Consider the following 144,179-nt stretch of genomic DNA (forward strand, 5'->3'; position numbering starts at 1 on the left):
CCCCAAGTATTCCACGAACCTGTATCTTTTACCCTGTACCTCTAGTCTCTGCCTTCATTGAGGTCTTTAGCCCAGCTCTCTTGGGTGGCTAAAATAGTCTTCTATCTATTATCTCCTGTTTCATAGCTCCCCACCAATCATATTTGCTTCCATTACCAGGCTGATGCCACAGTGGTTTTCCTAGAATTGAAATCTTTTTATGTCAACTGTCAATTTTAAATCCTCCCACTTTAAGCCTTGAGAACACTGACACTGTTTTCATATGAAGCCCACACATAATCTTGTTCTTACGGGACCTCTGTGCTCTAGCCACAGATGGCCTTTCTGAACTCGTAGGGACCTCTCCCAGATCCTTTGTTTCAGGCCAAGCATCACAATCACAATTCTGAGTCTGACTCTTTCATCCTCTATGACTTGGCACATCCTGTTTTCTCCACCTTGTAGTCATCTTCCTTCCTTGTTCCCCCTTCATCCCAGGGGCCTCACTCTGTGGTGTGTGCTCAGCTTTGTCATACCTTCTGCTCTTGCCTCCAGTCCTTTACAGTGAGTGGAGGGAGTAATTAACTACACTAAGTCCCCTATATATGAACCTTCCTGTTGGGGACTTTCAAAGATGTGAACGTGTGTTCACATGTTGCAGCTTGCCCTCCATCTCCTGTGGCTGATGATCCTTCAGTTCTACGTCTTCCACCTCCTCTCCCTCCTCCAGTCAGTAGCTCTTCTTGCCTGCTCACTTGGTGCCAGCCCCTTTATGCCAACTGCTGTCCTGCACAACTGTACTTTTCAAGGTACTGAATATAAGATGAAAAAAATTTTTTTTTATTTTTTGTGTTTGTTTCTGGTGTATTATTTGTGTGAAAAGCATTGTAAACTCATTATAGTACAGTACCATATAGCTGATGGTATAAGTTGGCTAATTTTGTTGGATTTATGAACAAATTAGACTTAAGAATATGCTCTTGGAAGAGAACTTGTAGGGAACTTACTGTATTCTTACTTGTCTTTTCCAAAGGCATGGGCCAGATCTCGTGGTGCCCCTTCCCTATTTCCAGACTGAGTTATGAACTTCTATTTAACCAACCCCCCTGTTATATTACATAGACTTCTATCACAATACCTTTCCTCTAGCATGACAAGCCTTGGTGCCAGACAGCGAGAGCAGAGAAGAAATTTAATGATATTTATTTCTTTATCTTTAGGGTTTATCATATTACATGCTTTAATTATTCTCAGAACCTTATTTTTTTTATTTAGTGTGAAAAGAGAGTATTATTATTTGAATGACATTTAAATTGGCATTCAGAATCTAGAATGTTTGATCTGAAGGAGATAGGGAAAATTAACAAAAATGTACATAAGTTTCTCCTAGATAGACTAGTTTGTTTCTATCTCTAGCTCAAGTAATGAACTTAAAGTAAATCCCTACAGTATTTATTTTCTTTATCATCTAATGACCTGAACCAGAGTGCTTAAATTTAAAAATAGGAATTTTGTTTAAAATTCAAAAATAGGAATCCTCACTGAGCAGTTTGCAAATGTGTCAAGAATGTCTGCTATTTCCAAATGCACTAATTTGCCAACTAATTTTTGAGTGTTTTTGTGCAAGTGATGATGCCAGGTGCCAGAGATAACCACAAGAAGAGATCAAAGTGGAAGTAATTTGGCAATTTTACAACCCAGTTCCTCTCCTATGGGCCTTCATATATATTCAGAGATCCAGAGAACCTAGAAGTGAAACAGTAAGATACTAATAAACTTATGAGACAAGAAAAAAATTGAATGCTATAGATAGTGCTGTGGGAGGACCAAAACAAACAAACAAAGTAGCAGGTCAATGTAGGAAAAAGCATTTTGAATGAAACTTGAAAGATTTTGTCTTTCAGTTGAATTGAAATGAAAATTGAATGAGACTTGAAAGATAATGTCAAATATACTCTAGAAGTAAAACAAAGTAATAGATCCTTCAGGAGTAAAACCTCTCACAGACTTTTTGGCATTTTTAACTTACAGTCTCCTTTAATCAAATATAAATACATTTTCTTTTAAATAACAGTTTCAGAGTGCACTTGTCCTTGCAGTCTCTACTAGGAAGACCCAAACCAAAAGTGTATCAAGTTTATGTTTCAAAACCTCAACATTCAAGATTTGTGCAATTAGTAGGAATGATGTTTAAAAACTCAATTTCACCTATTGCCCTGCATGTCTTGAACTCTGGTAAATGTGATCATTTGAGAATAGATTGAAACTTTTTTGTAGTAGTGATGTTTTCCCTTAAACAGTAAAAGCATTATGTGAAGATATTGAAACATGTGCATGAACATTTGTGGCACTTGCTAAATGCTTCCTGTAGGTGCTGCGCAATAACATCTTTTCGGGTTAACAGATTTCATTAAAAAAAAAAAAGATTCTCAGATTCTGCATATGGGTTGGAGTACAAGAAGCAACTATAGGGTTAAGAGATGCAATGGACCTTTGTAGACAGGCTCCTTATTCCCACAGTGGACCAAGTAGATGAGCAGAATTACCTGCAAGAGAATTTCTGAATATGACCTGAATATATCAAGCATATATATCAAGAGTATGTATTGTCCCTGCACTTCACTGTCTGGTGTTTTAGAAGGAGTATTATATATTTTCAATCACTGATGCTTCACCAAGGTTAGACTGTCAGTAAATTGACTTGGATCCATCTTAATAGTTGTCAACAGAGGAAGAGGTTCCTAAAGAGGAAGGTTCTGGTACCTATATTGTTATCAACATGAGTCCAAAGGAAAACTTAGGTTCCCCAAAGGTTTACCAGATGGCTTTCTGGGGTAACCTATGAGAAGAACTGGGATAAAAACACTAAAGCTTGTGAAATGGACTCCAAATATTAGGTTGATTGCTAGCCTAAAATCAAGAAATAGTTACATATATTATAAAAACAAACTAGAGGACGTCCCTAGTGGCCCAGTGGTTAAGACTCTGTGCTTCCGTGAAGCAGGGATGGGTTTGATTCCTGGTCTGAGAAGTTCTGCATGCTGCCATGGTGCAGCCGACCCCGCCCCCTACACAAAACAAAAACCAAAACCAAAACCCCAAACCCAAACAAATTGTGAATGGAGCAATTCACGGTGGGAGGTGTGTTCCCAGGTTGGATCATCAGAATCAGGATGAACCCGAGTAGGGAGTGTTGGCAGTTAGAGTTGTGTTTTGTCTTTCTCCAGAAAATCAGACAACTAAAAAACTAGTGAGAAAGATGCTACCTCAGAGAAATGGAGTGACCCATGTGAAACTTGCTAAAAACACAGAGTAAACTGGAAGTTACACACATGACTTGTACTCTAAGTATAGATATTGCCAGAGAATTCACCCCCCATAAAAGTGGGCACAGAATACTTCCCAAGCCAAGCCAGTCACTCACCCTATCAGAATAGAACAAGTCTCCCACTGAGGAGGGGTGATGAGAAAGAACACATCATGGGGCAATGGGAAAAGGAAGTTAGACCCCTGGATAGGAGCTAAGGGAGCCTCCGAAGCACCATCTCTAAGAATTACCTACTGTAGGACACTAAAGAAAACTTGAGGAATGTTGGATTTTTAAGCCAAGTGAAGAATCACAAAGTGCTAAGGGAAGCAATAATCACAGGGGAAGTCGTGATGAAAAATCAGCAGGCTAAGATCCAGTCAATGTGGTTGACAGAGCTGCTGCACAAAGATGCCCAGTTTAAGTCTAAATATGTGGAAATACTGAATAAAATAACTCAAAAATTTTTAGTACAACAATTTTAAATTTAGCTGAAAACTAAGAGAAAGAAATATCTACGATAGAGAAGCACCACAGGAAATTGAAATCATGGGGTGAGCATTACTGGACCAGAAAGGATTCGTTGGAGTATTTGAACGGAGAACCAACTTTCACAGACAGGGTTGGGATTCTGACCTCTACATCCGTGCTAGTCCGCACACTCTGAGGCTGAGAGGCTATGATTCACAGGTGGCTGAAACTACTTGTATACTGCTAGAAATAAAGACGGGCTGTCCCATTTCTGAAGTGGGACTATAAACATTTCTCCTCCGGTTGGTTTAGTGGCAGGAGGTGCTTGCCATCCATTGGAATTCTGTGTGGATTAAAAACTCATTGATGAGAAATTCAGGTCCCAGAACTGTGCTAATCATAGATATAGATTCGGGTTTTCTGCTGAGGGAAGTAAGAAATCTAATTTGAGAAATTAACATACAAGCTGTCTGGTGCTGTAAATAATGGTGAACCATGCAAAGGCACATGGGACATCACTGTGTAACCATGCTTCTGCAGTCCTGTCACAGAAAGGGAAAAAAAGTGAAAGGGTCAGTCGCTCAGCGGTGTATGACTCTGTAACCCCACGGACTGTGTAGCCCTCCACGTCATTGGAATTCTCCAGGCAAGAATACCGGACTGGGTAGTCACTCCCTTCTCCAAAGGATCTTCACAACCCAGGAATCGATCCCAGGTCTCCTGCATTGCAAGAGATTCTTTACCATCTGAGCCACCAGGGAAACCATGTCACAGATGCTCATACTAAAAGCAATCCCTGCAAGATGCACAGTATTTTATACAGAATAGATAAACAGAAAGATACTACTGTATAGTACAGTGAACTATATTCTATATCCTGGGATAAACCATCATGAAAAAGAATATATGTATAACCAAGTCACTTAGCTGTGCAGCAGAAATTAACACAACATTGTAAATCAACTATACTTGAATAAAATAAAATGTTTTAAAAGGCAATCCTTGTTAAAAACTAACTCACAGAAAAAGTCATTGACACCAAAAAAAAAAAAAAAAAACCAGCAAAAAATCATCATGAAGAATGGTGAGCTGACCTAATGTATTTGGTGTATTTGAATCCTAAGGATAAGAGAAAAAAGAGCAAGCTGAAAAGGCAGTTAAAGTAACTTTAATGATCAAATTCATATGGCATGAAAGGAGAGTATGTTTTTTTGTTGTTACTTTAAAAATTTCCTGATATAAATTCTGCAAATGACATAATGAAATCACACACACACACACACACACACACACACATACTCACACTCACACCAAGGCTTTACAAGATAAAGATAGTCCAGAAGAATGGTCCTAGATGCGAGAAGAGCAAGGAGAAGTGAATGAAATGTGGGACTCAGGACTGAATCCCAGACCAGGAAAAGGACATTCTTGGGAAAATGGAAAGGACCTGATGAAGTCTGTAGTGTAGCTAATATTGTATCAATATTAGTCTCCTGGCTTCAATAATTATACTATGATTGTGAAAGATAAGGTAAGGGGAGAAGTATAGAAGCTCTGGGTATTAATTTTGCAATTTTCTTGTAAGTCTAAAGTGCTTTCTAAATGACTTTTTTAAGATGAAGAAGGTTGGTAGGTATAAGGGAATCTGGAGGATTGGCTGGGCTGGACTTTTGGGAGCCCTTCTTTCCAACCAGAGGTGCATGGGGTTCACACTGCCCTTGGTGAGCAGCGTGGCCGGCGTCAAGCGCAGGAGATGATGGAATCTGCACTGAGCAACACACTTTGGAGGAGGAGGGGAGACGCTGAAGGTACCCAGGCGCCCGGAGGCAGCAGGAGGTGGACGAACTTGGGAGCCAACTGCTCTGTAACTGCCGCCCAGGCCTGCGTGCTGGGATTCCCGTCCGTGGGGTGGCGGGGACGGGGCTCGTGGGCAGGCGGACGGGTGGAGGGAAACGTCTGCGTTCTTCCGCTGCCCGAACCATCCTGGCATCCATTCTCATCCTCGGGACCAGCACCAGCATCGCCGTCACGGGAGTCCGGCCGCCACCGCCCAGGCCCGCTGAGCACCCCAGGGAGTTGGGCTTGGCTGAACTTACCCGGCGAAAACACAGGCATCGGTAAGGGATTGATGCCCTCGGGGATTTTGAGTTCCCGTTCTTGAAACGTCCGAATCTAGCAGCTAGACAAGGGTCTGTTTTGTGCAACACTGGTGAGAGAATTCCTTTTGCCGGATGTAGTCACGCCTTTGTTCACACTAGTGTCCAGGGACACACGCAGTTGGACCCATGTGTAAACAACCTTGACACCAGGGAGCAGGATGTTTGGGCCTCATTGATTTAACATCTGCCCAGAGTTTATGCTGTGCCCAGAACACACTGGTGGCCTTGCTCTAAAAATTAAATCTTGGAAAGGAACCCAAGGAAGATCCATGTTCATGTTCATGGACAATTAACATGAGGCACACAGACAGACACTCTATAATCCTGCAGGGAAAACAAAACTCTGTTTAAGAACCTGTGTCTCCTAACAGTTCTGACTTCTTTCTCTTAGAAGCTACTGCTTTATGGGAATTCAGTTCCGGGAAATATAGAATGAAGGACAGAGGGTTCATTATTGAGCCAGCCATAGTTCTGCAAAACATACAACTGGTTGCCCACCTTATAGAGCACCTTTAAAAAAATGTTCAAATTTTTATACAATTTTTAAAGATTACTTTCTATTTACAGTGATTACAAAATATTGGCTGTATTCCCTGTATTGTACAATGTGTCCTTGAACCTACCTTACATCCAATAGTTTGTACCTGTTACTCCCTATGCATATGTTGTCCCTCCATCTCTCTCTCTCCCCACTGGTAACCAGTAGTTTGATCTCTATATCTATGAGTCGGCTTCTTTTATGACTTACTTTGCTTCAGAATTATTGGGAGGGTAAGATAGTATGGCTGCTACAAGCATTTAGCACAGAGCCCAGCCTGAGGAGCTCTTCAGAGACCACAACTCCTCTCTCTCCAGAAGAGGGGAAAGTACATGATCCAATATTGCTGAAGGAAAATTTCTGCAGTACTTAAGATGCTGCTTGAATGAATAAACATTATTTCAATTTCCTTTTACTTGTTTTCTATTTTTCTTCCCTCTTTCGTGTGACAGTGGATAAATGGCAAGTAAAAAGCGAGAAATCCAGTTACAGGTAGGCATGACACATCAACAATTCTTTACTTGGAGCATTGGCCCTTGAAGACTTTGACAGCCCCTTCCTTTTGCAGGCGGTCATCAATAATCAAAGCCTGTGGGATGAGATGATGCAGAACAAAGGCCTGACAGGTACTAGGCTTCCTAGGTGTTACCATCTGGAGTAGGCCGCAGGGCATCTTGTGGCACCCCAACGCTGAGCACCACTCCCCACTTCCCAGAGTAAATACCTGCTCTGTCTTTTCTCTGCCCCAAGAATTAGAAGAAGCTGCTAATCGAGACTCTTTGCCTCTGTTCCTTCACGAATATTATCATCTTCTAGTGATTGATGTTTACCAAACCTGGTGTGGACCTTGCAAAGCAATGCAAACCTTATTCAGAAAATTGAAAAATGAGCTGAACGAAGATGAACTTCTGCATTTTGCTGTAGTAAGGATTTCCACTAAACTATTATTTTATTACTTTAAATGTTGAGGATTGTCTTAATTTAAGCAATGTGTCAACTCTTCAAAATGGACAGTGTTTACTTGGTAATTTACTGTATATTTAATTCCACTAGGTCTGAGAACAAATGTGATTTTTGTCCCATTCCTATAAAGCTGAGATCATTTACCATGGTTTTGAGTGTTAGAAAAACATAAAAATGGGTATCTGTTTATTGCCATATTTATTTTCACCAGAGCATATGGTGTGTGTTCAGAATAAGGATTGCAAATAGCATTTACTAGAAATCCTGGGGTAGGACTCTGGTCATTTACCCAGTTAATGTTAGATATGTGACTCTACCTCTTTGAATTTATGAAATCTAATTAGAAGTCAATTATTTATGATTAAAATTTAGCCCACAAATTAGAGATGTGTCCTAAGTATAAAATACAACTCGATTTTGAAGACAGTATGAAAAAAAAAAGAATGTGAAATACTTCATTAATAATTTTTTACATCCATTACATGTTAGAATGATCATTTGGGGATATATTGGACTAAGTGAAATGTATCATTAGATTATTTTCACCTGTTTCTTTTTAGTTTTTAAATGTGGCCACTGGAGGATTTAAAAGTATGTATGTGACTCATGTTCTATTTCTTTTGGACAGAAACATGTCCAGACCAGCTAGACCTAAGATGCAAAAGCAGATAACTCATGTATTTTTACTTCTTATCCCTAAAACTCATAATCCCTGATACAATATGAAGCCTCAATCTATTGCATGTTCTCATGTACACAGGCCTTCCTGACTCCTCCCAACCTCAGCCTTGCGATGAACTTGCTTACTGACCTTAACTTATGTTTGTCCATCCTCTTCTGCCTACACACTGCTTATAGGGCTTCTTTTTCTTAGTTCAAGGTTACAAATAAACAGTCTAAAGCTTAGAAACTCATCTTTTATTATTTTTTCCTCTTAAAGAAGGTGGGCTGCAAAGAAGAAGAAAAAAAAAAAAACCTGAAGACCCAACAAAGAGAAGACAGAAGAAAAGTTTTTTAAAAAAGAGAGAATAGGTGGTTATATACAATCATTAACTCATTTTGTCAAGAGACTGACTTTGTCTTTTGAAATAAGGGCCATATAAGTTTTTAAAGGGCAGCATTATATTATAACCTTAACTCTGAAGAGTCAGAACCACCTGAGAAGAACTGGATTGTGATTCTAGATTTGACTTTACTTTGGCCATCTGACGTGAAGAGCCGACTCATTGGAAAAGACCCTGATGCTGGGAAAGATGGGAGGCAAAAAGAGAAGGGGGCGGCAGAGGATGAGATGGTTGGATGGTATCACTGACTCAATGCACATGAGTTTGAGCAAACTCCGGGATATAGTGAAGGACAGGGAAACCGTGATGTTGCAAAAAGTCAGACACGACTTAGCAACTAAACAATGACAACAGGGAGGAAAACTAATGTCAGAGGACAGAGAATGAGGCCTAAAGGGAATTGCCATATGCAGTAGACAGTGGGTTGGTGTAAGAAGTTATAAGACAATAACAGAAGGATCTAATAGCTGGGAAATGGATCATGGAGAATCAAGGGTCAGAAAATTCACATGACTCATGGCAATCTGTCTGGAAGTGATAGGAGTGCAAGTTCATGGTCTAGGGATCATGAAGAAACTCCAGGTCAAAAAGGAAATTGGATGGGGAGAGACAGTAAGGCAGAAGCCCTGCTCACTTGTCTGGCTACCTGGAAGGGAACTGGTGCATAGAAAGCAAGGCAAGAGAAAAGTGTAATTTGATGCTGTGTTCCCAGGTGGACTGGAGTCATTAAATCCCTTCTTGTTTACAGAGCCTGAGTAGGAACAAACCTGGGGTATGCATGTGGGTTGGGCACTGTGGTGGAGGCTGAGGGGTGGGTCCAGGAGGATTGGCCCATGTGGTTTTTTGGGCTACCTTTTCAGCACAGCACGGGGCTATGTGAGAATACAGGGCTCCTCCCACCCAGAGCCTTCTGACTGTGTCCTCCCAGCAGTACCCCAGCCGGCCAGACTTCCTCAACCTGCCTCACACGAATCAGTTTCATCACTATATCTATTCCACCAGGGAGTGCTAGTAAACTTTTCAAAATATATCCCAAATATGTTCATATTGTTCATTTGTTGAATTTAATAACAACAACAACAAAAATGTGTGCATTGTCTCCAAATGGCTTCTCTTCTGTTTGAGCACAACCAACAATAGAACATTCATTTAAATTGATGCTATTTTTCTTCTATGATCTGCTTATTTAAAAAAAAAAAAAGATTACGTATAATAGCTTCCAAATCTCCATTGGGAACAACGGAGGGGTGCCCTCTGCTGGATATTTTATTTCCTGCCTTTAACTAAAGAAAGACCCTTTCTGAACTTGTAAACTCAAATCCAAAACAAAACCTATGAGATTAATTACCTATTGAAATCACCCTTAGTTGCATGGTCAGTATAAAATTTTTTCTATTATGTGATCTTTATTTTTTTTTAATTTTTAATTTTTCAGTGGGTGTTGTCATACATTGATATGAATCAGCCATAGAGTTACACGTATTCCCTGAAGACTTGTGCTAACATTGTGCCTATTTATATAAAAATTCAGTAAATGTCATGTATTATAGTTTTTAGTTTTTATGTATTATAGTTTTTAATTTTTATGTATTATAGCTTTTAATTATATGCTTTATTTGCTAGTACTTTACTGTAAATTAAATTGCAACAATGATGGCTAGACTGCTTTTAAATGTAATCTTTGACTACTGTCCTTTAATGTTATAGAGTAGTTCCTTTTAAGCTTTTTTCTTTTTTTTTTGAAAGCAGTGAAACCTACTTTTTTGAAAAGAGAAAAATAGAGAAAGAAGGAAGGAAAGAAAGGGAAAGAAAGAAAGTGATGTAGAATCCAATGTGTTAAAAAAAATGATTACAACACAGCCCCTTTGGCTGACATAGGGCCGAGGGACCCTGCCTTGGCTCACACCTCACTATCTTTGGCCATGGTTGAGGAACCTCTAGAAACCCAGTTTGGAAACAATTGCTCGAGGTTCCAAAAAGCAACTTTTATAGTAAAAGGCGAAAGATTTATACGATCTGAAGAGAAACCAGAGTATTGCAACTTTTATATAGAAGATCCTATAACACACATCCTGATAGCTGGCCCAAGAGATGTTAAATTAATTTGCAGGAACACTATTATTTAATACATAGTTGTTGATAATCAATTTAAGACAACTTGAAATTTGTGGGAAAACTTTAACATCAAAGGCTTTTAAACCTGACAACCAGTTTATTCAAAAAGCATTTAGGAAGCTCTGACTGATAAGGTGGGGAGTGACATGCAAGGGTGAGTATGATTCTCTGTGGATGTGGTTCACTTTCTAACAGAGGACGTTAACTAGGTTCTCACAACAGCAGTACAGTGTTGAAAGGGACTGTTGGTGCCCTGAGAGAAGGGTGATGAAGTGTTATGTGGAGGGAAGATGATTTGCAGCAGAAGGGGGAGCAAGGCAGAGTTCTTGGAGGAAGGACACTTGAGCTGGGTTGGAAAAGGAAGGGCAGGAGCAGGTAACAAGGGGAAAAGTCCAGTATATATAAAGCAGTCTATGAGGAGATGAGTTTAGCTGCAGGTTGGGAACTATAAGGATGAAGAGTGGGAAGTAAGGTTGGAGCCAAATGAGATAGAGTCTCAATTGCCAGAATGTGTAACTTGATTCTAAACACAACTATAACATACTCATGAAATGTAGTAAACATAAAAATTTTCATGTATCTCTGCATTTTTTGAATGTAGTACATCAAATGACTTGAATATAGTGTCCTTTATCATTATATGAAATAATTTTTTTAGGCAGAAGCTGACAGCATTGTGACTCTCCAGCCGTTTAGAGATAAATGTGAACCTGTTTTTCTCTTCAGTGTTGTAAGTATATTTATCATCTCAAATGTATCATCAGACTCCAATTCACAGCTAAAGAGCAAATAACATTACACAATGACTGGAACTGTTCTCTGATGATAATAATTGTAGACTTTTTTGCCTTACATTCGCTTGTCTATTAACATATTTTATAACTTGACCTGTAGGAGCTCATAATGCATTGTGAAGATTAGACTACCATACACTGAGTTGATCAGGGGAAAGAAAAACAAAATGGTATCTACCTTTTCTAAGGAAATAATCAGAGATTGTTATTATAGGATGAATTATTATAGGAGTGAAAAATTAGAAATTACTTAGGTACTCAGTAGAAGAGAATTGGTTATAAATATTCACATATATCAATACAAAGAAATATTTATATGGTCACTATTTAGTAATATAGATTGCTTTTCTCTCTCTATTTACAAATGTATAGAAAGAAGGTAGGTAGTGTATTCACCAGAATGCTAATAGAAGTTTTCTGTATATGGGGGATATGTATATAATTTAAATTTTTGTCTTGTACTTTTCTATATTTTCCAAATATTCCAGGATAAACAACTTTAATAATCAAAAAATATTATAAGTGTTGGTTTCTAAAAGAAGATTCAGGTACTGCTCACTTGTGCGATATAGAGCAAAAAGGAAATTCTTCCCTGAGAGAGTTTGGACTGTTTCTTTGCTGTTGAAGAGACCATTTTTGACATTATAAATAATTATTTTAAAAACATGTCTCAAATATAACTTTTTGCTTCTGTTAAACTATAATCTTGCAGCTATTTTAGGGAAGTGAACGACAGGGTTAACTGAATTTTAAAAAATTGCACTATAGATCTTACTGTCAACTGGAAAGATGTGATGATTTATCTGAGGGGTAGCAAGCTGTTATTTATATGGGACCAGACAGTAAGTATTTTCAGTTTTGCAGAAGCATCATCCCTGTATAGGTCATAGTTTGCAGACACCTGGCCAAAATATAATTCAGGGAACCAGAATGAGTAACCACCAGAGGCAGGAATGGGCTTGACAGGTTAATGTGCCCATGAGGTGGCTTTAGCAGCAGCAGTAGTTGGGAGTCTGGCACTCAGGAGGAGAGGCTGGGCAGGTGGCCCACATAGAGTCTGCAGCTTTGGGGTAGCCATCACCTGCTGAGTGAGTCAGGTCTGAGCAGCAGACCCACGCCCACCGGAAGACGGGGCTCAAAATCTTCCTTTCATGCTGACATGCTGCCATCATCCCGGGACTGCGGGATCCTGGCCTCTCCTAACTACCAATGAACTTTTCTTCCAACTCACTTCCTGCAGTCACGCCTCAGTTTGTTATCACCCATTGCTCCCATATTCAAAATCCTAATTCAAGAATCTCCATGGGGAATATAGTCAATATTTTGTAATAACTGCAAATGGAAAGCAACCTTTAAAAATTGATAAAAATTAAAACTTAAAAAAGAAATCTCAGTCCATGACTACAAAACCACCTTTGTTTTGGGCAGTGTTCTTAGCTGACAACAAATTCATTCCAGCCTGTTAACAGGAAGGGCTTTTTCAAGGGATATTAGAAAGTTCATGGAGGTCCATTTTAGTGGTAAATGATAATTAGAGTGTCAGGTTTCATTCAGATCTTTCTCAACTGGATTCTTCTCTTTGGCCTTTGTATATGATTAAATCTTTCCAATTAAAAAAAAATCCTTTTGATACTATGTCCCTCTCCAGCCTCCACTCACCTCTCTCCTCTACCTCAGAGCTAAATTTCTTAGAAGAGTTTCTATATTTTCACTCCATCTCTTCTCATCCCATTAATTCTTCAACCCATTCAATTGAACTTCTTTCAGATTATTCTACCAAACTGGCCGTTGCTAATGTATCCAGTTACCAGTCTGTTGTTAAACAGAATGAATGCTTTCAGGTCTTCATCGTTCTGTACCTCTCAAATGTATTAAATGTGGTGGTCATGCCCTCCTTTTTGGAACAGTTGCTTCTTTTGACTTTTGTGACTTGATTTTCCTTCTGCTTCCTAGGTGCTACTCACCATCCCCCCCACCCATTCTCCTTTACAGGTTCACCTTTCTTTATTCAGTCATTACATATTGACTTCATTATGCTATAAATCTCCTTAGAAAACTTCTCCCAAACACAGTTTAAAATGTCACTTCTTATATATCAATAATTCAAATTAATGTCTTCAGCTAAATCCTACACTTTGAGCACAAGACTTGTGTATCCAACCGGTCCTTTGATCTTTCCTCTTGATAGCTCAAGGACATCTCGCAATGAACTGGTCCAATACTAGACCCCTCCTGCCCTCCCCATTCCCATTGGAAATGTTATCTTCTAGTGTTGCCTCATCTGGTGAGTAATATCTTAACATACCCAGTTTCTCAAGCCAGAAACAGAAAAGTCATCTCAGTGACTTCTCTTTACATTACACCCCATCCACACCAGACCTTGGTCCTGTCAATTTCACCACCCAAGCTTGCCTCACACTCATCTCCTTCTTTCTATTCTTTCCATTTCGAACAGCACTGCCATAGACTGAGCTCCCATCTCTCCCATCCTCACCTCTAGAATAACTTCTGATTTGTGTACAGATATCTTCTCTTGCTCCATCTGTAACCTTTTCTCCATATGGTAGGTAAAATGATTTCTACAAACAGCAGTTCTAATTGTGATCCCTGCCTCTGTTTAAACATTTCAGTCTTTCCACTGCACTTAGGATAAAGGTTGCATCCTCCCAAGTTGACCCACAAGCCTCCGCACATTCTGGCTCCCCTTAGCTATTGGGCTTTGTCTCATATCAGGCCTTTCCTTAGTTTCTCTGCCGGCCTTCCTATATACCATGTTTCTTTCCAGCCGTAGGACCCTTACATCTCTATTTCCTTTTGCCTAGAATGATCTTTCTTCACATTTTAAACCAAGAATTGTGACCTGTCCTTCACATTTTAAACCAAGAATTACTTCCTGACACTGATAGTTACCTTTACTAATCTACCTAACCAGAACAAATTATAGATGCTCCCAGCTCTTTGTACCTCCCGTAGTGGTTCCTGTCATGGCTTTTATTTCACATGTGTTTGTGGGTTTTTTTCTTTTTTTAAAATAATTATAAGGTACCAGGACTACTGGCTTCCCCAGTGGCTCAGCAGTAAAGAATCTGCCTGCAATGCAGGAGACATGGGTTTGATCCCTAGGTCAGGAAGATCCCCTGGAGAAGGAAATGGCAACCCATCCCAGTATTCTTAACTGGTAAATCTCATGGACAGAGGAGCCTGGCGGGCTACAGTCCATGGCATTGCAAAGAGTTGGACACGACTGAGCAACTGAACAACAACAAAAACCAAGACTATTATCTCATACCAGCTTGCCTGGTACAATGGTAGTACACAAGTGTTCAGTAAATATGTGCTGAAAGATGGACAAAAGGGAAATAATATCAAAAATAGTGAGGGAGAGTAATGTTGGGAGGCCTGAACAGAGCCAGTAAAATTTAATGCATGCATGGCCTGTCTTTGGTTGTAGGAGAATTAGTGGTAGAAATAATCATCTAACAGATGAATTAGAAGTAGAACTCAAAGAGGTGGATTTACCAAATGGACATACTTTCATACCACTAATATTTATTTTAAAATGGCTAATTACAGTAGCTAAAAAAGGATTGGTGAGGGTGTGGGTCAGAGTGGGGTGACAGTCTAGTTGAAGTATTAATTCTTGACTTATCCTGAAAATGAATTTCCTTCCTGCTTTTATTTCCCCTTATAGAATGGCACAATTGTTGCAAAAATCCATGGTGCAAATGCACCACTTGTGAATCAAAAAATTATTACCTTGGTCGATGAGGAGAGGAAAATTGCAGCAGGTGAAATGGTTCGCCCTCAGGTAATACTTTGAATTACTAACAATTTTATTTTAAAAAATTTGTTTTAAAAATGATGTATTTCATCTTTTTTGCTGTTTTCCTGAAGTGTTTCCCCTAGTTTTATAACCATCTAGGTATCTAAATGGTGCAACCTTGTTGGGAAGTATTTTGATAATATGAATCAAAGGCTTAAAATAAAACATGTATCTTTTGACTGACAATTACACTCCATTAAGTTTCCTTAAGAAGATCATGAGACAAATAAAGAAAAGGATATTTATTTCAGTGTTGTCTATGTTACTAAAATTTTGGAACCAATCTAAATACCTAGCAATAGTGAATAGATGACATAAGTGTAATGTGTCATAAATTATATGAATTCATACAGTAGAATATTATTTAGTATATATTAGCTCTGTTTATTGATATGAAAAGAGGGCCAAGAGAAACTGAAAAATGAACAATAGAGTATTATACTTTAATATGATGCTTCGAATAACATCCTATGTGTGAAAAGTGTACTACCTGGTAATAAGAAATAAAATATTTTGAGATTTTGAAATGAATCATAAAGCATGTAGAACTATGAGCATAATATACCATAAGAAAGAAAGTCACATAGGAAAGTGATTATAAATATGGACAGATAAATAGAAGTGACATATTGAAACATGCACACACATATACATACACAACAACAAAAACAAGAAGTGTGAATTTAAGAAACAAAAAGTAAAGACTAGCTGAGAAATAATGAAAAATAAAAATTATGAGAAGGTATAGGCTTAAGGCTGTATAAGTATCTGCTATAAAAACTATCAGCTTAAATCTGGAAAGGATTAAAAATTCCAAAAACAGTAATACTGGGTTAACTATTTGTTAAGAAAGTTATATCATTTCTTCATGGACATAAATTTCAGATGAATGGAAGAGCTATGAAGAAACAAAGCATAAAAGTATTAGAAGAAAATATTGGAAAGCATTTATTTTGTCATAGGTTGAGAAAGGCCTTGAAAGTATAATATGAAACAGATATCAAAAAAGAAAAAATGGATAGATTTAATTATTTAAAAGTTTCAATAAAATATAAAAGTAAAGCAGCAAACTTGAAGAAATGTTTGCACTGTGTCTCAATGTGTTAATGTCCTTAGTATGTACAAAGTGTAAGCATTAAGGAAAAAAATGAATATTTTGATGGAAAACTGACAAATGACAAACATAGGGGATTGACATTTACAGTAGTGATTTTTCTCATTCCAGACCATTTTCCTTTACATTTTCAGGTTTCTTGTTTTTCAGGGAACCTTTGCCCTTCCTTTCTCTCTGTATCTCCCTCCCTCCCTCTTTCCACCCCCTCTACTTCTTTTTGAAGTTATAATAACTAGGAATTTTTGAGGGCTTACTGTTTGCTAAGATTTTAAAAAAGATATCCTCATTTAATCCTTACAAAAGTCATTTTACTCCTCACTTTTATTGAGATATAATTGACAGCTAACATTTTATTAGTTTAAGGTATACACCATAATGATTTGATGTATGTGGATATCAGGAAATGATTACTACACTTAATTGGACATAGCAATTGAACAACAACAACTACTACACTTAGTTAACATTTGTCTTGTCATGTTTTCTGAAAAAATTTGTCATTAAAAATTTTAAAAATCTACTCTTTTAGCAACTTTCACATACACAATACATAGCATTACCTATAGTCATTATGCTATACATTATGCCCTCTGAACTTATTTGGAAGTTTTACCTTTTGACCTCCTTCACCCAATTCGCCGATTCACCATGCTCTGCCTCTATCAACTATCATTCTGTTCTCTGCGCCTGTGAGTTCATTTTTTCTAGATTCCACATATAAGAGAGATCATACAGCATTTATCTTTCTTTGACTTATTTCACATAGCATAATGTGCTCACACTCCATCCACATTGTCGCAAAAAGCAAGATTTCTTCCTTTTTTATGAATGAATAGGATTTCATTGTGTATAGATACAATACCTTTATCCATTGTAAGTGTCCATTAGGTTGTTTTCATATCTTGGCTGTTGTCAATAAGACTGCAATGAACATGGGAGTGCTTTTTGAGACAATCATTTCATAGTTGGTCATAATAGTCTTTTAAGATCCTTGTGTTTCTGTGGTATTAGTTATAATGTCTCCTCTTTCATTACTAATTTTATTTATTTGAGTCTTCTCTTTTCTTCCCTCACAATCTAGCTAAAGTTCTCTTTTGTGTATTTTTTTCAAAATCCAGCTCTTAGTTTCACTGATTTTTTTCTATTGTCTTTTAGTCTCTATTTTATTTATTTCTGCTCTGATCTTTATTTCCTTCATCTACTAACTTGGGCTTCATTTAGAGCCAAGCACTTGGGGTCCCATCTCTCCATTGGAAGTCTTAAAGTTGGGGGTACTCCATGTTGGTGTCAAGCCCTTCACTCCTTTGGGAGATGCTGGGAGTTGTGAGTCCCCTCTCGATTTTATGTCTCTGTGTCAGGGAGAGAGTTTATGGTGAGATTGTGACTCAGCCTCTGCTACCCAATTTGGCATGTGTTTTTTTCCCCCTCATTTGTCATAGTCAAATGATGCATAGGAATTGCCTGGTTGTTTTCTGGATTTCGCTCAGAGGGAACTGTTCCACAAATAACTGTAGGTCTGGTGTGTCTGAGGGAGGAGGTGAATTCAGGAGCCTCCTATGTTGCATCTTGAATCTGGACCTAGGGGAACCTTATGAAGCATTTGTGCTCAATAAGACAGGCTTAGAAACATTATGTCCTTTCCTTAGAAACGGGTAGCTAGTAGGCTGTAAAAGCAGAATCTGAAGTCAGGCAGCATGACTTTTAAACATTCTCCTAATTACTGTACTGCATCTGGCTTTCGCTCTGTGTGCGCTGTACTATGGTTTTATTGTCGTTATTCTCATTATTCTTGCAGAATGACATCTTATTTTAATTAATTATAGTGATATGTAAGAAATTTATTAATATCTGGTATTTATTTTATCTTATTCCATTATTAATATCTGGTATTTATTTTATCTTATTCCATTCTGTTGGACTTTTCCATTATTTAGATTTCTCATCAATTGCCTTGTCTAGTGCAATAGTAGTAATAAAATACAAGCCATAATGTGAGTCACATACAAAACTTATAATATTCTACTAGTCAATTAAAAACAATAAAAAAGGTGAAATTAATTTTCAAACATCTTTTCTTACATCTGACATATTAAAAACATGCCCATTTAAAGATGTATTCAATATAACTTACAAGATTTTGCACAATGAGGTAACCCATAGACAGAACGAGAAGACAATCTATGAACTGGGAGAAAATATTTGCAAATGATGTGACCAACAAGGGCTTAATTTCTGAAATATACAAAGAGCTCTTACAATTCAACAACAACAACAAACAACCCAATTGAAAAATGGACAGAAACCTAAATAGACATTTCTCCAAAGAAGACATACAGAGATCTAATAGGAACATGAAAAGATCTTCATTACTAATTATTAGAGAAATGAAAATCAAAACTACATTGGGGTACCACACTTTACACCTGTCAGAATGGCCATCATTAAAAAGTCTACAAATAATAAAGGCTGGAGAGGGTGTGGAGAAAAGGGAACCTTCTTACACTGTTGGTAGGAATGTAAACTGGTGCAGCCACTATGGAGAACAATATGGTAGTTCCTCAAAAAACTAAAAATAGAGTTGCCATATGACCCAGCAATCCCACTCCTGGGCATATACCCAGACAAAACTATAATTCGAAACAATACATGCACCCCTAGATGAATGGATAAGGAAGGTGTGGTATGTATATACACACACACACAATGAAATATTACTCAGCCATTAAAAAGAACAAAATCATTGCAGCAACATGGATGCATCTAGAGATTATCATACTAAGTGAGCTCAGTCGGAAAGAGAAAGATAAATATCATATACCACTTATATTTGGAACCTAAAATATGACACAAATGAATATATCTATGAACCAAAAACAGACTCACAAATATAGAGAACAGACTTGTGACTTCCAACGGAGAGAGGGGGTGACGGAGGGAAGGATTGGGAGTTTGGGATTAGCAGACGCAAGCTATTATTTATTAGATGTATAAACTGTATAGCACAGGGAACTATATTCAATATCCTCTGATAAACCATAATGGAAAGGACTATGAAAAAGTATATATATAAAACTAAGGCACTTTTCTGTATGGCAGCAATTAAATGCAGCATTGTAAATCAACTATACTTCAATAAAATAAGAAAAAGATGTAGTCAATGTAGGAAATAAAGTATTCCACATTCATTTTTTCAAACTAAGTCTGGAATGTGCTGTGTATTTTTCACTCATAGCACATCTTAGGTTGGACTAACCTCATTTCAAGCTCTCAAATATAGCCTCATGTGGTTAGTGGCTGCCTTGTTTGTCAGGGTAGATACAACAAATACAAGACAGGTCACTATGAAGTTATAGCTGGCATAATTCTCTTATTTTTGATTATAACGGAAGTGAATGCTTTCAGTATAGTTGTTTCCAAACATTTTTGATTCTGTAGTCCATTGAGAATCTATAATTATACAAACTTTTTGCCCTCAAAATGTATATATGTAAATATATAAACTTTTCAGGTAGTTTACAGAATCACAGAAGCATTTTCAGGGCTTCTTCAGAAACTAAGAATCTCTTATCCTTCCTAGGGTTTTACTCTATATGAGGAAATTGGCTATTTTTTTCAGAAAGACATTTTTTTATAAGTTAAGGAAGTATCTTTCTGCTCCTAATTTACTCAGAGCAATGGTCAAGAATGGATCCTGAAGTTTACAAATGTTCCTTCCGCTTTAATTTCTATCCCTTTGATTATACATATTTACTAGAAACAAAATTTCTAAAAACTCTATCATATTAAAATATAACTGTTTTATTTGCTTTTCTTTTTCACAGTATCATGAAATTGCATTTGTAGACTCAGATTCAGAGGATGCTGGGGAACCAAGCTACGAAAGCGTTGGCAAGTAAATTTACTTTAAAGTAATAGTGAAGGATTTGTGTACATGAATGATGTTCATTACAGCATCACTTGCAGCAAGAACCTTGTAATGACATCAGTGTTAATTGATAAGGACTGGTAGGATTAATGATGATTTGTGCAATACCAGACTCAGCTCTTAAAAAGCAATCTCTTTTGCTCCCCTTGCCTTGCCTTCAGTCTCTATGCCTGGAGTTTTTCTAAGATTACATTCAACCAGGGGCTTCTGTCCCCTGTGAGTAATCTGGACAGTAGTTTCCTCCTACTTTATCCTTCATCATCTTTCCAAAACTTGTAAAAATTTCCTCCCTGATGACCTGCATTCCTAGTTTGCTTTAAGGATGAACAACTTCCTGCCTTCATTGGAATATCTTGAGTGAGTGTGTGAATGTGTGTTCATACCCTGGAGGGATCAGAGGCAAACAACATGCTAGGTGAGCTATTCTGCACTAAAAACTAATTATAAGAATGTGTAGATAAATGTGGATAAATTCATAGACAGTTAAGCCATTGGTTTATAATGTTTGCTTGCGCTGAAACTCCAGTCAGTGATACTGACCTGGACGGGATCATTGGTGTGATTCTAAAGCATGTGAATTGTACTCAAATAACTAGTACTGGGAATTCCCTGGTGGTCCAGTGGTTAGGACTTCACACTGTCACCACTGAGGGCCCGGATTCAACCCCTAGTTGGGGAACTAAGATCGCACAAGCATGAGATGTGGCCAAAAAAATTAAATAACTAGTACCCACCTACACTTTTTTTTGATCCTCTGACTGTAAACTCTTGTGAATGTTTTTCCTGCATGCAAATACAGGAAATATACTTTGATTCTAAGTAGAAACTCTTTGGTAGTTGCAACGCCATAAGGACAAAGCTATTGATAGACAAAACTCATTGGACATTAGTAGTTTACGCTTGCAATTGTCAAATCCTTCATTATCTAGACTTTGTGCCAAGAAAATGAAATCCATCCATTGTTTCTTCCTAGACCAAATATACACAATTGTTATTATCAAGCCTGATGCTGTGACTGCTAGAAAAGTTCAAGAAATTAAAGAAAAAGTAAGTAATATCTCCCAACAATAGTTTAAATTAATTGTGAAAAAAAATCCCTTAATTTTCAATGTGGAGACAAGCTTATCACTCAGAGTAAACTAGAACATAAAGAACATCTGGTACTAGGTACCTCTAAAGGCTTTGGGTGTTTTGTCTTACAAAGGCTCAACCTATTCAACATCCTTATTTAAATAACTCTGCTCTGCTAGCATCCAATATAAAATATAAAAGTTGCCGTTCTTATGTTGGATGATAACAAATTCTTTGTATTTAGTTGTCATCAGTGCAAACTTGCTATAAGCTCACATTAGCCTGCATTATTCCCTGATGTTGTCACAAATATATGGTCCTTTTAGATACATGATAACTTAAAGAAGCATTTAAGGTTTTGCTTTTAGAGCCCAAAGAAAAACTTTTTGGAGGAAAATTGCATTCTAATCTAAAGATCAGCTTACTTCTCCTGTAAAGAGCCAGATAGTAACTATTTTCAGGCTTATGGGGCATATGAGCTCTGTCACAGAAGTTTAACTCTGCCATTGTCTGGAGAAGGCAACAAGACAGTAAATAAACAAAGGGGCGTGGTTCTAGTAATCTTTGTTTCTAAACATGTGTGGTGGAAGGGGCTATGGTTTACTGACCCCTGAATAGAGATTTTGTGTTGAAACAACAAAGTTATATTAAAATTTGCAAGAATATTGCATGTGCAATAGAGGAGGTCACATGGGAAGCTATGTCAGGAGGGATTGGGTATCTTTATGAATTTCCCATCATGCATTCTTTGTTCAGCCAAAGGAGCATTGATTAAACTGCAATAAAGTAGATGGTCCATTTTGTACATTGTTATACTATAGTGACATACACACTGAATTTGTCATTAAATTAAAAAATTTTAAGACAAAGCATGGCTGAATTTTAAATTCTGTTCTTCCCTGTAATTTGGATATTTTTGTTGCTGTCAGAGTAAGATATACTAGATTATGAGTTACAGATTTAACAAAGGTAAGCCTTGAAAAAAAGTTAAGAGAGTTAAAATAATTTTGAAAATAGATGGTTAAAAGCGCTTATAAATGTATGTCTTTTTGAAAGATTTAGAAAGCTGTGATATCTTTCCTTGGAATTCAGTTAGCTTTTTTTTTTTTTTTAATCTTGAAACAATTCACTTAAATAATAGAAATAGTGTGGAGTCTCTCGTTCAAGCAGTGAAAATTTAAACACTGACGTTGGGGGAGGCATGAAAAGAACCTTCTTTGTTTACATATTTTTGGGCCTCTTGCAACTTAGTGCCTTATGGATTGTACTGAGGCATAATCATGTAATGCATTCAAATCTGGAAGATTTGTTAAGCCTAGGAAACAAATGTCCTTGACTTCTTTTACCTGTGGCCCCACTGCCCATTTGGATCTGACCTTACTCTCTAATTGAAGATTATCAAGGCAGGATTTGTCATAGAAGCAGAGGATAAGAAACCGCTTACTGAAGAACAAGTAAAGCACTTCTATAGTCAAATAGCAGACCAGGTAAGAAAGCTAAAAAAAAAATCCACTGTCCGCCAAATACAATGGGTTCCTATAAGTTTAGTATTCTCATTATAGAAAAAACAGGTGAATAAGTCTGACCAACCAGCTAAGCTCCAGATTTCCTTGGCGGTGTCCATTTCACAGTTAATCCAAAGAGAGTGACTGTGGAGAAAACTCCAGTAGGCACAGAGGCAGTCGAGCAAAAATGGATGCTCTGATTGTGTGTTATTGGAGCAAAGATCTCTTTATGATATGTGTCCTCTAAGACTCTGTGTATCAGCCCCCAGGAAGTGAGCATCCAGACCTTTCCTGTAGAGTCTGATCCCAGGTTGAAGGCTCCTTGTCATAAACTTCATAGGAAAGCTTTAATCCTTTCTTTGAAGTGAAGCGAAGTGAAGTTGCTCAGTCGTGTCCGACTCTTTGTGACCCCATGGATTGTAGCCTACCAGGCTCCTCCGTCCATGGGATTCTCCAGGCAAGAATACTGGAGTGGGTTGCCATTTCCTTCTCCAGGGGATCTTCCCTACCCAGGGATCGAACCCGAGTCTCCCACATTGGAGGCAGATGCTTTAACCTCTGAGCCATCAGGGAATCCTTTCTTTACCTACATGTAAATCCTTTTTGTCAAGCTATTTTTAAAATTCTCTTTTGTCTGGGGTAATACAGTAAAGACTTTGTATTGGCAAGTGCAATGGCTTGGATGTCAGGAGATGCAGGTTCTAGAAATGCACTGTCCAATATAGTAGCCATTAGATACATGTGGCCATTTGAACTTAAATTCATTACAGGTAAACAAAGTTAAAAATTCAGAATCTCAGTGGCACTAGCCATATTTCAAGTGCTCAGCAGCTGCCTGTGGTTACATATGCTGAAGAGCACAGAGCATGTTGGTCATCAGAGAAAGTTCTACTGAAAAGCACTTTGTACACCAGCTGCACCCCTCAGACCATCTTTCTTGGTCCTGGAAAAGGGCTGGACCAGTGACATCAGCATCACCTGGGAACTTATGAGAAAATCCAGTTCCGGGGCCCCACCCTAAACCTACTGAATCATAGTCTGGAACTGGACTCCGGAAAACTGTGTTCAACAAGCCCTCCAGTTGATTTGGAAGCATCCTATAGTTTAACAATTGTTATTAGACTGCCTTGATGATCAGTCCCTGCCAACTGTGAACTTCTGTCCTTCAGAGATGTGTTAGTTAACAGGAGGCTTGTGAGTAACTTTCTCTTGACCAATAATCATGAAGGGGAAGAGGTCCTTGACTTGGGTAGGGTTCACCATTGTAGTCTATCCATTTCATGAGCCTAATAATATTATTTTTATTTTATTTTGTAGCCTGACTTTGAGGAGTTTGTTTCTTTTATGACAAGGAACCTAAGCTATATTCTAGTTGTTTCACAAGGAAAGGAAAAACAGCCTTCCTGGGATGATAGTGAAGTTAATTCTGAGACGGAATCTAAAGAACCGTGGGATGAACAAGAAGAGACGGCCAGGCCTTTGAGGATGAAGAGCAAAAGGTAGCTCCCAGCCAGGAAGCTTATTATTTACAATGTTTTAGCAGGTAACATAGTATAACATACAGATATCTCAAATCTAAAGACAAACATCTTTATATCGAAGCCACAGGTATTCTTTTCAGTCTAAAATTTTATATGATCAACAAAGCCGGAGTTGCCCTGAAAGTTTATGTCAAGCAGTTTCGAAAGGGAAGAAACTCCTGTTTCTCTAACACTGGGTGCACCAATCTGGCTTCGTGGCCCAGGACTCCAGGGTTAGAATGAGACCAAGGCTGGTCCCTTCCAAACCAGACCCCTTTCCTGTCTCTCCACATTCCACTTCTGCCTCCCCTTGTCCTAGAGACAGCAAATGTCCTCTGTCCTTTTACTCAAGGCAGTTAGTGGTGATAAATTGCTAAGAACTAAATAGTTGTACAGTTTTTTGTTAACAGTTTGTAAATTTCAAAAGTGAACATAAGTCACTTTTATTCCTCTTGAAGACTCAGAAAATCCAGCATTTAGCCCATGAATTGTCAGAGTCATGTCTGAAAGAAAGGTGGGTTAGCAGGAGCAACTTCTAAGTAGCTGAGTCCTGAGACTTCCTAATGTGTGTCTCCTCCTGCCGGGCAGGCCATCTCCACTGCGTGTTCTGGTTGAGCATTTTCAGAACTCTCCTTGTTATCTTATTAATAAATTATGGCAGTTTTTTTTTAGTTGGTCCTTCTGCTGGTTCCTAGCCATATCATAATTTTTAGGCAGCAGGGAGACCCTAATACCATTAATTCCCAGTTTTAAGTGAGATAGAGGGACTGGCAGGATAAACCAAGTGCTGACAAAGGTCTTTGTAAACAGTAGGAGTTACTGTGAGAGTTTTAAGAGAAAATGATACTTAGCAGTTGAGGAGCAGGCTTGGGTGGGAAATGTTGGGCTCAAGAAACCAGGTTTCATACCAGAATTTTTGAGCCATTTTTTAAAGTGTTCTGTGAACCACTATTAACATAGCTGGCATAAGAGGACTCAGTGTTTGTTGGTGCTGTTGTACAGGTAGGGGTCTTTTGCATCCAACTTTCAGAAGCAGTTATTTAGTACGCATATAATAAGATTATTTAAGCACTTGGCACGATAGGGGTGGAGTGAGATGTGTCGATGTTGTTTTGCAAAGTTTGCAGCATTTTTCTTTCTGTTGTTCCACGGCCAGTTCTAATTGTTGCTTCTTGACCCGCGTACAGGTTTCTTGGGAGGTAGGTACGGTGGTCTGGTATTCCCATCTCTTTAAGAATTTTCCAGTTTGTGGTGATCCACACAACCAAAGGCTTTAATGTAGTCAGTGAAGCAGAAATAGATGTTCTTCTGGAATTCTCTTGCTTTTTCTATGATCCAACTGATGCTGGCAATTTGATCTCTGGTTCCCCTGCCTTTTCTAAATCCGCTTGAATATCTGGAAGTTCTCAGTTCACATATTGTTGAAGACTTGGAGAATTTTGAGCATTGCTTTGCTGGCATGTGAGATGAGTGCAATTGCATGGTAGTTTGAGCGTTCTTTGGCATTGCCTTTCTTTGGAATTGGAATGAAAACTGACCTTTTCCAGTCACTGCTGAGTTTTCCAAATTTGCTGGTATATTGAGTGCAGCACTTTCACAGCATCATCTTTTAAGATTTGAAATAGCTCAACTGTAATTCCATCACCTCCACTAGCTTTGTTTGTAATGTTGCTTCCAAAGGCCCACTTGACTTCATACTCCAGGATGAATAGGTGAGTGGCTACTAGGTCAGTGATCACATCATCGTGGTTATCCCCATCATTAAGAACTTTTCTCTATAGTTCTTCTGTGTATTCTTGCTATCTCTTCTTAATATCTTCTACTTCTGTTAGGTCCACACCATTTCTGTCCTTTATTGTGCCCATCTTTGCATGAAAATGTTCCCTTGGCATCTAATTTTCTTGACGAGATCTTTAGTCTTTCCCATTCTATTGTTTTCCTCTATTTCTTTGCATTGATCACTGAAGAAGGCTTTCTTATCTCTCCTTGCTATTCTTTGGAACTCTGCATTCAGATGGGTATCTCTTTCCTTTTCTCCTTTGCCTTTCACTTCTCTTTTTTCTCAGCTATTTGTAAGGCCACCTCAGACAACCATTTTGCCTTTTTACAGTTCTTGTTCTTGGGGATGGTTTTGATCACTGCCTCATATACAATGTTACAAACCTCTGCCCATAGTTCTTCAGGCACTCTGTCTATCAGATCTAATCACCTGAATCTATTTGTCATTTCTACTATGTAATCACTTCCCCTGGTGACTCAGAGGGTAACGCGTCTGCTTATAATGAGGAGACCCGAGCTCAATCCCTGGGTCAGGAAGATTCCCTGGAGAAGGGAAGTGCAACCCACTCCAGTATTCTTGTCTGGAAAATTCCATGGACGGAGGAGCCTGGTAGGCTACAGTCCATGGAGGGTCGCAAAGAGTTGGACACAACTGAGCAACTTCACTCACTGTATAATCATAAGGGATTTGATTTAGGTCATACCTGAATGGCCTAGTGGTTTTCCTACTTTCTTCAATTTAAGCCTGAATTTTGCAATAAGGAGTTCATGATCTGAGCCACAGTCAGCTCCTGGTCTTGTTTTTGCTGACTGTATAGAGTTTTACTGATCACATGGATCACAGCCTTGTCTAACTCAATGAAACAATGAGCCATGCCATGTAGAGCCACCCAAGACGGATGGATCATGGTGGAGAGTTCTGACAAAACGTGGTCCACTGGAGAACGGAATGGCAAATCACTTCAGCATTCTTGCCTGAGAACTGCATGAACAGTACAAGAAGGCAAAAAGATATGACACTGAAAGATGAACTCCTCAGGTTGTTAGGTGCCCAATATTCTACTGGAGAAGGGAGAAGAAATAGCTCCAGAAGGAGTGAAGAGGCTGAGCCAAAGTGGAAACAATGCCCGGTTGCGGATGTGTCTGATGATAAAAGTAAAGTCTCATGTTGTAAAGAACAATACTGCATAGGAAATTGGAATGTTAGGTCCATGAATCAAGGTAAATTGGAAGTGGTCAAATGGGAGATGGCAAGAGTAAACATTGACAGTTTAGGGATCAGTGAACTAAAATGGACCGGAAGCAAATTTAATCCAGATGACCATTATACGTACAACTGTGGGCAAGAATCCCTTAGAAGAAATGGAGTAGCCTTCATAGTCAACAAAAGAACCTGAAATGCAGTAGTTGGGTGCAATCTCAAAAATGACAGGATGATCTCTGTTCATTTCCAAGGCAAACCATTCAGTATCACAGTAATCCAAATCTATATTCTGCTTAGAAGAGACAAAGAAAAATAAAAAAATTAAGAGATGGCAACAAAATAGCCCGAAAAAATAAAGAATTAGAATTGAATATTAAAAGTGTTAAACTTGATAAAGAAGGACATGATGTAAAAGAAAACATTTGTGAAGAAGATATAGTGGTCAAAAAATTTATTCCTGAAACCACACAGATGACATAATAAAAATATAAGTATTAGAAAGATAATAAGGAGAACTGGATATAAGTCACATTATGGTCGTAGATCTCAATACAAAGCAGAGGAAAAAACAAGGATATATAGGAATGGCAAATATGTATTCCATAATTGTGTATAATAAATGATCTATAACATATGAAATATGAACATGTATAAACTTAAATCCCACAAGTAACTTTGTTTACAAAGAAAACCTAAACAAATTTTTAAAAATTAAAATCCTACCACATACATTTCCTGATTATAATCCAATAAAGTTGGAAATAAATAAATAATAAATTTCAAATAGAAAACATCTTATCTATTTGAAAACATGAAATATGCTCCTAAATTTAACCTAGATTCAAAGATAAAATTATAAGGAAAATTAAAAACTATCTGGATTGCTTTACATAGAGGAAAGAAAAAAAAATTTAAACATACTTTATTTTGATGTCTTTAATATCCTCTCATGAAATCAAACACATGTGATTTCATGTAATTGATTTTTGTGTTGGTTCAATAAAAATGGAATTAAATACATATTCTTTGATGTAATAGAGATATAACTTATCTTTCGTGAAGTTAAATATTCATTTGTTTTATTAAAATCTAAATTATTGTGAGAATATATTATCAGTTTTAATTTTCTGGCATGATTATTAAACTTCAGTTTATAATTATGTTTTGGATTTCAACAGTTTACAACAATATCTGGAAATACAACAAATATCTCAGTTTTGTGATGTTGAAGAGAATATAACTAATACTAAGTTTATTGAGGTCTTAATCCCTGATTTTAAAAAAATTAGAGGCATAAAATTTGAAAAGATACTGGCATTACTTCGACCAGCCCTCTTTAATGAAAGAACAGGTAAGAAATAAAGCATAAATTGTTTAACTACTTTGTACATATGATTTGAATAATTATATTAAAATATATTAGTTTAAAATTTAACATTCAAGAAAAAGCACTTGAAGAAATTTAATTGTCACTAATTTACTAATTTCTCAATAAAAAGAATAAAACAATTTTATAGTTAAAAAGTTCAGGAAGTGCTTTCTAACCTAGGAATTTGTTAGGGTAGATTTAACATACAAGAATTTTTGTTATATATAATTATTATTATAGCTATTATAATAAAGATTAGAAGTATTCATGTCTGAAATGCCTAAGTTCAACACTTAGGTAAACTGTTATTAATAGTGTGATTTGGAAAAAATGTACTTTACCAAATCTTTCTTCATGTTTAAATTCAGAAGGTTAAAATGCGAAAACAGAAAGTGCCTAACACTTAAAAGGTGCTAGCTATTTTTAACCTCACAGAATAGAGTGAATATTGGCAGAGGAAGAACAGAAACTATAAAGTAACACTATTAATTCTTTTTTATATCCAGTGTATGGAAATAAACTGATACTTGTATGTTGACCTCATATTCTCTGACTTGCTAAACTACTTAGTTCTAGGAGCTTTTTGACATCATTTCCTTGAGAATTTCTGTTACTAGGGTTTCTGAGGGCTTTTCAGGTGGCAGGAGTGGTTAAGAACCTGCCTGCCAGTGCAGGACACATAAGAGAGGAGGGTCGGGAAGATCCCCCGGAGTAGGGCACGGCGACCCACTCCAGTCTTCCTGCCTGCGGAATCCCATGGACAGAGGGGTCTGGCAGGCTGCAGTCCGTGGGGTCACAAAGAGGAGGACACGACTGAGTGACTGAGCACAGCACAGCGCAGGATTTCTGAGCAGCAGACCTACTTACAATCTGGGCTAGGGAATTGTTGAGGGTGCCGCATCATGAGCATTGGAAAATGTTCAGCGACATCTTTGGCCTCTACTCACTTCATGTCAGTCGCATCCCCTCGACGCCTAGTTGTGAAGATCAAAACACATCTCCAGACATTGTTAAATGCACTTTGAAGGATTGAGAACCACTGATGTGGACAATAATATAATCTAAAAATTGAGACAGTTTTGCTTCTTTCTTTTTAATATGTACACTTTTTATTTCTTTTGCTTGCCTTATTGTACTGGCTGGAACTTCCTGCATGATGTTGAATAATAAAAGAGATGACAGTACACAAGTTACCTTGATCCTGATCTTAGAGTGAAAGCATTAAATCTTTTACCATTAAGTGTCATGTTAGCTTTATATGCCCTTTATTTAGATTAAGGAAATTCTCACCTACTCCTAATTTGCGGAGGTATTTTTTTTTTTAAATCATGAATGGATGTTATAGTTTCTCAAAAAAATTTTCCTGTATCTACTGACATTTTTCCTTGAGTTTAATCATATGGCAATTACTTTGATTTTTAAATATTTAACCAGCCTTGCATTCTCCAGATAAACTATACTTGGTTGTTGTATATTGTCTTTTATTGTCCTTTTTAACATATTGCTGGGCTTGAATTTTCAGTATTTTGTTGGGGACTTTCTTGTAATGTCTTTATCTGGTTTTCCTATTAGGGTAATGGGTAAATGCAGACTTCATAAAATGAGATGAAAGGTAGTCACTGTTTTCTGGAAGAGATGGTGTAGAATTGATATTGCATCTTTTAAAAATCTTTACTGGAATTTACCAGTGAAGCTCCCTGAGCCTAGAGTTCTCTTCTTTGGAAAGTTTCATTTGCCTTTTTAAACCTTGAACAATATATATATGTTTTTTAGATGAATAGACTTTTTTTTAGAATAGTTGTTGATTTACAGAAAAATTAAGATAGTACAGTGTTCCCATATGCCTACTCCTATAATAGTTTCTTCTAATAATATTTTATTGTGATACATTTTTATAACTAGTGAACCAATATCAATACACTGTTATTAACTAAACTTCATAGTTGATGTTAAGGTTTGCTCTTTGTGTTGCACATTCTGTTGGTTTTGATAAATTCAGTGTCATGTGTCCCTTTTACAGTATCATATGTGGTAGAACCACTGTCCTAAAAATCCATGTTCTTCTCCTATTTATCCATCTCCCCCTCCTAATCCCTGTTGTAATCTGACCTTTTTACTGTCTCTGTAGTTTTGCATGTTCCAGAATGTCATAGAGTTGAAATCATATAGTGATAAATTTCTCTTACATAGCTATATACACTTAAGGTTCCTTTATGTCTTTTTGTGGCTTAAATAGCTTACTTCTTTATAGCTGAATAACATTATATTGTATGAATATACCAGCATATGTCTAGCTACTTATTAGAGGACATCTTCGTTGTGTCCAGTTTTTGGCTACTATGAGTAAAGCTGCTATAGGCAGCTTTATTATGAGCATGTAACATTGGTGATAAGGATATCTCTGATGTATTGAGTCCCTAGGGTTTTACATTTAATTTTCTACACAATATAATCTTTATCCTACCAGCCCAACAACCTGCTGCAAAATACATCTCAGTTCAGTTCAGTCACTTAGTCATGTCCGACTCTGCGATCTCAAGGACTGCAGCACGCAAGGCTTCCCTGTCCATCACCAACTCCCGGAGCTTGCTCAAACTCACGTCCATCGGGCCGGTGATGCTATCCAACCATCTCATCCTCTGTTGTCCTCTTCTCCTTCTGCCTTCAATCTTTCCCAGCATCAGGGTCTTTTCCAGTGAGTCAGTTCTTCACATCAGGTGGTCAAAGTATTGGAGTTTCAGCTTCAGCATCGGTCCTTCCAATAAATATTCAGGATTGATTTCCTTTAGGATTGACTGGTTTGATCTCCTTGCAGTCCAAGGGACCCTTAAGAGTCTTCTCCAACATTAGAGTCCAAAAGTATCAATTCTTCGGCACTCAGCTTTCTTTATAGTCCAGCTCTCACATCCATACATGACTACTAGAAAAACCATAGCTTTTTGTACTTTATTGGCAAAGTAATGTCTCTGCTTTTTAATGTGCTGTCTAGGTTGGTCATAGCTTTTCTTCCAAGGAGCAAGCATCTTTTAATTTCATGGCTGCAGTCACCATGTGCAGTGATTTTGGAGCCCAAGAAAATAAACTCTCTCACTGTTTCCATTGTGTCCCCATCTATTTGCCATGAAGAGTTGGGACCAGATGCCATAATCTTAGTTTTCTGAATGTTGAGTTTTAAGGCAACTGTTTCACTCTCCTCTTTCGCTTTCATCAAGAGGCTCCTGAGTTCCTCTTCACTTTCTGCCATAAGCATGGTATCATCTGCATATCTGAGGTTATTGATGTTTCTTCTGGGAATCTTGATTCCAGATTGTGTTTCATCCAGCCCGACATTTTGCATGATGTAGTCTGCATATAAGTTGAATAAGCAGGGTGACAATATACAGCCTTGATGCACTCTTTTACCAATTTGAAACCAGTCCGTTGTTCCATGTTTGGTTCTAATTGTTGCTTCTTCACCTGCATACAGGTTTCTCAGGAGGCAGGTAAGGTGGTCTGTTATCCCCATCTCTTGAAGAATTTCCCACAGTTTGTTGTGATCCACACAGTCAGAGGCTTTGGCATAATTAATAAAGCAGAAGTAGAGGTTTTTCTGGAATTCTCTTGCTTTTTCTATGATCCAGCGAATGTTGGCAACTTGATCTCTGGTTCTTCTGCCTTTTCTAAATCCATCTTGAACATCTGGAAGTTCACAGTTCATGTACTGTTGAAGCCTATACATGTACTGCTGAAGCAAACTGCATCTAATTGATAATAACAGCTGAGTGTGGAAAGCGCTATGGTAAGAGATGCCTCACTGGATATCAAATAGGATATGCAGCCCATAATTGAGTGGAAAGATAAGTATGGCTTAATTAACCAGGGACAGTTGCATGATGCTTCACGGAAGAAGCACTGTTTTTGCAGAGACTAAAAAGTCAAGCTTGAATTAGCCAGGAAAGGAGACTCTTGAGTAGTTTCAGTGGAGTGCTTGCCACAAAAGTCAGTCTCAAAACTGGGGTGAGAGATTATATACAAAGAAGTCAGAACAATTCAGAATTAAAGAAGTAATATTTGACAGATTTGTAAATGTTATGTTGAGATTGGAAAAATTTGACTGTAAATTAATGCTCATGGGAAGGAATCAACCAGTTGAAGTTACAAGAAAGAAAAGTTTAGGAAAGGCCAAGGTCACTGAGATGAGTCAGGAGGAAATAATTTCTGTAGCAGATGTATAGGATTGGACTGAGAAGAGATTTTTATTCTATGTAGCAAGAGAGAAAGAGGCCACAGATCCAGTTTATAGGTTTGTGGCAGGAAGTTGAGGGGTTTGTCTTCCATTACTTGGTTTCTCTGTAAATAAGAAGCAGTGTTATTGGCTGAGAGGAGAAGAGGCAACCCTGTTGTGTACATGATCCACCAAAGGCCAGCGCTTTTCTTGATCTATGTATTTGCTACCCGCTTTCCTGAGTGTTTCACACTCGAAAATATCCCTTATTTTCTGGCAACATCACTTTTTCCCTTGCTACTGAGTTTTCCCTGTTAGCACAAAAACATGGTCCAACATAATAATAAACAAAATTCAATGAAATAAAAACACAACCAGAAAAACTGCCTTGCCTCCTCCGCCCCCTCAGCTGACACCCCATTTCTCTACTCCTCTGTAGTGGACACTTCTCAAGGAGTTGTCTGTGCTCAGTGAATCGCCTTCTTGACCCTCACCCACTCCTGAACCCCCTCCAATCGAGCTTCTGTCGGAACTATCCTAGTCAAGTTCACCAACGACCTCCAAATTGCCAAATCTAACTTTCAAATGGCCTGTCTTCTGTTCATAGTTCTCAGTAGTATTTACCAGTTTCTGCTTTCATACTGGTCACCTGGTTTGGATTGCCCCTGAAATCCTGACTGTTGTTCCTGGGAAACAAATACAATTTTTTCAATTTTTCTGAGCAAAGCAAATCTACTTCCAACCAAGTTGCAAAGATTTCACCTTCTACTCAACAATTTGTTGAAATAATTTTTCCCAAACAAATACCTACAAAGAATGTTGGTGACAGCTGTTAGTGTCATAACATATTGCTGTTGTGATATGCAAACCATACTGACATTTAAGGATGGCATAAGGGTGTTAATTAAAAAGGGGGAAAAACAAAATTTGAAGTTGGTTAGTCTCTTATCACTCTCCCTCTCCCTCTTGCTTGACTCTTGCCTCAGTTTTTGATTATTTCGTGTTTACTATGTTTGCCATTTGGTAGTAAATGGTAATTCATCACTCTTTAAATAAATGTTGACCTTTATTGATATTTAATTATTCTGGATAACCTCAAGAAATTCTAAAGCAAAGTCCATGTGGATTATTTAACTTGAAGAAAACAGACATCTTCACCATATTCTCATGCATTTTCAAGAAATATAATATACCTCTATTCAACTCATCTATTACGTCTTTTATTCAGATATAATAGTTTTCTTCATTATAGTTCTTGTTATCTTATTTTTCAACTGAATATGGGAATATATGCAATGTTCTTTGCTCTGAAGTATTCACTCAATAAAAGGTAAGCTGTTCATAGTTGTTGATTTAGTACCAGCCATTTCTTTTCAGCATTATTCCTAGTTTTTAACCCCACAGTGAATGACACTTCCCCCCCAAACTTACTTTCTAAGTAAGAAAGACAGTGGCTTCTGTAAATTTTTACTTACTGACTCCCTTACTGAATTATGTTATTTAATACTATTAACCTCTTAAAAATACTCCTGAATTTTCCAAACAGCTTATATGCAAACACTGTTATCCATTTTGTTCAATTTTGTTATTTTTACGTATAGCTTAGATAAATAATTAAATAAATAATTAAATAATAAATAATTAAAGGCCAGTATGATAACATTTTGGCTTTGTTCTATTCCTGACTGCTTTCAGTGCTTCCAGTGATTTCAATTATGATGTTTGCTTTAGGTTTTAGGCAGAAATCTCTATACTTTAAAATATTTCTATCTGCCACATGGTATGAAAAGATTTTGAACGTAATCCAATGGCATGTCTTTTGATGGCATATTTTGAAATTTATATTTTGTTTATAAACAGGTGTACAGTAGATGTATTTAGAATTCTTCTGATACAAACTAGTTTTCATGCTTTTCACAGTCCTTAGGTCCATTAATTTCCCACTTTTTGCTCAATTATATTTCATCTTTCAGTTATCTATATTTAAGCACATTAAAAAAAGATATGTACCTAGTTATTTTGTTTTCTGAAAGTGAAAGTCACTCAGTCATGTTCGACTCTTTGTGACCCCATGGACTATACAGTCCTTGGAATTCTCCAGGCCAGAATACTGGCATAGGGAGCCTTTCTCTTCTCCAGGGGATCTTCCCAACCCAGGGATCAAACCCATTCTCCTGCATTGCAGGTGGATTCTTTACCAGCTGAGCCACAAGGGAAGCCCAAGAATACTGGAGTCGGTAGCCTATCCCTTCTCCAGCGGATTTTCCCAACTCAGGAATCGAACTGGGGTCTCCTGCACTGCAGGCGGATTCTTTACCAACTGAGCTATCAGGGAAGCCCAACTCTAGAACCCTAGCATATCTGAGACTGTCAGTATATCACCTTTATGTATGAAACAAAACTTATCTGACTGTACAGATTTTAAAGAATAAATCCACCATTCTTAAATCTATAGATTTTGGTCCACTGAAGAACTGGAAATGGCATCATAAATTTGATATGTTAAGAATATTGTTCACCTTAAATTAAAAGTCAAATAATCTATTTTTGTAAAGTTAAATTTCATATGAGAATGAAATACATTCTATGTCCTTATAATAATATAGTCTGTATTGTGTGTATAATCAATAACCTAGCACTTTAAAACTTATGTGACTTTTTATTTAGAGGATGTTTTGAATAAAATTCAAGATGAAGGCTTTAAAATACTGCTGCAAAGACAGATAGTATTATCAGAAGAAGAAGCAAAAACACTGTGCAAAGAATATGAAAATAAAGATTATTTTGGAAGTGTTATAGAAAATATGACCAGGTAAAATAGAATTCAGGTTGAGAAAGCACAGGTTGATTTATGATTGAATCATTTAACCTTCTTTTAACCCTGCTTTCTCTTCAAGTTGCCAAACCTCTCAATTCTGTAAAGATGTGCTGAGTCTACTTCTTTGCCAATATCACTTCCATTTTGATTCCCCGCTCAACTGTGTGTCGTCTGTGGTCCCCCCAGAGTGTTATTAGAGCAATGCAAGTTCCCAGTGAAGCCTCTGGAGTCTAGTTGAGTTGCCTTGCATAGCCAGTTTGTGCAGCATCATCAAGTCCAAGTGGACAGCTATGAGTGACTCTCAAGGGTTTTGGTAATCCTAAAGATCACTAGCCCGAGGAGATGAATGGGATGTAGTGGAATAAATGAAACAGCAGCCAAACCAGAAAGCCAGCAAGCATGTATAACATAAATCAGCGGGGACATGGGGACAATGCCTGTATTTTCCCTAGACCACTCGCTCAGAACCAAGGCCCTTCTTTTCCTCTCCTTTCTCTGCTTCCTTTCTTTGATGAATACACTCTTGAGAGTACACCAACAGAAATTAATTTCATACTCTTGGTAAAAAGGGTTATTTTACTATTTTCGTCTAACAAATACACTTGCATTATTTATCTATGATTAGCTACAAGCCATAGTGTCATTAACTTTGTTTTTTCTTTTCTAACAGTGGTCCATCTCTAGCCCTTGTTTTAGTAAGAGAAAATGGCTTAGGATACTGGAAACAGTTAATTGGACCAAGCAATGTTGAAGAAGCCAAAGAATATCTTCCAGAGAGGTATGATTCATGTCATGGGTCCCCAGATTTTTTCATGGGAGCCATTTTGATTTCCTTTTGGATATAAGGTACAGGAACTACAGCTCTCGTCCAAAGTAGGTTCTCAGGAATGCTCCTTTTGTTGGGTAAGGAGTGGGCTATTTATGACTGAAAGCCCAGCCCACTGCCAACCTGAATATGGCCAAGGCTTTGTAACAAAATGTTCTAAGTTGCTTCGTGTGGGGCTGAAAGTAAGTGGTAGCTACCCAACCAGAAGTCTGTATCTTATATACAGAAATATCTGCCCCATGCACTGTTTAGGAGAAGTTCTTTAGAGAAGGGCATGATAATCCTGTAGGTTATTTAATTGATATAAGAGTTTTAAGACAATGATGACTAACTTAATATGTAGTCTACAAATTGGTGGGAACATTTACAAAGTAATTTACTGATGAGTCTTAGAATTTTGTAATCAGCTCAAAACCTGGCATGTTACCTATTACCTAGTTCAGTTCAGTCGCTCAGTCGTGTCCTACTGTTTGCGACCCCATGAAATGCAGCACGCCAGGCCTCCCTGTCCATCACCAACTCCCGGAGGCCACCCAAACCCATGTCCATTGAGTCAGTGATGCCATCCAACCAACTCATCCTCTGTTGTCCCCTGCTCCCCCTGCCCTCAATCGTTCCCAGCATCAGGGTCTTTTCCAATGAGTCAGCCCTTCGCATCAGGTGCACAAAGTATTGAAGTTTAAGCTTCAACATCAGTCCTTCCAATGAACACCCAGGACTGATCTCCTTTGTGATGGACTGGTTGGATCTCCTTGCAGTCCAAGGGACTCTCAAGAGTCTTCTCCAACACCACAGTTCAAAAGCATCAATTCTTCGGTGCTCAGCTTTCTTTATAGTCCAACTCTCACATCCATACATGACTACTGGAAAAACCATAGCCTTGACTAGACAGACCTTTGTTGGCGAAGTAATGTCTCTGCTTTTTAATATGCTGTCTAGTACCTGTTACCTAGGGGCACTTAAAAAAATATTTTTTGATCTTAGCTGCTGGGCTTGGTCTCAGCTGAGGCAAGGAGATAGTATCTCATTCATTTCTGTTCTTAGCACGGAGCTGATGGAAACAAACGGACTTGCAATTCACCTAAATTCTTTGTGCTAATTTCAGAGCAGGATTGAATCCAGGGGAAGAAAAGCCCTCCTTCAAGTGAGCAGGAATAAAGATGCTTTATCAAACACAGGAAATGTTTGCATCCATGCTGCCACAATAAATTACAGGACTTATGAAACATCATGCATATAAAGTTGAAGTGTTTTCTTTTGGGTAGAAAATCTTGAGTTGGACTTGTCCTCAAGGAAGCATTTTGCACTCTTTTGACCCTCTTCTCTTATGTCTTTGTTCCTGTGCCCGGAAATTACTGTAAAGGAAAATATGGCTTGGACACTCTTTACATGATATGAGCAGGGTGCCATAGAACCTCTTAATGAAATGTAGCAGAGAATGCAACACATGGCATCAGAGAGAAAAATCCTTATCATTACCTGGCCTATACATGTAGGCACACTCTTCTAGAAATTCTGGCTCCAAGTATAGAGGCTGCATACCAGCACAGAGACATTTCCTCCAGGTGAAGGCACTCAGTAACTGCCCCTCTTCTCCCCACTATTATAGTGAGAATTTAAATCCTAAGCCCTTATGATCCCTAATGTTCCCACAAGTTCACAGTGACTCTTAGCCATTATTTTTGACTGCCTCCTTTTCTAAGTTGCCTTAGAAATAACTCCTGCACTTGGGCATCAGACTCTTTACTCTCCATTGCTAATCTGAAAGATGGTCACTTGCATACAAGAGAAACACAGCAATCCTTCTTTTCTCTCCTTACACACACACACACACACATACACACACACACACACACACACACAAACACTTTTTCCAAATACCAGGTCTAACAGCCTAATGGAGGGCCTGCTTGTAGTTCTCTGCATTGAAGGGAGTCAGTTCTGGTGATGTTTCATTGTACAAATCTCCCTGACAATCACAGGCTCTTAGTCTACAAATATCTTCAAATCAGAGATGTGAGAGCAGCCAAGGGCTGAATGGGAAGGTCACATTAGATAAGGAAATCTGAAATGGTCACTGAAAAAATGAGAGATTTTACCAGCTGAGCCACAAGGGAAACTCAGAGATAAGAAAGGGGTCTTAAAACTTAGGACAGAAAGCCAAATTTCCAGTGATGTCAGTCTGTTAACAGGAAGGGAGATTATTTGCTGTGGCTGGATTTTGTGGGTTGCTTGCTCAGGGCTATGTTTAAAGGGCAGAAAATTAATGAGCAATGAATATCACTTCTCCTGAAATATAACTAGATAGGCAGAGGGACAGAAAGAAAAGGGTGCAACTGGAAAACACTGAGGAATAATGGCTGGCTTTGGAGATACGTATTCATCTATCATACAAAAACAGAATTGGAATAAACTACCCCGGCAGGGCTTGTCCATTACCATCAATGTCACTCCTGCATTGTTCCACAAAGCCATTTGGTATGCTCCTCTTCTCCTGCTGCTTTCCTTACCTGGAGGGTTCCACTGCCATGTCTCCTGGATTCAGTGTCTATAATTTGGCATCTTTGGAATAGGTCAAATGCCATCTCTAGTGCTTGAAATTATTTAGTGATTAAAGAAGGAGAAGGAATTTATTGACAGCTTAATATGCACCGTATATTTCAAACACATCATCGGATTACATCTTCAAAGACTCCTTCCGAAACAGGGTTTATTATCATATTCATATTTGAGACAACTGAAGCACAGACAAGGAAAATAGTTGATCAGTATCATGTAGCTAGCAAGTGGTACTGTCAGAATTCTATATTCTCTTCTTTTCCACTGCACCAGGGTGTTCATTCCATCTTTGACATTTGTCAGTATCCATTATCATGATTACTGAAATATTCAACTCCTTTCTTCCTAATGACTGCTACCTCCTTAAAGGTAACAGCATACCCCAAGCCAATCTGCAGTTACTTCCTTTTGCAGAACGCAAATATGAAGTTTTACATTGTGTTATGTTATTTTATATGCTATGTTATAACAGTTTTTGACTTACTTCTTTTTCAAAGTTTATGTGCACAATTTGCAATAGAAGGTTTGCCTATCAACCAGTTGTATGGAAGTGATTCACTAGAAGATGCTGAAAGGGAAATACAATATTTCTTTCCTCCTCAACACACTGTGGCACTTATTAAACCTCATGTAACACAAGAACAAAGAGGTAAATATATATAGAACCAATGTTACATTTTTTTCCAACTTCTGTGGAATTTTGCAAAGTAAAGAAAAGTTGAAAGAATAAAGCAATGAGCACCTTCATTATCAGGCGGTAGTGCTCCAAGTTTAGACTGTGAGAGATTTTGACCAGATTTCCTTTATTTAATTACCTTGATGGTGCCCTGCCAGTTCAGTGAGAAGAGTTCAGGTTGGCTCTCTCTTCCAATCTATATCTAGAAGTTCTATATCCAAGAAGTTCCTTGGCATTTACAGTGTGGAGCTGAAAATATGTCTTCACTTTTGGCATCGAAACAGATTTCTTCCTTTATAGACCACTAGACATTTCAGGTGGTTTCTGGAAAGATGGATCCCAGAAATTGACTACATTAACATATTGAAGTTCTTCTGAATGTCCCTCTGGTGCCTTTTCAGTTTAGTTCAGCACAGTTTTGGTTTTTTAAAACCACTGTATGCAAGTGATACTCTGACCTTCCTTAGTTATTTCAATCTACTTAAATACAGAACAAAAATGGAGGCTATCTGCAAGACTATCAAATATCTGTTTTCCCTAGAGGATATCATGAAACTTATTAAAGAGACTGGATTTGATATAACACAGATGAAAGAAATACTCCTAACTGAAGAGGAAGCAGAGAAAATTTATTTTAAAATAAAAGGAAAAGAGTTTTATAAGGATGTCTTGGATGTTTTAGCTAAGTAAGTTTCTGATATATAAAAGTTCTTTGCACTGTAAACATAGTAACTGTTTGTTATAGAAACTTTGAAAAATACAAAAAATTCATTAAAACATTTTATCTAATCTAATTCATGAGAAAATCACCCTGGTAATATTTGGAGTTCATGTTTATTCTAATTCCCTTTTTTCCTTCTCTGTTTTCTCTTTATTTCTTTAGGTCTTCACATTAGATATAGAGGCTATCTGCTTTTAAATGTCTGCTTTGTCAACATATTTAATCTTTGCCTTAGTTTCCTTATCCATAAAATGGGGATGTTAATAGGACCTAACTCATTGGTACTGTTGCAAAGGCTATATAATTGATACATTGAAAGTAACTGGAATAGTGCCTAGCATGTATCCCTAGAATTAAAAAACAACATTCTTCTAGAACAAAAATCCTATTGAAAGGGACTTCCCTGGTGGTCCAGTGATTAGGACTCTGTGCTTCCACTGCAGAGGGCATGGGTTCAATCCCTGGTTAGGTAACAAAGACATAGCAAGCCATGCAGCATGGCCAAAAAAACCCAGAAAAACAAACCCCAATAAACCTATTGGGTGAGGGAGAAATTAAATTTTTTTTAAAAAGCAGAAAAATCACACTGATGAGGACAAAGAATAAAGATGAGCTCTCTGGATGAAGCTGTGGCATTCTGTCTTTAGCTGTGTATTCAGTCTCTACAGTTACCAATAGTCCAAGTCTTCTGAAAGCATTCTTGTTTGCAGGGGTACATCTTTGGTCATGATTCTGACCAAGTGGAATGCAGTTTTAGACTGGAGACGATTGATGGGTCCCACAGACCCAGAGGAAGCAAGACTACTGTCCCCAGATTCTATTCGAGCCCAATTTGGAAAAAATATTTTGCAAAATGCTGTCCATGGAGCATCTACTATGGAGGAGGCAATGGAGACGATTGGTAAAATGTTTGAAGACTTCGTTCCTGAGAACCTTGAGGAAAACTAAAGTATAGTACCTCTTGAATTATTATTATATCTCCTTATTACAGTGACTGGACCTAGGACAAGGCTGGTCTATAAAGACCAGAGTTCTCCCCATATTCCTGAATCAACTTTATTTCCTGCCAGACACACTGTGCCGGTCTCTAGCAGCCTGGGACCCTTGTAGATGCCAGGGACCTGAGAGATGGTAGGGCAACTGAGACACCTGTGGATTTGCCAGCCTTGGTTTTAAACCTATGGGTTTGCAAGCCCTGGTCTCCAGCTGTGTCTGTGCCATCTGCTGTGACTCAGTCTCACCAGTCTCTCTTCTTTCTTCCCCTCCACTTCTTCACTCTGAGTGGTCAAAGTCTCATTCAGAAGCCTCAACTCTATCCTTTAAGTGTCTGGAAACTTGGAGCCTATTAACTACCTGTGGGTACTATATGACCATGGAATAGAATAGAATATTAGAAAGTATAGAATAAAAGGCAATCAGTTCTATTCTTTGGCAAAGAGGTGCTTATTGGGGAGAGGCAGCTACATAAAATGTATGTGAATTGAGTCTTGCTTAGTTGTCAATTGAAAGCTTTTCCATCTTGGACAATGTGGGAGATAAGAGTGTAAGACAGATAATTTTCCCCATAAAAGCTACTTTCTTTCTTTAGTTTCAAAGAGCAGGCTCACAAATGTATACCCATGTGGCTCTGGTTGCTGACTTGAATGTGGAGTATAGTCCCCACCTGGACAAGCCAAACTGAGAATCAACCTCCAGAGCATAATGAAGAAGCAATGTGAAATGGAGCAATCCCTTCACACCCAACCGGTTCCTCAGGGAGAGATGAGCAGGCACATTGATTCCTAATATTATTGATAAGCTATGATTTCCCCAGATATAAGAATGTTGTATTAATAGATTATGCATAGAAATAAAGGTAAATTCTGGCATAGTGCAGCTCATTCCAGTAGTCCAGCTCAGTTATAGACCAAAGCATGATGGTACAACCCTTGACCACTTATGTTGGGAAAACATGTATTGTATATCTGCTTGAACTGTGGGTTCTTAGTTAATACAAAACTATGGGTTATTGGTTAAAAAATAATAATTAAGGTTACCTTCAGGGAAATACAAGTATGATGAGGAGACAAAATCACAAAAACAGTGTCTGATTATGACTACCATCTGTACATTATTAAGCATGTCAGTGATGAGTGCCTGTGGAGCAGGTGGTGAGTAGAATTACATTCTGTTTATAGTGTCTATTAGAAATATAGTGTAGATATAATGTCAACATACTTCCCCCCTTTTGTGATGAGGGAAACATTATGAATAATATAGTGGATTTTTAATTAGTGTATATTTCAGTGCTGAATTGATAGGTGTGTTTGATGAAAAGAGTTTTATATACACACACACACACACACATGGGCTTCCTTGGTGGTTCAATTAGTAAAGAATCCACCTGCAATGCAGGAGACCTGGGTTTAATCCCTGGGTTGAGAAGATACCCTGGAGAAGGAAATGGCAACCCACTCTGGTATTCTTGCCTGGGAAATCCCACGGACAGAGGAGCCTGGTAGGCTGCAGTCCATGGACTCACAAGAGTTGGACATGGCTTAGTGATTAAACTACTGCCACCACTACACACGTATATTCACATTTTGCTGGTTTCTGTATTATGCTATCACTATGTCATAACTCTCAGGGGACTAGTATTGTGGGTGTGTTTCAGACATTCAAGAATAATTTGTTTGGCTCTTGTTGGACACTGTTACAGGGCTGTATATACACAGTGCTTGTCCTAAAGGAGCTTAAGGTTCTAAAGGCTGGAGATAGAAAATTAATTTGTGTTCTACGATTCTTAGAGGTAAGCACAGAGTGAGCAGATGCATATATGTGACAGAGAGGGAAACAGAGATTGAAGTTATCCAGAAAGAAGGCACTGCAATAATCAAAGCGGAAATTGACAGCAACCCACAATAATGTAGAAATGTGAGTTAGTGATAAGTGAAATAATCAGAGAATTTTTAGAAAGCTTCATTGTGCCCACAAGACTTGATAATTGGCTACAATTCTATCACATTACAGTTGAATTGTCAAAAGCCAAAAATAAAGACTGACACTAGAGAGCAATAAGAGACAAGCACTTGTTATGTACATGGAATCCACAACAATAGCTGATTCTCATCAGAAATCATGGAGGCCAGAAGGCAATAGGGTAACACACTTAAAGTACTGAAAGAAAAAAAAAAATCAATCAAGAAGCCTATACCTAGCAAAACTATCCTTTAAGGCTGCAGATGAAACTAAGACATTCCTAGTTTAAAAAAAAAAAAACACGAAAGGAATTTATTACTCCTAAATCTGCTCCACAAGAAATGCTAGAGAGGGTACTTCAAACTGAAATGAAAGGTCACTAGACAGTAACTCAAAGCCACATGAAGAAATAAAGAACACTGGTAAAAGTGTAAAAGCCAGTATTACTGTACTTTTTGTTTCTAACTCTTTTTGCCCCCCTATGGTAGCAACATATAAAAAAGATGATACAATAATGATTAAAAACATATATATTAATGGGCACACAGTGTACAAATATGCAGTATGTGCCAATAATAATACAAAAGGGGAGAGACAGAAAAGTTTAGGAGAAACGTGTATACTATTAAAATAAATACTAGTGGTATATCCATTATACACTATTGAAATTGGTATTCTTCACAGTAGGTTGTTATAAGTTGTTTTTTGTTTTGTTTTGCTTTCGTTATAAGTTTTAGAATGTTAATTGCAATTTCTGAGGAACCACTGAGAAGTTTTATAAACTACTAGAAAAAAGAGGGAAGCAAAACGGTGTGCTAAACATAAAAAGTCAACCAATTCAAAAAGAGACAGTAATGGAAGAACTGAGGAACAAAAGCACACAGGACATACAGAAAACAGATAATTAAATGGCAGACGTAAGTCCTTCCTAATCAGTAACGACCTTAAATGCAGATGAGTGAAAATGGAAGTATTACTTGCTCAGTCATGTTCAACTTTGTGACCCCAGGGACTGTAGCCCACCAGGCTCCTCTGTCCATGGGATCTTCCAGGCAAGAATATTGGATTGGGTTGCCATTCCTTCTCCAGGGAGTCATCCTGACCCAGGGATCGAACATTGGTCTCTGCATTGCAAGCAGACTCTCTACCATTTGAGCCACTAGGGAAGTAAAATGAAAGTGAAAGTTGCTCAGTCATGTTCAACTCTTTGTGACCCCGTGGACTATGCAGTCCATGGAATTCCCCAGGCCAGAATACTGGAGTGAGTAGTCTTTCCCTTCTCCAGGGGATCTTCTCAACATAGGGATTAAACCCGGGTTTCCTGCATTGCAGGTGGATTCTTTACCAGCTGAGCCACTAGGGAAGCATGGAGTAACTTCTCCCAATTTAAATGCAGGAGTTCTCCAATTTAAAGGTGGAGAATAACAGAATGGATTAAATCATGTGATCCATTAATATGTTATCTTCAAGAGACTTGCTTTCAATCCAAAGACATTTTCAAAATGCTTGAAATTAAAAAGATGGAATAGAATATTCTATGCTAATAGTAACTAAAATAAAGCTAAAGTGCCTATATTATAATCAGAAAATTATATTTTACATCAAAGAAGTTTATGCAAAAGACAGTAAAGGACATTAGATACCGAAAAAGATTCAATTTATCAATAGATTACAATTATAAACATATGCACAATAACAAAAGAATTCCAAAATACATGAAGCAAACTTTGACAGAATTGAAGAGAGAAATAAGTTCCACAGTAATAGTTGGAGACTTCAATGGAACTCTTTCATAATAACAATGGATAGAACAAGACAGAAGATCAGCAAGGAAATGGAGGACTTCAGCAATACTATAGTCCAATTAGACTTAAATGACACACAGTTGTTACCTCAGGGGTAGCCCAGGACTTCAGCAGCATTAAAGCCAAAACTTTTAATAACCAGCAGATGGCATGCTTCACTCAGTTGTATACAGTTGTTCAAAGGTTTTAAAAGCAAGACATAGGGACAGGCTATTTTTTTCAGGTTGTAGAATTAGGTTTAAGTAGTCAGAAATCTAATAATCAATGTCCAAAGAGATATATTCCATTAAACTTTAGTTTATGTTGGTGTTGGTCTTGAGGGGTTTGAACTTAGTAAAGTGGTATGCAGCAGCATGAGGCAGGCATCTGGGGACTGGGATTGGTGGTATCTGGGAACATATTCTTACCCCAGAGGAAGAAAGGTTAGAAAAGACTAGAAAATTGTCAGGGCTCCAGCTCACTGGATCTTGAATCTTGAAGGTTAGCTGGACCTTAGGCAGCAGATTCCTGTCATTGGCCATTGTGGCTGAGGTGCATATACCTTGTGCATATGTGTGTGTACCCGAGTGCATATACCTTGAAGCAGTGGACTGAGATATGTAAACAAGATGAGAAGCGCATGATGGTGGGGCCATGGGTCCAAATACAGGGACAAGCTCAGATGGCAGACAATGGTGTGTCTGTGAGGGAAGGAAGCACCTCTAACCTGACAGCCAGACAGAGCCAGGGATGAGTCTCGTCTTCATGAACTATACAGTACAGAATAACCTCCAGCCTCTGGCACTGGATCAGTCATACCCCTTGACCCTGAAGCCAGAGTTTCCTTCATTGCCCTACTTAGCCCTTGTAACGTGCTTCCAACATAAGAGACCTGAAGCATTGCTGATTAGAGGCTAGGATCCTCTCCGTGGATCCGGTTCCTTGTAAACAAATGCTTTGCAGAAAATAGACCAGTTTCCTAAAATGTGCTTTGCTCTATTCTATGGCCCTCTCCCTGGAGTCTGTTGGTGCCCTGAGACACCAAGAGTTGATCTGCTGCTAATGATGCTTGCCTGTACAGTGTTCGAACTTGCTCACCCCTTGGAAGTTACTCTGGGAGACCTCCAAAGCCAGTTCTTTTTTCAATGCTTTTAAGAAAGAAGAAAGTTTATTAAGCAATGGTTTATGTGATTTTCAGCTGCTGAAATATTTCAATGACATAATAAATACTTGAAATTATTAGATGACTAAATGGTTAATGAATTTTAAAAATCCATCTGCTTGATTCAACAACAGCACTTGAGAGATCCCTTGATACCATGATGAAACTTTATTCATAATACCATGTTTTGCTTGAACTCAGTGTTCTGAACCTCATACTGTTATTCATGTTATTACAATTTTGTAAGATTTGGGATCAGCCCTCTGGCTATGAGTCTTCTCTCTTATCTAAATGTAGTTGCTAATCAAGTATGCTCCTTTTCCCTCTAAAATGTATCACTTATATGATTTAAATTGCCATTGCAAAATGGTTCTCATCTAGATATTGCAGCTGCATGTTAGAATTATCTAGTTATAAAACTACTCTCATACTCTCATCTATTGCAACTAGATATGTTAGACTTATGCCTATACTACCTGAAGTTGTAAAGGCAAAATTACACACCATAGAGATTCTTACTGCCATTTATTTCCTTTCAAGAAAGGTTTCCTTACATGCTAGTAAAAACAGACCTCTCTTAGGTAGAAGAGTAAATAATGTAAGATACGTAGGATATGAAGGCAGAACTGTCCCTGGGAGACAAAGGAGTCCCTGATGGCTGGCTTGGATCAAGGTTCCCAGTAGTCTTGACAAACCTTCCTTAGACGCTGAAGCAGCCTGGAGAGGTTCTTCCCCAACTTTCTGTCCATCTTCCTTCTGTCTCAGCTCTCTCAGTCCTATTCAACTCCTGCCTCACTCTTTTTCACAGGTGTTTCCTCTAAAAGGATCCATATTTGACTGGATTCCATTTTGGTGCCTGCTTCTCTGAGTACCCAGACTAACACACATGAAATGAATAAAAGTTTTCATGTCTACCCGGCTTAAATCCATACTATATTTCATCACCCTCTTTCTCTTTCTCTCTCTGATAATATGTTTGTGCATGCATGCTAAGTCACTTGAATCATGTACAACTCTGTGTGACCCTATGGACTGTAGCCCGCCAGTCTCCTCTGTCCATGAGATTCTCCAGGCAAGACTACTGGAGTGGGTTGCTATGCTTTCCTCCAGGGGATCTTCCCAACCCAGGGATGGAACCTGCATCTTGTCTGTCTCCTGCATTGGCAGGTAGGTTCTTTCTCACTAGAGCTACCTGGGAAGGCCTAATATGCTTACAGTATTTTCTAATTATAAAAGCAACACATGTTCATTAGACAGAGTACAAGAAAGCATTTATGGCTTGTACTCTTCTGTGCCACATTTTTTTTCCTGGTTCTGAGAACTCAGTAACAGTAGAAAATTATTTGTGTCATGAAAATCTGTCCTCCCCTCATGCCTGGGGACCCACATTCAGAAGTCCATTCTCACAAGTTATTGACAAAATAAACTAGCCACTCATTGCCCAGCTGCCTGGAGTGTGGAGAATGTTGTCAGTTGAGGGCTCATAGATGAAAAGAGACATTAAGTTTGCAGCTCAAATTTACGTTATAAGAAGGTGAAGACAATCTTAGTGAGGAGCTGAAAAATCACTTTAATACCCCTATGGGCCAAACATTCTGCAGGATAACTGACAATAGGATCAAGAACTTTCCTGGCTGGGCATACTCCTCGGCTCAGCAATGCCCCTTAAATGAACTTATCCCCCAGGACTAACTAAGGATATGCACAGATATTAGCTATCAAGCTGTTTGAGTTATTCAGTACATTCAGTTAAGAGTCAACTTAAATCTCTAATAACATGAAGGTCTAAGTGATGCTCACCATGGAATACCTCATGGCCATTATAAAAAAGCTGGCCTGGGTTTTAGTGATGCGAGAGCTAATTCAAATAAAGGGCTGAGTGAAGAAGGCAAGTTATGAAACAGTATAATCTGTATAATCTGTATAATAGGTTTTGGTTTTTATCATATAAATGCATAGAGGGAGACTGCAAACTGTGAGAAGAGTGACTGTCAGGAAGTGGAAATTTGGACACAGACCTACCCATAGGAACACTGTGTGACTACCAAGGCAGAGATAGGAGTTATCCTGCCTCAAGCCAAGGAATGCTCAGGACTGCTGGCAACCTGCAGAAGCTACGGAAAAGGATTTGGTAACCAAACTGATGGATTCGGAAGGAATTGGGAGTTTTCTGAAGGAAGTAGCTTCATCAAGGGGACAAGGTGGTGGCGTTGAGGGACCCTGGGCTTGCCTCTTCTCATGAGCACACCCAAACTGCAACTAACTACCAAACAATCATCAATAACAAAGACTGGAGCCTACCAAAAGTGATATTCTACATCCAAAGAGAAAAATCCAACAAGATGACAGGAAGGGTGCACCGTTATATAATGAAACTCCATCCCCGCAGGCGAGTGATTTATCTCTCATAAGCATTTAGGTGGAAAAAATATTTTAAGGGAGAAAAATTTGTGGCTCTCACACAAAAGCCACTTCCACACTTGTTATATTACTCGCAATGTGGGCTGATGCTCATTTTCAACTTTTTTATAACAAATAAACAGTGATTATCAATTAATCAAAGTAATTAATGTACCTAATTAAGTTGTGATATGCAGTATATGATTTCAGTTAAATATTCAAAGGAAACAGTGTTTAAATTTGTCAAGTCATTTCCAAACTCTCATTACATTGTTTTGCACTTAAAAAAAGTTTTGCAGGAAGTTTTTTCATTTCTACTGAGAGTTCTAACTCCCCTCCCCACCCTCCAAATTCCTACTATGCTAAGGAGGTAATCTACGGTGTCAATGCCTTTTCATGGACTTTCCTAGATTTCTTTAGATGCTATCCTAAATACCTGTCTGGTTTTCCTTAAGGGCCAGAATGGTTTGGTTTTTAGACAGAAACACACACGGAGTGTTTTATGGATACCTCTGTGTGGGTGTTTGTGTTGGATTCCTTCAGCTCTGTGGCTGCGTGGAAGCAGGATGCAGGTGAAATTACATTTTCAGGAGGAGATGGGTGTCCGTGCCAGCACTCTCTTTAACCCTATTTCTTCACTCTGCCCTGGTTTACCCACACACCTCACCTCTGTGTCCCAAAGCCTACAGAGATAAAATTAAATTATCTGTTTAATCATCGTGTGTGAATGCAACATGTAACTTACCCCTCTCTGAGAAGCAGCAACAATGGTACATCTAAAGGAGATTTTACTCTTAAGCTTGCAGTTTGTTCTTCTATATCCTTGAGTGGTGGATGGACAAGTGACGGCAACTGTCTTTTCCAAGTGCACAGCTGGTGTGTGGCAAGGGTGCCACAGCAGGCTGAAGACCAGGGGCTTTGGATCCACCCTCCTACCTCAGGCCCAAGGCACCCTTGGGGGCACCAGCAATCAGCAGAGAGGCTGGGCATCGAGATGCCTGGGATGTCCTGGGAAGGGAAATGAGCATCACACCCACAGGGGTAAGACGCTTGGGGATGACTAACTGGTACCTGAATCATAGAGAACAAACAAAGTGTTTCCAGTGCTGCTTAAAGGGGCTGGTAAGAAACATTGTGCATATGAAACAAGAGCATCTCCACTATGGCATGGTAACCAGAAAACAAGGATCCAGACTTTGTCTGTCTGCCTTTCCCTTTTATTCATTTAGCAATACTATTGTTTTAGTTTTTAGGGTTTCTAGCTGAAAACAGAGAAGAAAGCCTTCTTTGTAAAAACAAAAACCATAAAACCAGACTCATTCTGATTTTCACATCCTACTTTTCTAGATTGTTCAAAAATTCCCTTTGATCACAAAAATTCTTCTGCAAACAGTAAAGATCTTTGAAACATTCATTCCTCTTGCTTTCCTCTTTAGAAGCATTATATTTTCAATCACATTTTGAAAAACTACTCACACCCTAACCACCAACTGAAATAAAATGTATTGTAAAAAAAAAAAATGGGTGTTTTGTTTGTAATATGGCATTTATTTTTCAATGCACATATTAGGTCAAATTGTAAGAACAAAAGCATCTTTGCCCTTGTGGAGCTCTCATAGAGTCTGCACACAGTTTACTCTCAATATGATAAGCTTACTTGACCAGCTTTCTTATACCTTCCATACCAAAGGGCATACTACCACTATGGTTTGTAGTGACTTAAAAAGAAAAATCGAAGCATATCATTAAGAAAAATGCTGCAAGATGTGTCTATGAAGAGGACTGTGGTTGTTAAGGCGAGGGGTGTGTGGCCTTCTCCAGGCTGGCTGGGTGATGCCCGGCCTCACTCTGAGAGGAAGTCCCCATTTCGGAGAGCAGTTAGCTCACGCTCGTTTTGGGTTTGTGCTCTTCGGAGCACTCCTAGCTTTGATGTTCTTCTTGGGGCTGGCTGGTTTGGGAGCAGGTGGCTTCCCCTTGGGCTTCGGGGCGTTACTGCGACTGGTGCGCCCTGCTGTTCGCTTCTTGTCCTGGGCTGTCCTCTGCTGTTCCTGCAGCCTCTCTTCCCACTGCTGGGAGGCAAGGTACACATGTGACCATCAAATATATCTCACCTCTTCATGCTATTAAACTAATATCCAAAATAATGTGTATTTTCACTGTAATATACTCATCAAGGCATTCATGATTTCCATAGCTACTCCACCCTGTGATGCTGAGCATGTATCCTGGAACAGATGCTTTGGAAAGCACTGGATATATATGGTGATGTCTTGACATGCATTGATTTCATTGAAACAACAGCTCTTCTAGGTAGACACCATTGTCATGACCGTGAAACAAGCATACTGATGTTATTTGCAGAGCCAACAAAGTCAGAACTGGGGATTCATATTTACCAGTCTGACTCCACAGCTGAAGGCCCTTCCTTGTTGTTCGGTTGCTCAGTCATGTCCAACTCTGTGACTCCATGGACTACAGCATACCAGGTTTCTCTGTCCTTCACTATTTTCTGGAGTTTGCTCAAACTCATGTCCACTGAGTTGGTGATGCCATCCAACCATCTTATCCCCTGTCATCCCCTTCTCCTCCTGCGAAGGCCCTAATGTATGCAATTTTTCCCATAGGCCCTCTAATGCAACTTTCCTATACAGCCAGTCATTCTTAAAAGGTTTTGCCAAGGCTAAAAGCAGAAACAGATCCAGCCTCATTTGGAAGCTGGGATTTCTTACCACACTTAGAAGCTCACCTAACTCTCTTACATCTGAAGGAAGATGGAAGCCCCACCCACATTTAGTAATCCCCTCAAGTGTTAGCTACCCAGAACTGATGAGAAATGCCATTCTAGACTATCAAGATTCCATGATAGAAAAAGAATTTACTCTTTAAATATGAAAATGTCTAAGAAAAAAATGAAAAAGTCTACTTGAATAGACATCGCTTTTTATTATAACACATATGTCCCTACTTTATGTTAGAATATAAAAATTAGACCACAACCATAGGTCAGGCAGTAAAAATACAATGAAGTGAAAAACACAGTCTCCACCCTCCTAGGGCACAACTCTAATCCTAAAATAATAAACTTATTACTGTACATTGTTATACCATGGTGATATTTTCATACTCTTAATATTGTATTGGAGTATTTGCTGCCAAAGTGAATGACCCAGTTATGATTCTTGAAAGCTTTCTTTCCTCTCAACAATCTCAGTTTTTAAGGTGGACTTACCTTCTAGGTTGATTCTTCTAATCTACTGCAGTCTTGGAAATCAGATAACAAACTCTGTTAGAATTTTCTGTTCAGTAAGACAAAGTGTGCTCCTGAGAAACTCATGAGTGTTTAGCTTAGATGCAGCAGCAGTGTTTGGGCCTGTTATTTAGAAAAGAACTCAGTAGGAGAGGTTGTGTTGAAACTACCTTCTCCATGCATGCAAGCATGCTCAATTGCTCAGTCATGTCCAGCTCTTTTGTGGCTCCATGGACTGTAGCCTGCCAGGTTCCTCTGTCCATGGGATTCTTCAGACGAGAATACTGGAGTGGGTTGCCGTTTACTCCTCTAGGGGATCTTCCCAACCCAGGGATTGATCCCATGTCTCCTGCAGCTCCTGCATTGGCAGGCAGATTCTCTACCACTGAGCTACCTGGGAAGCCAACCATCTCCATAAATGAGTATTAATATACATTCTCCCCTTGCTCAAGAATTTTCATTCCTGCAAACTAAGAGAACAAAGGCAGTCGCAGTATCTTTTCTGAACCAGGTAATACAAACTCTCCTGCATACATATAAACATATTTTAAGGAAAAGGGATGCTTTTAAAATCCAAACCAATAACCTGATTTCTTTAGTTCTGGAATGATTTCACATCTCTGAGCAGAAAATTATTCTAACTCCTCTAACTAAATGACCAATTTTTCTATGATGTTACCATTAAATTATGGATTTGACCACAAAAGTATTACTTTTTGGATATGATTTATTTTGACAAAAGTCTTGAAATTATCTTAAATACAGGGAAAGAATCTTCTCTGTACAGTGACAGTGTGAATTTCAAAAGCAGACATTCACACCCATATATGTCTGTATTGATACCACTGGATATTAATTCTGTTCAAGCAATTGACTGTCTGCTAAACAAACTAAATATAATACAATAAAGCAGGCAATAAACAAATTTAATCTGGAAATGTTAAAAACCAGTAGATCAGTATTGAACGCAACCAGATCTCCTTTGAAACTGAAGAGAAATTTATGATAAAAACTCCAAATGAGAAAAGTTATTCTCTTAATGACTTATTCAAAAGACAAATACTGCTACTGTTGCTGGCTCCTATGATAGCCTAGTTGGAGCTGGGTATGGCAACCCGCTCCAGTAGTCTTGCCTGGAGAATCCCCATGAACAGAGAAGCCTGACGGCTACGGTCCACGGGGTCGCCCAGTCGGACACAACTGAGCAACTAAGCATAGCACATGATAACCCAGAGAGGAAAGGATGTGAAGAATTCCCAAATACGTGCATTTAAATCCACATTTATGAATTCCTAACTATACTTACTATGGATCTTTTACTGAGTTGGTCTCTCCATTTTTCAACTAAACAATTTTCAAGAAGCATCATCCTGAAAAAAGTAATTTATCTTAATAAGCAATGCTAATTATGAAAGTAAAAATTTCAAAAATACAAAATAAAAAAATGTAAAAACCAAAATTCTTCAATAACCATTAGCCCCACAAGTCCCCATTTATATTTTACTAATATTTTCTTTCAGTGTATTTATTTTACTAATATTTCATATTTTATTAGATCACACTGTACATTTAGATCATACTGTATATTTCCTTTCAGCATTGTATGCATTTTCTCATATACCTGAAAAATTAAAAAATATAACTTTCCTAACTATATAAATTTAACAATGGATATCCATAATATATTTAACTATTTCTCTATGATTGAACCTCCCTTTTGCTTAGCTATTATCATCAGCATTGAACTGAATATCACTAGTGTGCACTGGCTAATTATTTCCTTAAGACAGATTTCTGAAAGTGGAAATCTGGGGTTGAAGACTATGTATTTTTTTCTTAAGGTTTTCAATGCATAGTGCTAAATTATTTTCAAAATGGTTGAACTGTCATTTAATTCACCAACATTAAGACTATGTAAGAATGGAATCTTGCTTTTATTTGGGTTGGAAAATTAAGGAGGTAAATATTTTAATGTTTATTTACTATTTGTACTTCTTTTAAAACTTTGTATAGACTTTGTACATGCATTTCTATATTATAGTCAATGTTTTAAATAATTGACTTATATGTAAATTTATAGACTTACTTTTTACAGAGTAAGATCACTATCTTTTGTTATACCCATTGCAATAATTTTTTTTGTCTTTCTCATTCTAAAACATTATTTTTTTTGACTGCCTGGCACACAGGATCCTAGTTTCCAGACCAGGGATTGAACCCATGCCTCTTGTAGTGGAAGTCTGGAGTCTTAACCACTGGACCTTTAGGGAAGTCCATGTCTTTCTCTTTTTAGTTTTTATTTTAATATGCACAATATTGCCATCAGATATTTGCACTGACATTTTTCCTCATAATTTCTTACATTACTTTTATGTTTACAGACTACTTTATTTTTCAGATAGTACACATTTATTTACTAAACTTTATCCTTTTTGATTAAGTTTTTAAAATATTTACTTTTTTACCCCATTTGAAATTGATCGAGTACAAAGTGAAAATACATATTATTTTCCCAAGTAAAGCTATTCGCAACATTTACTAAACAACAGTTTAATTTCTATTGATTTGCCACATCTCTTTCATAATAGAAGTTCTTGCATGCATTATAATCTGTTACAAGATTTTCTTCTCTGCTTTATTTATCTACATGTCTACTGTTGCACCACATGACTTGAACAAGTGTAGCTTTATACTAGCTTTGCTCATGACATAAGGCACATTTTCTCTCATCCTTCGATTTTCAAAATCTCCTTTACATGTCCTTACCACTTTATTCTTCCAAATGATCATTAGCATTACTTGTGAAGACATAAATCTCAATCATCCAAAAGATGTTGACTAGGATTTTTTTTATCAGAATTAAACTATCTATAATCTGTGGGGAAAATGACACAAAGGCTGTTATTTAACTCACGTATTATCTATTCACCTGTTCGGCAATCCGGCACATCCTCAGATCTGCTTCTAGTACTGGAGCATATATATAAGCATCATAGAAGAGACGAGCCCAGAAACAGTCATTCAAAGTTCATTCAATCAATGTCTTTAGAAAGACAAGGTATAAGCAGTAAAGCAGCTTTAAAGCCAAGAGCACAAGGAAGTGTGAAGAGGGTACTAAGTACGGATAGACTGAAGAATAAGAAAGTATTCAAGTGAAGTCAGTATCAAAAAGTGTTTCTTTGGAGACATAGAATCTTGAGCTGTATCCAGAAGAAACAGGAACATTATTAATGGGAGAGAATCAAAAGGAAGACTTTTTAAATAAAAATGAGCAGTTCTGCTGGAGAAATGAAGTGAAGCAAGTTATGGGGCTCTTTATGGAACCTGTGCTGAAGTTTTGATTTTTATATTTTAAGGACTTCTTATGTTGTAAGGATATATATAAAAAGATGTTATGATAAGATAACTGAGGAGATACACTCCCAGCTGGATAGATGTACAATACATGTGTGTGAGTGTGTATATGTGTTTATATAGTACTCTAGTAAGCAAATGTAAACTAAGTGTGGAACTGTGTTTCAAATGGCCATCTTTTCTTGATTAGTAATTTATTAAAAAGGTCTTAAAAATTCAGTATTTTCTACAATAAGATTGATTTGAAAAGAACTAGTTTTACTCAATTTATTTGCTTATAAGTTTCTGAAATCAGGTTATAAATTCTGAAATTGATTTTTAATGAGTTCACTGAAATACTCATATTTTTCATTTTCCCTTAATTCTATGAAGAATTAACTGATGTTTAGGATATATGATATCCCAATCAAACCATCTATTAAAACTGATTTTTTTAAAAAAAGCTAGTGCTGTTCTTTTTTAAACAAACAAACAAACTAGGACTTCTAAGTGGGATTCATGGTTTTCCTAAGCTGTGTGCAGTTTTTTCCTGCCCTGCTGTGCCTACCGTGAGCGCCACTCGTAACACATGATGAGAACGTCTTGATGAGGCAGGATGTGTGGACACTGGCAGGAAGAATTCGTAATAAGAGGGACTTGAGTCCGAGGGATGGGTGACGAGGACTTGAAGATCTCTTTCACGTCCACCACTGTCGTTACTTCATTACAGCCACTCCTCTGCACGGCTTTTATTTTTGCATGAATGACTGCAATTGAAAAATCGATTTAAGTGTTGCCGAAGCTTTGGAGAGAAATATGGATGGTGTATTCCTGCCAACTCTGAGCCTCTCTTAAAGAATCACTCCTGTAATTATGGTCATGTCCAAGCTGCCCGAATGCAGGCAAAAAAGCCCACACAATCATATGCTAAATGTAAGGCCTCCCATATCGTCAACAATGTCTTAAAAGTTCTGAATCATGCTGCAAGATGGAAAAGGAAATTCACAAGCGGGTTTACTCTGGAATCTGTCTTTGGGTCAGTGACTGGTCCACACTGGGCTACAGATAAGAGTTTCAATACAGAATCCCATGAATCCTTCTCAGCCCTAAAATTCTATGATGAGGCTTTTTTTGGGGGGGGGGGGGACATCAGGAAATTTAGTTACATAGAAGGTTGACTAATATTTGTAGAAATAATACTGTCTTGTCTTTCTAGTCTGTCCTGTAATGATTTGAAGTGAGAATCATATATTCTCAGATTCAGAAGGCACCTGAAAATTTGTGTGGTTCAATCACCCATCTGCTGCTTGAACTGTTCCAGAGAAAGTTGTTGCAGCCCTAACATTCTCATGCAGGAAGGAGTCTCTGAAGATGACTGTTCTCAATTCTTTAATTTCCCAAACTGCCAAAGCAGGGTCCGTGGTGGGCAGAGGTGGAACTGTTATTATAGATGACTGGTAATGTTGCTACGTCTGATCATGCTTGCAGTTCTAACCTCCTTGGTCCCTTGCTATTACCACCTGCCATGGAGTTGTAATCAGCCTAGGATGGATCTGTCTTGGATTCCACGCTAGGAAGCTGGTTTATGAAGAAGCTAAATAATTTAAATAGAAAATAGTTTCATCATCAATGTGATTACGAAGCAATGATGCCTCAAGAATAGCACGACAGTGAAACTCAGACTGGACAACTAAGTTAAGTAAGGCTGGACGGTGCCACACAAGGGACTAAGTGAATCACATTAAGATGATATAATAGGTTTAAAAAACAGTAAGAAGAAGCTACTAGAAAAGATAGTGTTTTGCTTTTTTTTTTTGGTTGAATTACCCATTTTGGCTATGTGTGGTTCTCAAATATGACAACCTAAATAAGAGGTTATTTTTTCAGACTTTTATAATGCCATGATCTTCCTGCTTTTATGTGGGTTGTATAATACAAAGGTTCTTATGATATAAAATTTCAGTTTGAAATATGGAAAACTAAGTTACCAAATAAAACAAACATTTTTACCCAAATAGTTTCCACTATTTCAACAGAAATAATTTAAGAAACACACAGAAAAAAACCATAAAATAGCCTAAAAAGATATTTTAAAGCAACACATTTTTAATTAAATTTACTTTCAAATGATACTAGAATTAAATTTACTGAAACATTCAAGACAGCATGAGTGACTTATTCTCTGAAGAAAGTGCCTGGGTGTTTCAAATAAGAGAAGTGGGTGTTTCAAATAAGAGAAGAGAGCATTTAAACTATGCTAATACTTGCAGCCATAGGTCTTGGGATTAACATAATCCCACAATCTTTTAAAAAGTGTTTTTATAAGTAAAAAGATATGTGTGCACATCTTAATTCTTTGGTCTCTGGGCCTCAGGTCAAATCCACAGATCACTTACCCATCCTTTCCATAGCAGTGAAACTTTTTTTCCCCGTCCCCTCCCGCCGCTGCCCTAAGGCCCTGTGGTAAAACCATGAGAGAAGTGAGGTGATGTCTTGGCTGACAGAACTTCTGGACAAATAGGACAATGAGGATCAGGAGGTCACACTTGTAATCTGATTCACAGCACTGCCCCCACCCAGGTAATTTACTTTGTTTTTCTTGATTTACCCAGAAAAGCAAGATATATTCACAGTTATATTATGCCATCTAGGACCCACATGACTGAGAGAAATCACCAACCGCTTTTTCACTTCATGACTAGCAGACCTGGCTGTGTCATGTGCCAAGTCCCCAAGCCAATGGATTCAGCAGATGATTTACCGTAACTGTAGTTTTTGCTCAGATACGTCGCCAGGGTTGGCTTCACCTTTTTGCACTTGCACCGGTCTAAAGAAGACAAAACAAAGACAGAATGTTGAAAAAAGGTTCAGAAGTCACTCTGGAGAAGAAAGAGATGGAGCCTTGAGGCTAAACGAACTTACCCGGGCTTAGGCGTTTACAGTCAATGTCAAGAGGCCTTTCCTGTACCATCATGTCTGGAGTGATGTCTATCCACTTAACGTCTGAAAAACACACAGGGACACATGGGTGTGGTCAGTGATTTGGTCTGTTCACTCAGCTGGAGAAAGGACTCATCTGGAGACACTAACACGGCAGCACACACACACACAAATCCTAAATAGCAAAAATTATATGTGATTGTCAACTACTTCTTCCATATAGACTCTTTGGGCTTAGGAAAGAAGACTTATGGCTGATACTGCTTATCCAGAACAAACTGAAGTGAAGGCACATCCATTTAAATTGGTTGATACATACAGCCTACCTGGATTTATCCAACATTTATCCAACCTGGATAAATTACATCATTCCTTCCTAAATCTATTTTAAATGTTGATTTTCCAAGTTGACAGTTTACACTAATCAAAATAACCAAAACAGTCCTCAATTCCCACCTCACATTTTGCAGAAACAGTCCAGAGCTACCCCCCAAAGAAGCATAACCCTGTATCATTTCTATAATTAAAGCAATAAATGTTTTTTTTTTTCTCTAAAACTGAATTAGAGAGGAGCTTCAATTTCCCCCCTTCACTTCACTTCTCCTCCACGTTTTGGGGAAGGCTCTGAGGTATAACTTCAGAAACTACACTAAAGCAACACCATAATTTCTTTAAATGTGTAGCAACTTGAGTCAGGGATAAAAGGAGGCAAAAATATTCTTAGGTTTTATTTCAAGAAGTGGATTTAAACCTGCCTCTTCTTCCTAGAAAAGCAGCAAAAAGACTAAAGAGTAAAGAAGGAAGCGGTGTTTGAGTTCGAGTTAACTAAGATGCCACAGACGCTGGCACTGGGTCAAAGACCATGAAACAGACATCACAGTTTTCCAGGGCAACTAAATTTATAAACTGTACTCCTGGTGGGAAGTGACAACTAGTACTGTTTTTTCAGAAAGAGCTTTCAAGAGCTAACTTTAAATGGAGAATCCTGGTGGGAATGTTTTATTTACTAAACAATATATAAAAAGTGCTGAAAGCTGGTTCAGACCCAACTGTCACTGCTATTGCTATTTTATTCCTACAAAGAAAAAAGTCTAGTGTCACCTATCTAAGCAAAATGGCCCATCCCTCTTTATGGGGACATGGTGTTCTTTAGCTCCCGAAATTCCTGTGGAGAAAGCAGACTTTTCCAGAAGTCAAGTCACCAGCCCTTCCCACCTCCTCCAGTTCGCCCAAGTAGAATGGGGGGCTGCCCGACCACCCAGCGGCAGCTGTCGGTGTGTCTGTCGGGTTCTCATGAGGCAGTGACAGTCCAGAGTGCCTCCTCCTCACCCCCACCCCACCCCCGCCCACCTCGGTTCTTCCCCGAGTCTTACCGTCAGGGAGGTCAGTGACGATGGCCTCCGGCGAGATGCACACGCCCCGGTCGTAGACAGGCAGCTCATCGCAGGCCAGGCTCTCGGGCCAGCTGTGGTTGTACATCTTCATGAGGGGCTCGCAGTCGTCACGCGCGCGCTGGCACACAGACTTGCATGGCTTAATGGGGTCGTGCAGGAACTCCAGGGTGCAGATGGGCGCGTACATGGCACAGAGGAAGAAGCGCAGCACCGCGCTGCAGTTCACGTCCACCAGCTCCTCGTACTGCTCGATGGCCAGGATGGCGTTCTCCTGCGTGCTGTGGTGCAGGTGATTGGGCATCCGCGTGATGTTCCAGGGCATGTGCCGGCACATGGGGATGCGCACCGCCTCGCAGGGCGCGCCGCGCACGCCCAGCGCCAGGCGCAGCCACAGGCACAAAGCGGTCAGGATGGAGAGGAACATGGTACTACCCTCCCGCGCCGCCACCCCAACAGACAGAATGGGTTCCCCCCCTCGAGTCTTTCTTCTCTCCCTTCCCGAAGGTAGAGGTCCTTTAGGGCACAGGGGATGTGCTGTCCCCAAACTCCCGTGGGCAGCAGTGCGCGACCTCGGGGGCCAGCCCGGGGTATCCGCAGTCCGGCGCGCGAGGCACGAGCAGCGCCAGCCCTCAGCCTCCCCGGCGCGAACCCGCCCTGACAATTCCAGTCCCCGGCCCGGCAGCTCCGAGCGCAGCCAACCCCGGCCATTGCCGGACCTATTTATCCCGACACCTCCCCTGACGTGGGATCGGAACGCTCCCTTGGCAGCTGCAGGCCCGGCGCGGGCTCCCCCTCGGCCGCCCCACCCCCCAGGCCTCTCTTGCAGAAGCGGTGACATCATCTCCTCCGGGCCGCAACCCAGGGCTTGAATCCTGCATTCCCCCAAAGTCCCTCCTTTTTAGTCTGGCCAGTCCTTTTTCTTCAGACCAAGAAAAAGAGGCTCTGGCAGTCGTTTTGGACACCGGATCCAAGAAGGTGCAAGATACGATTTCAAGAGAGGGAAGGACCGTCTTTCGAATCAAAGCTGAACTTTGCGCCCTCTGCCTTTTGGGTTCCCCAACTGTGAAGTTGGAGGAAAATGGGAACTTCTGCTGCCCTTTATCTCTTAAACGTACTTGCTTTCTCCAGTAGGGGGCATGAGAAGCGCCGAGAGGTGAGAAGTGTGGGACCAGGAGAGTGCAGTTGGAACAGGATGGATACATTATATAAGCAAACCGCCCCCTCCCGGCCCTGAGTTGTATGGAATTTGTTTTTGTTATTACTGTCGTGGCTAGTAGACATTACTTTGGGCTCAGTTTTTTTCCAGAATGGCCTTTGATCTGTACCTGCTCCAGGAAAAGAACTGACCGAAGATGTCACAGCATCTTCCAGTTTGAGAAATGTCTTCCATCTAACATTTCTCCCTCTTTCTCCTATTCCTGTGCCTCTCTTCAACTTGAACGAAAGCAGAAAGCCAAGACGACTTTGATATCACAATCTGAAAGATTTTTTTCTTCCTTTATGCCAAGTGATTTCCAATCCAGCTGTCTAACATCTTGATTTACTTGGAAACTGTTATTTAAATGAAGTAAGAAGCTGTGTACCATGGAGATCAATGATGTATGTTTTGTTCTCTCTTTTATCTTATTTTTATTCGGAACAGGTAGTAGAATCCACTGCTGGCTCAGCTATCCCCAGAAAAGGGAGGCTTTATTGTTCCAAGTATACACTGATTTGCAAGCAGTAAGATTTTGGGTATATGATATTTTCTTAGGGCATTAGAATATGAAAGCAGGTTATCTGAATGGTAATCTTCATGGTTTAGTTGGAAATCTGAACTTAAGGCAGACATTGTTTTTCTTTCCAAAGCTTAGATCACAGAATTAGTTTAGTTTTGACTCTGATTAGGACTGAGGATTAAAATAGCCCAATAAAGGAAAAGCACAGCTGATGTTTACTGAGCATGTACAATGCGCTTGATGTGTAAATGCATTACCTTATTTATTTTTTCTGGGTACATGAATCAAACATAGTTAGTTGAAAAGGTAAATGAGACAAACACATTTCAGGATTCACCCAAGAAGTCCAGTTTTATTTATGGGAAGCCCAGGGTAACCAAATACAGCAGGGCCCGTCTAGAGAGATATCTTTTTTCTGTGGAAAACCAAGCTTCAGATGCCAGTGTAGGCTAGTGAAATATCAAGCAAACAGGATAACCCAGATGAGATCTCAAGCTGCTTTCAGTATTATATTCTAGTAGGTCTAAACCGTGGTTTAGTGAAAATGAGTTTCAGCCCAAGTTCCTAGCAGGGAAGAAGATACAGTTTTGAGAATGAACTAAGCTCCCTGCCCTTTTCCAAGGAATCAGCTGAGGGCAAACTTGGGGAGGACCCAAACTTCTACAGCCAGTTTGAACCTGCTGCATTAGTTTAGCTCTGCAAGTACCATATCACGACATTTCAGGTATTTCCTTGAAGTTCACAGATGGAATGTCCTTTAAGAAAGGGAGGGGAAAAGCTGAGAACCCTTCTCCATAAAGCTCTTGCTTACCCGATTAGGTCTGTTGGTAGTTTGGCTTTAGGGTTCCTAGGAGAGGGTGGCAGCATTGAGGAATTCATCTGGAGAATGTGACAACCAGCCTCCCTCTTCCTGCCTGGCTTTTAGCACTCAATCCATTACCCCATACTTGACATTGATTTGCCAAAATCTCATGTAACTGGGGAAATTCCCCTGGTCAGTGGCTTCTCTCTGGTGACTCCTCTTCAGTCTCCAGGGCCTGCTTCTCTGCCCATCCTTTCAATGTCGGGAGTTCTCTAGGGCTCCATCCTCAGCCCTCTTCTCACTCTCTACACTCCCCACTGCTCCAGGTTGTTTCAATCTCAGCACTAGTGACAAATCGCTGGATAATTGTTTTTTGAGTAAGCCGTGGGAGCTGGGGTGGGGAGGGTTGTCCTGCACATTGTAGTGTCTTTGGTCTCCTCCCACTAGATGCCGGAGGCAGCTTGCCCCCTATCCCATTGTAATAATAAAAAATGTCTCTAGATATTGCCACTGTCCCCTAGTAGACAAGATCACCATGAGTGGAAAACCACTCTTCTACTGTTCTTTCTGGGTTCAGTGACCACCTAAATGCCAATGGCTTCCAAATCCAGACCCCTAGGCCTGCTGGACTTCCCAGATGGCCCTAGTAGTAAAGAACCTGCCTGCCTGCAGAAGACATAAGAGACTTGGGTTTGATCCCTGGGTCAGGAAGGTCCTCTGGAGTAGGAAATCACAACCCACTCCAGTATTCTTGCCTGGAGAATCCCATGGACAGAGGAGCCTGGCAGGCTGTAGTCCATAGGGTCGCATAGAGTCGGACATGCCTGAAGCAACTTAGCAGGCATGCATGCAAGCCTGTTGGTCTCTGCAAATGTTTATCCAATTGTCCCTTGGGTATTTCCATCTGTATGTCCCATAGTCATCACAAAATCAGCCAATCCTAAACTGAATTTATCTTCTTTCACTCAGGACTGAACTTCCAGTGACCCAAACCACTCAGAGGAAGTGGTCTTCCTCCAAGTCTATCCTTTTCTCTAGTACGCAACTCTTCCATCCTCTGCATTGCTACTACCAAGGTGTTAACTCAAACAGTAGTTCTTATCTAGATTGTGACAGCATCTTCCTCTTCCCCCTGCCCTCTGCCTTGCCCTGCCATTCTCCACACTGACCTGGGGGAGCTTCCTAAGATTTCTACCTGATGAGACTCTCCCTAGCTTTACATTTAGGCTTGGTTCCAAAACTTCGGAATTAATAATAAATCCTTAAAAGGATTTTCCAGGCCCCGGGTGATCTGGCCTCAGATTACCATCTACCTCGTACTTGAACCCCCAAATCACACTCATTTCCTTTTACCCCGCATCTGTCTCTCATTCAGGAATGCTCTCTCCCACGTTCACCTGCCTCACTCTTCCTCATCCTTGAAAAGCAGATCAGGTGAAAAGACTATGTAAACTTTGAAAACAAGGTGTCTTTTTTTTTTAAATTTATTTATTTATTTTAATTGGAGGCTAATTACTTTACAATATTGTAGTGGTTGTTGCTATACATTGACATGAATCAGCCATGGGTGTACATGTGTTCCCCGTCTTGAATCCCCCCTCCCACCTCGCTCCCCATCCCATCCCTCAGGGTCATCCCAGTGCACCAGCCCTGAGCACCCTGTCCCATGCATCAAACCTGGACTGGCGATCTGTTTCACATATGATAATATACATGTTTCAATGCTATTCTCTCAAATCATCCCACCCTCACCTTTTGTTTTTTAAACAGTTTGCTTTTTATCTTGATTCCATTTCTAACCTTACACAGACATAAACCATAAACCCAATTAATGTTGTTCTTAGAGACCCTAAACTTCCAGACACACAGACGTGTAGGCCTGTGGTATTGTCAGGCGATGGATGAGGTGATGGGTCTCACTGCAGATGTGGCTACCAGGCGTGTTCCTGAGTCCTCAGCCCAAGAGCAAAGGCATTGTGTCTAGTCTCACAGTGTCTAGGGTCTAGACTAGTCCCCATAGTGTCTAGTCCCACAGGCTCTCTACTGCCTGCCAAACGGCCATAATGAATGACTGGTGTCATTTCTTCAGGAAGGGACCCTTTGTTACACTTTTAATTTGGAGTTAGCTGGTGGTAATTTTTATATGCTCAGCCATGGCCACAGGACTGGAAAAGGTCAGTTTTCATTCCCCTTCCAAAGAAAGGCAATGTCAAAGAATGTTCAAACTACTTACTGAACAATTACACTTATTTCACATGTTAGCAAGATCATGCTCAAAATCCTTCAAGCTAGGCTTCAGTAGTAAGTGAACCCAGAACTTCCAGACGTACAAGCTGGATTTAGAAAAGACAGAGGAACCAGAGATCAAATTGGATCATAGAAAAAGCAAGACAACTCCAGAAAAACATCTACTTCTGCTTCATTGACTATGCTAAAACGTTGACTGTGTGGATCACAGCAAACTGTGGAAAATTCTTAAAAAGATGGGAGTATCAGACCACTGTACCTGTCTACTGAGAAGCCTGTATGCAGATCAAGAAGCAACAGTTAGAACTGGACATGGAACAATGGGCTGGTTCAAAATTGGGAAAGGAGTATGTTAACACTATATATTGTCACCCTGCTTATTTAACTTATATGTAGAGTACATCATGTGAAATGTGGAACTGGATGAATCACAAGCTGGAATCAAGATTGCTAGAAGAAATATCAATAACCTCAGACATGCAGATGAGGAACTAAAGAGCCTCTTGTTGAAGGTGAAAGAGAAGAGTGAAAAAGCTAGCTTAAAACTCAACATTCAAAAAACTAAGATCATGGCATCTGGGCCCATCACTTCATGGCAAATAGATGAGGAAAAAGTGGAAATAGTGACAGATTTTGTTTTCTTGGGCTCCAAAATCTCTGTGGACAGTGACTGCAGCCATGAAATTAAAAGATGCTTGCTCCTTGGAAGAAAAGCTATGACAAACCTATTAGCATATTTAAAAGCAGAGACATCACTTTGCCAACAAAGGTCCATATAGTCAAAGCTATAGTTTTTCCATTAGTTGTGTTTGTGAGATATGAGACATGATAAAGACCACTGAGGACTGACAAATTGACGCTTTTGAACTGTGGTGTTGGAGAAGACTCTTTTTTTTTTCCATTTAAAAGAATTTATTTATTTTTTTGCTATTACAAGTTTTTATTTATTTTTATTTTTTTTTAATATTGTAGTGGTTTTTGCCATACATTGACATGAATCAGCCATGGATTTACATGTGCTTCCCATCCCGATCCCCCCTCCCGCCTCCCTCTCCATCCCATCCCTCTGGGTCTTCCCAGTGTATCAGCCCTGAGCACTTGTCTCATGCATCCAACATGGGCTGGTGATCTGTTTCACCCTTGATAGTATACTTGTTTCAGTGCTCAGTTCTCTCTGAACATCCCACCCTCGCCTTCTCCCACAGAGCCCAAAAGTCTGTTCTGTACATCTGTGTCTCTTTTTCTGTTTTGCATATAGGGTTATCGTTACCATCTTTTAAAAGTCCATATATATGCGTTAGTATACTGTATTAGTCTTTATCTTTCTGGCTTACTTCACTCTGTATAATGGGCTCCAGTTTCATCCATCTCATTAGAACTGATTAAAATGAATTCTTTTTAATAGCTGAGTAATATTCCATGGTGTATATGTACCACAGCTTCCTTATTCATTCGTCTGCTGATGGGCATCTAGGTTGCTTCCACGTCCTGGCTATTATAAACAGTGTTGCGATGAACATTGGGGTACACGTGTCTCTTTCAGATCTGGTTTCCTTGGTGTGTATGCCCAGGAGTGGGATTGCTGGGTTATATGGCAGTTCTATTTCCAGTTTTTTAAGGAACTGGAGAAGACTCTTGAGAGTCCCTTGGACTGCAAGGAGATCAAATCAGTCAATCCTAAAGAAAATCAACCCTAAATATTCATTGGAAGGATTGATGCTGTAAAGCTGAAGCTTCAATACTTTGGGCACCTGATGTGAAGAGCCGAATTTTTTGGAAGATACCCTGTCTGGGAGAGATTGACGGCAAGAGGAGAAAGGGGCTACAGAGGATGAGATGGTTGGATGGCATCACTGACTCAATGGACATATATTTGAGCAAACTCTAATGAAGGACAGGGAAACCTGATGTGCTGCAGTTCATGGGGTCGCAAAGAGTTGGACATGACTTAGCGACTGAACAGCAACAAAAACAATTTGATAAAGGGACAAGGTTATGTGGGGCACAGCGAGTGCAGCGATCCAGCTTTCTTGATCCTGACTTTGAGTTTGTCCTCCAGTGTTGGTTATCTGCTGAATATTCAACTTAGCAGAAAAACACTTTCCTTCTCACCCCATCACCCCATCCCCCTTTAAACGTGGATACCCTTCAGGATGCTAGTGGCACCACTGCCACTGCATTTCCTGTTGGCAGCAGAGAGCAAGTGAAAACAGTAGCGGCAGCGGCCCAGGCAGAAACAGCTCCCACACGATTCACGGAAGCTTTCCCGTGGCCGATCCCGGTTCCCAGGCCTTGCGCGTCCTGATCCCAACAGCTGGAAAGGCCGCCGCCGAGACCTGCAGCAACTTGGCCAAGACCGCCCTCGGGCACAGTTGGAGAAAGCCCCGCTGAGAGCCTGGGCTGCTCAGCGCCCCCTTGGGCGCGGGCTGGCTCTTTGGGGACTGCGGCCGCAGCAGAAGGCGATGCCTGGGCGCGCTCCCCTCCGCGTGGCCCGAGGGTCCCTGGACGCTTGGCTGCTGGGCAGCCTGTGGGTCTGCGCACTGGGCTGCCTCTGCGGCGTGGGGACGGCGGCGCCGGGGGCCGGGGCGGGGGCCGGCGGCGCCCTGGGGGCTCAGCGCCCCTGCCAGGTGCCGCAGCAGTGGGAGGGACGCCAGGTGCTGTACCGGCAGAGCACCGGGCGCTACAGTCGCGCCCTGCTCTCTTACGACGGGCTCAACCAGCGCGTGCGGGTGCTGGACGAGAGGAAGGCGCTGATCCCTTGCAAGAGGTACGCGGGGCGCGGGAAGCGAGGCCGGGGCGGCCCAGGGAGGGCGAGGGAGCTGCGTCGGAGCGCGGGGTTTCCAGCAGCTCGCGTCGCCTTCCTCCAGTCAAAGACAAACTTCGCGGAGAGGATCTCTTGGGGACAGCAGAGTTGGGGGCTGGGTGTCGGGCTGGTCCACTGGGGGCGGCCTGCTGCGGGCGCTCAGTGAAACCTCGCAGGGCGGTGGCCGGTGAAGAAAGGTGGCTCCCCCAGGCCCTGGTTCGCCCACAACCAAAGGCTGCTGAGTCAGCCTCCTGACTCCTGGTGCCCCCTTCAGCCTAGGGCGTGTCTTCTGCACTATCTCAGCTCTTTCAGAAGCCATCTGTGAGGGAGACACGCTGAATTACATATTTTATACGAGGTTGTTTTTTTTTCTTTTTCATTTTAAAGGAATATGACAACTCTACCAAAAGTGTGCGGGATCAGTTAAAGAACTGTCACAACAGTTGAAATTTTAGTCTACTCCCTTAAAATTTCTTTTAAGCAAGTTTTACATTCGGTGATCAAAAATCCTGTATGTCTGTATCTGTTTTATAGAACGTGATCTCTTACCTGTTATTATTTGCCATTTTAATATTTGACCCCTACCTATTTTTAATGGCTGCACAATATTCCACAGAGAGGTTATGCTACAGTGCTTTTTAACCACTGGTGTGATTATTCACCTTTCTGCATCTGTTATGACAAAGGACACCCTCTTTCCTGAGGCTGCAGTTTGTTCTGACCCCATTAAAACCTGATTTCTATTTTGGGATCGCCACCTGTCAGTTCCTTCTGCCTTATTCCTGTTTCTCTGTGTGTGTTACTCCAAGGGTTATGCGGGCCTCTCATATGGAGTTGGCATAATTAGGAGGTGCCATGTGAATGTCCACAGTTTAAGGCTCCAGTGGGCAGTAAAATATGGGGAAAATTTGATATAATTTCACCTAAAAGTGTTTGTTGAAGTATTAGGCATCTTGAAGACAGTATGCAAATGCAAGAATTGTTCAAAGCAATATATTTGAGAAGGCAAAATAGTATACGATTGTAAACTGTGAGTGCTGAGGAGGCCTGGAGTAGCTGAGTCATCATGGGGTACTGGGAGTATCTTTTCTCTTTCAAGAAAAAAAATGTTTTCTATTAAGTCTCGAATAACTTTGTAATAATAATAGCAAAATCCAGCATCTGAGTACTTGTTATGTACCAGGCATGGTCCTGAAGATGTTCCACATACCGTATTATTTAGTTTAAAAATCACAACCACTGGACAATGCAGCTTTTATGATCTCCATTTTACAAGCAGAGAAATCTGGGGTCAAGGGAGATTAGATAACTTTCTCAGATTAAGAGCTAGAACTTGGGGAAGCTGAGTGGATTCTGACATCTATGATATACTGGGCTCTTGTTCATTTGCTTATTCATTCAATCTGCATTTTTTGTGTGTCAGTCATTTTGTATAATCAGAGTGGGTCCTGGGTTTCAGGGAGGTCATGGTCTTGGGGTGGAATGATATGAGGAAGAATTCCCATAGAGTGGGGTAAGGGGTGAGCTGGACTTCAGAGCACCCTAGACAAGCACCTAACCTGGAGGTGCTTCCTGGAGGAGGTGGAACAGGAGCGAGTCCCCAAATCCCTGGACGGGGTGACCATTAGGGGGAAGCGGGTGTGAAGGGAAGACTGATCCAGGAGGATTCATCCAGGTGTATTCCGGGACATCCTGCCACAGGCAAGGCTGAGAATACTCCGAGAACTGCAGGCCAATCCCTGTTAGACTGAAGCATGGGGTATGGCAGGAGGCTGGGGATCCAGGGAAGGGCATTTAAACAATGGAATGCCATGGCTGGGTTTTTAAAAGAGCACTGGGTGAATGGTTGAGAATAAAGAAGAGCAAGAGAAGAAGCCAAAACATGACCCAGGAGATGTTTGTAGAGAGATCCAGGTGGAAGATGGGGTGTGTATGGCATGATGGTGAGAAGTAGACACTTTTGAGAGATATTAAGGATACTGAAGAGGCTTATTGAAGGAGGTGCAGATGATCCAGATGGCATGCTGCAGGGTGGTGGTGGGGGAAGTCAGATTTGGCTTGTGAAAGCTAACGGTGCTGATGGCATCGAGTAGATGCTGATGCTGTTTGCTGAGATGGGATTTGGCTTCTGCACTTCTGAAAAAGGGTCAAGTACTGCTCTTTCTGTGCATCGTCCTGAAGCCTTGTAGAGTGGTGGCTTACGGATGAGGAGTCATGTCAAAGATGGACTAGGATTGAGACAGACCTGGGACCTGGGACCTGGGACCCTATGCTGCAGTGCTCCCACATGGCATACTTCTCCTCCAGCAACAAAATACAAAGAAACTATATGGGACTAAAAATAACTGTGTGCATGCACAATTAGGGTGAATTCTGGACAAAGGATACAAAGAGACCCAAAAACCCAATTGCCACATTTGAAAGAGCCTGGAGCAAAAGCAGCCTACTACGTGCATTCCCCTGCACAAAACACCACTGATTAAGGGATGAGCAAACCACCTAAGCCATCCCCCTCCAGCCTGACCCCTGGATACACCCCTACCCTCATCCTGTGTAAGGAACAAGCTTGCTCTCCTTGGGGATCTGTTTGTTCTTGTTCCCCTCGCCCCTTCCACTGCAGCAGAGGCCCCTGTAAAGCCTTGCCTGAACTTGTCTGGCCTCTGATCAGTTTCTATTGATTAAAGAGGCCAAGAACCCTGATCCGTAACAGGATGGCCCAAAGCACACCGCTGACACAGCAGAGTGAGGCCAGGAGAAGGAAAGGATAGGGTTCATCCCCCAACCTCCCAGAGGTAGGATTTTCGTGATTTAAGGGATTAGGCTTTAGAGTCAGGTAAATCTGCCTCTGAATTCCAATTTCTAATGCAGGTCTTTGGGTTACTAGATGGGAATGCTACTAATGCCTAATGTATTGCTTTGCTGTGGGGATGAAATGAGTTCAACTATGTACAGCACATAGTGCAGTGTAGAAGGTGTGGCCGCAATTGTCCCTCTGGCCACCACCATCTTCGCCATCCTGGTAAATTCACCATTGCCCAGAGACTCGATGCCAGTCCCATGAGCTCAGAAACTTGACCTTGTGGCACCCTCTAGGGCCCTTTCTTTGTGAGCTGACTGAGAATAAATAAGCTCAAGTGCGGCACTGTATATATCTCAGTGAGTGCTGTAGCTGGCATGGGGGCCAGAATTCTCAAATCTGACTAGGTCATTCTCTCCCTGTAGGCAGAACTATGTAGAGAGCCAAATTCTAATCAGGAGGCTGTGAGCAAAGAGTTGGAGCCAATTCATAGAGTCTAATGATTGCCTGCTTTAGGCTGGGCTGTGTGCTCAACGTTGAGCTTTCCATCGTGCATAAGAGGCCAGCCCAGCGGATTCAGGCTAAGATTAATCAATGCATCATTTTCACTAGAGAAATTAGAAGCATAGAGGTCCCTGATCCTATGCTACCCCAACACTGCTGGTCTAGATCCCCTTCACTCTGCACAGAGCCTGGGCGGGAATTGCTCAGGTTGTTTTAGCAACCTTTCTTCTTCTGTGACTCCATGATCAATTAATAGAGTCTTCAGATGTGTATATTATAGCCTCACTGAGGTCACAGCCAAATCTTGCTGGCCTGGAAGCTTTTTTGTCCCCATGTGGTGATTTCTTTCTTTCTTTACTTTTGAAATTGAAGTATAGTTGATTTACAATGTGTGGGTTTCTGGGTACAGAAAGGTGATTCAGTTTTACATATATATTCGTGTCCTTTTCACATTCTCTCCCATTATGGTTTATTACCAGATATTGACTATTGTTCCCTGTGTCCATGTGGTGATTTCTCACTTCTTTACACTTGCCCTGATCCGTCAAGTGTTAATCTCACAGTTTAGCTTTTAGAAGGAAATTTTATTCCTTTTCTTCCCAATTTCTTGGCAAAGTTCTATCTTACAGTCCCATCTCTGGCCCTAAGTCAGATGCAGAAAAGAATGGTTAGTGCACAGATGCATTTTTAAGCTTTTAAATGTAGATTTGTTGGAACAAACTCTGAAACTTTTTCAGGTACTAGCAGTCTGGCCAAGAAACCAGATACGATTTGAAGAAAATATGGATGGGTTGTCTCTTCATATTTATTAGTAAGTTGAGAAGTAAGTTTTAGAATTGGATCAACTTCTTAAGATTTTTATTTTGCATCCAGATAGTTATGGAAAATCCCACTGATAGTTACTGTGGAATGACTAGGATTTTCCAGGCTTTCTTCTCCCTGAGATGATGGAAAAGATTAAATAACTTTACAAGCTTCAGATAAGACAAGGCTTAGCAGAGAATGGGAAATATTAGTAATTGATACTATTTTGTTTTCTGTTTCCAACTGTTTTTTCCCTGGTAAACTCATAAGTGTTACATTTGGAAGACTGAAGGAAAGGCAAGATTATTTTGTATTTCAGTAACATAGTGAACTTTATGGGAGAAGCAGTGTAGATACTGAATGAATTTTGTTAGACTACCAGTAACTTACTGTTCCTATTTATAAAATGGTAGATTGGGAGTTGGAATTAATGAAGCTATTGATGCAAAGGGAGCAGAGTGGCACTGAGAGGATATGCACTGGTAAGTTAGAAATGTATCTTAGACGGCTATTCAGCTACCAGTCCCACATGTTTGAGGATTTCTTTGTTGTTGTTTTTTTTGTTGTTATTTTTTTTGCTGAAGGATGAAAAGAAAAGTATGTCTTAAATGGAGTGACAAGTATCTTTATCTTATACAAATTCTGATTAGTTCATCTCTGTCTCAGATTTTCCAGAGCATTCTACTTCTTGGAGAACAGAATATTGTTTCTCTTCTCTATTCTTAGAGAAAACCACCTAGAGTAGTGGAGAGCATGTGGACATCCATTCAGACAGTCGTGGGATGCCAAACATGGCTTCTAATCCTGACTTCACCCCCACAGTTCCTTTGCTTCTCAGAATATCAGTGCTTTTCATCTTTTAATTTGATTTTAATGATATCTACAGTATTTATACGAAACAATATTTAGGGCTTCTTAAAAGCTAGGCACAAATAAAATTATATGATACCATGAGAGCACTACTTGTACTTTTATTACATTAGGCTGATTCTTTTTTCTTGCAAGATGCAATGAACTTGACATAGATTCTAAATTTATTCTTCAACTTGTCCCTTTGTGTAGATAAATTCAGATACATCTCTTTCTTCTTTCACCTTTTCACCAAAGCTTGTGTTCATGGGTAGAGATGAGATGGGCTGCCTTCCTATGCTTTGGCTGCAAACTCAGAAGGCTGTCCTCTCCGTGGAGCCTTCTGTATACTGTGGGATTGAATGGGACACAGGAGTGTCCCTCCAAGGATCTGCTGTGGAAGATTCATTCCAAGAGAAGTTATCACGTGGGGCAGCTTCAACAACGATATGTGTTTGAGAATCAGGATACGGGTTTTTTTCTCCAAAGGCACAATTTTATTTTGAAACTACTTCACACTTACAGAAAAAGTTGCAATTATAGTCCGTAGCCATTTTTTCCCCTGAGTCACTTGAGAGTGAGTTGCCAGCTTGATGTCTCCATGACCCCCCAGTATTTCAGTGTGTATTCCCTACAAACGGGGACATTGTCTTGGGATACAACCATGCAAATCAGGAAATTAGCATGTGTTCCTTGCTACCATCTGAAATTCAGGTCTTACTCAAATTTTGTCACTTGCACTTTTGATGTTCTTACAGCAGAAGGAGCCAGTTCATATTTAAGCATTGAATTTAGGTGGGTCTTTTTAGTCTCTTTTTGTCAGTAACAGTTCCTAAGCCTTTTTTGCACTTCAGTACTTTTGAAGATGATACGCCAATTATTTAGTAGAATGTTCCTTGATTTGGGTTTGTCTGATGCTTCCTCATAATTAGATTCAAGTTATTCACCTAGGGTAGAAACGGCACATCTGGATGTTTACTTTGATAACTTGATGACTGATGTCTGCAATATTTCTTAAGTGTGAAATGACACTTTTATATTTTGTAATCCATAAGTATTTTATAGGGAGATATTTTAAGACCATGTACATATTCTGTCCTTCATTACAGTTTCAAGTTACCCTTTTATTTTTATCAGCATGAATATAAGGATGCTCATTGAATTCCATTTGCTTTCACTATTTAGGATGTTCAGATTTGGCCAGTGGGAAGACCTTCAGGTTGGCTTCTATGTTCTTTTGACATGTCTCTCTTCTTTGAACATATCCTCGATTTCTACCAAGGTATTCCAAGCTCATCTGTGCTTTCCTTGCTGGGGTATTGGGATAAGTCATTTCTTAGGAAGCTCTGGTTACTTTTACTGGAGAATAATATTTGGAAGCCAAGGTCCCTGCTTTAGTTGTGCTCATGGTTATTGGGTGGCACTTTCCAGGCACCCTCACTAGACAAAGCAAAAAGATATAGGTTTGAATACACACACACACACACACACTCACTCACTCACTCATTCACACATATTTACATCCACATTTATTTCTAAGCTTCTGATTCTAATACGTAGAGATATTTATACCAGTATCTCTAATTCTGATCCACTACCACATGGATCATTCTGGATTTCTCCTGTTCATTTCTTTGCAACTCCCTTTTCAGACCATGAGACAGCTGGCTCCCTTTATTCAATTGCAGCTGGTATCAGGCATAGCTATTCTACGCGCTCCCTACTCGGATGTCTTCCTGTTGGGCTCTGCACTCCAGGTTAGGCCATGCAGAGACCTACCTTGCTTGACCCTGCCTAATGGCTCTAGACTAAATTGTTTAATGAGGGGAGGGGAAGGTCAAGTTACATTTTTTCGTATGTTTTTCTTTGGGATTTCTTGGGGCTAACATCATTGTAAATCCTCAGAATGTGTCTGTGTGCTGGGGGAAGTAAATTAGTATGAAATATTCAACAAATTTATTTGATCCTGAGCCCTGTTTTGCACGGGTTGGGCTTTCATTTGAGGAACTCCTTTCAGACTTTCAGGAGAATTACTCTTTTGCCCTTACTCCTTCCTCCTTGATCTCTGATGGCTGCAGCCAGTATTTTCTTTTATTAGCTCAGGAAGTCTGACTGCTTGTGGCATTTTGATCCTCGAAAAATAAACCATGCTGATTTGTAATACTGAGTTTTTCTTCACAAAAGAGATTTTCTTGGAAGCACGTAAAGTTTGCTTTAAGAATCTTAATTCTGTGGGTCTATTGACCCTGAATTTCAGAGGATTGATGTTGGGATGTGGAAAAAGTGGGATGCAGGGATGAGGAAAAAGAAATTCCAAGGAAGATAAGCCTAGGAGATTAAAGGCACTGGTGGAATAGGAGAGTAATTTATAAATAGAAGCCAGAGGTGGTCGCCATACCGCTTTGAAAATATCTTTATTTCTCTCCATTAACCTTGAACTGTTTCTTCCTGATTCTGACCTCAAAGATGGTGGTCAAGGGCAAAGTGCCCAAAGATCTGAAAATATTCCACCAATTAGTGGTTTGTTTTTCCTGGAATAAATGTGATAGGCTTATATTTCCCCAATTCCAGTAAAAATCTTCTATTTTCCCCCTTTATAATTTATTTTACCCAGCTTTCAAGAAAAAAAAAAAAATCTTCTCTTGATCTTCTTACTAACTGAAACTGCATTCACTCCATCTATTTAAAGCAAATCTCATGCTAATTCCCATTTTTGTCCTCCCATGTTCTCTTGGACCCTCTCCAAGCAAACTTTCTCCATCACAGCTCTACTGCAATGGCTCTGGTCAAGGACAGTATGCTCCACATTACTAATCAAGTGATCTTTTGTCTGTCTTCATTTTTACTGTTGGTCATTTCCTCCATCTTGATGTATTTTCTTCTGTGGTTTTCAAGACATCACACTCTTCTAGTTCCCCTCCTCTTACCTCATTTTCTTACCTTCTCTTTCTCTTTACTGTCACACATCTTTACTGTCAGGCTGGTCCAAACCTTCATCATTCTTGCTTGGGTTTTTTGCAACAGCCACCTAATAGGTCCCTACTTCTGCCCTTCTCCCTTTGGTCTATTCTCAACATCACAGCCTGAGTGATTTGCTAAGATTGTTATATGATGTTACTTGTCTGCTCAAAACCCTCCTGTGTGTTTCTATGTCTCAGAGTAAAGGTTTTGCAAGGACTTGACCATCCTGTGGGATCTGCTCCCCCAGCCCCTCCACACCTTGTCTTGACCTCTTCACTCTATCATCCATCCATTATCACCTCATCTCCAGCTCACTCACTCAGCCCACAGCCTCAGCATGCTCACTCCTTTGGCACTTGGGTGGTTGATTCCTCTGCCTGGAAAGCCTTTTCCCTGAAAAGCTGTATGACCCACTCGCAAATTAGACTGTCCTTTCTCTCCACAACATATACTCCACCTCGCTGCCTTTTATCTTAAAGATATTTACCTATTATCTCATAATTTTACTAACATACTATTTTAATATTTTATTAATATGCTATTTGATTTAATTTAAATTTTAAAGTCTGTTCCCTCATTTCCTCTGCCACTCAAAGTAAAGCTCCATTAGGTCCAGGATTTTTCCCTGGTTGTTGCTGTATTTCCAGCACCATAGAATAGCCCTGACTAAATTTTTTTGAATGAGGGAATGAATGACAATGATAACATATATTCATTGTAAAAGGATATCTAATATATAGATATGCAAAGAGTAAAAATTATCCATAACTACCAAGCCAATATGACTACTGGTAACATCTTCTAATTATCCTAGGAGACTTTCAGAAGCACAATTTACATACTGTAGCGCACACTGGTAATAGGCTGTTTTTCATTTAACAGTATTATGCAAGCTCATCCATACTGACTAGTCTGCTTGTATCATCTTTGAACTCCTGGCTTTTCTCCATTCAGGTCTTAGCCCAGAGGGGCCTTATGTGACTGTCCAATAAAGCCCTCCCCACTACCCACTCTCCATCACATCTCATTCTGTTTTACTCAGGACACTATCACTGAGTGACATTGTCTTAAGTCTCTCTTCCGGGGAGTGAGAGGAGAAATTGATCAGTCTGGTATAGAACTGAAAGTCCAGCACCTAGAAGTGCTTGGCACATAGTATATCTCAATAATGTTTATTGAATGAATAAATACCATTTTTATGACTTTTGAATTACTAGTATCATACATGTTCATGGTGGAAAATCTAGGTAACCAGGAATAGCAAAATAGAGTAAAGAGAATCATGTTGTCCAGAATTAACAACCCTTATATACGTGCTTCTAGATTTTTCAATTTCTATTTCTGTATATACAATTCTAAAATTCAATTATAAACATGCTATGTGAGTTTTAAAAATTTAACAAAACATTGCATATTTTCATGCCACTATGTAATCTTTAACAAACCATTTTTAATGAATGCACGGTATTCTGGCTAATGGATGGAACACAGTTTCTATAAGCAATCCCTAATAGGGGACAGTTAGATTTCTTTCTCCTTTATGTTTCACTACTATAAATAACTACATGTATAATCTTGTATTTGTGTGCAGTTTACTTTAAAAATATTTTGCACAGATTCCTGGATAAGAAAATGGTTGAAAAGGGATTACATATTTATAAAATTTTGACCACTTTGCTTTTCAGGAAGGTTGTTCCAGCTGATATTTCAACTGGCAAAATATGAATGTTCTTATTTACCCCACTCACACCTATAAGTAGCCTCGTTAATTTTTAGCAATTTCAAATATGATAAACAAGAAACTGCAAGGCAAAATGACACACTACAGTGATGTCACACTCCCTTGTCATGAGTCTCACTCTAAAGCGAGTGCCTCTAATTTGTAAGTTAAGTCTCCTACAGGCTGCTGGTCTAACAAAGACACACTATCATGTTCAGTAAATATTTCTCTGACCTATTTTATAAAGAATTTATTCTGATCAGAATGAGTCTTAAACTTCCCCAACTTAGTGATTTATACTAATAGATTGCCTAATATTTAACCATCTTTGCATTCCTGAAATAAATTATATTATTATGTATTATTTTTAATAGTCTGATTGATTTGCTAACATTTAATATTTGTTTTTAATCCATAGCCATAATTTAATTTGATCTATAGTTTATATTTTTGTGTTTTCTATATTTTAATGTTAGAGTTTAATAGTTTTGTAAAAGAACTGGCAATCTTTCTGTATTTCTGTATGCTCTATAGCCTTGAGGTTGGAAAAAACTGATTCATGAAACCATGCGGACCCATCTCTTTTTGAAGAAGTAATTCTTTGATCTCTTTTTAAGATCAAAGATCTAAGATCTCACTAGGCTTTTATAAGGATTTTTCCTCTAGTTTTTGACCAGCTTACCTTTCTGCTTAAGTCTGAGTCAGTTTTGGTGGTTTATATTTTCCTAGAAAATCTTTTACTTAATCAATATTGTATTTATCATCATAACAAGTTTGTGCATGGTATTCTCTTAACTCTTAAAAAAACTTCACCTTATCTATCAATATCCCCTTTTCTTCCCAATATTTAAATTTTCTTTTTTTTCCTCTAAATTACATTTTAACAATAAGCTAATGGATTTGTGTGATGGTTTTATGGTTTACTATTCATTTATGTTTTACATCCAACATCTTGTTAAGAATAATTTTTGTGAATTAAATTTCAGTGTCTACCCATATTTTGAAAAGTTTTGAAGCAGGGTTATAGTGGAGCACACACTCCACTGCAGGTAGAAGGGCATGCCATGACCAGTACATCCCCCAGATTCCTTTCATCCATGAGCTACTCACAGCTCTTCTCTCATCAAACACTGTTTACAGTGCTTCTCCTGCTTCTCACTCTCTGGTTTGGAGAATTTTCCCTAATAGGGGCATTGGAAGTTCCCCCACCATCAATGGTTTCCTTCTGAAGCAGTACCTCTTGAACAGAGAGGTACTGAAGAATCAGACCCCTAGCAGGGTGACTGCATTGCCCTCAGACTTTCCAAAGAAAGGAGGCACTCTTGGGACGAATGGCTCCCAAAGAGAAGCAGCAGCTGCCCCTGGACAAAAAGGCTGCAGTTCCTTGGATGACCCCTGCCCTTTCATAGCAGGTCGTTTTGTTTTAAAGTTAGGTCTACTGGGAGAGGTCCAGAGTGTGAATTCTGCCAGTGAGTGAGGACCCTCGTCTGGGTTTGAGTTTTCACTGTATCTTCACATGGTGGGCATGGTCAGCTAGCTCTTTGACATTTATCTCTTTTTTTTATCCATTCCCAAATTTTATAAAATTTGAGGGAGACATAATAATCCTACCAAAGTTATTATTATAAAGGAAGGCTGGAGCTTATTCCAAATATTTTTTCATACCAGGATTATATGATAACAAAATCAAGCAATACATTGTAAGAAAATCACAAATTTTTTCATGAGTATAGATGTAAACATTCTTTTTTAAAATAAATTTATTCATTTTAATTGAAGGCTAATTACTTTACAATATTGTGTAAACATTCTTAATAAACTATTAGCATATTAAATCCAATAGTGTATTTGTGTGTGCTCAGTCGCTTAAGTCATGTCCGACTCTTTGTGACCCTATGGACTGTTGCCTGCCTGGCTCCTCTGTCCATGAGAGTCTCTAGGCAAGAATAGTGGAGCACGTTACCATGCCCTCCTCCAGGGACTCTTCTGACCCAGGGACTGAACCTGCGTCTCCTACGTCTTCTGCGTTGTAGGCAGATTCTTTACCCACTGAGCCACGTGGGAAGCTTTAAATCCAACAGTATGTAATTTTATATACATATATATAATGGATCATTGACCTAGTGGTGATTATGCAAGTTTGATTTAATGTTAAAAATTCAGTCAATATAACTTACTATATTTATAGAATAAAAAATAAAAATTATACAGTCATCTGAAGAAATATAGAAAGATCATTTGGTAACATTCAACATCCATGGCAGGCAGGCCCTGAACCCAGCCCCAGCCTCTGAGGGCTACTATGTGAATTTTTTTTTTTTTTAATTGGAGGATAATCCCATTCGTGAAGGCTCTTGGCCAAATCACCTTCCAAAGACCTCACTCCTAAATACTCATCTTGGGCTTTAGGTTTTCAACATAACTTTGGGGGAGAAAAAAATTCAGGTCATAGGACCCAGAGAATCTGCTCTTGAGCATCTCAGAAGTCGTCAAGGAAGATGCTGGCCAATGGGAAGATAGTGGCACAGGGCCAAGGGGCTTGCGGGTTCCTGGGTCTGATGTAATCTTGTCAGCTATAGGTGAGCTATAACTTACGAGGACTATAGGAGGTATCATGAACCACCAGACTAGTTAGTGTGGCATCCAGGAACAGCCATAATGAATGCAAGGGCTTCAAGGTTGCTTGAAAATACTTGCAGAGAAGACTGTGGTGAGCAGGACCATCAGCACTGATGCCAAAGCTACTAAAATATTGGCCCCAAGTTCCTTAATGGGACACTTCTTATATCCTTCGGAATCATAAGGCCTGCTGCCCAGAGTGTCTCACCGAGAAGCCAGTGACCCAGGATCCAAGCTGGAAAAGGCAGACATTCGTCTGAGGAAGATGCCCGACCACCATGGAGCTATCTGAATTGGCTAAAGTCAAGTGGAAACAGCACCTGCTTCAGAATCTCCAGGACAACTCTTGTTAGAGAGGCCCTGGTGGAAGTGAGGAGGCAGAGGCAATAAAGGTAGAGAAAGCCCAGGGGGATAGAAATTCTCATTTCAGGAGAAACAGGCAGTGGACCAGTAGAAATTCTATAGCCTATGCTCTTGGGAGCAAAGGATGCTGGGGAAAGAATCCACCTCATATTTAATACCCACTGAGATGCCACGTTGCGTGCTGTGTTCTGGCGTGGTTTACATGTTTCCTCTGGATGTGGGAGTCCTCCCTTTCAGTCGCGCTCTTTGTAACAGATTCTATTTTGGACAGTGATTCCCCTTGCAGCCAGTGTTGGTTATTGTCTGGCTTACCCCTGAGACCCCAGAGGAGCCACCCTCCTGAAGGCTTGGTCCTCTTTGGGATCTGCTTTTCTGGTGCCAGAACACAGTTTCTTTTGTAAAAGACAAGTATTTATTTAGGTCCCACTTGGTATGTGGAAAAGAATTTAAAGTGTTTGGATGGCTTCTCGTCTTTCCTTCTTTCACCACGCTGTCAAGCCTCTAAAAGGTCAACTTCTTCACTTGTAAAACACAGAGGAATTTTTATAGTGTGTGTTTGTATAAACTGCTAAGTAGCTTTGCCACAGTGTCCTCTGTTATATGAGAAACATGAATTATTTTACTACTTTTATTATTCACTGCAGTTTCTTTTATATTTATATTCACATTCACCTAACTTCTAGATTTGTTTCATGTTTTGCTCAGCTAGAGAATATATTCAGTTAATTTTTTTCAGATACGGTATTGCTGTGGTGGTATAATTTCAGAGATTTTGAATGTCGGGGAATTTCTTATTGTTTTTTCACATAATGATAATTTGGGGGTGCATATAATTCATTGGGTAATAATAGTATTTTTGTTTAAATTTTTTATGGCATTTAGAATTCTAGAAGTTTGATACCAAAGTAATTTTGGTTTAGTTTTAACAATTTTTTTCTGCCCAAGTCTTTGTAGACTGTATTTTGTTAACCTTGAACCTTTTTAAATTAAAAATTTTTATTGAAGTATAGTTGATTTACAATGGTTTAGGTATGCAGAAAAGAGGTTCAGTTATATATATATACATATGTATATGTATATATATATTTCAGATTCTTTTCCATTATAAGTTATTATAACATATTCAATAGAGTTCCCTGTGCTATATAATAGGTCCTTGATGTTTATCTATTTTATAGATAGTTGGGTGTATATGTTAATCTTTGAATTTTATTAACATCTCTTGGTTAATGTGCAGTTCTAGGGAAATTTCTGGAGGCTTGTTATTTTTTCTTCTCTATTTGTTCCTTGTAAAATCTCTCTCTACTTATCATGTACTGATTCTCTTACACCTGCACCCCCCACACACACATTTTTTATCTTTTCATTAGCCTTTCATCACTTTTTGTGCTTCTTTCACTTGAGCTCTGGAATAGCACCTTTTAACTCACTGCTTCTGCTTTTTGTTTTTGTTGGTTCCCATAGCCAGTCTGCTTCATACTATTTTCACTGCACTTTCTATCTTGATAATCATATTTTCATTGGAAAGCTATTCTTGTGGTCATACATTATTTCTTTTCTTCTTAAATGCAAAATCCCAAATCCTAGTGAAAGTGAAAAATAAGACTTGTATTTTTGTGTTGTTAACTGTTAGCTGGAAGGCTGTGTGCATGTGTGTTTGTATTACAACGTAGTGTGTGCTGTGTGCTAAGTTGCTTTAGTCGTGCTCAACTCTTTGTGACCCCGTGGACTGCAGCCTGCCAGGCTCCTCTGTCCATGGGATCTCCAGGCAAGAATACTGGAGTGGGTTGCCTTGCCCTCCTCTAGGAGATCTTCCCCACTCAGACATTGAATCCGTTTCTTATGTCTCCTGCATTGGCAGACAGGTTCTTTACCACTAGCGCCACCTGGGAACTATTACTTTCTGCTGAAAAGCAGAGTGCTGACTATATGACCCTGACTTATGCTTGTATCCTCCCAACCTCCTTAATACTCCTGACATGAAGTTTTAGAAATCACCATGTACCATGACAACATGGGTATCTCAGTACTAATGAGGCGTTTTCTTTTAGTGGTGGTAGAAAAAAAACCCTCCTAGAATTATTGCCTCATGAGAAATTTTTTATTATTATCTTTCATCAGATGAAAGAATATATGCCTACATATTGCCAGTATTCATCCAGATACATTTCTTTGGGGGAAAAAATCTCTTTAGTTTCTCTTGAGCATCCTTTTCTTCTTTTGAACTAGAATCCAAGTAGTGGAGGCCCATCACCTTACAGCTTCTTAAATTGCACACATAATTATTCTTTGACTTGACTTTTCCTAGGGCTGCATTCTCAAGTAATTGAATTTTCCTTTTGTTATATGCGGTTGGCATCAGCCTGCACGATGAGTTGGTGTCTAACATGACAATGTTGAAATAGTGTTTTTCTTTTATGTCTCATGATTACTGTAGGGTGTAACTTGATCTTGGTATACGCCAGAATGTCAAGTGGCCACAGCTCAGTTCTTCCTGCTGAGAGTCAGAGAGCCGGCATGCATTACTAATCTATTATACTGCATATTAAACAAATCCAAAATTTGTCCAATTTCTTCCATAAAAGCCAAAGTACTTTTGTAATCACAATATAATATTTGTCCACTCCCTTTTCTGTAATTTAGTATATCTTGGAAGGCCAAGTACTTCTACGTGAATGGGAAAAATCATTCCTTTCCCCTGTGGAAGGACGCAAAGAGTGTGGTATTAGTGAATTAAAGTGAGTCTGATTGGAGATCACAATTTGGGTTTGATCATGGCATCATTATTTACTACTAAATTATGCTCCGAGCCTCATATTTTCTCATCCATTTTTTTTTTAATGAAAAAAGCTAATAATGTCAGCCAGCTGAATTTGCCAGTTTGTAACTTCTGCCCTATACTGTTTTTTTTTTTTTCTGACTACCCCAGTTCAAGACAGAAAAACAGTTGCCTTTTGGCTGTGAAGGCAGTAGCTTTTGGGTTCATTTATGCCCAGGCCAGGCTCTGGTATTTCGAGTCCTAGGATTAACCAAATCCTTGGACGCTGCTCCTTCTGGAAGGGAAGGCTTTCATAGACTTGTTGTTATAAGGTATCCAATAGGTAATATCTATGAAGTATTCCTTTTTACTTATTTCTTCTTTTGGCTGCAGAAAATTTGACTGTCATTGGCTTAAATTAAAAGGATGTTTGTTGTTTACTTCAGAACTCTGGTGATATGTGTTTGTAGGTTTGACTCAGCAGTTTCATCAGGGGTCCTGTTTCTTCTCCATCCATCCACTCTGCCACTCTCAGTATGCTGACTCATAGTTGCAAGAGGGTACGCTGACATGTTGCCTCATGGCTTCAAGATGGCTGCCTTGACTCCAAGCCTTACGTTCTTACTCAACTATGTTCAAAGAAAATGAAGGAAGTGGAACAGAGATTCTCTTCTCTTTTTTATGAGAGCAAAGAAATTTCCAAAGGATTCCCTTTCCCCATAGACTTATTTTTAGGTCTTCAAGACCAGAACTGATAATACTCCTAGCTTCAAAGAAGACTTAAGAAAATGAGTATATGAATATACTTTCTCAGCCTCTATATTGAGAGGCAGGTCAGGAAGAATGGGTGAGAATGCCTGCTATGTCTTCCACAAAAGGGCTTATTATGCCTCAGAAGTGCTGTCTTCTTCATCTCTCCATTTCATCTGAATGAATTAACCTTTTGCTACATAGTAGATCGCATCTTAATGTGTACATGTTAAGTGAATAGTTTACTTGTTAAACATTAACTGATAATGGTAAATACAACTGTAATCATACTTTCCTACAAAGCTATAAATCCTTGCATTTATGCAATAATTTCACATTCATTATCTAAAATTGTCTTCATAATAATGCTGTGAGATTTAAAATTTTGGTTTCTCTTTACATATGGAAAATATAGAGTTTAAAATTATGATGATATAGTTCACCACTGGTAGACTGTGATCCTTAATTCCTTGACCAAAGCTTCTTTACAGTGTTTTTAACACTGTAATGTCTGTAAACATTATCCTGAGGTAGGAAAATTAGACAGAAAGGTTTTCTCTCATTTTCTCATAGTAGCATACACTTACAGTACCTTTTCTAATGGGAGGAAATTAATGATACTCTACACGCAGTTAAAAATTCCACTGTTCCGTTTCGGGAAATAGTAGTACCTCATATCAGAGAAGGCAATGGCACCCCACTCCAGTACTCTTGCCTGGAAAATCTCATGGACGGAGGAACCTGGTAGGCTGCAGTCCACAGGGTTGCTAAGAGTCGGACACGACTGAGCGACTTCACTTTCACTTCACTTTCACGCATTGGAGAAGGAAATGGCAACCCACTCCAGTGTTCTTGCCTGGAGAATCCCAGGGATGGGGGAGCCCAATGGGCTGCCATCTATGGGGTTGCACAGAGTCGGACACCACTGAAGTGACTTAGCAGCAGTACCTCATATAATATAAAATGGGAATTTCCTTTTGATCCAACAACCCCAGTTCTTAAATTTTAAATAGGAATATAAAAACAGAAAGCAATAGGGCTTGTCTCCAATTTTTATTTAGTATTGTTTATACTAACAAACTGTGAAAATAATCTAAGTGGTCATGAGTAGGGAACTACTGATGCAAATTATGGTGTGTGTGTATATATACATACATACAAGAGAAATGTGCATCTAATAAGTATTGTAAAGCATTGTCATGTAGGAAAATTGATGGAATCATTGATTACAAATTCCTAAATAGTAGACTGAACCCAATAGCACATGAAAAAAAGAATACATTATGATTGAGGTTTATTCCAGGAATGTAAGGATGATCCAGTTTTAAGGAATCTGTAAACATCTATGAAAGGTGGATGATAAAATTCAATTAACAATCTTGATGCAAAACATTCAATAAGAACAAATTGATGCTTCCTTAATATGATGAAATCTGTATCATTCTTAATGTGCTTAATGTTGAAACCATAGCCCCTTTTCCACTAAACTCAGGAAGAAAACAAGAATGTCCATTAGCTCCATTTTATTTAATACTGTGTTTGATTCATTGGCCAATATAATCAGAGATAGAATATTTAGAGACATGAGAATTAGAAAAGAAGAGATAAAAATGAACTCTGCTAATGATATGGATGTGGTATACTGCAAAACACAAAAGGTCTAAAGAATAAAACTAATTCAAACAGTAAGATAATCCAGTAAGGTAATTGTATATAAAATTAGCCTGAAAAATCAATAGCCTTAATATATACAAACAATAATCTAGAAATAGCAAATAACAATGGGAGGTCTCATCTAAAACAGTAACATCAAAAACAACAAAAGACTAACTACTTATGAATAAATTTAAAGAAAATGTGAAAAATCTGTATAAGAAAAATTTCAAATACTGCTGATATATACAAAATGACAAAACAAGATTTGAAAATATGTAAAGACATGCAAGGATGGGCACAATAAAGTGAAGAAATGGTAAGGAGCTAACAGAAGCAGAAGAGATTAAGGAGAGGTGGCAAGAATACATAGAACTATAAAAAAAGGTCTGAATGACCAAGATAGCCATGATGGTGTGGTCACTCACCTACAGCTGGACATCCTGGAGTGTGAAGTCAAGTGGACCTCAGGAAGCATTACTATGAACAAAGCTAGTGGAGGTTATGGAATTTCAGCTGAGCTATTTCAAATCCTAAAAGATGATGCTGTTAAAGTGCTGCACTCAGTATGCTGGAAAATTTGGAAAACTCAACAATGACCACAAGACTGGAAAATGTCAATTTTCATTCCAATCCCAAAGAAAGGCATGCCAAAGCACATTCAAACTACCATACAGCTGCACTCATTTAACATGCTAGCAAGGTTATGCTCAGAACCTTCAAGCTAGATTTCAGCAGTACAAGAACTGAGAACTTTCAGGTGAACAAGCTGAGTTTTGAAGAGGCAGAGGAACCAGAGATCAAATTGCCAACATTTATTGGATCATGGAGAAAGCAAGTGAAAGTGAATGTTGCTCAGTTGTGTCTGACTCATTGTGACCCCATGGACTAAACAGTCCACAGAATTCTCCAGGCCAGAATACTGGAGTGGCTAGCCTTTCCCTTCTCCAGGGGATCTTCCCAACCCAGGGATCGAACCCAGGTCTCCTGCATTGCTGGCGGATTCTTTACCAGCTGAGCCACAAGGGAAGTCCAAGAACACTGAAGTGGGGAGCCTATCCCTTCTCCAGGGGATCTTCCCAGCCCAGGAGAACCTGCACTGCAGGTGGATTGTTTACCAATTGAGCTACAAGTTCCAGAAAAGCATCTACTTCTGCTTTATTGACTATACTAAAGTCTTTGACTGTGTGCATCACAGCAAACTGGAAAAATGTACCAGAGCACTTTACCTGTCTCCTGAGAAATCTGTATGTGGGTCACGAAGTAACAGAACCGGACATGGAACAACTGACTGGTTCAAAATTGGGAAGGGAGTGTGGCAAGGTTGTATATTGTCACCCTGTTTAACTTCTATGCAGAGTACACCATGTGAAATGCCAGAATGGATGAAGCACAAGCAGGAATCAAGATTGCCAGGAGAAATATCAACAATCTCAGATATGCAGATGATACCACTCTAAAGGGAGAAAGTGAAGAGGGATTAAAGAGCCTCTGATGAGGGTGAAAGAGGAGAGCAAAAAATCTGGTTTGAAACTCAACATTCAAAAAACTAAGATCATGGTATCCAGTCCCATCACTTCATGGCAAATAGAAGGGAAAAAAGTGGAAATTTTTTCTTGGAAATAATTTTTTTAAATATAAAGATTTTATTTTCTTGGGCTCCAAAATTACTGTGACTACAGTGACTAAAGTCATGTAATTAAAAGACACTTGCTCCTTGGAAGGAAAACTGTGACAAACCTATTAGCATATTAAAAAGCAGAGACATCACTTTGATTCCAAAGGTTTGTACAGTTAAAGCTATGGTTTTTCCAGTAGTCATGTATGGATGTGAGAGTTGGACCATAAAGAAGGCTGAGTGCTGAAGATTTTTCAAATTGTGGTGCTAGAGAAAACTCTTGGACTGCAAGGAGATCAAACCAGTCAATCCTAAAAGAAATCAACCCTGCATATTCATTGGAAGGACTGTTGCTGAAGCTGAAACTCCAATACTTAGGCCACCTGATGTGAAAAGCAGACTCATTGGAAAAGACTCTGATGCTGGGAAAGATTGAAGGCAAGAAGAGAAGGGGGTGGCAGAGGATTAGATGGTTAGATAGCATCACTGACTCAATGGACATGAATCTGAGCAAACTGGCAGATTGTGGAAGAGAGAGGAGCCTGGGAGTGCTGCAGTACATGGGGCTGCAGAGTCAGACACAACTTAGCAACTGAACAACAACAAGGACTTTTTTTTTTGTTTTCGGGGAAATAGGATAACAATATCATACAGGTATCCATTCTTCCTTGGAGTAGGAAATGGCAACCCACTCCAGTATTCTTGCCTGGAGAATGCCATGGAGAGAGGAGCCTGATGGGCTACAGTCCATGGGGCTGCCGAGAGTCGGACACGACTGAGCAACTGAGCACTATTCTAGTCATTGTGGAAGGAAAGTGACTGGGAGGGGCCAGAAAAGACTTCAGAGGTGCCACAACTGGATATGAATGGGGGATCCCAATTCTTCAGTTTGTAAACTTTATCATGCTCTACACTTTAGATTTATGCAGTCTACTGTATGTTCATTATGCTAACCCAAAAAGGAAAATGTGTTGTTTTTTTAAAATCCTGACATTTCTTATCAGATTGGCACACATCCAAGTTTGACAGCATGATCTGTTGGCAAGACTACAAAGGAAACAGGTGCTCTCATTTATTACTGATAGAAGTGCAAAATTGTACAACTCTGTAAAAAGAAATTTGATAATATTTAACAAAATGATGTTGTCCTTGTAGTTTCATATCAGTGATTTATTCAAAATGTATACCTCCAAAATGGCACAAGATTATTTGCTGTGGTGTTTGGGGCAATATAATAAGAATGGAAACAAGCCAGTGCTCACCAGTAGGAGACTGACTAAATACCCAACGCTACTTACACACAATAAACTACTGATATGACCATAAGAAAGAATTATGATAACCTCAGTGTATTAATAGAAACTAGAAAAAGCAAGGTGCCAAAAGTATATATAGTGTTCTACACTTTTTATAAAGAAGAGAGAGCAGTAAGAGTACATACATGTGTCTGCTTATATTTTTGAAAGAAAATAAAGGAAAATAACAGGGAAGCCAATGAAAAGTGCTATTTATCGGGAGATCAAAGGATGGGGCAGGGGTTGAGATGGGGCAGGCAGATGAGATTTCTCTGCATGTGTTTTTTAATATTTTTCTGAGTTCTGAAACGTGATAATTTTTACATGTTTAAATAATAAAATTAAATCAAAGAGGAAAAGTGTGAAGTCCTTGAATTGACAACAAACAAATGAACCTAATGACATCTCAACCTGGAAATGTACCCACTCAGGGAATAGGCTTAATCCAAGAGAATTTTTACTGCAGTATTGAGTTGTATTCTAAGCATGAAAAGAACTACAATGAAATTTTAAACTTCACTGGGCAGTTTTATTCTTTGATAACACTTTTGAAAGTATTTCAAAGCTATTATAGATTAAGGAAATAAATTTGCTATGTTTTTAGATTATTTTAAGTGAAAATATATACAAACATAAAAAAATGATAAAGAATAACCTATAACATTAAATTTAGATTGGAAATATCTGTATGAGCTCACGATTTTTTTTTTTTTTTAATGTACAAGGCCCCAACCACTAAAATATTCTCAAAACAAAGACATCCCAATGACGATGAGCACATCTAGGGCTCTGATGTTGGTTTCGAAGTTATTTCCCAGTTAGGTTCAGGGATCCTTAGAGAAATGACTGATTTTAGATTTGGTGCAAGAAAAGTCTAAGATGAGTCTGGGACACTTGTGTCACAGAAGGCCATGAGTCACTCAAAGACTAATGTAGTCATGTTATAAGTCACAAATATCATGTAGAAGGAGCTCCTACTGACAAAATTGGCATAATTTGAGGATCGGATGGAATAATGACTTTAATCATTTGTTGTATGTTAAATAAAAACCCAAGAGTGCAGAATGATACTAGATCCATGGATACTAGATTCATTTGCTACACCACTGGTAACATTGTATCAGCCATCAGTGAAATAATTGATTCAGGAAATGGTTTTACCTAAAATGATTGGTGACAGATATTTTCAGCATCACAAGGTATTACCCACCAATTACTTGGCAGCTGGGGCTTCCCAGGAGGCTCAGTGGTAATGAATCTGCCTACCAATGTAGGAGACACAAGAGACACGGGTTATATCCCTGAGTCAGGAAGATTCCCCTGGAGGAGGAAATAGCAACCCACTTCAGTATTCTTGCCTGGAAAATTCTATAGACAGAGGAGCCAGGCAGGCTATAGTCCATGGGAGTCACAAAGAGACAGACACAACTTAGCAACTGAGCATGCACACACTTTGGCAATTGCAAAAAGAAATGCCTTTATGATGGAGACATTTGGAGTAATTACATGACTTGGTGATCAAAGTTGGTAGCATTAATAGTGGAATGCGACATACCTGTCTTCTGATGTGATAGGACATGAAGTACAGAGTCTTATTTGTAAGAGATGTTTGGAAAATAGAGCAAATATGATGAAATGTAAAAATTGTTGAATTCAAAATGGCAGATATAAGGGTGATCATTGTACTAGTCCCTTCAATTCCTGCATTTTAAAAATATTTCATAGTAAATTAGGAAAAATGATTTGACGTCTGTATTTTTTGGAAATACTTGGAAGAATGTTGTTTTTGTTGTTGTTTAGTTGCTAAGTCATGTCTAACACTTTTGTGACCCCATGGACTATATAACCCACCAGACTCCTCTGTCCATGGGATTTCCCTGGCAAGAATACTGGAGTGGGTTGCCATTTCCTTCTCCAGGGGATCTTCCTGACCCAGGGATGGAACCCATGTCTCCTGCATTGGCAGGCAGATTCTTTGCCACTGAGACTCCAGGAAAGCCCACTACCAAGGACAAACTGTTGAACTTAAAATACAGGTTAGAAAATATATATATAACTATTTTTGTAAAATGTGGTTCATACACTAAAAATTAATGTATTTGCATACTTATGTTCATAGCAGCACTATTTACAATCCCAAAAGATGGAAACAACCCAAGTGTTCATCCTCAAATGAATTAATAAAAAATATGTGATCTATACATTCAGTTGAATATTAGTTAGGCTTATAAAGGAAGGAAGTTCTGACTCATGCTACACTATGGATGAATCTTGAGGACATTGTGCGAAATGAAATAGCCCAGTCACAAAAAGGTATGATTCCACTTATGTCAAGTACTCAGAGTAGTCAAGTTCATAGGGACAGAAAATAGAATGGTGCTTGCCAGGAGCTGGGGAAGGAAGAAATGTGGAGTTGTTTAATGGGTATGGCGTTCCAGTTTTGCAAGATGAAAAGAGTTATGGAGATTGGTTGCACAACAATGTGAAAGTACTTAACACCACTGAACTGTACACTTAAAAATGGTTAAGGTGTTAGATTTCGTGTTATGTGTATTTTACAATTAAAATTAAAATTGAGAAACCAGAAGACACGCATGCACAGAGTTGTTATTTCTGTAAATTAGAGTTTCAGTTTTTAGGGAAATGGATTTTTCAGGAAACAACAGAAATTGTCCATGCAGCCTGAGAATTTTATCAGAAGCCATAAAAATCCTTTGTCCCACAAGGAGAGAGGCAAAATGGTGCCTGGGCACTCCTCTGCAGTCGGGCTGCTGTGGAAAGCTTGGCCTGCAGACCCCTCCGCTGGGCCTGGAGAGCCTGAGATCCCAGCGTCAGGCCTCCTGGGAACAGTGCTTGGCTTGGTGTCTGGCCAGCGAGGAGGCTGAGTTTGCAGGCTGTTTTCAACCCAGGGCTGGCTTGCCTGCCTTGTCCTTCACACCCATTCTAGCCCCCCACCTTGCTTGACTGCAACCCAGGGGTGTGGTTTGTGACTCCTGTCCTCACAACTTCCTTCTCTTCAGAGCCAGGCTTTGATCTCACCTCCCAGGATCCAGTTTCTGTTGAAGTCTGTTACTCTTTTATATCCACGGGTTATTACCCGCACAGCATCCCAGACAGATGATTCATTTCAACCCTGGCTGATCTCTGCATTGTGACCTTCTGGCTTAATTGGGCTCCAGGCCTCTTTATCCTGGTTGTGGTAGAGAACCCACATCTTGACTGTGAATATGTTTATATACACATACAAGCCATGAACATCTTCTTTTCCAAAACTTTGAATGGGGCAGTGCTAGCGTTAATATCCATATGGAATTTTGAAAAGATGATTATACAGTTCTATTTTGCTTCCCATTCAATTAATATTTTCTGTTTTACTTAAGGCACTGTCAACTTAACATCAGTATCAGACTATGCCCTCTTTTTTTCAAATTAAATATTTTGAAAACTTGGAAAAGTACAGAGAACATCATAACAAAACACCTGTGTTCAGACCACCCAGAAATAACAAATGTTAACCTTTTGCAGTGATTGTTTCAAGTCTAGAATTCTCGTTTTTAGATTAAATTTACTTCTGTGTATGGACAGAGCTGGCCTCGGGCAAACAGCGAAACTGGCAGAGCTCCTTTTCTGCTGCCCTCCCCTCTTGCCCCACAGGTGACTGACAGGCGTCCATCCGTGCCCTCGGCTCTGCCGCGGTCTGTGTGGTGCCTCTCTTAGAACAGCTGTGCTGGCAGCTGTTCCCGGGGCTCTCGATGGAACAGTGGAATCCTCAACTGTATTAGAAATGAGTCCTGGTTATGAGTCACACAAAAAGTTCCAAGCATAAAAAGGAAAGTTATTAGAACAAAGGAAAGATCATAATTCTGCAGATGGATCTGTAGGCACTGGGCCCCAGAGAGGAAATACATTCAGAAAATGAATAGCTGTTGGAATCCCAGCTTGTTGCTGCTTCTCTGCTCCTTCTTTTAGTTCACCTATTGCAAATTAGCCTCCCATGACTTCTGAGTTTACGTATGACACGACAGCCATGAGAAGTGACTGACTAGTAGACGTTTGGTATCAATTCCACACGTCTGAATGAGAGACAATCTGGTTGTTCCCCACCTCCCCACCCCTCCCCTGGTCAGATGTCCCCCTGTGGTCTATGACCACAGTGGAGGGTGACCCCTGTGGAGGGTGACCAGCTCACACACATAAACATGGCTGCTAGGCTTCCACTTTTGTGCTTATGTGGATTCTCAGGCTGAGTTTCAAGAAGGAAGCCCCTCTTTCCTGCACCTGGCTGCATATCTTTCAGTTGCATACAGCTAGAGTATCAACCAAAGCTTAGGAATGACTGTCTAGCCTGAACACATTAAACTTGGGGAAGCACAATAAGATGAAGCTGATGGTGAGAGAAGGAGGATGGAGACAACCACTCCTCAGGCCATACAGCATAGGTGCTGCTCTCACTGAAAGGGTCATGGAGAAGGATTTGTGTATGAACAAGGAATCCCCTATGATGACTGGACTGTGCTCTAAAGTTGATGCTAATATTTCTGTATTCCTTCCATGAATGTTTAGACTCTGATGTGCCACAGTCCAACTCCAAACTCCTCCAAAGGACTTATAGTTTGATGTGAACCATGCTTCTATATGAGAGATTTGCTCCATTTTTGAGCAATAGTGCATAAAATGAACACTTCCATTTCTTCCTCCAGTCCCTCACACTTCTCAAAGTCTGTGCTTGGGTTTTATTTTCATAAGACATGTCAAACATTTACTGGAATAAGCAGGGTCAATATTTCTAAATACATAAAATGAGGTTATATTCAAATTTTTATGCTAGCTCATAGAAAATGGAAGTATAATACTAATAATGGTACTATTTGACCATTAGAAAGTTATCATTTACAATATTGTTTTGAAGAAGATAAATTTCAACCCCTGACTTGAGATGGAAAACAGGCATCCTCCGGGGGTCTGTGGGGTGGAGTGAGCCTTATGTACCACGGATGAGCTGTTGACTATTGTTATTTTCTCATGGAAAGCTATTTCTCTGGGCTCTTCTGCCTTCAGATGTGTCGAATTTCACTTCTGAAGTCAGGATTGCAACCTCACACTGGGTCAGCAAAAGTGCCCCGAGTTTTAGACTGACAGCTGTAGGCATGGAAGCTCAGCGAGCTTCATCCAACATCAGGATGGCTTAGTTTTAAGGAAGATACAAGGCTGATGACCACACAGCATGCAAGGTGATGGTGGGTGGTCTGTGAGCTCAAGCACAGCCTGGGAGTACTGCCGGCTTGCTCTGCACAAAGTGTGTGCACTGGGCGTGCGGGATGAGGCTGAGAGCATGCAGACAGACTCCATCCAGTGACGCCCTTTGATTGGGGTCCCTCAGCTTCTGTCCTTGCCTATCTCAGCTCATTCCCAGTGCAGCCACTCCTCACCAAAGCCCGTCCCTGTGATGACAGTTGAGACAGTGGGGCCCAGTTGTATGGTACATCCTCAACTCTTGTCGTCCTGTCTGGAGCATATCCCTCTAGACTCATTGCTGCAAGGACTCAACTAAGGTCAAGAGTCAAATCCTCCTGTGTCTCTAAGGCTAAAATGTGACAAACCAGCTGCTAACTCAAGGCCTCCTCACCTCCTCATGCTTGTATCCCAAGCAGAGAGTCTGTCATACAATAGGTACTTGATAAGTTAATAGGTAACTGATAGGTAATTGATAATTTTCTCAGGAATATTCAGTTTTGACCTCTGAGCTTTATTTTATATTCAAGTTGTTCGGGTGCCTAGTGTTTATAAATGAGTAAATAATTGCCTCACAAGCAAAACTACTTTTTTTTCTATTTTAACAGTAATTTGTATCAAAGGCCTTTGACTTTTATGCTGATAAAAGGCATGGTGATTGAAACATAAAGTCCTGAATGTTTTCTCTTAATCTGTCTTCCAGATTATTTGAATATATTTTGCTCTATAAGGATGGAGTGATGTTTCAGATCGAACAAGTCACCAAACAGTGCTCCAAGATCACCCTGACAGAGCCCTGGGACCCTCTGGACATTCCTCAGAACTCCACCTTTGAGGACCAATACTCCATAGGGGGGCCCCAGGAGCAGATCACTGTCCAGGAGTGGTCGGACAGAAAGTCAGCCAGATCATGTAAGGGTTCAACAAAGTATTCAAGTATTGCATCTCAAGAGGCAGGAAGGGAAAAAACATTTAAGCTCATTAAGGAAGGCAGTCATTAATAAGGAAATTCAGAAGCTTAATCAAATTGTTTAACTCCATTGAAGTGCTCACGTGTACTCTGTTAGTTGTGTAGTGCAGGGATCTCAGCATTGCATTTGAAACCCCTCAGCCTTCTAAGGCCCCCCTGTAACTTTCTCCACTTTGACTGTTAAGGGATGCCCCCAAGGCCTGTGACATGTTTGTCTAAGGCACATGTGAGAATTGGGCACCTACTTTTCCTTCCCCCAAAACACTAACTAAAGTTGTAGTGACCAGATCGACCGCCATTATGAATCTTTTGTGCAGAGATGTGACGCTCTTCTCTGCAATGCTGCCCACACACCTTCCCCAAGAGTGTTTCATAAACACAGGCCTTTATTGCTGTGGAAAACAGTGTGATGGTTCCCTCTGAAATTAAACACAGAATTACCATATGACTTAGTAGTTCTACTTTTTGGCATATACCCCAAAGAACTGAAAGCCAGGACTTAAAGAGATAACTGTACATCCATATTCACTGCAGCACTATTCATAATAGCCAGAGGTAGAAACAACCCAAGTTTCCATCAGCAGACACATGAGGAGACAAAGGTGGTGTATGCATACAGTGGAATATTACTGAACTTTAAAAAGGAAGGAGATTCTGCTACACATGACAACATGGATGAACCTTGAGGACATTATGCTAAGTGAAATAATCCAGTCACTAATGGACAGATACTGTATAATTTCACTTAAATGAGTTACATAGACTAGTCAGACTCAAAGAGACAGAAACTAGAATGGTGGTTGCCAGGGGCTGGGGGAGGGGGGAATGGAGCATTAGTGTTTAGCGGGCACAGAGTTTCAGCTGGGGGAGATGGAAAATCTCTGAAAATGGATGATGGCAGTGCTTTCATAACAATGGGACTGTATTTAGTGCCATAGAACTGTACTTAAAAGTGGTTAAAATGCTACATTTTACCACTATTAAACATACTGTATTTTGCCTGTCTTCTACATTAAAGACTCAACCTGCCTTCCTCGTTATAGATGAAACTTGGATTGGCATTTATACCGTCAAGGATTGTTATCCTGTCCAAGAAACCTTCACCAAAAATTACAGTGTGATATTGTCCACACGGTTTTTCGACATACAGCTGGGCATTAAAGACCCATCAGTGTTCACCCCACCAAGCACGTGCCAGACAGCCCAACCAAAGAGGATGAGTGAGGACTGCTCCTGGTAAGACTACAAACACCGAAGGGACAGCATCAGACATCAGATACAGCGGCCCCACCTCCAGCCAGATTTGAGACTTGAGAAATGAGAGTCTTCGTTGGAGATAAATATCATAATTCTTTGATATGCTTTTTTTGTATGTATGGTTTTTGACTACTTGGGCTAGGTTTAAAAAAGGAATGGAATGGAGAATATGTAGTAATATATAAAGAGATGGCAAACACAGGGATCTCAGGTATTTCCAGAGCCTGTCTGGACCCTGCGCTTTCTGTGTATGCAGGTGTATAGGTGATGTGGTGGCATACGCAGGATGAGGGGAGGGTCATCAGGGGTGAATGTGTTACTACTGACATTACTGGGATTATGCTGGCACATAGCTGGATTGCTGGCACATCATGATAAAAAGAGCAGACTGACTGTGGTCAGTGTTAATATTAAATTTTAAGCTCTCTATACACACTGGCCCCCTTATTGCCTATGCCAGGGTAGGGATTGCTTCCACTGCTCCATCCCTCCAGCACCTCCTCCTTTTCCCCCACCCTGTGCTCCCTTGGTCTCTGACACAGTGATCTCTGAAAATCCCTTCTGGCCTTAAGAGCTTTATGGCATGACCCAATCAATGTAAATACTTGGGGAGGAAATAAAAGGCTATAGTACAAAGAAATGATTCCTCTAAAGATATATTTTTACATAGGAGAGTTTGGAAAATCTTAATGTCTATTTCTGGGTAAGCATGAGCCATGTATTCTTCCTTTTTTCTATGCAAGAGTATTGATATGTGTGCTGAATCAACTTGTCAAGAGACCTAAAGAGACAGGTAGCATTCTAAAAATAGCACCGAACTGGGATTCAGGAGACTGTTGTTTCTGAAATCCAGGATGAGAACTCCCTTGTACTGGAGCTCCTTTGATTCACTAGATAGACTGTGCTTCCTCTAACATCCCTGGGGCAGGATTTCATAACCTCTTTGTTGGTCTGACTTCTGCTCATCCTTCCCAGGTCAGCTCATGCATGGCCTTCAGAGGCTGCTCCCAAGCCTGGACTGGGTGCACCTCGTAGCTTGAACAAGTTATTCTGATAATGCTTACTAGGCTGTGTCAAAATTTCCTGCTTCCTGGACACTCTGACTCACTAGCCTGACTATGAGTGCCATGAGTATGGCTACCATGTTCTGTTTACTTTTATATGCCCAGCACTAAGTGCCTGGCACATGGTCGGTGCCCTATAGTTTGGAGAATGGAGAATGCTAGCCTCTCTGGTCCTTATTTTCTCATTTGCTAAATGGGATTGGGTTTGCTGATTTCTAGGGAGACATCTAGTAATAAAATTTATCATTCTAGATTTTTTCTAATATTGTGTTTTATCTGGCCATATATCTATCCATCATCTATTGCCAGGAGAAATGTGTGACACCTATGTTATGCTGAAAACAATCTGTATCACTCACAGTTTATCTATACTGTTTCAATAAACAGATTTAATTGCACTTCTCAGTGTTCTTTGATATATTTGTTTTGTGATAAATATGTATTCAGTTCAGTTCAGTCGCTCAGTCATGTCCGACTCTTTGTGACCCCATGGACTGCAGCACACCAGGCTTCCCTGTCCATCACCAACTCCCTGAGTTTACTCAAACTCATGTCCATTGAGTCGGTGATGCCATCCAACCACCTCATACTTTGTGGTCTCCTTCTTCTCCCATCTTCAATCTTTCCCAGAATTAGGGTCTTTTCAAATGAGTCAGTTCTTTGCATCAGGTGGCCAAAGTACTGGATTTTCAGCTTCAGCATCAGTCCTTCCAATGAATATTCAGGACTGATTTCCTTTAGGATGGCTGGTTGGATCTCCTTGCAATCCAAGGTACTCTCAAGAGTCTTCTCCAACACTACAGTTCAAAATATGTATTATCTTATAATAAATATGGCTATCAGTTCAGTTCAGTCACTCAGTCGTGTCTGACTCTTTGCGACCCCATGGACTGCAGCACACCAGGCTTCCCTGTCCATCACCAACTCTTGGAGCTTACTCAAATTCATGTCCATGGAGTCAGTGATGCCATCCAATCATCTAATCCTCTGTTGTCCCCTTCTCCTTCCACTTTCAATGTTTCCCAGCATCAGGGTCTTTTCAAATGAGTCAGTTCTTTACATCAGGTAGCCAAAGTATTGGAGTTTCAGCTTCAGCATCAGTCCTTCCAATGAATATTAAGGACTGATTTCCTTTAGGATTGATTGGTTGGATCTCCTTGCAGTCCAAGGGACTTTCAAGAGTCTTCTCCAACACTACAGTTCAAAAGCATCAATTCTTTGGTGCTCATGGCTATAAGGCATGAGCCTTATATGGCTTATATATGGCTATAAGGCAGTCAAAACACTCCTCTAATGAATAAAGTGCTTCCTAAGATCTACACCAAATTCATTATCTTTTCTCAAAAGCCTGCTTTTCCTCTTTAAAGTCCAAGTTTCCTGGGACAGAAGCCTCAGAGTCATTCTTGACCCATAGTTTCTCCTTCAATCTTCATAAGCACTCAGTGTCCTCAGTTTCACCAAGATAGTTCTTAAGGGTACAGACTCTTGTCCATCCCCTCAGTCACACCCACATCCCAGCTCTTAGCATTGCTGACCTTTGCAAGATCTCTATACCCTCTGTCCTTTTCCTTGTTCTAGAAACCATCCTCTGTTTATTCATTCATTCATAAGCCAAGCCTGAACCCCTGCTATCTGCATTGCCTATGCTGGTTCCTAGAGTCACAGAGAAGAGTGCACCCTGACCAAGGCCAGTATCTGGACTACACAGATGGGGGAGACTTTCACAGCTGCCTTCGAGGTGGTCCAGCTTGATAAAGCCTTAGTGAGTGTTTTACCCACTTCTTTTCTCCCCACCCACAGGATAACCCTGCTCTATTTCCCTGAGCTCTGCAATTTTGCCTTCACCCACCTCAATCTACACCACCACTTGAATGAGAAAGGAAAGGAACTCCTCTTATTTTATTCAGGACATGTGAAGTTGGCACCCTTCATTTTTCAGTTTGTCCACTTTGGGAGTTAAGCCATTTCCCAGTTAAGCTAAATCTTCCTTGCAGAAGGATTTTGTGTCCAGGGGTTCTCCACTGCCTCCAGGAAAAGTGGAGGCTCCACAGCCTGGTGCGCAAGGCACTTTTGATTAGGCCCTGACTCCCTCTCCAGCTTCAGCTCTTGGCACTGGTCTCTCTTTTCAAATGGCCACTAGAGCCTGAGAAATGAAACCTGGGTTACTTCTGGGTACATGGGGTTTTATCAGTCACCAATCTTGTATAAAATTCTCCAGTGGCCAAAATAGTAAAAAAATAAAAGGACTCTTGAATAGGGCAGGGACTGGTTCCTATTAACAGAGAGGAGCATCCAGTGCCTCAATTATCTGCAGATAGTCCTGACATGGACCAGGACCAGGGTTGGGTTTCACTTCGTGGACCCTCTGTCTTGTGTCTCTGACCCTTTATATTACATCACAGCAACTTCCTTCCACCCCTCCCAAGGCAAACTGCCAGGATCCATGCAAGTGCAGGGGTCTTCTCTACCCTTGGCCTTCAACTCTGAAGTCCCTGCTTGGGGACAGAGCCATTCCTCCCTCTCCTATTGGCTCGTGTGAAGTCAAGGGGGCCTGGCCTTTCTGCCCCCAAGTGCTCTGATTATCCGGGTGACTTTCTTGCCAGAGGCTTTGCAAATTGATATGATGCTGCATTTCCTACGACTGGAACCCAGTATTCAAAATATAAAATTATTTAAATATTTTAAAAGGGCAGAAAGTTTAGATCTCTGAGATTTCCTATGATGTACTGAGTTTCCCATCAAGCTAAATTCCACACCATTTGAAAACTCAATACTCACTCCTTGCTGGATTTTCCTTACTAACTCCATCCTCTCAGTGTTCCCTCAGTTATTTTAAATTGCTTTGCTGGTATAGTCACCTGTGTCACACGATTGTATCTTTCAGTTTTTTGAAGTGTGTAGATTGTGTTTCTGTCCATCTACTGAAGGCACCTTAGATGCAGGAAGGGCATCCTTGCCTTTTTTATTGATGAAAAATGACTTCAGTTGGATGAGATTATGAGCCTCCTCAGCCAAAGTCTTGTGAGTAATTTGTGAGATTTAAAGGCCTTGTGAGTGGAAAGCTCTTTAAAAGAATAAACTTAACTTTAACTATATATGGATAGCCTAGTATCAACAATCTTTCTTTTGGGGGGGGGTGTGTGCTGCGTGGTTTGCAGGATCTTACTTTCCTGATCTAGGATTAAACTCAGGCCACAGCAGTGAAAGCACAAAGTCCTAACCACTAGACTGCCAGGGAATGACCTCAATAAAATTTGAGAACTATGCTAGGATGATAACAACTGAAATATACTTTTATTTGTTTTAAAGCAGAATTATTAGTTCAGGAACATGTGCAAAAAAAACACTGGGCTATAATTTGTGGTATATTTTATTCGGGGAGAATGACACTTTTATATCGCTATTTTAAAATTCATATTGCTTTCATTAGGGCAAATATTAACACAGCTACTGTATTTATTTCCTATTTAAAGATGAGAAGTGTAATGTATTTTCAAGAAGTGGGATATAATTGGCAGTGGATACATCTTCCCTGGTGGCTAAGATGGTAAAGAATCTGCCTACAATGCAGGAGATGCGAGTTCAATCCCTGAGTTGGGAAGATCCCCTGGAGTAGTGAATGGCAACCTGTTCCAGTATTCTTGCCTGGGAAATCCCATGGACAGAGGAGCCTGGTGGACTATAGTTCATGGGGTCACAAAGAGTTGGACACAACTGAATGCACACACACAGCATTCTTGGTATTTGGGTAATCTGAGTATATGTGTTTGTGTGTGCTACGCTTCGTTGCAGCTATAACATTCCCAGTGGTATGTTGTATATTTATTTTAACATACAATTTGCTCAAATTGGATAGCTAGGTGTTCTTTTCCTTCATCGGGGTACTTTTTGATGATAAAACAAGTACTCTTCTTATTAAAATAAGACTGTTATCATTATAATTTCACTTGAACTTCAATAAAGGAACTAAAGAAAGCCACAATTAGTCAAAGGTTTTCTTGTGAAATGGTTTTTCAAATCTACAGTATATTATTTAATAACTTCTCAGCCTAGTTAATTAGTTTTCTCAGCCTGGAGAAAGGTTGAGAAAACATTGGTATTAGTTTCCTAACCAGAAGGCACCAACCTAAACTATTGGAAAATTCCAAGTTAACTAAATACACAAACTTGTTTGATTAACAATATAGTCTTGGGATGGGGGGGCGTGGGTTATAAGAAACAGATATTTAGGGTCTCTTGATTTTGCTTCATTTTTGTGGCAGAAGTGGTACTTTGTTGTGGAATCATGGTACAGCTGTCCTATCTTATGGAACAAGTTCCCTTAGCAAAGTCAAGTTTTCCATTAAATTCTACTGCAAAATTTAACACAGTTAAATTCCAGGAAAAACAAAGTTGTGTAAAAGCTAAATTGAAAACTTTTGATGAGAAAAAGACTAAGATAAAAGTTATTTCTGAAACATTTTGTGATCACATTAGTTGATGGGTACGTGTGATCAACAGTTGCAATTTAGTATCTTATTATCAGGGTCCTTTGCTTTTGCAAAACATTTTGATTCTAAAGTATTAAGTAGCCTTTCCTTGGTAGCTCTGGCTGCTCCAAGGGCTTGGGGATAAAAAAGTGAAAACATAAACTGATCTGTCTTGCAAGACCTTAGGAAATTTTAATGACCTGTGGTGTACAGAGTCGGACGCAACTAAAGTGACTTAGCAGTAGCAGCAGCAGCAGCAGCACATTAGCATCACAGGAGTGAATAAAGTGGTGTTTCAAACCCAACAAAGGTGTACACTTTCATGACATGTCTTATTGGTTAAATTTCTCTCACTTAACAGTTTTAATCAGGTCAGCAACCACATGTGTTCTTATTGCCATAACTCACACTATATTAAAGAAACAATAGCACTGCAAAGATTTTAGATGGACCCCAGTACTTCTGGTAGCTTGACATTAAAGGTATTGCTTAGATCTTTATGTGTCTAATATGAAAAATATCATGATTATAGCAATCCAATAAATTCTAGCTCATTCAATCTATGTCCCAAACAGCAAGGATAATTGAAGAGTAAGAATAAGGGTAAGAATAAAAGAATAGGAGAAGGAGGAAAGGGGGAGGAGAAGCCACTTGATATATCATCATAAATTCTCAATCCAAAGTTACTGATATATATACATATATACATACATATAGATAGATAGATAGATAGATAGATAGATAGATAGATAAACAAGAGAACAGTTCAAGCCATACTGGAGCAGCACCTTAGAGATTTCATTTCAAATGTCTCTCTATTAAGTCATCCTAATATACAGCATTTCCAAACTGAATGTTCTTTCCTAAGCCACTAACCATTGGTCTCTTCTATCAGAAATTTAGAATTATTTCCATGTCTGTGGATGTGTGCATCTCATAGTAGACATTGTCATTTAATAATAAAGGAAAACAGCTTGAATAAGAGAGTCTACTAGTTTGGGGGGTACTGTCTCTGCTTTTTCAGTTCAAAAAATTCAAAATTACTTTTATTTTGTCAGAACAACTAAAGTTCAGTATTCTGGTGTGTTCAAGTATGTAGCAATTGAACCTTGGAGGACACCTCGTAGTTTAACATTGTGTGGAAATTATATTATTATGTAGATAGTTCTTATTTAAAAATGGATTATCATAAATTCTAAAAACTCATGAGTCTATTTTACTCTTTCTAAACCCTTTATCTTTCTAGTTCTGTCACGAGAACTTTGCATTTCCTGGATTAAAGGTTAGAAAGAACGGGAAACAAGTCTTTAGATGATTCAGATAGTTCCAATAATATAAGAATGACAGATTAAAAAAAAAAAGTATTTGCAGTGGGTGCTCCTAGAATGCAGATAAAAATTTCCCCAAGTTCTTGCCCTATATAACTATTTGGTATGACCAATTTGTTCAAAAATAAACTACTTAATAATTTTTCTATTTAGATAGATCCATATGTCTCTAGAAGAATGTTAGTAGCAAATTTACTTAATGAAGTCAGATACAAATAGGCTAAACTTAATTGCTCCCAAACTCAGAAATAAGGTTAAGCACTGTGATTGAAAACATAGGACCAATAAATACATAATGAATGGATAAAAGAGTTATTTAGAGATTTAAGCCATGGAAAGAGAAGGTCTGCATATTCAGGGCTGAAAAACTGGAGAAATCATGAAGTCCTATTAAAGCAAGATTGCCATTGGAATGCTATTTCATTAAGACGCTGTGGAAACTGGGCTGATATGAAAGAACACTAGCATGCTCTCATTTTGTCTGAAGACAAAGTGGTTTAGCAGAAGGAGGCTGGTTTCTGTGGAATTTAGTTAGGGAATCTAAGACCAAGGATTTGGCGCTGTTTGCATGCAGGAGAGAAAACTATGGAATCTGGCAGATATCTGGAGAACATTGGGGACAATTTTGAGATTAAAATCATGTGTTGTTACTTTGGGCAAAATCCATGAATATCCAGATTTTACTTCCCTCCCCTGTCAAGGATCCATAGAGGAGCATGCTCAGAAGACAGCCAAGTGAACCATCACCATTATTTAACTGGGATTCTGGTCCCCAAGTACTTCTGTAGGACTCTGGGGAATTAGGCGAGATCAAGCAGAGGAAGTAGAGGCCAAGGAAGCCACAAACCAGAGCAGGGTAAATTACTAGGTGTGTCTACTCTACTACCAATCCCAACTCAAGTAGATCTTATCATCCTGGGTCAGCCAAAGGGCAACACATCAGACCCTCTGGCAGCCGAGGAAGGGAGCAAGAACACAGGAGGAAAGCATTTATCTTGGTGCCTAAGACCACTTACCCTAGACCTTGGCTCTTCAGAGCAATAGCCAACCTGCATGAACAGAAACACCCAAAAAGGAGAGAAATATTTAACTAGGCCTATGGATCAGGCATAATTCAATAAACTCTGTGGCCAAGAAGAATTACTCCTCCAGACTAGGTGGACTCCCTTCTGATTAGAAATTTTACTTCTCAAATAATTTGTTATCACAGGCAAGTATTCTACTCACTGAAAAGATTCAAAGCACCATTGTAAAAGAATGCATTGTCACTCTGGCTTATATGCCTGTCTCGGCAAAGTTAGGTTGCTTAGTGTTTGTCACTTTCTGAGAGAGACTGTGGAATATAACAGAAACGAAGCGGGCTTGAAATTATACAAGTATGCATGCTATGTTGCTTGAGTCATGTCTGATTCTGTGATCCCATGGACTGTAGCTAACCAGGCTCCTCTGTTCATGGGATTTTCCAAGCAAGAATACTGGAGTGGGTTGCCATTCCCTCCTCCAGGGGGTCTTCCTGACCCAGGGATCAAATTCACACCTCCTACAGCTCCTGGATTGCAGGCAGATTCTTTACTGATGAGCCACTGAGAAAGCCCTGAAATTAAACACACTTGAGTTCAAATGCTGACTAGGTCCCTTATCACCTTGGACAAGTTACTGGAACTTTCTCTGAGCCTAAATTTTCTCTACGTCTACTAAAGAATTTTGTTAGGATTGAATGAAACAGTATAAAGTATGTAGTCAATGACTTTGTAGGTAATAGGCCCTCAAAATGGTAGATACTTCCTACTTTTGGTTTCTTTCCCCTGAGAGTCTGACCAACCTTTCATGGACTAACAAAATCAACCCTTTATGACTGTATAAATCTTCTAAGGATCTTGCCTAAGGTGACCCATGAAGGCAGTGCCTTCTATGTGCTCACAGATCCACTAGCTGGCCTGCCCACTGGGATACCTCTGTCTATTCTCCATTGCTTCACACCCATAGGCAGAAATGTACCCACTCTTAGCCATACTCAGGTACCATGAGGGATAATATAAGCTTAGTTTTAAAAGATAACAGTGACTTTCTCTTAATAAGTGTGGCTCTTGTAGTTCTTGCCATTTTTTCACAGAATATATGAAGGATACATAAAACTAAAATAGTATCAACCTCAATCTTAATAGTAAGTAGTATTTTCTTTATGTCTCTATTCAGAATTTTATGCTGATTATTTCATTTAATCTCTGCAACAACCTTTGAGCTAGAAACTTATTATTCCCATCTCATAAATGAGAACACTGAGGTTCATATCAATGTCCTTGGCTTAAGAGGACAACTGATAACAATTTTTAACTGCTATTTGACTTCCTAGGTATATGTTGTAAGAACATTACTTATAAAAGTCATGTTTATTAAATGAGGAAAAGACTGAATGATTACATTAAAACACAGTTCTCTACATTCAGTTTTGAATATGAGCTGAATGTAAAACCATGAACATCATCTCTGTTTAATTGACAGCACTGCCTGTGGACTTCTGGGTTGTGGTGGAAACTTCTTATCTTTCCCCCGACTTCATGGTCAAATATCCATTTAAACAAACAAAGATATAAAGCTACAATAGTGCTAGAAACAGTAAGAATCCATCAACAGATTATCAATCTGCAAGAATGATCACTAATTAGCTATCAGAGGGGTTAGCTGAGCAATGGCCGAGACTATTCTGCCCCTAAGCTTTGAAAAGCAACAGGCAGGCAGGAATAAGGTAGAGAATGTTTTCACCCACTATTACTACTTCTGCCAAAAGCCTGTCCTGATCAGTCAGAAAGCCAGCAGGTATCTCCGCAGTGGGGAAATATTTCTGGAGTAGCCAAAGTTATTCTTTCATCCTCTATTTTCATGCCACTTCTCAATAGCATCACTTTCCTGAATTAATCCCAGGTAATACTATTCCTGGGGCTTCCCTGGTGCCTCAGATGGTAAAGAATCTGCCTGCAATGCAGGAGACTTGGCTTTAGTCCCTGGGTCTGGAAGATCCCCTGTAAAAGGGAATGGCTACCCACTCCAGTATTCTTGCCTGGAGGATTCATGGACAGAGAAATTTGGTGGGCTACAGTCCATGGGGTCACAAAGAGTCTGACACGACTGAGTGGCTAACAACAATAACAATACTATTTTTAACAGCAGCCAAGAGTGAAATAGGACAGACAGTGGGCCATTGTTAACAGTATGTGAAGTCCCCAGAGAGAGAAAAGGGTCCTGGGATTGTGGTTTTCAGACTGAAGAAGCATCATCAGTTCATATTCTCAGGAATTCATTTAATCATTAAGCTTTACTGAGATGCAACTATGTGTAAGACTTTCTTCTAGGTACTGGGATACAGTGAACGACAAGACAGGCCAGGTCCTGTCCTCAAGGAGCTTCCAATTCTGGTGTTGGTGAGCAGGCAGGCAACAGAGAGACCATTGAAAAAGTCAGAGAGTGAAAAGAACTATACAGAGAAAAAAGAGTGATGAAGTAGAGAGAATAAACAGCCACTTTAGATGGAGATAGGGAAGGCCTCTCTGAAGAAATGCACTTTAACTAGAAGCTCTATGTCAAGAAGCACCTTGTTATGAAAAGATCCAGCATCCGTATGCAATAAATCCATCTTGGTGAGGACAGATTCAGGTTGGCACCATGGAAAGCGGCTGCACAGCTCCTGAACAGAGGCTCACTGGCCCCTGTGCACACCACCTGTAAACTGAAGGACTCTGCCTCTTTGGGCCTCAGTTGAACAGCTGTTTAGACAGAAGATATTTTGAAGGTGAATTTTTTTTTCATTGAATAGTTAAAAAAAAATAATAGACTTAATCAGAAATAAAATGGAGCAAAAATTATAACTCACTAGCATCAGGAAAACAAAGACTCCTGGAAATAATCCTTACAAGAAATTTGCGGAAATTATATGCTAAAAAAGATACATAAACTTCATAAATGTGCAGCAGTATATAATAATTTTAATCAGTTCCTGAAATTACCTATTCAGCACTCTATAAAATTTTCCACTTAAAATAGGGGTTAAAAATCTAATTCCAACCCCAAATACTTTCCTTTTCAGTTTGACAAAATAATTTTAAATTTTGCCTTGGAAAAATAAAAAATCAAGGCTAGAGAAGAAAAGGAAGCACAGTTGTGTACTTTCCCTATGAAATGCTAGTTATAAAATGAAGTGTTAGATAAAACATTGGACAGACTGTCAAATTCACATATAAATCATTAGGCACAATAGTCTTGAAAGAGACACACAAATTTAACATTTCAAAATAAAGCATCATAAACCCATGGGAAGGATGGGTTTTCTTACTAAAAAAGTATTGGGAAAATAATTCTTTTTTTGAGAAACAAAATATAGCTATAGTTTTACCCATACCATGCACTGAAATAAATTGTAGTGCATTAAAGACATGGATATTAAAAGAGTATAAAGTGACTCCAGGATTTCTAAAAGAATACTAAAATAAAATATAGGAAAACAGCCTGATGTTGGATTCCAGCATTTAAGCAAAGAAGAGAGAGAAAGAAACAGATTGACTATATAAAATTGCCTATATAAACATTGACACAAAATATATATAATACTCTATATTATATATAATAGACTATAATATTACATATATACATAATATAATAACATAAAAAAGATTAAAAGGAAACAACAAATCGAATAAAACATTTACAACACTTCCTACAAAATATGACATTTTATTAATCATTAGCCTTCATTGTTAATTAGAAAATAAGTAAAGGACATAAGTAGATAATTCATACATAAGAAAGACAGATGTCTAAGAAACATATTAAAATGTCCAACTTCAGTAGTAATCAAAGATGTGCAAGTTAAGCCTTATAATACCATTTTCACCTTCTTTGATAGATAAATATTAAAAAGTTTATAATTCCTAGTGATGTTTGAGGGCTGATGATGGAATAAGGACTCATGCACAGCAGCTGACCTGTACTTTGGTGAATTTCTAGAAATATTTTGTGATATGAAGTTGAGAGCCTTACAAAATTTCTTAAGCCACCCTCCCTCCATTCTCACCCTAAATTGAGATGATCATTTAGCACAAACAACTTTAAAAAAATTTCCAACTAAATTCTTATAGTATAGCTGTGACACTTTTAGGTTTTAATCAATAATTTGATCATTTCTTGGCATAGGCTCCATGTTAGTTTTTAAAGAAAATGTTGGTACTCCCTTGATTCATCTTTGAGAGTTGGGCAATCTTCTTAGTATCAGTTTTCTAACTTTTATCAAAGGTGTTAATTCAACTTGATGGGCTATTAAAATCTTGGAGTCTTCCCTTTGTTGGCAGTGGAATTGTTGGGTCCCCTTATCTCCAAAACACACATATTCAGGAGAAAATATTTGGAGAACCACTGGCCTAGAAGCGAGCAGGACAAGTAGTCATTTGATTTTTTTTCTTTTTTTGGAGGGAGGGATTGGCAAAAATTTGAGTTGAAAAGTGAAATTATGATGTGATAGTTTCAATCACATTTCAGCCAGTGTATGAGAGCTATTTTGAGGCCATCCTAACACCCCAGCCAGACTTGGACAGTCACATACTACTTTTAATGTGAGACCAGTTCATGGTTTAACAGCTAGACTTTGTTTTTCTCAAGAGCAAGTCTGGTCTTCAACTTTTTTTTTTTAATTCTCCATAGTTATTTGCACAGATAAATGATCAGTATAGATTTGCTAAATGAACTTAATTCATAGAACAACAAACTCTGAGAAGAGCCTATAGAAAGTTCTGGGTGCCTACCCACAGCAGCAATTTAGGGTTTACTGAGTAAGCCTGTTAAGGAATGTCACAAAATCCTTATCTTGTCATTATCCCAGTTATAGCTGAGGATAAGCTGAATAAAATTTGAGGCTGAAGATTTTAATGACTATAAAACTCCTTTAAAATTCTCTAGGTGCACTCTACCTCAGGGTGCCAATAACAATGGCAGATAATCATAGGACTAAAATGGTATTATCTAGTTCATCCAGATCCTTAATTATGCTATGGGGAAAATGACAGGGGGTGTGAGAGACACAAATAAAGGAATTAGCTCTTACTGGAAAACAATTTTTAAAAACCAATGCTTCTCATGTATCTGCTTTGGAGGTTTCTTTTTTTTCTTTTAAGGGAAGATTTCTTGGAATGAGCTATTGAGGTTGGGTATTGAATGTTCTTTGTCTTGTTCTTTATATATATATTTATTTATATGTATACACTTTCAGACCAGAGGTCTTGGGCAATATCCTATTTTGCTCTGATCATTTTTAACAAAAGGTACAACGTTCGGCTGCTCACTGCTCAAAAACCAATAAACAGGCCAGGTTGGTGAAAAGGAAAATTTGCTTTGTTTCAGATGCCAGCAACTGCAGGGGAATGCAGACATCTGTCCAGAGGCTGACTCCCCCCACCCCACCCCCCTGCACTGGCATCCAGTGGGGCAAGAGCTTTTACAGACAGAAGGGGTGGTTAAATGCACAAACAGAGCAGTCAGCTCTGACAGTCGTCTTCAAATTGGTCATCAGTGGTCTGACCAGCATCACCTTGGTTGTTTTAGGTACAGTTAATCTTCAGTTCCAGGGTCCACTTGTTCCCATTCCTTTGAGGCCAGTTCTCAGAAATGTGGTAGCACATGTCGTGGGTACAGTCTGGTTATCATGTAGTTAACTTCTTCCACCTGGGGTTTCAGTAGCTATAAGACAGCTCACAGGATATGGCTCAGAATATTATCTATAGTTCTTGAGATGGATCTAAATGTCCTTGACTATGCTTCATGACTACATTATTATTATTTGGTTATATATTATTTGGTTACATATTATTATTTTCTCTATATATTTATTATTTATTTCAAATAATAAATTGAAACGATTTTGACTGTTTCAAACAGTCAGAAACAAATTTGAACTGTTTTCCTTTGTTTTTGGATTTCTCATTTCTCTTATTAAACTTATTCTTTGGCTAAAGTTTTCCACAGACAAAAGGCAGGCAAAGGACATGGGGTGAGGATAGGGTGGGCAGCAAGGACCATAAAATCCTGCTCTGTTTCATGATGATGTTGAGATTTTGCTCTCTTTCCAGTTATAATAATAGTAATGGCTAACTTGTTTATAGCACTAATTAATCATCAGGCACCATCCTAAGTATTTCACAAATACTAATTCATTTAACTCAATGCAGTCTTGTTAGACGAATATTTTTTATCACCTATTTTATAGTTAAGGAATTGGAACCACAGAAAGATTAAGCAGTTTGTCTGATGTCACAGGGCTGGTAGTGCTAGTGTTGGACTTCACACATGTCAGGCTCTTCCTGCAATGGGGTAGAGGGTACAGGGAGTCTGTTGACTTCTGAGTGAAACTGTGCATATGAAAATCTGATCTGATCTATAGACCTTTCTGGGCTGTATCTTCCATAGCAGTAAAAATGAGAATCATAATTACTTCCTAAGTTTAATAAAGTAAAAGATCATGTATGAGCCAACAACTACAATAGATCCCTGAGCATGGTGGATACTCAGCATATATGAGGTTCTGTCTTTAATGACAAGAAACTCTCTGAACAAAGAGTCTGCTTTCTCTGGTAGCCATGTTATCTAGGGCTTCTGTCCTCATCCTCAGAGGCCTGGTGTCAGGAAATAAGAATAGCCTGAACGTGACCTTAACTCTCATATCCCACAGCCTGCACGTTTGGAAGAGCTATCACTCATACCAGCACGTATTTTGAGTAAGTCTCTGAAACTGCATATAAGGAAACAAGAGTGAAGTCCTCAAGTGAACTGAATCTCCTGGGACTTTTCTATGGTGATGTAGTGGTGTGTTATTTTTAAGTACTAACAGATATAGGCCTCACCAAAGCTTCTAGGTTTTTTCAAAGCTGTAAGACAAAGAGGTGTATGGCATAAAGATTCTGATGCATACTTCTGGGGTGAGTCTCTACCATCTCAAAGCAACCCCCAAACGAGATAAGCCTTGGTGGGCCCCAAACTGAGGAGAGTGGGCCTGCCAGGGTCATTGGCCTTCAGTTCACTGTTGAGTGTCCAGTGCCCTGGACTCTGCCTGCTGCCCCTCCCTGATGCAATGCCTGGACAGTCTGCCTTCCACAGACCTGGAGATTTGCAGATCTTGTCTGAGGATGATACAAGGAAAAGCCTTGCTCTCTGACCAAGGTGGAATAGGACAAACCTGTTGGAAACTTGTGTATATTCCAGGGGCTAGGATCAAAGTGTCACCATGGCATTTGCCTCTGAGGAGTTCTCTGGAAATGGGTGGAATGAAACACATGGTGTTTACAATGCAGCGCTTGACAGTAATAGGGCTCCCCCAGCCTGGCCCATATGACTGTTATTATATAAAAGCTGATGCTTCCTGGAACACTATTCCCAGAGTATTGCATGAAATGACTCACTGGGTCTTCACAATGGCCTTATTGTCTCTTACCATGAAGTAGTAGAGACTCAGAGAACCCAGCAGCCCTCTCTCCAACACCTCCTCATCTGCTGCCCATCTTTAATGACCACCCCCTGCTCTCCGGGAGAAACCAGTCTCCATCACACAGCTGCTGCTAAGGCCCTTCAGGACCTAGCTTCCAAACAGCTCTTGGGGTCATTATTTTTTCTTCTTCACATACCACATTCAGGTTGTGATGAATTGGGTTCAGGTCTCCAAATGTATTATATTTTCCATGACCGTAGGACCTTTGCACAGGACCTCCACCTGAAATCACTTCTCTCTTACTCCCTAAGCAGGATAATCACTACTCGGACTTTGAGGTAAACTTAGATCCAGCAGTTACCCCTACTGTTTATTGCTTACTCTTCTTTGCTTATCAGACACATTTTTACTTTATTGTATTGACTGATGTAACTGTTGTTTTCCCCCCTCTAGATTCAAGGCTCCATGTGGCCAGACTTTTTCCACAGAATATGGAGTGTACATTCGAGTGGGTCATCAAAAAATGTTTTTTTTGATGAATGAGAGATTGACTTTCTTTTGCTCTGCTGTCTCAGCCACACTACTGTTCCACCCCTAAAAATCATAATTTAAAGTGCCTGTTGATAATTATCATCAGTTTGACTTAATTAATCCTTTGTTGTCTCTATCCTTGCCAAGCAAAAGCAAAAATCTTTCTATGCCAAAATCCTTAGTTCAAAAGAAGTTATAATGTCAAACAATGAAAGAAAGCAGTTAAAAGAAATGATTTTTTTTTTATAGCTATTCTCCTGTTTCCCTCGAAGCCACTGACACATGCATAACCCTGGTCTCTCTGTAACCTTACAGCCCCGGAAACCACACATCATGTGCTTTGGATCTCACATATCACTCATGCTCAGAGGCAGGGCAAGAATGGAAAAAACTTTGGTTTTAGGGTAAAACAAACTCAGGTCATATTCCCAGCAGAGCCACTCTCTAGATATGTGAATTTGTGCATGAAGTTAAATCTCTCAGGGTCTCAATTTCCTCTTCTCTGAAATGGGGATACTAACATGGACTTCATGAAGTGGTTATGAGGGTTCAAGGAAATAAATGTCAAGTGTCTGGTGAAGGGACAAACTTATAGCTGATGCCAATTTTCTTTTCTTTCTTCTTTCTTTGCCTTATCCCATGGGATTTTGGTCCAGGAATTTTATAGCATCTTTGCAGGAATTATTGACTGGGCTTCAGTGGGTCTGTGAACACCCTGATATTACATGAAGAGCTGCGGGAGTTGATAAGGGCTTTTATTTCTAGAGAGTATCTGGATCAGTTTCCTGAGGCTGCTGCAACAAAGGATCATAAACTTGGTGGCTTAAACAATAGAAAACTTTGGCCTCACATATGGAGGCTAGAGCTCTGCATTCAAGGTGTCTGCAGGGTTGGTTCCTTCTGAAGGTGGTGAGGGACAATCTGTTTCAAGCCTCTTTCCAGTTTCTGGTGGTCTTAGGAACTCCTTCGCTTTAGAAGGCATTCACGTTGTGTCTTCACATTGTCTTCCTCTATACATGTCTCTGTGTCTCCTCTGTCCATGGGATTTCCCAGGAAAGAATACTGGAGTGGGTTGACATTTCCTTCTTCAGGGGATGTTCCCAACCCAGGGATCTAACTCTTGGCTCCTGCTGCATCTCCTCCATACAGGTGACTTCTTTACTGCTGAGCCATCAGGGAAGCCCTGTCTCTCTGCTCAGATGTCCCTTTTGTATAAGGTATCAGTTATATTGGATTAAGGCTCACTCTAATTACCTCACCTTGAACTTAACCAATTGCAAAGACCCTATTTCCAAATTACATCATATTCCCAGGATCTGGGGTTAAATTTCAATATATCTCTTTAGAGGTGACACAATTCATTCATAGCAATACCCATAAGCTTTCACTGGATTCCTAAAGGAGTCTTTAGCCCTTCCAAAGATTAAAAACTAATGGCTGGAAAATCTGCTTTATGGCTTGTCTTATATAAATCTAATCGACAAGTTTGTAGGCTGGAGATGTACCAGGGTGTGTCTTAAATGCTAAATCATGGAGAAACAACAATGTGATTTTGATGGGGTTATTTAGGCATGTACTAATGGATGGAGAGTACAGAAAGTCTCTTTTCACACCAGACTTGATTCTGGTTGGCAACCGTTGCTGTTTGGTTAAAATCTTAATGGCTGTGTTAAGAATTCCTTGAGTCCCACTCATAAAGTTTACATTCCCGTGGGTGAGACACTTTTATCAAATAACATAAATGAACATATAATTATACATTGAGATTAATGCTAGGATAGAAAGAAAAATGATTCCATAAAAGCATATAATTAAGGAATTTGACTTGGCCTGAATTAGTCAGGGAAGGTTTCACTGAGGAAATGATGCTTCCTCTGAGATTGGAAAAACAAATTCAAGTGCACCTAAGGAGAAGAGTATTTCAGGCAGAGGAACAGCACATACAAAGGCCCTGTGGTAGGAGGGAACATGTTACCTTAGAGAAATTAAAAGAAAGCCAATGAGGCTGGAGCAGAGATTTGGAAGTGGGAGAGAGAATGGTGTGAGGTGAAGCTAAAGGACTTTTGGATATTGTGAATAATTTGGGACCTCATCCTAGGAGAAATGGGAAACCACCAAAAGGTGTCTCCATCTTAAACCTGTGTTTCAAACTATACTCTTAGCCTTACTCCTCTTGACTTTTTAAAATTCTTAGCCCTGGTTCTTCAGAGATGCTACTTTATTCTGGTACCTTCCTATTACTCTGGCTATGCCTTTTCAGTGTTATTTATTTATTTTTTCTGCCTGTTCCTTATATGTTGCCTTCCACTCTCTTCCTGAGTCACCTCATCCTATTGCATCATTTCAGCTACCACCCCTCTGCAGACACCTCCAAAACTTTTTCTCTGGGCTGCAGTTGCCTTTTGCTATTTGCTTATGAATACACACTACACAGTTTTGATCACATGAATATCAACACGATCTGCTTGAAGTCTGTTTTGGAATGCTATGCGTAACTTCTACATAGACGATGTTATTAAATCCATATCATTTGGACTATTAACACAGACTTGCCACAGGGCGAAGGAGAATGAATCACCTTTCAAGAGGCTTGAACAAGGACTGCTGGGCCTCCCGGTCCGCAGTGGAAACAGCTGACAGACAGTTTGCCTTGTGCTCTCCTTATACATGAAACACATGCTTTGAGTTTGTTGAGGTTTCTGCTCATCTTCCCTGAGGGACCCTGACTCAGGGTTACAGTCACTCTCTGCTTACGTCCATGTGGGTGTAGAACATCTCCCTAGCCAGTGGCTGAATGCATTTGAATGTCGATGTGGCAAGGTCTACGTGAGTAGATTAAATCTGAAAATCAGATTTAATTGGAAGCCGGTGGGTCTGATGCTCAGCGAGTGATGCTTCTAAGGTACCTACTGTGGAAGAGAATCTGAAAGAATGGAGGAAGAAAGAGAGAGAGAGGGAAGAAAGGAGCAAGAGAGAAAAAGATCCAAACCAGTATCTACTAAACACAGCACGGTTTGCTTTCACATATATATTAATACTTAACCCTCACAAGCATACTGGCAAGGTGGGTATTTGGGGCTGGGAATCAATCATTTTTATTTTGTAGTTGATGTTCATTCGGTTATATCTCAAAGTCTAGATCATGGGTTTGGTGAAAAATCAAAACTTTGAGTCATACTGGTTTCTCTCACTCCCATGAAGACTCACCTACCATAGAGTTTTCTGAGCATTTTCCTTGAGATATCTTGTCCTGACCCTACATATTTAAGTTAAGACTAGTCAGCCAGAATCTCAAACCACATGGTACTCAAACCACAAAACCAGAAACTCAAACCACAGCAAATACTGGCAAGCAAAGGAACCCACAGTTGAACTGAGACAATCAACTCTGTCCTAGCCCCTAAATCTCTCTGATTTTATGGCAGTTCTTCCTGAATGCTAGTCTAGGTTTGTCCTCCTGATGTGGCTCAGTTCATAGTCTTTGAAACTGAACTTGTTTTTTCTTGTGTGTGTGTGTTTTTTTTTAACTGGCTTTAACTCAGTACTTAAAAAGATTCAGCTGCTAGGCCCCTCATGGATCATATTACACTTATTTTATTTCTTTGGATGCTTCATAATTTTACCTGAGCACAAAATTCTCATACTTGTCTACTTGGCTGATACGTCACATGCTCCAATGCTGAACCCCTCTAGGACAGGAGAGAACTCAGAAAGGACTATGTATGGAACAATCAGTTATAAGAAGAGCCTTTGAGTACTTCAGCAACAGCTTCCTTAAATTGTTTGTACTCTCCCCTGCTCCCATGACAGAAATATTACATTATGAAATTTGAAGGGAAGTTTGTCCAGCAAGAATTATCTGTTCTAGTCATCATTAATGGATTATATTGAGCAAGTGCTCATTCAGCCAAACCCCATTACTCTGGGCAAATTCTTTTCTGCTCAATTCAATTCGTCATTCTATCCTTGGGGACTCCAAAAATTTTGTACAAAATCTATTAGATATATAGTAATCGCTCTCCAGTGGTGAGTTCCTGTGTTGGATAATCCCAATATATGTGCATCTACTTCTGGATTTTTTTTTTTTTGCCTCAGTGCTCAGAGTTTTGCAGCTAATACTGGTGCACTGAATTTTTGGAAGAGTTTACATTCTCAAAGTCACCTTCAGCAATGATGTCCAAACACTGCTAAATCACTCCCTGCTCCACACTTGCTGCTATTCCTTATTATCTACATCTGGGCACTGACTGAGACATGATTCAACCCATTTCCATTGTTTCAACAGACAAACAAGAAAATTATCCAAGGTCTTGCTGCAGTTTTAAGCAGATAGAAGGGGATGCAGTCTAAGAATGAACATGAAAGCTCTTCAAAAGCCCCTTGGAAATTGCTCCATGATGCTTGGCTAACTCTTTCAATAATTCTCTCTCCTGTCTTTTCCCCTCTCCCCAGTTCCCACATCCACGTTCTTTACTAATTGAGAGGAGCTGAGTTCTTTCTTTACTTCCTTTCCTTTTCTTACCAAGGCTCTCAGTGACTCAGCTATTCCAAGTGGTTTGTCCAGGTATTTTGCTAAATTAAGGCAGTTGTTTCCATAAGAGCTGGCAACTGAGATGATAGCTTTTTTTTTGCAGAACATAAATACAGAGCATTTTTTGTTACTAGAGGAGTCGTACACCCACATGGATATAAACCTAAAACTGGCAATGGCAACTCTCTTTTATTGAACTCTAAAGGTGTTTTCATCCCCACTTCCTTTAAAAAAAAAAAAAGAGATATTTCAGTCTGGGCATTCACATCTTCTCAGCTGCAGCATATTTAAATTACTCCATATCTATCTCTAGGCAGCATGAGAAGGTGCAGAATGGGGCAAATGAGCAGTCCCCAGACACACTTCTGATACACACTCTGGGTGCTGTCTACATGAGAGTATCACACCTTCTGTATTTCAGTGATGGACTGGAGTATGTTCTGATTGTCGAAACTTCACTTTCATCCAGGTCCCTAAAAATCAGGCAGGGAGGTGAATCCCTTGGCCTGAAAAGCGAAACCAAGTCAACCAGTTATTAAGATAATCTATTTTTATCACTATCTATGCCAGCCAACATTCAAGCCACTCTGCGTCTCTGGAAACTCAGTGGAACCTAGTTAGAGGGAGTATAAATTAGGAGTCTGTAAGTTGGAAAAGCAGTGGATATTTTATTTTGGCTACTGTAAGTAATAAAACCACAGAGGCTTCCCAAGGCAATAGAAACACAAGTAAAAACAGACAAATAGGACCTAATGAAACTTAAAAGCTTTTGTAGTAAAAATGAAATCATAAACAAAATGAAAAGACAATCTACAGATTGGGGGAAAATATTTGTAAATGATGTGAATGACAAGGGCTTAATTTCCAAAATATACAAACAGCTCACACAGCTCAATAATAAAAAAACCCAAATAACCAAATTGAAAAGTGGGCAGAAGACTTAAACAGACATTTTTCCAAAGGAGACATACAGATGGCCAATAGGCACATGAAAAAATGTTCAACATCCCTAATTATGAGAGAAACAGAAATTAAAACTACAATGATGTACCACTTCACACTGGTCATTAAAAAGCCCATAAATAAATGCTGGAGAAGGGTGGGAGAAAAAGGAACCCACACTACTGGACATGTAAATTGGTACAGCCACTATGAAAAACAGTTTGGAGATTTCTCAAAAAACTAAAAATAGAGTTGCCATATGATCTTGCAATCCCACTCCTGGGCGTATCTCTGGACAAAACTACAGCTCAAAAAGACACACGCACCCCCAGGTTCATGGCAGCACTACTCACAATGGCCAAGCCATGGAGACAGCCTAAATGTCCATCGGCAGGTGAACAGATAAAGGAGATGTGGTATGCATATGCAAGGGAGCAAAGCAACGCTCAAAGTCCTACAAGTTAGGCTTCAGCAGTACATGGACCAGGAAACTTCAGATGTACAAACTGAATTTAGAAAACACAGAGGAATCAGAGATAAAATTGCCAACATTCGCTGGATCAGAGAAAAGGCAAAGGAATTCCAGAAAAACATCTACTTCTGGTTCATTGACTACACTAAAGCCTTAGTATGGATCACAACAAACTGTGGAAAATTCTTAAAGAGATGGAAGTATCAGACTACCTTACCTGTCTGCTGAGAAATCTGTATGCAGGCCAAGAAGCAACAGTTACAACCAGACAAGGAACAATGGACTGGTTCCAAATTGGGAAAGGAGTATGACAAGGCTGTATATTGTCACCCTGCTTATTTAACTTATATGTAGAGTACATCATGCGAAATGCTGGGCTGGATGAAGCACAAGCTGGAATCAAGATTGCCGGGAGAAATATCAATAACCCCAGATATGCAGATGACACCACCCTTATGACAAAAAGCAAAGATGAATTAAAAAGTCTCTTGATGAAGGTGAAAGAGAGTGAAAGAGCTAGTTTGAAACTCAACATTCAAAACACTAAGATCATGGCATCTGGTCTCATCACTGCATGGCAAATATATGGGAAAAAATGGAAACAGTGGCAGATTTTATTTTCTTGGGCTCCAAAATCACTGCAGATATGGTGACTGCAGCCATGAAATTAAAAGACACTTGCTCCTTGGAAGAAAAGCTGTGACAAACCTACTGTGTATGTGTGCTAAGTTGCTTTAGTTGTGTCTGACTCTTTGTGACCCTGTGGACTGTAGCCTTCCAGGCTCCTCTGTCCATAGAATTCTCCAGACAAGAATACTAGAGTGGGTTGCCATGCCCTTCTCCAGGGGATCTTCCTGACCCAGGGATGGAATCCGCATCTCTTATGTCTCCTGCAGTGGCCGGCAGGGTCTTTACCACTAGTGCCACCTGACAAACCTAGACAGCATATTAAAAAGCAGAGGCATTACTTTGCCGATAAAGGTCCATATAGTCAAAACTATGGTTTTTCAAATAGTCATGTACAGATGTGATAGTTGGATCATAAAGGAGCTGAGTGCCGAAGAATTGATGCTCTCGAATTGTGGTGCTGGAGAAGACTCTTGAGAGTCCCTTGGACTGCAAGGAGATCAAACCAGTCAATCCTAAAGGAAATCAACCCTGAATATTCATTGGAAGGACTGATGTTGAAGCTTCAATACTTTAGCCACCTGATGCAAAGAGCTGACTCATTGGAAAAGATTCTGATGCTGGGAAAGATTGAGAGCAGGAGGAGAAGGAGGAAACAGAGGAGGAAATGACTGGATGGCATCACCGACTCAGTGGACATGAATTTGAGCAAACTCCAGGAGATAGTGAAGCACAGGATTGCAGTGGCATGCTGCAATCCATGGGGTTGCAAAGAGTAGGACATAACTTAGCAACTGAATAACAATATACAATGTAATACTATGCAGTCTTGAAAAACAATGAAATAATGCCATTTGCAGCAACACAAATGGATCTAGAGATGATCATACTAAGTGAAATAAGTCAGAAAAAGAGAGACTAATACCATATATAATTTAGGTGTGGAATATTAAATACAATATAGATGAACTTATCTATGAAGTAGAAATAGACTTACATAGAGAATAGATCTGTGGTTGCCAAAAGAAAGGGGGCTGGGGGAGGAAAGGATTGGGTGTTGAGGATTAACATATGCAAACTACTATAGAGAGAATGGGTAAACAACAAAGTCCTGCTGTACAGCACAGGGAACAATAATCAATAGCCTGTGATAAACGATAATGGAAAAGGATATTGAAGAAAATGCATGTATACACATAACTGAATCATTTTGCTCTACAATAGAAATTAGCACCTTGTAAATCAACTATATTCAGAAAGGTTGTATAAACGTGAACCCAAAACAACAAAGTAAATGGCAACGGGACCACACCTATTCAATAAAATAAATTTTAAAAGAATATCTAAAGAGGACTTAATAGACTTACATGTTACTTTAGATATCTACCTGGTTTATGCCCATCAGAGCTTAAATATCTCAACTGAAACTCTTCTCCCTTGAATGTTTTGAGATATTTGATCTTTAGGGTTAATGACGGGCTGCTGTATCTTTCTGAACTGTGATTGTTTATTATTCAAGTTTACCGTACTCTGTATAGGGAGCCCCTTAAAGTGCTAATAAATATAGACTGAATGATTGATTGAATAAACAAATGACCTTGAGAAAGAGAGAAGGAAAAGAGGGTCAGAAGAGAAAGAGAGAAGAAGCTAGAGGATATAAGAAGGAGAAACAGAGTTGATTTGAGAAATTCTTTTCCTTAAAAAAACACTGTCTAGAATGGTCAGAATCATCCAATAATAATGTGTTATTTAAGTGGAACCCTCAACCCATCAGTAATGAAAAACAGCTATTATATTATGATGAGACACCATATCATAAACTGACTTGGCATATTTCATTAAGACCATTTGATTAATAACAGAAGCAGCTTTTCTGGTTAAGTCTTGAAAAAAAGAATGAAAATCTTTCAAAAACAAATACCAATACTTACAGTTCACTCAAGACCTATGCCCAGACGTTTTATTTTTTGTAGGAAAGGGAAAAATAATTCAGGAGTATGCCACCTATTTCTGTGACAATACCATCTCAAAGTTCTTACAGTAGAATAATATTTTAAACATTAATTGATCAAATACTGTTTTATCTAAAACTAAACTAGCAAATACTTAAGAAGAAAAAAAGCCAACTGGTGGTTTTATCTTCAAAATTTTCTTTTCCTTCTTTTCCCCTTCTTTCTTCAAAGGTACCAATCAGCATAAGTATAAAAGAACCACTACCTAACCACAGGGTTTAATTCAAGGAAGACAGAAATTTCAGCTCTTAAGCCCGAAAGTGATGAATCCAGTGATTCAATAAAAAAAAAGGAAAATAAAATTCTCATGGAGAAAAGGTTACTTTCTTATGTGGAATAACAGTTTTTAATTTAAACGGCTCAGAAGCCTGGAGGTGGCCAAGAGGACTGATTTCTCAAGTAGCTTCCAAAAGAGCAGCTGCTGGGCACTTTCCCTTTCTTCTCTGCTCTGAAGGGGCATCTGGTGTGGTCACAGTGGAAGCGAGGCCTATGGCCAGTTCAGAATTGTGTGAGCTTAGCCATCTGGGAGCTGAGAAGGAACTGAGAGGTATGGCAGGGGCCCTTTTAGCCCAGGTCACAGCAGTGGCTGATCGTCATGTGGGGGGTTTTCTCTTTGGCTCTGTCTTATGCATATTTTCAGACAATATTTAGGATATTTAAGAGAATTAAATGATAAAGGTTGTCATCTATACGCCTATAGAGAGGCATATCACTAAATTTTCATTTTAGAACAGCTGCCATAGTAATCATTTACGAAGCAAGTACCATTTCAGGAGCTTCTGCTTTGACTCAGATACATTTGCCAAGAGTCTTATATGCATCATTATAGTCAGTGATCCTCACCACATAAACAAAGTACTATTTTTGTTGTTTTCTTAAATTGAAAAACATAAACATTTTTTGAAATATATTTACAATATTTTTGAAATATATTTATAATATTTATAATATTATGTTAATTTCAGGTGTACAACATAGTGATTTAATATTTTTATAGGTTATGCAAAGTTAAAGTATTATTGACTATATTCCCGGTACTATACAATACATCCCTGTGACTTGTTTATTTTATAATTGGTAGTTTGTATCTCATGATCCCCTTCACCTATTTTGACAACCACCAGTGTGTTCTCTGTATCTGAGAGTCTGTTTTTATTTTGTTATATCTGATCTTTCATTTTGTTTGTTTTAAATTCCACATATAAGTGAAAACATACAGTACTTGTCTTTCTCAGTCTGACTGATTTCACTTAGCATAATACCTTCCAGGTCCACCTATGTTATTGCAGATGGCAATAGTTCAAATTGCTTTTTTAATGACTGAGTAGTATTCCATTGTAAATATACCACATCTTCTTTATCCATTCATCTGTTGATGGACATAGGTTGGAAAGCATTATAATTATCACATTCTGTTGTACAGAAGATGGACCTGAAGCTTACATAGGTAAATTAATGTGCACTAGTTCAATAGGGCATGGCCATGACAGAGCTGTGGTATGAAGTCATGCTGTCTGCTCTAAAAACCTTCACTTTAAACCGCTACATAATATTATATATTTTTGGAACACAAATACTTTGAAAATCAGGTATAACATATAGATTTTTTTATCCATAACATTTTAACTTTTTTCCCATTGTTTTTGAATCGTGTCCTGGCTTAGAATCACCAATACCAGTTGCCATGGATGGCCCTCCAGCTCCTTTTCAGTCCTATTTGGAGCCATTCCCCACCCTTTAGTACAACCACCCTCAACTGTTCCTATTCCCAAAATATATTCTGTGCCTTTGTTTAAACTGCACTTTGCCTTAAATGTCCTTATTCTCCTTTCCTAGTAGAGTATAGCTCAACAGTCACTTTCACTCAGGAACTGGGAAATGGCATGAGATTGAAATATGGCTTTTGAAATGTGTGTGTTTTCGTGAAACTGATACTGGTTGGAGTGAAGTGGTACTGGTTTAGGGAGTCCTAGTATTTGCCAAGTGACAGCAAACATTTCTTATTTTCTATATTCACTGTGATTCTCCATGAACAGAAGAGGATTTCTCTCTAGAACAGGGAGAGGCAGGGCTAGAAAAGTTGCAGTGGTGCAATTCCTTTATATTCAAGGGAAAATTTAACCACAAGGGGGGCTGACATGTTTTCCAAATAGATGGGAATAGCAGTATTTCCAATAGGTCTTTGATCTCCCATGAAATTGTTTATACTCAACTCCTTGTTTTGTAGTTAAGGTTTATTAGAATGACCTCAACGATGGTATACTGAATTTCTGTGCCTTTTCAAGGAAAAAATAAGCATTTATATTCATTTGTTTTTTTAACTCATTTTAAGTTATCACACTGGACAACTTCTGTGCAATAATAAACAATCCCTCAAATCCCAGTGACTTAAACAAAAAACCATATACTGGCCACTTGCATTTACAAATTAATAGCTGCTCATCATCTAGGCAGTTATACTCCATCATCCCCTCATTCTGGTCATTAGGCTGAAAGAGCATCCCTTAACATCACTGTGCCAGTGGAAAAGGAGCAAGAGAAAGGGAAAACAATTGGTGGTCCTGGAAACTTCTGCTTGGGAGTAGGGTGTGCCACCAGCACTGGCCACTGACCAAATCAAGCCATGTGGCTGAGCCCATGACTGTGGAATACCCCCTACTCCCAGAGGCACTGCCAGTCCGAATTGCAGAGGGCGGGGATGTACAATCCTTTTAAAAGAATAGTTGTTAGTGTTTACACAGTTGCCAAAGTTACTTAGATATTATCTATAATTTGTGTGATGTCTATTGCTAAGGGTTATGCACTGGATTATGTCCCCTCAAAGTTGATATCTTGAAGTCCTAGCTCCCAGTAACTATAACAATGTGACATATTTTAAGAGAGGATCTTCAAAGAGATAGTTAAGGTTAAAGGGGTTCATTGAGGTGGGCTTGAATCCAATATGACTGATGCTCCTATAAGGATAGATTAGAAGACAGACACACACAGAAGGAAGACCATGTGAAGACATGGATAAGACCACCATCTACAAGCCAATGAGGGAGGCTTCAGAATGAAGTCAACCTTTCCAACATTTTGATCTTGGATATCTAGCCTCCAGAATTGTGGTAAAATAAATTTCTGTTTTTAAGTCACCCATACTGTGATGCTTTGTTATAGCGTCCCTAGCAAACTAATGCATCAGTGAGCAAATTAGCAGAGTTTATGATACTGATATTTCTACTTTTTACTTTATTCAGTTAATACCCATAATAATAGTAATCCCTAACAAACATGAAGCATTCACTATGTATTAAGTGCAGAATTAAGCATTCTACATACATTATCTCTCTTATTCTCTCAGGATACTTCTATGATACAGGTACTAATATGACCCACATTTTGTATATAACAGGGTTTGAGAAATTTGTGCCAGTTTATCCCCAAGAGCTGTGATCTGATCCTAGGTCATCTGATTACAGAACCAGCTTCCTACTATTGTCATCAAGTGATGTTCAGACATCTCATGGTATTTATTAATCTCAGGAAAGTTAAGGGAATGTAAAAATGAGTGAGCCATGAGGTGGTTGCAATCCAGTTACCAAAATAAGAAAAGGAGTAACTGTAATCCTAAGGAGGAGAAGGATAAATGTCATGTAAAAGGTCCTGTCCAGAATTGTTATTTATAACTTGGATGAAGAAATTAATGGCAAGATAAAAATGTTGCTGATGATACAGCTGGAATAGACACTATATTCCTTGGAAAACAGACTCAAACTTTTAAAAAGAAGATAAAAGAAAATCATCTTATCAGAGGAGAATGATTGGCCAAATATAAAGAAATGGTATATAATGAATAAACAAAATGAACTTAAGTCCAAAAGATAGCTGGATTAGAAAACAAAGAATGAAAGTAGACTGTTAGTGAGCTAAGAGTATTTAAGCTTTATTAGTCAGCTAATCAGTCACTTATTATGGACACATCATTCAGAGAATGTTTACAGAGTGGCCCCTCTGCATCAGGCACTGTGCTTGGAGTCAGAGATAGAGCGATGGCCATGTCAATGCTCTCAAAGTCCCCTCAGGCTAGAAGAGAGCAGAGATGCAAGTATATTATTAGAATTTGGTAGATGTCTTAAGTGAATGAAGCATGTTTGATATACAGAAGACCTTTTTACAGGGTCCAGGGAGAAAGATAGAGGAGACACTTTAAGTTGTGATAGGAAGATGAAGCTTGTAGAAAAAAAGAGTTCATGATGTTTTAGATGGGACCAGTAAGTAAAAATTCATCAGTATCAAAAAGCTCAGGTCTATTTGGTATGGCAAAAATATAGGTTTAATCATGGGCAGAGGCATATGATGAAGGTGAAAAATTTGGTTCGGGATGGGTTTTGAAGGGCAGGGGAGTCAACGCTATAAAGTTTGACCTTTCTCTTGTATGTAATAACAGAGTGATGAACATTTCTAGAGTAGACCCATGACAACATTTGATTTTGGGGAGAAGGTGACTGTTGTAAGCAATATAGTCCATGGGGTTGCAAAGAGTCGGACACGACTGAGCGACTTCCACTTTTTCACATAGAGAAAAGACTGGTGGTATGGAGAATAGTTCCAAACATATCAGTTAAGTGGTGGTTGTAATTTTCCAAGTAAAAGACAGCTGAAGACTGGTCTAAGCACATTCTACTAATATTCATGCTAACATAACAGGAATAAGTCTCTACCATTTTGGCTCAGAGTGAAATTTTGAGTTGTTTTCTTTTTTTTCCTCATACAAGTTCGAGTGCTGATTCCTTCTATACCACTACACTCCCTCAATTGTCCAAGCCTCTGCCTTCCTTTAGGGAGTCTTAAAAAAATGTATTACTTATTGAAAAGAAAAACAGGGACTTCTCTGGCGGTCCAGTCATTAAGACTCCACACTTCCACTGTAGGGGGCAAGGGTTCAATCTCTGGTCAGTGAACTAAGATCCTGCATGCTGTGTAGCATGGCAAAAAAATTAAAAAAATCAGTAGATTTTAAATGGGCTGAGTGGAATCTTGGGTTATACATGCAATATTCCTACAGGGGTATACTTGGGTCAGGTGTTAAGGTGTAAACAACTCCCACAGGAAGATCTGCACTGGAAGGCAATAAGAGAGATACTAGCAATGCTCCTGGGCAAGATGACATTTAGGGTTCTGTTGAATGGAAATGGACAGCTCTCAGCATAGGCTTAGCTCCATTATCTGTCCCTGGATTGGCCATAATGATCTTTCTGTGGGCACAGACTAGGTTCTTTCTAAAAATTATCTCTTATCTCCTCCAAGTGATTCCTCCAGGTGGTCCAGAAGGTCACCCTGACCTCTATTCTTGTCAGGTTCTCTATCTTCTTATTGATTCCCTGGAAAGCTGCAGTCTTAATTTATTATTTGTAGACTGATTTTATATGCTTATCTTTCAAATCTTTGCCTTTTGGTTTTCAAAAAGTATCTCAAAAACTTAGTTCTTATAAAATAAGAGCACTCATCTTTTATATGGACTTCAAAAAATGGTCTTATTTTCTTTGTGTTCATGCTAAATCAACCTTAACCTCCCTTCTTCTCATTCCCCATAAACTAAAGGGTATCTCTAAAGTCTGCATCCCTATATAAGAACATATGTGATCAGGCAAGTATGGGGAAAAAAACATACTAATTGATTTTTTTCCAAAATATAATTTTACTAAAATAATTGTTTTTAAATCTAGCTAAAATATATGATATCCTGGGAAAAAAGGTTCCAAAAGTTGGCTCAAGAAGAAACAGGAAATACCATAGGCTAATAACCATAGAAAACAAATTGCAAAAGATGTCAAAGTACTAAAATAGCTCACAAGAAGAATGATCATATAAAATTCCTATTATTTAAAAAAAAATGCCCCAGGCGTTGGTTTCCAAAATATCTAGGCACTAGAATCACTTGAGGGGTTAGTAACCACCCTTCTCTTAACACTTGGATGCAGTAATTATGGAATGGGACCCAGAAATCTGAATTTTAAGCAAACAGAACCATGTTTGGGGAACAAGGAACATGTTTGGGGAATCATGCTATTCTTTGAGAAATCTGTATAAAACCACAGTCTTTAACAAGAAATTTGGATGAAAAATCCAACAGAGTGAAGTGAAAAATAGAACTTTCATTTATGTTTTATTTTCCTGATAAAAGAAGTTGAAGTTTTTTCTTAAAAACTGATTGATCTGGTCCCCTGAGTCTGTATGTCAGGTGGCCAAACTGAACTCATAATCCAGCAGAGAAAGGTTCTGGGAGAAAAGTATGAACCCACCTGACACTTTCATGGTCACGTTTGCTCTTACACACTGCACTGATATTTTCCTGGGTTAAATCTTATAGTTTGTCACTAAATAAGTCTCTGCAAAATGGACAAGTGGCATAATTATATTCTTGAAGCGATAGATTTGAGAAAGCGCTCCTAATAAGTTAATACTTTTCCTATTCATACTTAAAGAATTAAAACTACATCGACCACATTATGAGGTAAAAACAAAGATGATCTAGTTAGATATGAAAACCATCAGCTTTGGTTTTCATCAGCATCAAATAATGCTGAGTGATCAAAAATGTTATGGGAGACTATGAACATACACACAGTATCAACAACAACAGACATTCTAAGTGTTCACTGTTTACTGTATGTTAAAAGGATGAGATTATCAGGATCTATAGAATTTAAAAGCCAAGCATCTAGCATATTAATAATTTTAATTATAAATAAAATACATATAAGAGATTATATACACTGGAAGAAAGTATGGAATTTTCTCAAACAACTAAAAATAGAACTACCATATGATCCACCACTCCTGGGAATATATCTGAATAAAACAAAAACACTAATTCTAAAAGACACACACATCCCAATGTTCATAGCAGCATTATTTATAATAGACAATATATAGAAGCCATCTAAGTGCCCATTAACAGATGAATGGATAAATAAGATATGGTGTAATACATACACACACACACACACACATATATATATATGCAAATTGTCAACATCCGTTGGATCATAGAAAAAGCAAGAGTGTTCCAGAAAAACACCTACTTCTGCTTTATTGACTATGCCAAACTTTCGGCTATGTGGATTACCACAAACAGTGGAAAATTCTTAAAGAGATGGGAATACCCAATCACCTTAAATGCCTCCTGAGAAATCAGTATGCAGGTCAAGAAGCAGCAGCTAGAACCGGACATGGAAAAACAGACTGGTTCAAAATTGGGAAAGGAGTACATCTAGGCTGTATTTTGTCACCTGTCTATTTAACTTATATGCAGAGTACCTCATGCTAAATGCCAGGCTGGATGAAGCACAAGCTGGAATCAAGATTGCCAAGAAAGATATCCATAACCTCAGATATGCAGATGACACCATCCTTATGGCAGAAAACAAAGAGGAACTAAAGAGCCTATTGATGAAAGTGAAAGAGGAGAGGGAAAAAGCGGACTTGAAACTCAGCATTCAAAAAACTAAGATCATGGCAACTGGTCCTATCACTTCATGGCAAACAGATAGGGAAACAATGGAAACAGTGACAGACTTTGTTTTCTTGGGCTCCAAAATCACAGCAGATGGTGACTGCAGCCATGAAATTAAAAGATACTTGCCCCTTGAAAGAAAAGCTATGACCAACCTAGACAGCATGTTAAAAAACAGAGACATTAATTTTCCAACAAAGATCCATATAGTCAAAGCTATAACTTCTCCAGTGGTCCATGTATGGATGTGAGAGTTGGACCATAAAGAACGCTGAGAGCTGCAGAATTGATGCTTTTGAACTGTGGTATTGGAGAAGACTCTTGAGAGTCCCTTGGACTGCAAGGAGATCCAACCAGTCTATCCTAAAGGAAATCAATCCTGAATATTCATTCGAAAGACTGATGCTGAAGCTTAAACTCCAATACTTTGGCCACCTGATGAGAAGAGCTGACTTATTAGAAAAGACCCTGAGGCTGGGAAAGACTGATGATAGGAGAAGGGGATGACAGAGGATGTGATGGTTGAATGGCATTACTGACTTGATGTATATGAGTTTGAGAAGGCTCCGGGAATTGGTAACGGACAGGGAAGCCTGGTGTGTTTCCATCCATGGGGTTGCAAAGAGTCGGAGACAACTGAGTGACTGAACTGAACTGAATATGCACAAATATATATGCACACACTGGGGTACTATTCAGCCATAAAGAGAATAAAGTCTTGCCATTTGCAGCAACATGGATGGATTTGGAAGGTATTATGTGAAGTGAAATAAGTTAGACAAAGACAAATACTGTATGATATCACTTACACATGAAATCTGAAAAATAAAACAAACTTGTAAATATAATAAGAAAGAGGCAGACTGGTGGATCTAGAAGCTAGTGATTACCAGTGGGGAGAGGAAGGGGAAAGGGCCATATAAGGATAGGGGACTAAGAGGTACAAACTTTAAAAACTTTATAAACTTTAAAAACAGTGAATCACTATACCATATTCCTGTTACTTACAATAACACTGTACATCAACTATCAACATTCAGAAAACTAAGATCATGGTATCCAGTCCAATCACTGCATGGCAAATAGATGGGGAAACAATGGAAACAGTGACAGACTTTATTTTTTGGGGGGCTCCAAAATCACTGCAGATGGTGACAGCAGCCATGAAAATAAAAGATGGAGCGTATTATAGAGAGTGAAGTAAGTCAGAAAGAAAAACACCAATACAGTATATTAACACATATATATGGAATTTAGAAAGATGGTAACGACCCTATATGCGAGACAGCAAGAGAGACATAGATGTAAAGAACAGACTTCTGGACTCTGCGGAAGAAAGTGAGGGTGGGATGATGTGAGAGAATAGACTTGAAACATATATATTACCATATGTGAAACAGATAACCAGTCCAGGTTCGATGCATGAGACAGGGCACTCAGGGCTGGGGTACTGGAACAACCCTGAGGGATGGGATGGGGAGAGAGGTGGGAGGGGGGTTCAGGATGGGGGACACATGTACACCCATGGCTGATTCATGTGAATGTATGGGAAAAACCACTACAATATTGTAATTAACCTCCAATTAAAATAAATACATTAATTAAAAAAAAAGACGCTTGTTCCTTGGAAGGAAAGCTATGATCAACCTAGACAGTATATTGAAAAGCAGAGACATTACTTTGCCAACAAAGGTCCATCTAGTCAAAGCTATGGTTTTTCCAGTAGTCATGTATGGATGTGACAGTTGGACTATAATGAAGGCTGAGCACTGAAGAATTGATGCTTTTGAACTGTGGTGTTGGAGACAACTCTTGAGAGTTCCTTGGACTGCAAGGAGATCCAACCACTCCATCCTAAAGGAAATCAGTCTTGAATATTCACTGGAAGGACTGATGTTGAAGCTGAAACTCCAATACTTTGGCCACCTGATGTGAAGAACTGACTCACTAGAAAAGACCCTGATGCTGGGAAAGACTGAAGGCAGGAGGAGAAAGGGATGACAGAGGATGAGATGGTTGGATGGCATCACTAACTCGATGGACATGAGTTTGAATAAGCTCCAGGAATTGGTGATGGACAGGCAAGCCTGGTGTGCTGCAATCCACGTGGTCGCAAAGAGTCGGAGGACTGAGTGACTGAACTGACTGACATAAAATATACTGCAATAAAAGTAAGTTATTAAAATTAAGAAATAAATATACTGTAGTTATATTCTTACATTATTTTGGGTTGATAGGTATGCATCATCAAAAATATTAGACCTCTTCTTCAAGCATTGAGAGTATTTTAAAACTTTTATAGTAAGTTGACAGTTATTTTATTGCTATTAAACCTAATAATAAACAAATTTAACTCATATTTTGACTGTTTTTTATTTCATCTTTCTCCTAATTCCTTATTTTGTTCTAACAAAGTAGCAATAAATGGTCAGTTGGAAACTAAGAAAAAAGATCTCTAACCACAGATCATTTGAAAATCACTGTTCTAGAGCATAGAAAAATATGTAAACTATCCTAAATTATTCTATAAATCCCTGGTACTAAAATCTCACAAATATCCCACAAAAGGAAGTCTACAAATTAGTTCCAGTTATACATAAAATATTAGAAAAATCAATCTAGTCTCAAATTAAAATAATATGCCTTAAGTAATTTTTATTTTTCCCCTTTAACTTTAAAAAAATTAGAAAATCTATTAATATGTATGATGATGTTAATTCTTTTGTTGTTTTTCAGTCACTTATTCATTTCTGACTCTTTTTGACCCCATGGATTGCAGCATGCCAGGCTCCCCTGTCCTTCACTATCTCCTGGAGTTTGCGCAAATTCATGCCCATTGAGTAGGTGATGCTATCTAACCATCTCATCCTCTGTCACCTGCTTCTCCTTTTGCCCTCCATCTTTCACAGCTTCAGAGTTTTTTCCAATGAGTCAGCTCTTTGCTTCAGGTGGCCAAAGTATTGTAACTTCAGCTTCAGCATCAGTCCTTCTGATGAATATTCAGGGTTGATTTCCTTTAGGATTAGCTGTCCAAGGGACTCTCAAGAGTCCTCCAGCATCACAATTTTGAAAGAATCAACTTTTTTGTTCTCAGTCTTCTTTATGGTCCAGCCAGCTTTGTCCTCTTCTCTTTCATCCTCATCAAGAGACTCTTTAGTTCCTCTTCACTTTCTGCCATTAGAATGGTATCATCTGCATATCTGAAGTTACTGATATTTCTCCTGGCACCCTTGATTCTGGCTGTGATTCATCCAGTCCAGCATTTTGCATGATGTACTTTGCATAGAAGTTAAATAAGCAGGGTTACAATATACAGCCTTGTCATACTCCTTTCCTAATTTTGAACCAGTCTGTTGTTACATGTCCAGTTCTAACTTGCTTCTTGACCTGCATACAGGTTTCTCAGGAGACAGGAAAGGTAATCTGGTACTCCCAACTCTTTAAAAATGTTCCAGTTTGTTGTGATCTACAGTCAAAAACTTTAGTATAGTCATAAAGCAGAAGTAGATGTTTTTCTGGAAGTCCCTTGTTTTCTTTATGATCCAATGGATGTTGGCAATCTGATCTCTGGTTCCTCTGCCCTTTCTAAATCCAGCCTGTACATCTGGAAATTCTCAGTTCATGTATTGCTGAAGTCTAGCCTGAAGAATTTTGATCATATTTTGAACATAGTAATATAATTATCTTGAGAAATATACATAAAAATTATTTCACCAACAAAGTAGGTTATTAGCGCTTCCAGGTTGGTGAACACATGTAAATTTGAGGAGTGGCACACCTGGAGAGAGTATGGGAGATCTGAGTTTTTTGTTCACACCTTGCCTTATGCGTCTCTTCCCTCTAGGCTGTTCCTGAGTTACATCTTTTTATAATAAACTGTGTAATCTAATCCACTCATTTTGCTATCAAACATCTACAATGTGGTGTTGCAAGACCTTCTGGTACTCATGATGTGTAGCTGTCACAATAGACCTACCTAATGCTCCAGGGAGGGGCTTTTATACTCCTTCCACCTGACTCTTCAATGAACAACTACATATCCTTTTATATATAAATATGAAAATTCCTTTTGAATATATGCCCAGAGAAGACTTTCATAACAAGACTATTTAAACAATGAATTTGACTAGGAATAGCTAGAATGTTCTCTAGAATGTTTATAGCCGTCTACTCTATAACTTGCAATGTTTGATAGCTATCTATCCTCATATCCCCGGCAACATTTGCCATTATTGAGTTTTCCAAATTCTTTCAATGTACTTTCTATATTATGGCACATGTAGTACACAGTACTTCATTTTATCAGGTCACTTTTTTTGTCATTCTTTTTAGCCTGTGCTCCCTAAGGGTGAAATTACACAGCAAACTTGATAAAAACGAGCTTGAATAAAAAGTTAGGTATGTTCCATCCCTCAAAAAAACCCAAGGCAGGTTATTAAACATCAGTGAATGCTAATTTTCATAATTATATAATCACTTATTTATATGAATGAATAGAAAAGCATATGGAACATTATAAATCCAAAATGTTCAGGGTGGTTGTTTTTGTTTTGATTCACTTTTTCTTCTTTCCCCTCCATATCTTTGAGATATAACTGACATATGACATTGTGTAAGTTTAAGGTGTACAATATGATGATTTGACACATGTATATATTGTGAAACAATTACCACAATAAGGATGATTTACACATTCATCACCTTGCATAGTTACTGTGTGTGTGTGGTACAGTTACTGTGTAAGTGTGTGTGTGTGTCTGTGTGTGTGGTGAGAACATGTAAAATCTACTCTCTTAGCAACTTAGTATACAACATAGTATTAACTACAGTCACCATGCTGCTTGTTAGATCCCCAGAACCTATTTGTCTATAATTGGAAGTTTATACCTTTAACCAATCTCCCTACTTCATCTACACCCACCACCCCCCAAGCTCCTGGTAAACACCAATTAACTCTCTGTTCCTATGAGTTTTGGCTTTTTTATTCCATATTTAAGTGAGACTATACAGTATTTGTCTTTCTCTGTCTGATATATCATTTAGCATAATGCTCTCAAGATTCATCCATGTTGTCACAAATGGTAGGATTTCCTTTTTATGGATGAATAATATTATATATAATAAATATATTGTTTATGCATGACTCACATTGTCTTGGTCCATTCATCTGGAAACACTGAGGTTGTTCCCATGTCTTGACTATGATGAATAATGCTGCAATAAAAGGAGGTGTAGCTATCTCTTTCAGATGTCAATTTCCTTTCCTTTGTATACCCAGAAATGGGACAGTTGGATCATATGAGAGCTCTACTTTTGTTGTTGCTGTTGTTGTTGTTCAGTTGCTCAGTCATGTCTGACTCTTTGTAATGCCATGGAATGCAGCACGCCAGGCTTCCCTGTCCTTCACCATCTCCTGGAGCTTGCTCAAACTCATATCCAATGAGTCAGTGATGCCATCCAACCATTTGTCCTCTGTCGTCCCCTACTCCTCCTGCCTTCAATCTTCCCCAGCATCAGGGTCTTTTCTAATGAGTCAGTTCTTCACATCAGGTGGCCAAGGTACTGGAGCTTCAGTCTCAGTATCAGTCCTTTCAGTGAATATTCAGGACTGATTTTCCCTAGGATGGAGTGGTTAGATCTCCTTGCAGTCCAAGCGACTCTCAAGAGTCTTCTCCAATACCACAGTTCAAAAGCATCAATTCTGCAGCTCTCAGCGTTCTTTATGGTCCAACTCTCACATCCATACATGGACCACTGGAGAAGTTATAGCTTTGACTATATGGATCTTTGTTGGAAAATTAATGTCTCTGTTTTTTAACATGCTGTCTAGGTTGATCATAGCTTTTCTTTCAAGGAGCAAGAGTCTTTTAATTTCATGGCTGCAGTCACCATCTGCTGTGATTTTGGAGCCCAAGAAAACAAAGTCTGTCACTGTTTCCATTGTTTCCCTATCTGTTTGCCATGAAGTGATAGGACCAGTTGCCATGATCTTAGTTTTTTGAATGTTGAGTTTCAAGCCAGCTTTTTCACTCTCCTCTTTTACTTTCATCAAAAAGCTCTTTAGATCCTCTTTGTTTTCTGCCATAAGGATGGTGTCATCTGCGTGTCTGAGGTTATGGATATCTTTCTTGGCAATCTTGATTCCAGCTTGTGCTTCATCCAGCCTGGCATTTAGCATGATGTACTCTGCATATAAGTTAAATAGACAGGTGACAATATACAGCCTAGATGTACTCCTTTCCCAATTTTGAACCAGTCTTTTGTTCCATGTCCGGTTCTAACTGTTGCTTCTTGACCTGCATAAAGATTTCTCAGGAGGCAGGTCAGGTAGTCTTGTAATCCCATCTCTAAGAACTTTCCAGTTTGTGGTGATCCACATAGTCAAAGGCTTTAGTGTAGTCAACGAAGCAGAAGTAGGTGTTTTTCTGGAATTCTCTTGCTTTTTTTATGATCCAACGGATGTTGGCAATTTGATCTCCAGTTCCTCTGCCTTTTTAAAATCCAGCTTGAACATCTGGAAATTCTTGGTTCATGTACTGTTGAAACTTAGCTTGGAGAATTTTGAGTATTACTTTGTTAGCATGTGAAATGAGTACAATTGTGTGGTAGTTTGAGGAACCTCCATATTGCTTTCCACAGTGGCTTTTGCATTCTCATCAATAGTTCACAAGAACTCCTTTTCCCTTACATCTTCACCAGCATTTGTTATCTCTTGTCTTTTTGATGTCAGCCATTCTGGCAGGTATGAGGTGGTATCTCATTGTGATGTGATTTGCATTTCCATGATGATTAGTAATGTTGAACATCTTCTCATATACTTGTTGACCATTTGTATGTCTTCTTTGGAAAACTGTTCAGATTCTTTGAGCATTTTTTTAATCAGGTTATTTTTTACTATTAACTTATATGCCTTCCTTATACACTTCAGATATTAACCTCTTAACAGATACACAGCTTGCAAACATTTTCTCCCATTCTGTAGATTCCCTTTTCATTTTGTTGATCATTTATTTTGTTGTGTAGGAGTTTTTTAGTTTGATGTCATCATATTTGCTTATCTTTGCTTTTGTTGCTTGTGCTTTTGGTTGGCAAGAAAATCATTGCCAAGACCAAGGTTAAGGAGTTTTTTTTCATATGTTTTCTTCTAGGAGTTTTACAGTTTCAGGTTTTACATTTAAGTCTTTAATGCATTTTGAGTTAATTTTCGTGAGTGATACAAGATAGGGATCTGATTTAATTTAATTTTGTATCTGAATATCTGATTTTCCCAATATCATTTATTAAAGAGACTATTCCTTTCCCATTGATTATTCTTGGTTTCCTCATCAAAGAGTAATTGGCTATGTTTGCATAGGTTTATTTCTGTGCTATTTGTTGTGTTCCATTGGTTTCTATATCTGGGTTCATGTCAGCATCATATTTATTTGATTATTTTAGCTGTGTTAACACCATTTGAAATCAGGAAGTGTGATGGCTCCAGTTTTATTCTACTTTATCAAGATTTCTTTGGATATTTGGGTCTTTTGTGGCTTTCAATGAATTTGGCAATTTTTTTTTTCTGTTTCTGTGAAAAATGTCATTGTAATTTTGATAAATATTGCATTGAATCTCCAGATGATTTGGTGGTATGAGTATGGATATTTTAACAATATTAATTCTTCTGACCCATGAACATGGGATGTATTTCCACTGGTTTGTGTCTTCTTTAATTGTTTTCATCAAATTCTTACAGTTTTCAGTGTACAGATCTTTTACCTTCTTGGTTAAATTAATTCTTACATACTTTATTGTTTCTGATACTATTGTGAATGAGGTTGTTTTCATTATTTCTTTTTCAGACAGTTCATTGTTAGCATATAGAAATGCAACCTATTTTTATATACTGATTTTTGAATCCTACAGTGTTACTTAATTTATTATTTCTAACATTTTTGGTGGAGTCTTTAAGATTTTCTATGTGTAAGATTATGTTATCTGCAACCAGAGACAATTTATTTTTGCCTTTTTGATTTGGATGTCTTTTGTTTGCTTTTCTTCCCTAAATGCTTATGATAGAACTTCTAGAAATAAAATATAACAAAATGTTACAGTGGGTGTTTTTGTTTTGATTTACATTTTTAATAGCCACTTTCTATGCTTTCTATAATAAATATAATTGCATATAATTAGTAAAATATAGTCATTATAAACACATACCTTTGCATTTGTTTAGTTTGTATAAAATATGTTAAGTATTAATATTGTTCACTTAATGGTCTATACATTTACATCAGCTTGTTTTGGAAGCTATTTGCTCAATGTGTTATTTGAGTTTCATCTTTAGGAATGAACAATTTGTATTTGACAAAGAAAAAGAACTAAAAACCATTTAGTATCTCAAACTACTATATTTTAAATATATTGACATAATGAAGATTTACTTTTCTCTTAAAACACTAAGTCTTTTACCTACCCACTCTGTACACATACTTATTTCCCAGCTAAAGGGGTTCAGTAGGGCCCTTCTTCCCTTTTGAAATTTCCCTTCTTCTACAACTCATTTCTGCTTTGTATTTTTGAATATGCAATTTATCTGAATTTTCTGAAGCTTCTTTGCTACCTAGGTACCAAATGCCTTTTCTAATAGCTCTAGTTGTCACTATTGCCTTTATCTTCTTTTACCAATTAAACCATATGAATAATTAGTTACCACAAATCACTAGTACTCTCTAAATATCTTGCTTAACCAATAGAGTTCAGTAGTATCTTTACTTTCCTGTATATTTATTATATTAGATTCCTCAAATAAATCTTTTTCCCTTTAGAAAAAATACTTCAGTCACATAAAAAGAGAACCAAAAACTATTGTGTAGAATGAAAAGTAAAAGACGAAAGAATTGTGAATATAGCATCAAATCTTCATTCATTCTTTCACAAAAATATTTTTTGAGTGCCTACTATGTGCCAGTCACTGTTCTAAGAGCTGGTGATATGGCAATAAATATAAAAGATGGCATTCTTGCCATGAAGGAGTATATATGTATGCATATATACATATCTATAATAAAACACCAGTCTGCATTAAAAAGAACAGAGTAAGAGGACAAAGAGTATACTGATTATTCTTCATGTGTCTTTCTAGATCTATCCTGTATTTTCCTGCTTGAATTTGGAGATAAATGGAGAGATTAAGGTCAAACATAAAATGGGGCTTATTGCTATATGTGGCATCTAAAGCCAACTGGATTGGATGAGATCATTTAGGCAGTGAGTGTGAAAAGAGGAGCACTGAGCCATGGGCACTGAAGCACTGTAAGGATGGGAATAGGGCCAGCTTCATGTGTATACAACTTATGTGGTCACATAGAACCTTGTGTTTAAAAGGCCCATGCTTGGTTTAATGATCTGTTCTCACTGTCCTGAAATTCCTAACAATTTTTGAATAAAGACTCTGCATTTTCATTTTTCACTGTATACTGCAAATAATGTGGCAGGCTCTGATTGGGAATATAAGGATTAAGCATAGTCAAGGGGCAATGAAGTAAACTGAAAACCAAGTGAGTGTGTTATTGTTGTCATAAAAACTAAGTACACAGAAATCCTGTGCATTCCTATATACTAACAATGAAAAAGCAGAAAGAGAAATTAAGGAAACAATCCCATTCACCATTGCAGTGAAAAGAATAAAATACTTGGAAATAAGTTTACCTAGAGAAACAAAAAACTACAAAACATTGATGAAAAAATCAAAGATGACACAAATAGATGGAGATATATACCATGTTCATGGATTGGAAGAATCAATATAGTGAAAATGAGTATACTATCCAAAGCAATCTAAAAATTCAACACAATCCCTATCAAGCTACCAATAGTATTTTCACAGAACTAGAACCAATAATTTCATAACTTTTATAGAAACACAAAAAACCTCAAATAGCCAAAGCAACCTTGAGAAAGAAAAATGGAACTGGAGAAATCAACCTTCCTGACTTCAGACTATACTACAAAACTACAGTCATCAAGACAGTATGTGCCAGTCATTGTTCTAAGAGCAGAAATACGGATCAATGGAACAAAATAGAAAACCCAGAGATCAATCCACACACCCATGGACACCTTATCTCTGACAATTGAGGCAAAAATATACAATGGAGAAAAGACAATCTCTTTAACAAGTGGTGCTGGGAAAACTGGTCAACCACCTGTAAAAGAATGAAACTAGAACACTTTCTAACACCATACACAAAAATAAACTCAAAATGGATTAAAGATCAAAATGTAAGATCAGAAACTATAAAACTCATAGAGGAAAATGCAGGCAGAACACTCTCTGACATAAATCACAGCAAGATCATCTATGACCCACCTTTCAGAGTAATGGAAATAAAAACAAAAATAAAAAATGGGACCTAATTAAACTTAAAAGATCTTGCACAACAAAGGAAACTATAAGCAAGATTAAAAGGCAGCCTTCAGAATGGGAGAAAATAGCCAGTGAAACAACCGACAAAGAATTAATCTCCAAAATATACAAGCAGCTCACGCAGCTCAATACCAGAAAAATAAACAACCCAATCAAAAATTGGACCAAATAACTAAACAGACATTTCTCCAAAGAAGACATCAGTTCAGTTCAGTTCAGTCACTCAGTCATGTCTGACTCTTTGTGACCCCATGAATCGTAGCACGCCAGGCCTCCCTGTCCATCACAAACTCCCGGAGTTTACTCAAACACATGTCCATCAAGTCAGTGATGCTATCCAGCCATCTCATCCTCTGTTGTCCCCTTCTCCTTCTGCCCCCAATCCCTCCCAGCATCAGGGTCTTTTCCAATGAGTCAACTCTTCGCATGAGGTGGCCAAAATACTGGAGTTTCAGCTTCAGCATCAGTCCTTCCAATGAACACCAAGGACTGATCTGCTTTAGGATGGACTGGTTGGATCTCCTTGTAGTTCAAGGAACACTCAAGAGTCTTCTCCAACAAAAATAAGACATACAGATGGCTAATAAATACATGTAAAAATGCTCAACATCACTCATTATCAGAGAAATGCAAATCAAAACTGCAATAAGGTATCATCTCATGCCAGTCAGAATGGCCACCAGCAGAAAGCCTACAAACAATAAATGCTAGAGAGGGTGTAGAGAAAAGGGAATCCTCTTACACTGTTGGTGGGAATGCAAATTGGTACAGCTACTATGGAGAACAGTGTAGAGATTCCTTAAAAAACTGGAAACAGAACTGCCATATGACCCAGTAATCCACTGCTGGGCATGTACACTGAGGAAACCAGAATTGAAAGAGACACATGTACCCCAATGTTCATTGCAGCACTGTTTACAATAACTAGGACATGGAAGCAACCTAGACGTCCATCGGCAGACAAATGGATAAGGAAGCTATGATACATATATACCATGGAATATTACTCAGCAATTAAAAAGGATGCATTTGACTATGTTCTAATAAGGTGGATGAAACTGGAGCCTATTATATAGAGTGAAGTAAGTCAGAAAGAGAAATACCAGTACAGTATATTAACTCATATATATGAAAGTTATAAAAATAGGAACGATGACCCTGTATGCAAAAGAGACAGAGATGTAAAGAACAGACTTTTGGACTATGTAGGAGAAGGTGAGGTTGGGATGATTTGAGAGAATAACACTGAAAGATGTATATTATCATATGTAAAATAGATGTCCAGTGCAAGTTCAATGCATGAAGCAGGGCACTCAAAGTTGGTGCTCTGGGACAACCCAGAGGGATGGGGTGGGGAGGGAGGTGGGAGGGGGTGTTCAGGATGGGAGGACACATGTGCACCCATGGCTGATTCACATTGATGTATGGCAAAAACCACTACAATATTGTAATTATCTTCCAATTAAAATAAATAAAAAAGAAAAAAAAACATAAAAACAACAGTGATATGGCTGGCACTGCTAAGAATCAGCGGTTGTACTGTGTTACTGTAATATTCAAGATACTGTGCTATAAGATTAAAAATGTTTTCTTTAAAAAAAAAAAACTAAGTAAAGAAAGTATATGAAGATGAACAGAGTGATCAACAATCTCAAAAGCTGATGCAAGGTCAAGTTATCTTTGGCCTGAACTCTGATTATTGGATTTAGTAACTTGGTTGTGATTGTTGCCCAGGTTGAAATGGGTTGTAGAGAGAAGATAAGAGGATAAGAACAAACACTGATCATGGACAACCCTTGCAAGCACTTTTTCTGTCCAGAGGAAAGCTTAAAACTGAGAAGGAGCTGAGAGAGATATCGAGTCAAGACAAAGCTTTTCTAAAATGGAGATATTATGGCATATATTTCCCTTTGATAATGACTCATTAAGGAAGGTAGGGGAATGGTGAGACAGGGATGGAAATAATTACAGAAGTAAAGTTTTTAAGAAGAGAGAAATGGGATCCAGCACAAAATGGAAGGTTTGAAAAGGCAAAGGACATGGACAATGTTTGCACCTGGTGCATTTTGTAGAAATATCTGTTCTGATTGCTTCTGTATAAGAATCAGAGTCTTCAGTTGAGGTTGGAAGCAAAGAGAGAATGTTGAGGTTTAAGGAAAGAGAAGTGAAGTGAAGTCACTCAGTCATGTCTGACTCTTTGTGACCCCATGGACTGTAGACTACCAGGCTCCTCCATCCATGGGATTTTCCAGGCAAGAGTACTGGAGTGGGGTGCCATTTCCTTCTATAGGAGATCTTCCTGACCCAGGGATTGATCATCTCCTGCACTGTAGGCAGACGTTTTGCCATCTCAGCTACCAGGGAAGTATATTAAGGAAAGAGAAGAGAATGCTAAACCTCTAAGAGGATAGGTGAGTGAATGGAACCAGATTTGACAGGCAGCACCAAGGGCTGTTAAAAGGCTTAGCTACATAAAAGTACTTACAGCCGGCTATTTTCCATGCCAGCTATCTCTGGTGATTGTTTTGCAACTTTCCTGACTCTCCAAATTTTCCCTAATAGGCAGATAGTACTTTCATAATTAGCCTTTTAAAACTGTTATGGAAAGGTAAAGAGCAGGACATTAATGCATGAGGCAGGTCTTATGATTTTCAGGACTTAAGTGGGGAATCAAAAAGAACAGAGATCCTGGGCATACACACCGAGGAAACCAGATCTGAAAGAGACACGTGTACGCCAATGTTCATCGCAGCACTGTTTATAATAGCCAGGACATGGAAGCAACCTAGATGCCCATCAGCAGACGAATAGATAAGGAAGCTGTGGTACATATACACCATGGAATATTACTCAGCCATTAAAAAGAATTCATTTGAATCAGTTCTAATGAGATGGATAAAACTGGAGCCCATTATACAGAGTGAAGTAAGGCAGAAAGATAAAGACCAATACAGTATACTAACACATATATATGGAATTTAAAAAGATGGTAACGATAACCCTATATGCAAAACAGAAAAAGAGACACAGATGTACAGAACAGACTTTTGGGCTCTGTGGGAGAAGGCGAGGGTGGGATGTTCAGAGAGAACTGAGCACTGAAACAAGTATACTATCAAGTGTGAAACAGACCACCAGCCCAGGTTGGATGCATGAGACAAGTGCTCGGGGCTGGTGCACTGGGAAGACCCAGAAGGATGGGATGGAGAGGGAGGTGAGAGGGGGGATCGGGATGGGGAACACATGTAAATCCACGGCTGATTCATGTAAATGTATGGCAAAAACCACTACAATATTGTAAAGTAATTAGCCTCCAACTAATAAAAAAAAATTAAAAAAAGAACAGAGATGTCACTTGGTTGCCTCTGAAGCAATGTCATGGACTAGATAAAAAGCAGTCCAATATTCTTCCAAAATGAGGAACAAGACAAAACATCTTTGACCGTTTTTCAGGCCTTTAGATTTACTTTGTGTCTATGCTTGAGCCACGATCGTGCTTCTCAGTTGAGCTTGAAAGGCCTGCGGGTGGAAATCTTTCCCAGCTCTGACACCAAGCTGGCTTCCATTCCTGGTCTTTGAGCAGTGATGTACACTTTCAACCTTGTCTGCATCTTCATGGATGTTCCAAGGGAAAGTTGGGTGAGGCTCTGTCAGGGATAAACCAGTCACCTTTTACACCAGAAACTGAAATTTATTAATATTGTAAAGCTTTCTTGTTTGCTAAAATGATTCAAAGTAAATCTCTCTTCTCAGAAGTTGAGTCCTTGATGTCTATTTTCAGTGTGTCCTTAGCCACTCACTATTTGTCTTATTAACAGTTTTGCCTGTTTATTTTTTTTTAAAAAGTGCACATCAAGATCATTGTTCCAGAAAGGAATTTCAGAGATAATACACTGTGAGGAAGGGATTGTTACTAATTCCAAAACGTTTTCACCCTGTTAGACCCTGTAATGTTAGCTCATGTGTGCTTTTAATTTGACCCATGATAGATGGGGTGGTGAATGGGGAATTTCAGGGCAACATTTTAAATCAAATTCCTCTGAGTAATTTACCCTCATATTTTTGTTGAAATCTTTATTGGGATCATAAATCAGCTCTCAGGACAAGATGTGGGAATTAGATCCTGTGACTGTTAATACACTCCTTGGAGATCGGCTGTGTGGATGCAGAAGTGGTAACTCTGCATGGGGTGTGAGGTAGAGTGTGTGTTTGGAACCCTGAGTGTGGTCAGCTGAAGATTTAAGAGCCAACAGCAGCTGCGGAAGCCACATCAAGAGTTTTATATTAGGAGAAAAGTAGGGGTGTGTGGATATTTTTCTTGTGGTGGAAATGATATTTAACTTAACAATATGTATTTGGATTATGTCACCATTCCTTCATAAAATGCAGAAACTCATTGATAATTGTAATCAGTAAACTCTCATAATGAATTTCTTACATAGAAACTTCCTTTATAAGTTTATAAGTTCTTTATACTTGAACTTAAATTCTTAAAAGGACAGTACAATTATTTTTAATATCAGGTTATATATATTGCTATTGAAAGTAAAAATTACAATGGATGAAGACTACTGTATGAACACTAGGTCTAATCACAAAAAAACAGCTGAGTTTTGGGTGGTGTTAAATATTAAACTACAAATCAACTGAAGGGGATTATTTGCAACTAGGCGTTTATTTTCATGAGAGATTGTGTGTAACATGTAAGATGGACTGAAATGGGGAGGTGATCACTGCAGTTACTGTGGGGAAAAGCTCAGGATATGGGGAAAAGTAGATTTTTAGAATCTCATGAGGAGGGGCTCAAAGAACAACATGATCAATATGTCACTAGGCGATGATTTGCTTTGGAGGATGATGAGTGAAAGGCAAGGAAATGAATTCTTATTGCCTGGAACTCTTGGCAGTCAGGCAAACTTAAGTAGATATTTTTGAGAAAATTGGTAAACCTCATTTATTATATTTGTGCCACAAAAATAATATCTACATTGTAGGTGGTGGGATTTAAAAAATACACCCCAACACACATATCCTGGTTATATTACAAGTTTAGAACACTGTAGTCTATTGTCAAGCCTCTTAGAGATGGCATCTATGGAAAAAAGGTCACCAAAGCTAGCCCTTTAGAATTAGAAAACAACTCCAACTTTGGGGACAACATGTGAGTTCAAGCATTTATATTATCTGTGGGTCTGTCCCCCTTCTTCATGGGCAAAACTGGGATTCTGTTATGACTGAAGGACCTGTCTCCATACTTGCAATCCTAGATGTTTGGGACACTTGCATGGAGTTGCAGATTTTGTCCAACACTGATAGAATAAAAGACTGTAGTTAATTTCTCCATTTTCATAGCCAGGGTAGAGAACTGATCTCAGGCTGCTTTTTGAAGGAAGCGTAGGGAGGTAGTGATCCTCACCTGGGGATGAATCTACATAAGTCACAGAAGACCCTGCCAGTTTGAGTGGAGGGTAACAGCAAACCCTGCATGGATGGTCAGGGAGTCAGTTGCTGGCCCTGCTTCAGCCATCCAGGAGTCTGGTGGTGGAGGAAGATCACTGGGTAATCTGATAGAGGACTGTGGAAGGGGAGGATCAAGTCAACTCTCTTTCAAACTCATTATAGTCCCCTGAAGCATTAATGGAGCTTCCCAGGTGGCGCTAGTGATAAAGAACCCACCTGCCAATGCAGGACACATAAGAAAGTGGGTTCTATCCCTGGGTCGGGGAGATTACCTGGAAGAAGGCATGACAACTCACTCCAGTATTCTTACCTAGAGAATCCCCATGGACAGAGGAACCTGGTGGGCTACAGTCCACGGGGTCGCAAAGAGTCGGACACGACTGAATCGACTTAGCACACACACACGCACAAAGAATTAATGACCTTTTTGCTTAATACTGATACTGGGAAAATTTTAGTTCATTGACCTAACAAATAATTACAGCTCTTTGGCAAGATTTTGTTCATGGAAACTGGCAGCATTTCTAAACACTTTAGTGATGTTTATTGTCTTAACCAGCACCTGTCCTTTACCCTGTCTGCATACTCCAAAAAAAGTTAACTAAAAGAGAGAATGATTCATTTCATACCCTGATGTTTCCTTACGACCACAGCTGTGGCCACTTCTGTGTCCAGCAAAGTATTTCTTTGGCGAGTGACCTTGGGAGGGGCGGAAAGTGGAGTGGAAGAGGCCTCTGGAAAGTCTTTAACACAAGGGCGTATTCTCTTCTATTTGACTCCAAGAAATTCCCACTCATGGAATCTGGCCTATCATAAATAACCTTTCTTTTCTGTACTTGATTCAACTTAATAAATCATGTCAACCAACCATGGTGAATGATGACTGTTCTTTACCCAACAGAACAATAGCCTTCCTAGTTGAAGCTCTGGAAAGACA

At 39.1% G+C, this 144,179-nt stretch overlaps 3 protein-coding genes across 3 annotated transcripts; 2 read left to right on the forward strand and 1 right to left on the reverse strand.

The window, feature by feature from the left end:
* Positions 1-6,913: 6,913 nt before the first annotated feature.
* On the forward strand, positions 6,914-41,452 carry NME8 (NME/NM23 family member 8). The gene is made up of 15 exons (XM_065938473.1): positions 6,914-6,946; positions 7,023-7,080; positions 7,271-7,377; positions 11,255-11,326; positions 15,082-15,198; positions 20,149-20,215; positions 21,226-21,299; positions 22,718-22,810; positions 24,146-24,327; positions 28,510-28,682; positions 35,572-35,716; positions 36,393-36,500; positions 39,605-39,756; positions 40,325-40,469; positions 41,215-41,452. The coding sequence occupies exons 1-15, from the start codon at positions 6,914-6,916 to the stop codon at positions 41,450-41,452; spliced, it is 1,764 nt and encodes a 587-aa protein (XP_065794545.1).
* A 3,689-nt stretch (positions 41,453-45,141) lies between these two features.
* Positions 45,142-60,539, reverse strand: SFRP4 (secreted frizzled related protein 4). Its single transcript, XM_065939557.1, has 6 exons — positions 59,702-60,539; positions 58,311-58,391; positions 58,150-58,215; positions 55,957-56,155; positions 53,362-53,425; positions 45,142-50,877 (listed from the first exon to the last, which is right to left on the reverse strand). The coding sequence occupies exons 1-6, from the start codon at positions 60,144-60,146 to the stop codon at positions 50,692-50,694; spliced, it is 1,041 nt and encodes a 346-aa protein (XP_065795629.1). The 5' UTR covers positions 60,147-60,539; the 3' UTR covers positions 45,142-50,691.
* A 6,173-nt stretch (positions 60,540-66,712) lies between these two features.
* EPDR1 (ependymin related 1) lies at positions 66,713-96,904 on the forward strand. The gene is made up of 3 exons (XM_065939920.1): positions 66,713-67,256; positions 93,919-94,127; positions 95,229-96,904. The coding sequence occupies exons 1-3, from the start codon at positions 66,952-66,954 to the stop codon at positions 95,423-95,425; spliced, it is 711 nt and encodes a 236-aa protein (XP_065795992.1). The 5' UTR covers positions 66,713-66,951; the 3' UTR covers positions 95,426-96,904.
* Positions 96,905-144,179: the final 47,275 nt, after the last annotated feature.

This window comes from Muntiacus reevesi, chromosome 6 (genome assembly GCF_963930625.1).
Source record: "Muntiacus reevesi chromosome 6, mMunRee1.1, whole genome shotgun sequence".
Lineage (NCBI taxonomy): Eukaryota > Metazoa > Chordata > Mammalia > Artiodactyla > Cervidae > Muntiacus > Muntiacus reevesi.

Bases quoted from the DNA above. Each gene is read 5' to 3' on its own strand.
- NME8 (XM_065938473.1), top strand. From the start codon at position 6,914: ATGGCAAGTAAAAAGCGAGAAATCCAGTTACAG. The intron at 7,081-7,270 runs GTACTAGGCTTC...ATCATCTTCTAG, and splicing joins GCAGAACAAAGGCCTGACAG to TGATTGATGTTTACCAAACC. The intron at 7,378-11,254 runs GTAAGGATTTCC...TAATTTTTTTAG, and splicing joins AACTTCTGCATTTTGCTGTA to GCAGAAGCTGACAGCATTGT.
- EPDR1 (XM_065939920.1), top strand. From the start codon at position 66,952: ATGCCTGGGCGCGCTCCCCTCCGCGTGGCCCGAGGGTCCCTGGACGCT. The intron at 67,257-93,918 runs GTACGCGGGGCG...TCTGTCTTCCAG, and splicing joins GCGCTGATCCCTTGCAAGAG to ATTATTTGAATATATTTTGC. The intron at 94,128-95,228 runs GTAAGGGTTCAA...TCCTCGTTATAG, and splicing joins CAGAAAGTCAGCCAGATCAT to ATGAAACTTGGATTGGCATT.
- SFRP4 (XM_065939557.1), bottom strand. From the start codon at position 60,146: ATGTTCCTCTCCATCCTGACCGCTTTGTGCCTGTGGCTGCGCCTGGCG. The intron at 58,216-58,310 runs GTAAGTTCGTTT...TGTCTTCTTTAG, and splicing joins CTGTAAACGCCTAAGCCCGG to ACCGGTGCAAGTGCAAAAAG. The intron at 53,426-55,956 runs GTAGGCACAGCA...TACTTTTTTCAG, and splicing joins TGTTACGAGTGGCGCTCACG to GATGATGCTTCTTGAAAATT.